At 31.0% G+C, this 144179-nt stretch overlaps 9 protein-coding genes and 1 non-coding gene across 15 annotated transcripts in view; 4 read left to right on the top strand and 6 right to left on the bottom strand.

The window, feature by feature from the left end:
- Positions 1 to 39911: 39911 nt before the first annotated feature.
- Positions 39912 to 46809, bottom strand: LOC116766891 (uncharacterized). The gene is made up of 17 exons (XM_032657028.2): positions 46672 to 46809; positions 46290 to 46423; positions 46037 to 46152; positions 45689 to 45846; positions 45328 to 45511; positions 45140 to 45246; positions 44831 to 45052; positions 44484 to 44684; positions 43594 to 43777; positions 43225 to 43367; positions 42677 to 42796; positions 42094 to 42298; positions 41951 to 42022; positions 41599 to 41804; positions 41236 to 41331; positions 40902 to 41045; positions 39912 to 40625 (listed from the first exon to the last, which is right to left on the bottom strand). Exons 1-17 carry the CDS (start codon positions 46744 to 46746, stop codon positions 40428 to 40430), a joined length of 2565 nt encoding a protein of 854 aa, XP_032512919.2. The 5' UTR covers positions 46747 to 46809; the 3' UTR covers positions 39912 to 40427.
- LOC116766892 (frataxin homolog, mitochondrial) lies at positions 46770 to 47673 on the bottom strand. The gene is made up of 2 exons (XM_032657030.2): positions 47306 to 47673; positions 46770 to 47057 (listed from the first exon to the last, which is right to left on the bottom strand). The coding sequence occupies exons 1-2, from the start codon at positions 47594 to 47596 to the stop codon at positions 46809 to 46811; spliced, it is 540 nt and encodes a 179-aa protein (XP_032512921.2). The 5' UTR covers positions 47597 to 47673; the 3' UTR covers positions 46770 to 46808.
- A 363-nt stretch (positions 47674 to 48036) lies between these two features.
- LOC116767153 (carbonic anhydrase 2-like) lies at positions 48037 to 51389 on the bottom strand. Of its 2 annotated transcripts, XM_032657346.2 has the most exons (6): positions 51298 to 51389; positions 50686 to 50901; positions 49971 to 50131; positions 49628 to 49714; positions 48746 to 48973; positions 48037 to 48622 (listed from the first exon to the last, which is right to left on the bottom strand). In XM_032657346.2, exons 1-6 carry the CDS (start codon positions 51326 to 51328, stop codon positions 48368 to 48370), a joined length of 978 nt encoding a protein of 325 aa, XP_032513237.1. In that variant the 5' UTR covers positions 51329 to 51389; the 3' UTR covers positions 48037 to 48367. The 2 variants fall into 2 exon arrangements, with proteins under 2 accessions (XP_032513237.1, XP_061377601.1); XM_061521617.1 differs by lacking the exon at positions 49628 to 49714.
- A 418-nt stretch (positions 51390 to 51807) lies between these two features.
- Positions 51808 to 53694, top strand: LOC116767151 (MYCBP-associated protein-like). The gene is made up of 2 exons (XM_032657344.2): positions 51808 to 52389; positions 52473 to 53694. Exons 1-2 carry the CDS (start codon positions 51887 to 51889, stop codon positions 53692 to 53694), a joined length of 1725 nt encoding a protein of 574 aa, XP_032513235.2. The 5' UTR covers positions 51808 to 51886.
- Positions 53695 to 54189: 495 nt separating this feature from the next.
- LOC116767150 (carbonic anhydrase 1-like) lies at positions 54190 to 58724 on the top strand. Its single transcript, XM_032657341.2, has 9 exons — positions 54190 to 54279; positions 54609 to 54724; positions 55163 to 55243; positions 55312 to 55357; positions 55456 to 55494; positions 55570 to 55737; positions 56273 to 56520; positions 58259 to 58462; positions 58600 to 58724. The coding sequence occupies exons 1-9, from the start codon at positions 54210 to 54212 to the stop codon at positions 58702 to 58704; spliced, it is 1077 nt and encodes a 358-aa protein (XP_032513232.2). The 5' UTR covers positions 54190 to 54209; the 3' UTR covers positions 58705 to 58724.
- A 10277-nt stretch (positions 58725 to 69001) lies between these two features.
- On the top strand, positions 69002 to 78706 carry LOC116766778 (carbonic anhydrase 1). Of its 2 annotated transcripts, none has more exons than XM_061521588.1 (6): positions 69002 to 69181; positions 73036 to 73185; positions 74183 to 74321; positions 75968 to 76164; positions 77606 to 77745; positions 78544 to 78706. In XM_061521588.1, the coding sequence occupies exons 1-6, from the start codon at positions 69169 to 69171 to the stop codon at positions 78667 to 78669; spliced, it is 765 nt and encodes a 254-aa protein (XP_061377572.1). In that variant the 5' UTR covers positions 69002 to 69168; the 3' UTR covers positions 78670 to 78706. The 2 variants fall into 2 exon arrangements, with proteins under 2 accessions (XP_061377572.1, XP_032512764.2); XM_032656873.2 differs by lacking the exon at positions 69002 to 69181 and adding an exon at positions 70484 to 70620.
- A 1417-nt stretch (positions 78707 to 80123) lies between these two features.
- Positions 80124 to 82070, top strand: LOC116766944 (uncharacterized; the record flags this gene model as incomplete). Its single annotated transcript, XM_032657092.2, has 1 exon — positions 80124 to 82070. A coding segment is annotated over exon 1 (1947 nt), but the record flags the coding sequence as incomplete, so codon positions are not given.
- Positions 82071 to 85788: 3718 nt separating this feature from the next.
- Positions 85789 to 116187, bottom strand: LOC116766840 (tyrosine kinase receptor Cad96Ca). 4 transcript variants are annotated; one of them, XM_032656963.2, is made up of 11 exons: positions 115940 to 116187; positions 98812 to 99051; positions 92795 to 93024; positions 92136 to 92624; positions 91879 to 91986; positions 90976 to 91114; positions 89126 to 89277; positions 88725 to 88907; positions 87920 to 88059; positions 87619 to 87760; positions 85789 to 86956 (listed from the first exon to the last, which is right to left on the bottom strand). In XM_032656963.2, exons 2-11 carry the CDS (start codon positions 98864 to 98866, stop codon positions 86732 to 86734), a joined length of 1863 nt encoding a protein of 620 aa, XP_032512854.2. In that variant the 5' UTR covers positions 98867 to 99051; positions 115940 to 116187; the 3' UTR covers positions 85789 to 86731. The 4 variants fall into 4 exon arrangements, with proteins under 4 accessions (XP_032512854.2, XP_032512856.2, XP_032512855.2 ...); XM_032656965.2 differs by having other exon boundaries at positions 116045 to 116182; XM_032656964.2 differs by lacking the exon at positions 115940 to 116187 and adding an exon at positions 106408 to 106609.
- Positions 116188 to 130946: 14759 nt separating this feature from the next.
- Trnar-ucu (transfer RNA arginine (anticodon UCU)) lies at positions 130947 to 131019 on the bottom strand. The gene has a single exon. It is a non-coding gene; the product is annotated as a tRNA-Arg (tRNA).
- Positions 131020 to 133082: 2063 nt separating this feature from the next.
- Positions 133083 to 144179, bottom strand: part of LOC116767040 (tachykinin-like peptides receptor 86C) — a 19312-nt gene continuing 8215 nt past the window's right edge. The window contains exons 5-10 of the mRNA XM_032657193.2: positions 143215 to 143292; positions 142469 to 142619; positions 138318 to 138514; positions 135674 to 135814; positions 134082 to 134216; positions 133083 to 133229 (exon numbers count right to left, since the gene is read on the bottom strand). Of these exons, the coding sequence (XP_032513084.2) occupies positions 134114 to 134216; positions 135674 to 135814; positions 138318 to 138514; positions 142469 to 142619; positions 143215 to 143292 (670 nt within the window). The 3' untranslated portion in view covers positions 133083 to 133229; positions 134082 to 134113. The remainder of the gene's footprint in view (positions 133230 to 134081; positions 134217 to 135673; positions 135815 to 138317; positions 138515 to 142468; positions 142620 to 143214; positions 143293 to 144179) is intronic.

Here is a 144179-nt window from a genome sequence, read left to right as displayed (position 1 = left end):
ACATCTGCAACATAAGGTATGTTGCGGATGCGTTGCCGACCTTGGTTGTGGAAAAGGAACAGGAAAGGGGGTAAAAGGGGAAGAGCAAGTGGCTCCTTCACTTATTGGACGAAACACAGCCAGTAAAGACACGTTAATGCCGATCTTCTGTAAGAAGGTGGTACTTTCCTGGTCGAACCAGTCCATGTTCGAGCTATGGAAACTTGACCACAGCTTGGCTCTACCACAACCTTTATATGTTAGTTAAATAAAATATCAGCATTCTGTTTGTAAAACATTAAATTATTTTAATTATTATTATTAACATCATTGAAGTTAATACATTTCATGATATTAAAATTTCAAGCTTATTTAGTAAGGTTTCTTATGTTGTAGCAAGATACAGTTTTATATCTACATATAAGTATAAACCAACAGATAAAATTCTAAAGAGAAAAAGAAGCGAATTATTCAATAAATTTATTATTTCACCAGAACATCATCATTTGTTAATTATTGAAATATTTTTTTTTTTTTTTTGTAAATTATCATAAACTTGATGTTACAGGTAAACTATCTACCGCTCATATGAACTAAAGTTATGTAACCAAACATAATAAACAAACAATATTTAAGAACTTAAATGCACTATCGTATAATGTTGTAACTACATTTTTGTGTCCAAACCGTTCATTATTTCGTAATTTTTTTTACATTTTCTCTTCATATTAGTTATAGACAGTTTAAGAACATTCAAAATTTTCATATGTTCTTAACTGGATTTTCAAATACATGATATATAAATTCGAGAAGGCAATGGATAAAAATACGTATTTTATGGCTAAAAATACGTAACAACTTAGCTCAGAAGTCTGGGCGTTGCGTAATTTATTGACGCGTTAACATGTTTGCAAATTTCTCACTGTAGTTTGCACCGCCGACAGGAAAATTGAATAAACATTGTGTAAACTGTTTGAAGACAGCTCTTTACCTCTATAAAACACAATGGAAATCTTTTTGGATATTCTGCACTTGCTTCATTGATAGAAGTTTTTATTCACTAATAAAATTTATTAAAAAAAAAACTTAATTTTTTCGGAGGTTTGTAAAATAAATCACATAGGAATCCCGATCAAATTTTCTAATTATTTATCATTATTTACATCCGCATCTAACCAAAATATAGAACAAGAATTTTTGCAGAAGTTAATCCTTAGTGTAATATTGTTTAATAAATTACACTAAAATGCTGGTATTGTATATTTTTGCTAATAAAAAGTTTATCGCTTCAATAGGTCATAAAATCTTTACGACGCCGACCCTCTATAACTTATAGTTAAAGAGATAATAGATATTACCTTCAAAAATACTGAAGCACTTTGAAAACGTGCATACCGTGAGCATCGTTAATACTTCCGTTCCGATGTGGGTTTCACTTATTTCGTATAATTTATCAGAAATAATGGTTTCAATCTTGAAATCTTGTATAAAAAGTAAAAACCTAAAACTAAGAAATATCTGTATAATGGTATTGAGGTAAATGTAAAAATATCAATTTGTTTATTTAATTTTAAAATATTTAATTTAATAACAATTATATTATTTCGTAAGTTTGAATACATGCGTTATAAATTGAGGACTTATGAAATGATATCATTAAAGCACATACTGTAAATAAAGCTAGGCTTATCGCGTCACAGTGTCAAATAAGCCTAGACAAATCTAATAAATTTAATACAATAGCTTTGATTGGAGACAGTCATATAATACATACGAATTTCCTGAATAGTGAACCAAAATAGGAATCCATATATAGACATATTCATTTAGGATTTCACATTTCAGCTACATGAATATTTAAAATTAAACTGTCCTGTTCCTTTCACAAAAAGTGCCTTCACGATGTTCTTTATATAACAGCCATAGTTAGTAATCTAAGTATTTTTTTAGCAACTGTTTTATAACATTATAAATTTTATAAAAGTTTTAATTCGAGTATTGGTCAGTAAAATAATATACGGTTGGTACAATATTAAGACGTTACCATAATACTAATAAAGAAATTATACTAAATATTTGGAAAATATAGAAGTTCTAATAACAGTTAAATAAAAATAGTCGAACATAATTCTTGGTCATAAAATTAATATTTGTCCAGTGCAGTTGGTTCCGCATCGAAGGTATTAAATTTCAACGTAAAGATTTTCTTCATATGAAATGTATTACTTTTTATTTTGTTCACAAATTGCGTTCCAATACTTAATGAAAAATATGATTACGAAGTAAATAAACCGCTTTTGCTATAAAGTTAGCCTATCACCATTCGCTTCTGAAAGTAGACTTCCTCTAAAGTGAGCTGTTCTAGTTGTAGGTAACCTTCATCAAGTCTCAGCCACCATTCTCAAATCGACTGCCATTCGGGCTGCTCGGCTTCCTACCCACGTTTACCTACACGAGGTGTCAATTTTAACAAGTTTCAGCTCTATCGATCGTCCGAATTTCTAAAAACATAACTGGTCTATTTCTACTTCAGTGTTATTTGTTAAGTTATTTATAACTTTTTAAATTGGACACTTTTAACTGAAATTATTTTTATTTTATGGATTGAAATTGAATGAATTCATGACGAATGTGTATCTTAACTTCTGAAACATTTCCTCTTTTGTTACATATTATTAAGACAAATTTATCATTAATGATTCCATTTAGGTAAGTTTCATACAAAAAGGTATATTATACGATTATAATGGAATGGAATCGTCACCAGACTGTTTTATAAACTATATTTGGTAATTCCAAATTAAGCAAAATTTTTTAAATTATTTATTTTAAAATAATATAAAAACAATGATCGCTCCTAATCATCGTATTAGTATTCATATATCTTCAAAATGTATCCTTGCTAAATGACACATTTTAATGTGTACTTTTGAGCGAGTTTTGGGTTGGTGTTAGGGGTGAATGCCCTGAAATAAGAATCCCATCCGAAACATGCTTTCAGTCTACGTTTACACAAAAAACAAATACAGGTTAAGACTGGATGCTATCCCAGATATATGAATACGTAATACCAGCTTAAAATCATTTATTAGTAAAAAAGTTTCATACTCCAGATTAAAACTTTGTTAAAAATATTTTTTTTAAGCATTTAACACATTTCTGAAAGAAATAAATCAATATTGTTTTATATTTACTTAACTTATGGTTAAAAAAATACCCATTTGGTTTATATATAATCTTGGATGAGAACTTCTGGTCATGAGGTTAACTTGTCTCTATCTTCTTTGTGTTTTTCGGTACCCCATGATACAAGAATGAATGTGTCTTATATAATTTCAATACAATTAAATAAGCAAAAACAAATGATAACTAAAATAACTAATAAACAAAACGTAAAAATTTTATAACTATAAGTTTATTGTGTTATTAATATATTACAGCTCGTCATGAAATATAAGTAATCGTATTTGATTAAATGATTGATTTGATTTGATTAAATGATAAAAAAATTAAGGCATTAAAATTGTTTAATTTAATTCATTTTTATACAAATAAATGGATAGGTAAGCTTTTTGATAAAATAAATCATTTATTCACATTGAAAGTAAAAAACTGAAGAAAAAATATTTTTTCGCTTCAATATCTATAAATGTTATTTTTAATCTTCAATTATTATTATCTATTTATTTATTTATAATTGAACAAGTGTTTGGAGTTTACCTTAGCAAGCCATTCATTTCTTATATTGAAAAAATACTTAAAAATAACTTGTTAATTGTTTTAGATCTGTCTCATTTTATACTAAAGACGACGAACATTGTCATTCAAAATTAAAATGTAAACCCAAGCCATTAAAGATATCTATCTGCTTCAAAAGTAAGTGGCAATATTTCTTCTAAATAAATTACATGATATCATGTTTTGAAATTAATGGAAAACTTTTTAATTTACAAAAAAATTATAAAAACAACATCAAAGATAGAAAAAACAATTAAAACGAAGGTCTTATTGTTATAATTTATCGTCATGGACATTATACACATCTGCTTATAACATGTTCCTCTACCAAAACCTTACAACAACAAAAACGTTTTCGACTCAAGTGATGAAAATTTATCCTTATGTGTGAAATTAAATTACTCATTTAATTAACGCATGTCATCATTAAATTAGCGACTGTATTTCACAAAGCTCTTAGGTCTTTTTATTTTTGTAATTCATAATTATATTATAATTATTAGTTTCTAGTAGTTTTTAATTAAGTTAATAAATATATCTGTTAGGGATACAAAATATCTAAAGGTCCCCAAACCGCCTAATATTATAAAATATTTTAAAGGAATCAGTAATATAATAATAAAATATAAATTATGTCAAAGATATAGCAAATCAGATTATACACAATCGTGGTTTAAGTAATGAATACCATTTTCCTTTCGTACCTTTTTGATATAGAAATAAAGAATCAATATTCAAATAAACATTGAATAGTCAGAAATTTATTAGTCGTCCTTAACAAATAATTACATTTTCTTGTGTTTGGATACAATATTCAAATAGACTTTTTCATTAAATATTACTTCCGTATGAATGCTACTCTAATGAACAAAAATAGAAGAAACGTTATGCACACATGACTGACTTTTCACAACACGGATTTTATACTCTCTTGATAAAAGGGGATGACATATTCAATTTAAATTTTAAGTTGAATCTTGTCTCTGTGTCTTTGGATGTATTATTTAACAAAAAACTTCGTATTATTTCCCTTAAATAAAAATCTAAACTTATGATTTTTTTTAATGTGGTGAATATGTTAGTAATTTCATATCATATTAGTATTATAGTTCTAAAATTTTGCTACTAACACAATTGATGTTGTCAGACCTTCAAATGAGGTGCCTATATTAATCAAAGATTAATGGCAGGATATTACTTCAATAGAGGGGATGGCTAGAATTTATCTAACTCCTTTTTTATCATGTCCTCTTGTCCTGGATGGGGCAAAGGGAGTGTCAGACTCCTCCTGACTATAAACCCCACGTACCTTTACCTGCTCCCAGCCAGGCCGCTGTACATCATTCCGCTTGCACTCGCAACCCGGCTTGGCATCGGCTCTAGGGCCCATCTGTGGCAGTCTCATGGCTCTTTGTGGTGCTCACGGAAAACTACGCGCCGTGCGCTTGGGTCTGGTCCTGATCGGTGCGACGAGCTACCCTTACTCGCCGTCTGCATACCCGCGCTTACGGTGGCTGGAGATCGTTTCGCGATACCCAACGCCTGGAGCGTCTCCTGCGGCTGCTGGGGAGTGAGAAGGATTGCTCCCTCACACGCTACGCATCCTCCTTAGCTAGCCTGACTGCTTCGCAGTAGGAGGAAACGGAATCCCAGTGCGTCACGCTCCACGCCATAGCTTGAACTAAGGCCGGCGCAAGAGGTCGCCGTCGCCGACCTCTACCCTTAGAACACGGCTGTGCACAGCTCAAGCAGAGCACACCGCCGGCCTATTGCTGGGCACATCAGTTATATGCGGTATGCTCCACCGTGGCCTCTAGTTGATCGTTGCAATGTCGATATCTGGGCGTTTCTTTACTCTGAATCCGAAAGAGGTATGTCCCGAAACTTCCGTGTCCGGTAAGCGCCTGCATCAGGTAGAAAGTGAGGACACCGTAGTATCTCTCCAGCCACTTCTCAAAGAAAGGTTTTACCGGTGCGATAGTAGCGAGCCTATCCCTCGGTTGAGACAATCGTTCCTTCCATTGCGCCATGAGGTCGCGGTGGAGTTCATTTCGCCATGCTCTAATCTGGCGTGGTAGCAAAGTTTGGCTTTAGCGCGCAACAGGCTTTGGCACAACAGGCTTTGGCGCGCAAAATGAAGACGTGCGCGAGTGCCTTTGCCTTTAAATACCATGGAATTGATCCAGCAAGGAGATTCGCGGCCAGAGTTCAGCAAACTAGTAGTTAGAGAGGTCGTGCAATGCCAAAGAATTATCCGAATGGCCATAAACCTCTGGGACGCGATCAGCGCACGAGCTGGTCGGCGACTCAAAGGTTTCGCCCACATAGGAGCCCCGTAGAGGTCCATTGATCTCCGAATACATACTCCATCAGGAGGCGTTCGGCCCCCCTTAGTTAGGCAGGAACCGCTTGAGTGCAGCCCCTGTCCGTTCCAACTTAGGAGCCAAAGGTCAAAAGTGTTCTGCGCTTCCACTCGCCTCGTTGACTGGGGCAGATGACAGACTGCTCCATCAGGTAAGCTTCGACTAAACGACGGAGGTAGGCAGGCACCCGGTGATACCGGAGTGCCTCCAGAATACAGCTCCAGGGCAGCGAGTTGAAGGCGTTGACGATATCTACAGCCTTTGCCACGACAAACCTCCGTCTGGCCACTGCAGACAACGTCGTGAGTTCCACCACATACATGATGTCATCTACCTTAGAACGCCCTCTGCGAAAGCCGAACAGGCTGTCCACTTGATCCGGCCCTCTGCTTTTCAGGTGCGAAACGAGACGGTTCGAAAGTATTCTTTTGAAGAGCTTTCCCACCTCGGCCAGCAGCACGATAAGCCCGTACGCGGACCCCTTTGCAGTCGGGGAAATACTGCGCTGACCAAGGCCTCCACCACCTCCGACCGGAGATTCTCCGCTCACATGATCATAAACGAGGCATCGGAAGCGCCTCAGAGGTCGGAGTTCCAGCAGCCTCACCTGCACCGAAACCCAACCCACCAGAAGCCTTTCGCCCTCTTTTATTTTCCTGGCGGCTGTGACGAGACAGCTAATCACAACTGTTCACAGCCTCAAATTGTCTGGTCGAAAGGTGCCTGCCTTAACCTAATCAGCAGGACATCCTCCTGTCCAGGTGCGTTTTCTTTGAAATACATATTATCCTCACAACTTTTGTAATTAAAGTTGTCACATAGTATAAAGATTTTAATAGCACTGCAGAATCAAACTTTACAAATTTCGTGTTCCAGTTTAGTGGCAAAATAAACTCTTGTGCTTTTCATATTCCAATTTAATATTTCAAATATTTTAATTATAACATCTTATATTACTTCATAATTTTAGAAAATAAATGTAGAAGTATCACTGCCAACGCAAAATTTATAAATACTCTCAGACTGTCTTGGCTAAGATATTGTAAGATATTGCTCGATTTCGTTCCATTTTGATCTACGTCAAATTCCTTAAATATATTAATTTGTTATGTAATTTCCAACGTCTCAGAACAAAAGTATTAATCCGTTAATTTAAATAATTCTTTTTAATTCTCGTTGAATTTAGTTTACTAAAATTAGACTAGAATACTAAAGTAGATGGTGACAGGTTTATATTTTAAGCTTATATTATCTAAAACGTAAGTTTATAATAATACTTCTTAAAACCGTTTTTGGGAAACATAAACTTCATTAAAAATAGATATATGATTTGTTGAAAATATTAAAACAATTCAAATTACTTTGAGATATATAATTTAATAGTCAAGAGAAATAGTTAATAAAACAAATTTCATCCACTAACAAGTAATTATTATTTAAAAGTGATTTAAGTAAATATAATAATACTACCCAGGGGACATGTCTTCAATGGCTAAAATGTAAAATTTGAGGATAAATGGATTTTAACAAAATTTTGACATGTATTTCTTTAACGTATTCAGAAAAATGATGAAAAAATTTATCCTATTGTATTACCATGTCACTGCAAATAATCTAAAGTCTGACGAAGCAGAATAATAGCTCCACAACCTTTTCTCCAATAAAATAACAGGAAGTGCAAAGAACGGTACCGATGGCTCACTTGTAACGGCATTTGGTCTTAAAGTCTCTGAACCGCAGGACAACTAGTGATCCTTTTTTAGAAACAAAATAATTCCATGCCAAACGAGGGCAGTAAAAATGAGCATTTAATATATTTTACTCCAGTAAGTCGAAGATTTACACATAAAATTAAAAGATGTCTCAAACAAATATTTTGGATAGGAAGCATTAAACTTTCGTGATCTTTCAATGAATAGTTCTTTTCAGGTTCTGCGTTGAATTCATTTAAAATCACAATAGTTGAAACAGTTTCTAGTACAAATTGGTATCGTCCTGGCTGTATTCAAATATAGGATTAATTTCAATGTGACCAATAACAGACCTAGAGGGGATAGGACAATTAATGTTTCACATCTATAAGATACTTTAATTCAATCTGGGAAAAAAATATAGCTGTAATAATCATTCATTCGTTTTAGATAGTTCCAAAAATAAGATTCCTGGTTGACAGCGTACGTTTTCAAGAAAGCGATATATGTACATACAAAGATACTAAGATTAGTAATAATGTGTTTATAATTGCTCATGATATCTAATTTGGGTTTCAGTTTCTTATACATTATGGCTACATGGGGTGTCGTAAACATATCTTTCACATTTGCAAATCTAAGAAACAAAGCTATCAATAAAATACTTTACGCAAATACGTAGCTCTACAAAGATTTGACTGATTGCCAATTCAAAGAAGTTATAGTCTCATAGGTCATTATAGTCTCCAAAGGACGGTTAGAAACAAAAGCTGGTTTTATATTAACTTTTATTAATATTAAATGAGCCAAATATTAATGACACAAATTATTACTCCAGTAACAATCCATTGTATGAAAAAATATTTACCATAATTGTTTTGAAATATCAGAATATTTTGAAATAGATCACTTCTGGCTTTGACATTAGTATATCTAATAAATCATCAAATACCTCACACACTTCGTGAAAGGGAACGTTCTTAGTTCACTATTATATTCTAGCCACGGAACATAAATATTTTAGATGATTTAGGTAATACTGCTTTTAGTTACTGCTAATTTACAACACTCCTATATTTCATATGAATATATGAAGATATTATTCACAGATAACATTATTATCTAAAGTAAATTTATTAAATGTGAATTAAAAATTTTATTCGTTTTTATGACCAAATTTCTTTTAATCAAATAATATCACAGGATAATTCAATGTTACGCTCTGTCAAAAATTTTGTTCAAGAGTAATGCAAGAAAGTTTAGTAGTAGTAGTTTCAATCAATATGAAGAGTCAGTGCAATCTACAAAATCAATGTTCATAATGTACCAGCACAACAAGAGAGCAAACATTTTGGGCCAAGCTAAGGAAAATCGATGTGCACTAACTTCCTGTTATCGGCGGATGATAGGATTTATTGCAGTCACAAGTTGGACGTCGGGTTAGTTATTTGGTGCCGATTCCAGCTGCGTTTTACTTAAAAGTTTTAAGACGAAACATTACTGGTTTTAGGTACTTAAATTTCCCTACGGAATCAAATATAAACACGCCTTGATTGCAATTATTAATGAATCAAAATGATCACGAAACTTAAAGATAACGATACTAAACAAAACCTATAGTGTTTGTTTTTTATAAAAAAAAAAAAACGGTAATGAACCAAACTTTTTTCAAACAAAACAAGTAAGACAGTATCGACGTATTCGAAAAATCCTTAGTAAGAATTTACATATCATATCAGCTTCTTTAAATAAGTTAACGGAGATTATCTGAGTCTGAGTATGAGAAAATTAAGATGAACAAAGTATTTTATTTACCCGTAACGATTTCAAACTTATTATTACCCACTTTTATCATTAAATATCTAAATGGAGTTCTCAAATATTAAAATATTTTATCAACCTTTTTCAATTATTTAACTTTGATAATATTACTTTTTAACATTTATCTCACGTAAGGGAATTAAAAGATAAAATATTCCTGATCAGAAAAAAAAATGTTTAGAAAAAATTTTACTTAGCTGTATGAGTATATGGAATATTTTGACATAAATTAATAACGGTGATCGAGTTAGGTTAATCAAACAGATTGCAAACTTGGGTTGTTTAGCTTGCATGTGTTATACTTTTTCTTTTGTACTTTTTCTTTCCTTAACAAATTGATTACATATCAATGAATTAATGAATATAAGTAAAATATTTTTTAACCTGTAACAATTAGTAAAAATTTATTTTCACTTACCTTGAATAGTTATCAAACATATGGCTGCAACATTTAATTCCTATATATAGTTTTCGGTATAATGGGTGGATATCGTTCGGATCTTTCAACCATTAAATACAATCTCAAAGCTTCAAAAATTGGAAAACATCCAAATCGAACCATACTCTTAAACATTCTTAAAAAGTACTAAAAGTGAATTGTGTCCTAACATTCTGTATATCAGCTAGCAACTTTACCATTACAGATACATTAATACAGTTCAAATATACAATGTTATTCATTTTATTACTTTATTTTCTCCACAAGTTAAAGTTCAGTCTTCGTTTATAAATTCTGTCTCTTCTTTTAATATATATTTAATTTAAGATTAGGCTGTGTATTTAATGTATTAATTTTTTTTCATCGACCAACAGCATTACAATCGGTAACAAAGTACGGTTCGGGTGAAAGGCACTTCACTCAAAGAACAATATGGCGGCGCCAATGACTCACATCAGCTGACAATGAAGAATTCATATCCTCGTAAGTGCTAAATGATATTGTTAATATTTATTCCGTACACTAATAAAAATAGCGACGGAAAATTAAAATTATAATCTGTTCTCGTGTATACTACGGATTTTCAATTATCATAATCAGTATCAAGAATTATTTAAAGATTTAAATATGTTTAAAATATTTATTTTTATAAAATTGAAATAGATTCATTAAAATTCAAAATTAGAATTAAAATAACAATTAAAACAATATTTACATGTTTATATTAAGAATATATCGTTGACCGTAAAAAATGCTTTCTGTGAAATCGCGAGGCCCACAGAGATACTTAAAGAAAATAGAAAGAGATAACAAAGTTAAAGAAAGGAATGCTCAGTTGGCGCTTAACACTTTCTTATTATTTGAAGATTACTGTCAGTTCACTCTATTGTATACTGTCGTAACCAAGTTCCTTCGTAGAAACGTCTTTAATAACAAATAACACTTAATGAAGTTTTTTAAATAGTTGTAAATAGATTAGATCCGACATATCACTAAATTCATGACAATATTTGATTGTGAGTGTTATGAAAAGAAAAAGACACTAAACAGCTCTAACGCGGTATTTAAAAGTACAAAATGCTTTTCTTATTAGCGAGTAACAAATTTCCAATAAACTAAATTTACGGTCTGATACTTTGAAATTAAATTTCAAAAATCACCTCGTCATTTAGTATTTTATAATGCCTTATTTTGTTCTCGGTTTAAAAATATTCGTAAAAATTACCTTTGGAAATACATTCAATAGGAAAAAAATATCTTTTGTTAAAAGTTGGTTGGTCATCTGAATAGCAATCAAGTGTGAGCATTTGGATGTTCAGTCTGTCTGCAGTGCACTGGAATTGCATCGGATATTAAAATGGGGATCGCAATATTTGATTCACGCTACCAGAAGCACATAATTACATTGTTTTACGTCCGTTATTTTGATACTGCTACAAACTTTATTATTTAGTTTATAATTGTTTCTGTAGAAATTTACGAATTTTTTTTAACATTAAATTTTACGGATTGCATTCAATAAGCAATTTATATAGGAGACCCTCAAAACATGACAAAATAATAAAAATTATAATTTATTTACAAGCATACTTATAATCTGAGCGCGACTTAATCTTTATATTCACTATATAAAGTAAAGCGTTGTAGTATTTTTTTTTTGAGTGGAAGCATTTTTACAGCCAGGGCTACAAAAAAGCGGGTATAAGTTAAATTTGTTGAATTTTTACTGCGTGAGCTAATCATTTTTATTTAATAATATTATTTTTATTATTTGTTTTCTTACTAATAATTTTTTTTTAATTTATATTTACTTAAAGTTAACTTTTCAATCCGTCCAAAGTTAAACTAAATTGAGACTTATATTATAATCAAAATCAGTCTAGGGTTAATAGTGACAAAGAAACTAGTGCAATAATTGAGTTATTTGTACATATGAAAATTATAAATTATAAAAATAATTAATAAAAAGGTGTAGAGAAAGAATAAAATCTTCTATTAGTGTTTTATTATCTGCGTATAAAAGATATTATTTTCAAAAAGGTTTATAAAACAACAAATTATTAAAAAGTTGTAAAAATCTTTTAAAAAGATTTTTTTTTGTGTGTCTTTTTTGTTTACTTATTTTGTGTCTTTTCCCAAGTGTATCAAAAATTGTCGAGCTTTTTATTAAATAACAGACGCAGTGATAACTTGAATTTGTATATAATAAATAACAATTGTTATATTTTTCTATTATACACAAATACATATAAAATGTGTTACTGGTTTTCTACAATATCCAAAACTAGACTACACAAGTCACATAGCATTACCCGCTTTAGAGCCATACAACTGCTTGGCCCTAAATTTGTCAGTGAATAGATGCCCCAGAATTTGTAATAAGTCAAGCCGAGACGAGTCTTTGAACTTTTTTGCTGCTAAAAGGTAAGATGAATAATAAAGAAGAATCAGCTTTTTTCTGTACTTACAAACCCTGGAATATTTTCATTAAAATTAGTTTTACGTACTATATACATATTACTTATAACAGTCCTTTTGAAGGGATTAAATTGTTTTATGATGTTTTTATACTTTCATACTAAGAGTTGTTATAACATGTAAGAATCTTTTATTTATTTTGGTCTTTCATATAACCTTAATACATAATGAGATCTAAGACTTTCGCGAGTGTTCATTTAAATAAAACTAATACTTTTTCGGATTATACTAGGCGTATTTTATAACTTTATTAAACTATATACTCCCGATGTTTCGGTTACTTTTCAGCAACCGTGATCACGGTTACGGGAGTGTGTTGTTTTTTAAAATAATAAAATACGTGTAGTGCAATCAGAAAAAAAATATTAGTTTTATCTTAATACAGAATTCCTAATAATTTATATTTATTAGAACTTCCAATTAATTTCGATTATGTATTCGTAATTTGTTATTTAAAGTATTGGCGAACGAAACATTTCTTAATTAAAAGGGTGCCCCAAATAAATATCGGTGATTTGCGGTCCTAAAAGTTTAAATTCTATAAAATAATTTAATACATAACAAATATGTATGAACTTTACCTTTTTAGGTATAAAATTATAATATTTCTGGGTTTATTGAAGCCGTGATTGTACGAACCACTTCGTTTTTAGTGTATAATTGGGTTTTAGGTTTTCAATAAAGCAATAACTTTTAGCTGGATTAAAAATTTATTTAGTAGTTGCTAAGGTAAGCATGGATAGCGGTTTAAGTAGATATACGATGAGAGAAATAAACATATAAAAGAAACAGCATGTACTTTTATAGTTTCTTTTTTTCGGAAATCAATTATACAGTTATTTTGAAAATTGTTCAATGCATGTTACAATCTTTATTATTATTTGGAACACGTAAGAAATAAAAAGATTTACTGCAGAACAATACGACCTTTAACGTTGTTTTTTAAATATCTTTATATTGTTATTCTAAGCACTAACTTTTATAGTTTTAAGATATATAAAGGTCCAGTTCCAATTTGTATTTTAAATTAAACATCGTAAACTTTTGATTAATAAAGGAGTTGTTATTTACCAAGCGGTAAAAGTTTATTAATTTTCCAATTGCATCAATACACACTAATGATTTTCACAAACCTCTCGTAAAAATGCTTGTTTCTGAATCCTAAAATTATTATCTTTTAGGTAAAATTTAAGATATATTTAACTTAAAATTAAATTATTTCTAGAAGTAAATGTCTTATCCTTCTTAACTTTTTTTTTTACATTTTATTAAATTTATACCAATACCATACCATATTTTATTTTATGTTCTGTAAACAGGATGTTATAAGATGCTGTACCTATATTGTCTCACCACAATAAATAAACAAATAGCCTGCTATTTTGGCTTGAAAAAAGTTTTGTATAAAAAAGTGCAAGTGCTTTGAATTAATACTAGCAATCCAAGCTACATTTGGCGCAGCTCCAAGTAAAAATAGTAGCTACCTATAGTCGATGTGTTGGTTCACTCATAGTCGATATGGTAGATTTATAATAATTTACAACAATATTGATTAACGAAAACGATACCAATATTATGATAGTAAGGATTATCCCTTAATAAGTTACAACATGTTAAAGTAAAAAGACAACACACACGCACTCGAATACGAATACATTGTATACGAATACAGAGGATCATATTAATATTTAAATCATTTTTTTTTTCTATCAAATGACGTAATTTCTTTAAATATCAATCGATTGTAATTAAAAGTTTTGATTGACTTTTCTATATATTTTCAAAAGACTTCTTGTCATCACAATTTAAATCTGAAATTTTACTATTTTTTTTAAATAAACCTCACTTTCTTTAAAAAAGGTTAACGATTAATAAAGTTTACCAACCCAAAGGGAAGTCAGATAAAGAAATACTTTTTGCTAGCGTAAAATACAATTCGTCTAATATTAAAAAACTAAAATAATAAAGCGGTAATAATTGTGCTGATTACAATCACAGTTAGAAAACTAATTGCTAGTTTACTATGAAGTTTTGCAGGAAACATTTTTTTTAACTTCTATCATTTCGATTTCAAAAACTGGGTCTGTAAACAAAACTCTTAAAAGTAAAGTAAAAGTCTTCATATTAGCGTGTTTCACTAAACATTTAAGAGAATTTAATTATTTCAACTACACGAACCATTTACGTTAATGTTTTGTAAAAGTTTGTTCAACTTCGTTTTTGTTATTATCATAATCAATAAAGCATATATTTCGATACTGAAAGTACGGCTTAAAAAGAAAACCGAACTTCTGAAACCAGTCGACCTATGTAATAGAATAGTAAACTTTAGTCATTAAAACTACTTTTCCAGTTCTCACCTGAAACTCGATAACGAAAAAAAATATGTTTTTTGTTTTTATTTTGTTAACCAACTTTAAAAATATGTTACCTTTCGAACCATTTGTCTTGCTGGATTTATGTTAGTAGGTGCAAATGTGTGCTTTTTTCGTACTTTAAAAAAAAAAAGAGTGAGACCCGATATTGAAGATTTTGATCTCAGCTCTTATGTTTATATACTCCTACGTTTATATTGTATATAATTGACTGGTATATTGGTCATAATCTAAAAAATATTAGGAAATTTTCGTTAAATACAGACCTATTGCAGTTCTAAGATAACAATTTATTAAGTATCACGTGTTTGAAGATGGGTCCTACACACTTTAAGTAATCTTGAAAAATAACAGCACCACAAATGTGTGCCACGCTTACTGTGTCCCAAGGAAATAACAGAGTGAAAATGCGGTTAAAAACTTGAATATTGGTTTTAAAATCGTTTCCATAAATTATAATATTCGTACTTTTTTTTTGTCTAGTCAATTGTTTATCTTGAGTTGTCTAAATCATACTAATTTAAACACAATTTTGGGTATAGGACCGGATCAATCTAGCGCATGGATCATCGTGTTACATTCAATTGTAATATAACGTTCCTTTTGAAACAATAAATAATAAAAATAGGAGTTAATTGATATAATTAAATTATAATTAAATATGTTGTAGTCAATATTTGGAGTAACACAAATTAAATGCAATTAGTTTGAGTAAAACTAATTACAATATTCTATAAATGGACGTCATACATTATACATTAATAAACTTTAAAATATAGTAAGTATACTATTGAAAATTTTCACCTCGCAATAAATAAAATATGTCTTTGGGAACATTCTTTCGGAGATTTGGCTTATCGCCAATACGAAAAGTAATTTTAGCTCAGCGAGGTCCTTTGTGACCACTAAGGAAACAGAATAGATGACCATTGCAGCGACACAAATTAAACCACAAATAGAGATGGAACTGCATTGAACCAGCCACTAAATCTAAATTGCAGTGATAACTATTGAAATAAAAATAAAAACAATAAAAAAATTAGAAGAGCTCTGTTGATTTTATAATTTTTAAGTCGACATTTCAAGTCAAGAAGTCTTTAAAAACTTTCATGTAACTTGGTTTTATTAGAAGTTTTGTGCGACTTGTATGCATGCTAGGATGTATAGGAATAAGAGAGGCAAGTAAACTATCAGCAAGTAAAAACAAAATTAATGATATAGTGGGTCTTAATATATAGATTTACTATATAAAATTATATATGCAAAATCATGTGTTACTGATTACTAAATTAACATAGCCTGTCATCTGCAAATTATGTTTGAAAGTTATTTATATTGTGCTGGATTTACACTCTAACAACTCTACACTGGACAAAATTCTATTAAGATTTCGCTAAACAATACCTTGCAGTATATTAAAAATAAAAGCCAAGACTTCTTTACCTTGGCATATAGAATTTTTTCTTATACATGCAAGACTCGTATTTACACAATATTATGTTAAACATATACAATAAATAAAAAAATTACACATAATAACCAATATAATATAGTTTTAGCTGTTTGTTGTACAAATTTTATTGTTTCAAACTTTATGGCTTCAAATCATATAATGCTAATAGAGGTAAAGTTTATTTGCCAGGAACATAAGGTTTACCTATCTCATTCACGCTGTTGAGCTCGTCACTATGGAAACATATATCAAAACTTCGTGAATGTTACAAGTTAAGGAAGAGCAAGCATCTCATTACGTGTAGTATGTTACATATGCATGCCGTTAATTAGCTCTTTACGAATTTAATATGATATGAAATATTTGCATATGTGTTTAAATCCTACTGATTAAAGAACGCTTCGCAGATCTCAAGATCCATATTGTAACAATACAAGTGAACGTGAACAAGAATATGCGGCTGGCAAAGGAGAATTGATGAGCGCCAACTTCCTGCTATCGGCGGAAGATAGGATTTATTGCAGTCGCAAGTTAGACAACCGAATAGTTCTTGGTGCAGATAATGGCTGCATTTCGGTAAAAACTAATTCCATGAAATGCAGCTAAGCTTTTCATGAAATATTACAAGTCATAAAGAAATGAAATTCATTTGTAGCCATTTGAAACAAAAATGTTCATATTTATATTGGCAAGAGCATTTTTAATTTAAAATTTGATCACACTAGAATGTTCAGTACAACAAATAAACATTCCGATTCGATTGCTAGAAACAAAGCAATGATTAATTCATTAAAAACTATAGAGTATTTAACTTAACAAATATAACCGACTTTCGTTTAGAGGCTCTTAGATATTAAATTACTTTTTATGTCGGCCTCAAGTCACGATGATTTTATATTGTAAATTTGATATAGCCAGTGAGAAAATGCGGATGAAGTCTATTATATTGTACTAGGTACTCGAATAGTAACAATTGCAAAAAAAATATATACATTTATTTTTTTTATAAATACATATAAGTTTATACTATACTGTCTAATTGCTTATTTGTTTTAGATTATGCCGTATGTAACGCTTCCCAAAAAGTTTTTATCGAAAATATATTCCGAAATGAAATTCATACTAATATCTAAGATATTCGCGTCTATTCATTTAAATAAAACTAAGATTCTCGGATATAATACGCATTTTTTATTATTTTAAAACTACATATTACAGACTAATATTTTCATCTCGTCTGGCCGTGATCAAAGTTTGCTGCAAAGGAACCGAAAGGTCGGGAGTATGTAGTTTTAAAATAATAAAAAAAGCTTAGTATATTCGAAGATAATAGTTTTATTTGTATTTATACTTCAACAAAACATTATATTTGGTCTGAATCTAGCACTTCCCAAATTATTAATATTATATTAAGATTTTTATTTTTTATAACCTAGAATCAAAGACCACCTTTATTCAGCCACACCATATCAATAATATATAAACAAAAAAAGGTGATCTAGTATATTACGAATTAAAAATAATATTGTAGTTAAAATATAATATATTTTCTTCCCATTATTTTCTGACACATGTTAAGACATTTAAGAATGTAGATGAAATTAATTGCGACTTTACAATTCTTACCATTACATTAAACTGAAAATTTTTTGTACTTATTTGAGCAGCTTCCTTGGAACAGCGAGAAGAATAGTCCATTGTATCACTAAATATATACACTGTACTCAATTACCAAAAAAATATTCTAAAAGATTGATCTCTGTGTGAATATGATTGTTTATTAAATGCATTTGATAAATTTTTTTGGTAATTAAGACAGTTAAATTATGTGACTTAGTGTTAGAAAAACAATTGTTTAAAATTGTTCTATATAATATTAAAACATTTCATTATATAACAAAATGTAATTAATATATTATCTAGTTAATAATATGTTATGTTGAATGTCATACGCAACGATTGTCGCGGCTATTAAATTTACAATGTCATTTCCAAATAATAAATTAGGTAATAACATCATATATTTAACAGCAACACTATTAACGATTACAACAATAACAATTCAAACGGTGCATTTGTTTTAAAATAATAAATTAAAAACTCAACATTACACCCTTTCACATAGCACATACTCGTACATGAAAGGTGCGTATAAAATTTATCACACTGGGATATTTTGATGCCAGTTATTTAGCATTATTTAAAATGTTGTACCTCGGACAGTAACAATTTTCTTATTTTGAGAGGCACCTAGTACTGATAGTTGAAAGAAGAAAATAGAAAACAAAATTTCATAGATTCTTTACAATTTAATACGAAAAGTTTCAGCGATTTCTTGAATAAAAGATATTTCTACCCGCAATTGATGTAGCTAAGAGTAAAAATAAAAAAATACAATGTAGTTAAACAAGAACAGTTCGTTATACTTTAGAATAAAGCAATACAAATATAATCACTTTTATAGAAATTTTCTGTTAGGTATAATGTATAGTAACGGGTGAATTTTTATTTAAAGAACCAATAAAATATACAGAAATAGCGATATGAATTAAGAATGTAGGAAAATATGCTTACGCAGTAGCTATGTAACAGAGCATGCAAAAGTTAAACAAAGAAACCTTAGGTCAAGAGCTATCAAGAAAGCTCGGATAAAAGCAAACACGACCGGTTCTCATAACCGTTTTCATAGCTCTAAGATATTAGAACAAACACCGACTTAGAAATATACTTTATTGTAGAATGCTTGTACATTAAAATTGCCTTACTTATATTGTACGAAAACCTTATCAAAAAATATATATTTAACCAACAACTGTTTTGGTTTAGATCGAAAAAGAATAGCCAATTTAATCTCGTATGTATAAGTTATAGCTAATACACAAAAAATAAATATAATAACGCCAATTATTTCAGAACCGTGAGACATAATGCAGACCTTGATTTTATCATAAAAATATTCAATAATTTATGTCGAAGTTAAAATAGTATATATATAATTATATTCTATACTTTATGTCGAGGTTATATATACATATACAATATACAATAGTATAGAATATAAATATATATAGATATATATTGGTAGCAAAATCTATAAAGTCAATTTTTATTAATGGTCGTTGAATCGGATTGTCTAGTTCTTAATTGATATCAATAATTAATCTTTCAGTATGTAATAACCCATTACAATCACAAAGCAAAAGTATCCTGCAAGCGACAGCTTTTCTTTTCGTGTATATTATTGATTGTTCATTTTGTATTTCCCTTTTTCTTTGTTATTAGATATTTTTCTTATACACGTTTATACTTAATATCGTTTCTAGTGTGTACATAAATAAAAATCTATAGCAAATGTATAAAAATAGGCGAATATCGTTTTAATAATTCATATTTTTAAATGAGGAAATCAAATTATTTAGTTTCTGTAAAAAATACTGCCTTTGTTTTTTGTTTACCATTTAAAGTTTTTTTTTTGTATTTAGCCTTTTAATATGTTATAAATTGTCTTAGTGCTCCATTAACGGAGGCCTTCACGATATAATTTTATTTTTTTAATTTCAATTACATAAATAATTTTATGCAAATTCAATCATCAACTTTAAAACCTAATTAAAGGGAATAATATTAAAATTCTGATGTTGTACCTGTGAAATAATGATTAATCTATAATCATTATATGTAAACGAAATTTTTGTTCAATATTTAAACAAATTAAAATATTTGAGGACAAAAGCCATGCCAATTATTATTATTACGAGTATGAAATCAATATTCATTCTGTATTAAACTCTCTACTGGAGTTCTGCCAGCTGGGGGTGCTGTTAATTACTTTGTTGCTGACGGTACATTCCCGGACCACTCCGGATACGGACGGCAAATTAAATGTTTAACGAATAATTGTTTTTATTCCTACGTTTGTTTGCAGTGTGAACTGTGTCTGAGCTCCTTAGTATAGTTAAATATTAAGTGTTATAATCGACTTCTCAGTAAATCATACTTTTGTGTGTTAAGTAAACTGAATGTTACAATATTAATAACAATTTCTTTACAAGATTTAACCATTATTATTGGGATGTTTATCAAGCATTACTTATTAGTTAGTATAGCTAATAAATTCTAGCGAAGGTTTTATTTCTACCCGTTTTACTTAAATCTAAATGTTTTAGACCCAGTTTCACCAAGCTCTGTTTGTTAAATCTAAACGAGGCATTTACTAACGAACCTTCAAAAATATAATTGTCTGTGAAAATATTTACGTCCCACGGTGAAAAATTAATAAGGCATTATTAAATGACACGTTAAATGACCGGCTACCAAATTATTCGTTCTTGTTAAAGGACGACCCAATTGAAGTTATAGCTTTTAATACGACATGTTTGCTACGATGCACCCGTTTATCCCTTTATCGTATATATCCCTCGATACGTCACTTGTTAGCTAATGCGACCAAATTTAATATATCGTTTATTGCATAGATTTAGTACACAAAAAGCTTTCCTTTTAGTTTACTAGGTGTAGTCAGTCAAAATCGTATTGTCAATTTATTGGCATAAATTGTCTTCGTTATAAGTAATGAAAAATGTACCTAGTTAGCAATGTCATAGAAAAGCCCGTGGGCAAAATTTTTCATCATATGAAAAAGAATTTTTTATTCACCGTTTTAATAAATACAATTAAGTATACGAAAATGACAAAACAGAGGCTGTTACTATGGCTACAAAAACACAAGGATGGGTTTGGACATTTGAGTTTTGACAATATAATAGATTAACAGTCCGTAAGCCATTTGACAGACCTCTAGAGCAGGGATTAATATTAATTAATATTAATGCATTTTGCTTAGAGGACACTACTGTTCTAATACTGGCCTTCAAATTGTGTAGTTAATTAAAGTTTTCATCTTTACCGTTTTGGTTTTGCTTATATTTTTTTTTAACTTATTCGTCGATATCAGTTTGAGATTTGTGAGACCAGATCAAATGGAGTTATATTTTTAAAACAACATTGATTGAAAAATGAAATAAAAATTCACGCAACTAATACCCTCGTTAAATCTATAGTTTCAATTAAAACGGATCACAAAAGGGATTTCGTTACATATGTACAAGTTGCTGTTTAGAACAACTCTGTGGAGAGTGCAAATAGTGAGCACCGTTTCATTACGCCTTGAAATTGAAAATCTTTGTGTTGATATTCGAAACAAAAGTCGATTCTGTTCTGTCTATTCGAGACTATTTTAAATGAAAACCTTTCTTTCGCTGAAAAAAAAAATATTTTTCCGTTTAATGTAATATTTCTGAACAACAAGAGTTTCATTTTAAATATAGGGATTCTGGGATAAAAATGTCATGAAATAAATTAAAGTTTCTAATTACTATACATTATATTTAAAATATGTAAGTTTGTACAATATGTAGCTACAACTAATGTGTAAAAATTTGGGTAAAGATATATAAGTCATAAGTTGAAAAAGTATTCATAATATTAAGTTCTTCGCTGGTTTAGTAATATAAAAATATATGTATCAAAAGATTTTTGAAAACTCGTTTTTGGAGTATTTTTTTTTTTTTGTTGAAGATTGATGTAATTAATATATTTAAAGTAATTTAACCAAAATTTTTTTTGATTATATATAAAGCTAGCCTAATATAGTATCATGGAGAATAATTGACATAAATAATCCTATTAAAATTTTTGACCAATGTTTTATACAACCAAATATAAAATTAAATATTACAGTAAAATTATTTCTATTCCTAATATAATTACTTCGTCTGGGAACTACATACCTAATAACTAATTAGAATATTAATTAATTAGTCGCGGATGAGTCAAAACTTCCTAAATGAGTTACTTTGTTCCCAGGCTATATTATTTTAATAAACTACAAGAGTTAGAACCAAATTTAACTCCAATTTTGTTATATGAATATTACTGTTATAATTATTACGGTAAAATAATTTTGTTTTGTAAATAACACACCGTTTTTGACCACCTCGATAGGTAGGTCCCAACATCGACCACTGGTATTAACACATCTCATTAAACAATTTCTTACACGTCACTCCGGCGTTCTGCCGTTGGGGGGCGTCATACAATCCCATCGTCCGATGCCATCCTCCCCTTCAACGACGTCCTAAGCCGAGGTCCGGCCTCTTACAGGCACCCTTGGGACGGACGTATTCTTCCGTCAGGCCCTTCGGGCCCAAATTAAACGGGTTGGTCCCATCGGGCCACCCACCCCTCCTGGTGACGCTGTGAAAGCCAATAGGGCTAACAGCTACAGTCAACTCGAAAAAAAAGCCTATGGCAATTATCCTTGAGTGTGATTTGAGATACCCAATGTTTGTTGTATCAGGTGCTCATTCTTGGAGGATAGTGCTACACCAAGATGGGTGCTATGCTGACGTCCCACAGCCACCTGCCCGCGGAGTGGAACATGGAGCCTGCCTCGCCCTTTGAAACCGGAATACGACCATTATTTTTGTTTCACGTTAACAATTGGCTTTTACTGGGTATTTTTGGTTAGACAGATGATATCAAAGTTGTACAGTGGTTTAAATCCACCTTAGCGGCTAGCCAGGATTCTTTGAATTTGTAAAGAGAAGACATAGAAAAACAAAGTGCTGCTTTATTTCACACCGGGAAACCTTCTTTGTCTATACAAATCACAAGTCTCGTCGTGTGTGGAAATCTGCATCCGGGGAGGTATTGACTAATGTCACTTCATTGCTTTAGATTTCGCGGAGAAGGAATTATTGGTGACCACAATTTTTTTAAAACTTATCTAGTCAGCCTTAAGAATAGACGCAACGTCTAGCCAGTCTCTCGGTATTCTGTAGGATATATGTATGTATGTACTTTAGAGAGTGTGCATATGTATTGCACGTTTTAATTCTGCATCTCCTTTTTATCATCGGACAACTAGATGCACAGCAGGCCCTCATCCTTTCATTCTGATCTTCCTCGCATCCAGACGAAGCGTTCCTTATCCACACAGCAAAAAAAGGAATGTTTGTTTGCGTTTGTGTTTCCTTCCCATATAAATGATTGTCTTCTAATCTAGAGTGAATAAGTTGTTTTAGGATAGTGCGTTCACCAACGAGTATATTGACAGTCGAGCAATATCCAGACGAATTAAAGGAAGCAAATTTATTCTTTAGTCATGTCCAACTAAATACTATAATTAAAATTCAAATATATCATACAAATTAAAATAAATAAATAATCACACAAATTTAAAAATAAAATAAAATAAATGATGTCATGAATGCCCAGTAATCTTTAGTTGAAATCTTTTTCTTAGTCAAAATGGCAACTAGCTTTTAAATTTTAGAAAGCTTACCGTCTCTATTTAGATCACCATAGATTTCAGGGTCCGACAAGTTAGCAATTCTAATCTGCTAATTTGAATTTTTATCCAAACAAATCCTACACAGTACCACATTTATAACAGCGATTTATATTAACATAAAAATCTAATTATCTTTAACAGTTTTTATCATGGAATTTGAGGTATTTCATCTCGCTGTGCGACCTCGTGGGAAGCTGTCCGGGGGATAGCATTTCAAAATTACGAACCGACTTTTGAATCTTGAAGTAGTTACCGTAAATATAATTAGATACTGCTATAATTAATATTGAAATGGTTAAATTATATATTCAATTAAATAAATTCTTTACCGAAAATAAAATGTACACAAACAGTCAAATACAAATCATTGTAAACTCCTTGTATTATTCTAATGATAAAAATGCATGTAAATGTGAGCTATAAAAAGATATAAATAGTTTAATCAGGTAATATTATAAAATGAGAATTGAGCGAAGATAAAATATTTTAAACTAGATACCAGCCCCGGCTTCGCACGAGCTCTTTACAAAAAATATAAAATAGTCTATGTCATTTTGAGAATTATAATTCTTTATCAATTATTATTAAACTTATATTATGATAGCTTTCAAATAGTACGCGCGATTGAAATGATTTAAAAGGTAATTTACAGATACTGCTGTAGGCTTCAAAACGAAATAATTTCTTTTGATAAGACTTAATACCTTATTTATGTAAATAGCTTTCCAATAAACGCTTTAGGAATGCCAATTTTTTAAAGTTGTAAAATGGATATAGTATGTTATACTTAAGGTATAGACATATGCACCCACATACTTTTCTGTATACCTATATAAGATATACAATTTCACCATATATTATTTTGTTATTTCTTAATGGCTTTTGGCAGCGTTTTCGTTAAAAGCTTTCAGACGACTCATATTTTCCCGACATATTCAAAAAACGTCGTTAATATACACATACACAAAAACTTAACAAATTACATACTAAAACCTTCCTAGATCATCACGCTATCGAGTGGTAATAACTGTTTAATAATCGGTGCAGTAGTTTTTCCGTTTATCGCGAACAGACAGACAGAAAGACGTGGCGAGGGACTTTGTTTTTTAATATATATTGATGATGATTGATTGATATTAATTGATTTAATTCTACAAAGCGGGACTTTTATAATATGATTTAGATAATTTTAATGTTTAGACCAGAAGTAATGTTATACTTTTGGTGATGATGTTTTTATGTTGATTTTGTGATTATAACAAAATGTGGTGTAAAATTTTTAAACAAGAATTAAACAAGTATCTTTGTACACGTCTTAAGCATAAATGATATGCTAGCATTTCAGTGTGTTACTGCATTTGGTTTAAAACGGAGTTTACATATTAAAGGACAAAAGAGCAGTGTCGGTGATTATTTAAAGTGTAATCAATATTCATTGTGTATTAAATTGCGCTCTGGAGTACTGCCAGTTGTGGGTGCGAGGAATACTTTGTTACTGTCGCTACATTGGCCATTGGATGGCTAATTGGCATCAATTGGGCAACGACATTTTTACAGAACCGTTAATATTGTTATTAATCACATATCTTATTTAAAATATTAAAATTTAATTCAACCCTAACATATATGTTTTTAATTGAATATTACATGCCAAGTAAATTTCAATTTGACCTTAATTTGTTAAATGCCAAACAGAAACGGTAACAGAGGAAATAGACACGAATTGTTTTAATTCTAGTTCGAACGTGAAAGGTTAAATTGTAATGGGTTAGCGAAGTTAAACAAGAAGTTGTTGAGTTAAGAGCTGGCAAATATCTCTCGAGAGAAGTAAACACGTCTGGCTCTCATGGTCCATTACATCGTTTTCTAAGACGCTATGGCGACGGTCATCCCGCCGGCTATTTTAAGTGCAATAATAAATAACTTGTTATAAAATTCTTTATTCACTTTACTATTTTCAAAGACAATGACATCAGTATTATGAGTTATAATTAATAGTACTCGATTAACTTTTATGTTTATAATTTAAAAAAAAACATTATAATGACCAGATCTAAAAGCATGAAATATGTCGTGTAAGTAATATCTTACTTCTATAGAAACAGTACTATCATAATATTTTACATTTTGAAACAAATATATATGGATTTTGTTAACTTTTTTGTCTTTTTTCCAGATATTTATAACTATATTTTTTTGTATTAAGGACACGGTTAATTTAATTTGAAATGTATTAAATGCGAGCTTGTGAAGAGCTATCAACTATCTCGAGGGAAAGTTAACAATTCCAACTGCACATGCCTCATTTCGTCTCAAATAAAATACGCTCGCATCGTCGGAACTGTAATTTACGTATTATAAAAGATTGGAATAACAATATCTCCAATTTCATATAGTAAAAGTCTTAAAGAATTTAATGAATAAAAAAAATATTTATACAGACTGAACAATATATTAGCATTACCGACTTTAAAACGTACAAACCTAGAAATTGTAAAACTAGCCCCAGGCACTTTGCCAATTAATGTAAATCGCTCTGCGAAGGATCAGAGATTAAAGCGTTCTAATCTTTCAAATATCATAACTGGACTCATGTAACATGTTTATTTTCTTACGAACATCTTATTAAAGCTTTTGATGGAACAGCTTGAAGTAGTTCAATGAAGACATTGACATACCGACTGATGAACCTTTGTTTAAAAGATATTGGTGGTAGGTGTAGGTTTAAGGGTCCCCTCTCCAACGCGCGTTAAACGGTCACCTTCATTGTCCAAGCTCCTCTCTCTACCTAACCAAATTTGAAAGGAACCTACTAGAGCTGCCTTTGACCCTCGTTCCAAGAATGAACTGATGTTAATTCTTGACAGGCCTAAGTCTTTTAGCAGGTTGTAGAGAGATTTTGCTGTTATACGCCTCGTTCCTACTTCTACCGCGTACAAATTTATCACGAGGCGCTTTAAAATTCGCGAATATAAAAATATGTCCAGTCTGGATGCCGTCACGAACATCCTCTGAGATTTTATTTTATATAAATATTAACATTATTCTGAACATCGGAGGAAAATTAAACCATCATATATAAATATGGTTATATTTAAATCTTTCTTAAAGGAAATAATATGTAATCAAATTATTTCATTTGTACACTTAATTTTAATTAAATCGTTTCTAGCTTTCATCAATTACTAATAACAATTATAACAGTTTCAAAGATACAATAATATTGCATTAGTCATTGGGTCTTTATTGTAGTATTTAAATTATTACTTCTGTACAAATATATGTTTCCCGTAAAAGTGATATTGTGCTGTGATAGAAACAAAGACAAGTTACAATAAAAGAGTTTTTTTATAACTATTCATATAACATTTAATTTGTCCGCTGAATACTGAGAGGTTTGGTAATGTAGCGTCAAATTATCTGTCAGCGTCTGCAGCTGGCAATACTCCAGAGTTCAATTTGATACAAAATGAATATTGATTTAATTATATTAATATAATCACTGCCAGTTTACTTTTTGCTGGCCAAAATAGGTTTCTAATAGTTTTGACTATAGCATCAATAATTTATAATGTTAACTCAAAACATTTCCATTTATTCCATTGACACTTTGTATTGAGTGAATGACGTATTAAAGTTAGGTTCTAAATTTAAAAATTCCACAGATCATAAAGATTAGTAAACCCTTCTTTTTTTTTGTAAAATGAAATGATTATGATGAAATAAAAGTTAAAATAAATTCTAAAATTTATGAATGGAAGAAAAGCTTTTAATTGTAATTCCAGAATTTTATAAACAGTCTATTTCAATCAATTTCATTAATACTAGCACTATCAATTATTAAAATTATTCTCGCTCTGAACATGGTCATGTTAAATATGCGACTTATAATTTTTTTTTTTATTACTTATTCCGTAAGTTATACTTTTGGCAACTACTTGTTATTTCAGGTTAACGAATTAACATGAGTACTCAGAAAAAGATATTAAAAATAAAAATTTTAAGATTTCAAGGATCGCCAGACTTCCAAAAGTTACTTCAAAAATCAACAAGAATTTTTATTTTATTTTTATAATTAATCTGATACAATAATTCTTCGAGGATCATACTTGCTTTTGGGGCCAATAAGTAGACAGAATTGCCAAGTTGGCCTATGGAGATTTTGGTAGGAAAATCAGAAGGTCTGTGTTTCTTTAACAAATAGTTTTCTTTGACTTTGGATAACCATGGTTAAATAAATGTAAAATTATAATTATTTTTTTGTTAACTATCCTGATTAGTTAAAAATTTCAGCTTGTGCAAACTGGTTAACGTATCTCAAATGTAACAAGGAGGCAACAGTTGATAGGGCAATAATAGTTATTAGAAAAAGCTTTTCCCCACGAATGATTTTTGAATATCCTAGAGAATGGGTAAATAGAGTGATCCTACACATTGCAGTCACGACTAGTAAATAAGACTGCACATATCAGAATTGTTCCAAAACACCAGATTTCCAAATGGAGAATTGTAGAATTTTATGTAATAATTACGTCCATAACATTTTGCTCCCAACAAAACTCTTCCTTATTAAAAACTGTATTGTCAATTTAAATAACATTGACAATACATAACTTGTCAACAGCAAAAAAATGTACCTTTTATGAAAAATGTATAATTCCAAATTTTTGCTAAGATAGCCTTGTTTCTATGACGAAATATTTTTTTTATCATAATAGATATATTACTTTTTTATGTAGAATTAATTAAGTAACGACATTATAAACAATATTAAATTGTCAAACTAACTTACAAATACAAAATATTCATATTTATAATTCATAATAACGTATAAAAAATATTAAGTAGGTAATCACTCGTTATTTTTTTCTTAAACTTTTATAGTTGGATCCTTTCTTAAAATAAAGAACGATCTACGAGTATTAACTGACACTAGAAAACATCAAAGAACAATGTCATAATCCCATAAAAAAGCACGTTATAAACTGAAATTAGTTTGGGTCCTCTGAACATTAAAAAAACCAGTGATAGGCAGCACTATAGCAGGCATATGTTTTATTTTATTTGAAACGAAAGTTACATATTCTTTCTATTCATGATGTTAAAGGGAAATGATGCAGCCTAAGAAATGTTAATTCGCAAAAACGCAAGATTGTTTTTCCGGCACGGCTTGTATGAGGTTAAATTTTTCACCTGTTATTTAATTATTATTTTGAAGTCTTTGTCCAAAGCAGACAAATTAACTTGAATAAATATGTAAAGAAAGTATTTAAGTTCTTTTGTAATTCACAAACTAAAATTTAGTTCATGAGTCATTTGTTATATACGAGTTTTGGACACTATTTGTTTAACATTTCGATATTAATACGATTTATTGTTCTTATTTGGTGTATTTTTAATGAAAGCTTAACAAGAGGAGAAACCTTTGTGAAAGTATTATTTACACGGAAGTTTAAGACTTCCTCTAATGGATTTTTGTTTAAAATTCTTAAATAAATTTTGCTTACATTCCTTTTTGCTTAAATTCAAGGAATTTAAACAAAAATATGGCTAATTTAAGAACTATCCTGCATATTTCCATTAATATTTTGCCAAAGATTAAAAGTATAAATAAAGACTATAACACATTTTTTCGTTAACACAAAATAATTTAAATAATTATTTACCGTTGGAAAATGTTTTCAGTAATACTTAAATCTTCAACGAATAGTTGAAAATATTTTTTTCAAGAAATGATAATACCGCAGTATGAATTTATATACGTACTCGTATAGATATATATTTTTTTGTTGCTTCGGGATCACTATACAAATAGTAACATTCGTCATTTCATTGCGCCTCAAAATTAAAAAAGGAATTGAATTTATATTTTATTCCGTCAAATTGGTTTAATTCATATATTTTTCTATAGAATTTATAGAAAAGAAATGAAAGAAGCCATTGCTCACTATAAAAAAAAAAATGTTCGTTTAATATTGTTGGCCGTTGTTATATAATTAAAACAAAAGATGATTGAGCTCTGCTACTTAAACAAAAATTAAATTCTATATTTAAATAGATATTAAAACTGTAAGAAAAACAACGAATACTTCTACGTAAAACCAAATTTATCAGATAAGAAAGACTAAATAAGAGATTAAAATTAAACAAAGACAGTAATAAAAATGTTAAGATATTTATTTATAAAATACACGTTTTGAATATTTTTAATTTTAAAGCTGAAGTCGTCCCAATTAAATGGTTTGTTTGGATAAAATAAGCTCAATGGGAAAAGTACAAGGATGCCAATTAATGGACGCTTGCCGGAAGTTGACCCAAACATCCAAATTTCTCCGTAACAATGTCTCGTTATTTTATTTCTTTCCAATATCTTGTATTATGCTTACAAAATGTATTATTATATATTAACTCCTTATTATTTTCTTGAGTAAAAATGTATGACTTATGACGTTATATACAGCAAAATGTTTGTGTTGTAATAAGTTTTTTATATACATCGGTTTTTTTCTCTCATAATTTAATTATAAAAAAAAAATATCGTGATGATAAGATTCGGGAAGTATATAGGTATTTTTTTTTAAGATGTTTTTAATTCTGTTTTTAAGATGTTTAATTTCAAGTCAATTTTGAGAATTCGTCTCTGACAATTTTTAAAGGTCCATCGAAATAATCTCGATCGTTATATATATATCACACTCTATTCTGTTCCGGTTGTATTCACCTATTTAAAGTAGTGTTTTTCAGTTACTATACAAAATACAATTAACCCCGTAAATATATTTAAAGCAATATGTAATCAATAGTATTACATAGAAACGTTAATAAGTAGATACAATGGGGGAGGCAATAGGGCTATGTGCTTATGGGTTCTGGAAACAAGTGACTTGCGACCAGAAAAGAAATTTTACCGCCTAGACTCTTTAAAATATTAAGATAATATATATTTTCGTGACAAAGTTCTGCAAGTGTTTTAAAAGCCTTGTAAATTATTTATCATCAAAGATTAATTATTTAACACCACAGAAAATTAAATGAGAAACGATCGTTGTAGTGGTTCACTGCATCTGGATTTAAACTGAAATTAACATATTGAAGGACAAAAGAGCGCTGCCGGTGATTATTTAAAGTGCACGAAATCAATATTCATTATGTATTAAATTGCGCTCTGGAGTACTGCCAGTTGTGGGTGCGAGAAATACTTTGTTACTGTCGTTGTTGATCCGCTATCGCTGTATCATACTGTCTGTCTGTTACCGATAACATTATTATCTATTTCTATAAAATAATCAACTTTAAGAATTTCATGCAATTTTTATAATTTCTATAAAATCATGTTTATTTTCAACCAGATATTTTATTCTACATTTATTTCCTTCCAAAAAACCTCTTCATGATGACTTACAGACTATCACCACATTTACGAGTATAGAATAATTAAATTTTTTAGTTCTTATTACAAGTATTAGAAGGATTTCTAGAAGCTTAAAAATATTAGTTCTAGTCCAAAATAGTAAATATTTATCGAAATTCTTGGCTATTATTGGATATAATTGGATGATTGACAAAAAGTCAATGTTATAAATGAACCGACTACTTCGTTAACATTATGGGTTCGGGGAGTGAAATAAGTAGCCATTGAAAGCCAGTATGGGTATTTGTAAAAAACTAGATGTTTTAAAACGGTCAGTTCTCAATCATAATTTATTATCTATAATTTATAATTTGACATAAAATATAAATGACACTTAGTTGACATTTATAGTGACAATACTTACGTGGAAGAATTTTCATGGATCGACGTATTATATGTATTTGTTAGTCATGTAAATGTGTGGAATGATTTAATATAAATTTCATACATTTTATACAAAAAAAAAATACCCTTGTGCACATCTTCTGTGCATAATATTTGACTTTATTAAATTTCAAGTTCTTTTCGCTTCACGTATGTTTAATTATATACATAAGTTAGCAAATAGTTTAATTTTTTGTTTTTAAAAATTAAATTCTAATTATTATTTGTAATATATAAAAACTACACTTGGAAGTTTGACTAGGGAACTTTTATTTTGATGTATAAAAGAATTCCATTATCTTTATATCTAGTTTATAAATAACATTAAGTCCACCCTAAACGAGTATTGTTTACTTCTTACAGAAATATTTCTCTAAGACTAGTGCCTATCGCCTGGGGCACTTGAATGCACATTAAGCGATATTGATAATACTGTGTGCCGGGGATTATGAAACTATGTGTAGGATAATTTTATCGATACTCATCTTCATAGATAACAACTTAACGATTTGAAAATTACAATATGATATCGTTAGATAAAACTATATTTCCGAATATGGCTACTATTTTATAATTTAACTCTTATCGAATTCATGTTTCGATTAATTTATAAGAATGGCCATCATGGAAAGACAAAAAAATAAAAAGGTATCTGCTTTTAAACAGTCAGCAAATTATACAAAAAAAAAGATAATCTTAAAATTATTAAACATTTTTATTTGATTTGATTTCATTAAAATATTATAAAAAATTAAAACACACGATTTATCACGGCATAGTCTCCATATATCTGCAAGACGAACATATTATAATTTTTGTTTGTATATTTTTTTATGAAAAAATTTAAATACAATTACTATTTTTTTTATGAGTCACTTAAAAAGAAAGGAACAGAGACTTCTATGAAAATCTTAAATCGCGTCAGCGAATATCAGAGTTAAAAATCTGTATTAAATTAACAATATAGTCTTGGTAAGCTCCAATACAAAACCTTTAACGTTAAAACTGACTTATAGCAGATAGAAATATCAATGGATTTAGATAAGTACTAGATAACTACATGTCTTCACCTCCGATAAAGGCCAGAATGTATGTTTCGTACCTAAATTAGGTGGCTCCAACTTTATTTACGGCGCCTCGTGTTGCCAAAAGGACTATAGAATATCATAATGAGATCTAAGACTTTCGCGAGTTTTATTCATTTAAATGAAACTAATATTTTTCGGATATGCTACGCGTGTCTGACAGACACTCACACCTCGTCTGTCCGTGATCACGGTTGCTGAAAAGTAACCGAAACATCGGGATTATGTAGTTTTAACAAAAAACTAAATCACGCGTAGTATATGCGAAAAATATTAGTTTCATTTATAGAATATCATACTGTTATCTGGCTTAATTATAGATAAACATGTTTCGATATTTTGATATCTTTTCCACAAAAATATTCTAATTCCCTCAGAAGCTGAAATTTTATACCGTTTTAAATAATATTCTAGAGAAAATAGGGTATTTAATTGTTTTGTATCAAATATTGTGCGTTTTCAATTATTTTAATTATTGTAGCGCAACAATGAAAAAATATTTATTGTAGTAAAATTAATAGAAAATAAATCAGAGTATAACAAAATTATACGGACAAAACTGTTACTAAAGGTATTTAAGGCGGATAGTAAAAGGAATTCGTTAGGATCAACCACTAAACTGAGAACTACTACTACTACTACTACAGTTTCAGTCATGCAAGCTCCACTGCTGGACATAGGCCTCCCTCATCGACTTCCAAGCGGTTCGGTCGGAGGCGGCTAGCATCCACCGTGAACCCGCGGCTTTGACAAAAAAATAATATTCTTATTGTTAATACTAACTATTCAATATAAATTTAACAGGAGACCACTTTTCAGATTGTAATAAATGATTTTTCAAAGTTCTCACATTCAATTCCTTCAGGCGTTAGCACTGGCGTATATGTTGCGGGATATTTAATATATAGGTTCTCTATGTTTACTTTGTAAAATGAAAACAAAATGTAGTACGTTTGATAAGGATATAATCGAGGAAAAAACACCTAGACTAACTTAATTTCAGTTAATGGTACCTAAACGTAAATCTCAATTCAGAAATCGTATGCTTTCACATTACTATTGTGGTAATCATCCGTATACGGAAAATGAGTAATAAAGATGACCTCGCACAATATATGTAGAGGTACGGTAATATTGCATAAAACAAAACAAATCTTTGGATACATACTATGCACCAAATAAAGTCGTTACAATATTTCGAGAAATTTGAAAATTGATGAAAATTGATGAAAACCCCTTACGTTATTGAGCATCACAATGCCACTGAGCCAGTCAGGAATGCGTTACAGCGTGTGCGTCATCAGAAATAAAGCAGTTGACAAAACCAAGTTGTTGATACGTGAAACTTTCTACAAGCAAATCGCTGTAACGATAAAAATAAAGCGCATGTTTAATGGACATTAGAATTTTATTAATTTACGCCCGTATAATATAATATAATCATTCTAATTCCAAAACGCTTTGGATTCACTTTAAGTTGCTTCAAGGCGTCATATAATTAAAGGTTCTTCTTCACAGGTGTCGACGAACTTACTATACGTAAAACGTGAAAATAAAACACAGAAATTCTATCTATTTCAAACGCGACATATCTCTAGCATAAAATCTACTTAAGTAATAAATGTAAGCTTATAATGATCGAGAAGAAAATTTTATAAAACCTAAATCATAAGTTGCCCTAGTAAAAGTGTCCATTAATTAAACCCATTGAATTTATAAAGAAAACTATTTTGAAAACATAATTACAGTTATTAAAATAATAATGAGCGAACAATAATTATAAAAATATATACCTTCTTTTTAGTGTTAAGTCCATTTAGTCACAATACAAAGAGAGATGTGTTAACAGAAGATATGGTCAAAGCTATTTCTGAAATCGCCACTTAGCCCAATCTAGCATTGATGATACCACATTTATCGGGTAAAGACTGTCCATTGAGCGATCACCTTTGTGTTTTTGATTACAGTACGTGTAAGGCTTCAATTTCGGAATATAGATCTGTCATTCGCTTTTAGATTTTGAAAGCAATATATTTCGTCGATAAATCGGACTTAAAGAGGGCGTTCTAGGATTTAAAAAAATCTGTCATTTTCATATTGATTAAATAAAATGTATATATTAAATTTATAATCGCTTAGCATGTTTTCTATCACGATGTAAGTTTTTCAATAAGTAGGCATGAACAAGAAAGTCAGATGAGGAAAAGTTCAATCATGAAGAGAGAGTATAGTAAATCGTATGCTACAAATCAATGTCAGACCGAGAACGGAATCCTTTACATGAATTATCTTTTCTATTTGGTCCAATTCCATTCTTTAACAATAAACTTTCCTTCACTTCTGCACAATCAACTCTCTAGATAGAAGAAATAAGGCTTCTAAGAGATCCTATCTCTTTTACAACCAAATATAGTGAATTTTTATTACCTTATACTTTATTATGAAACATATTTTTATAGTTGAGTATGTAAGCAACACAATAATATCGAGTTGAGGGATACAATTTTGTTGTTATTATTAATAAGCATTATTAAATCTTACAGGAATACGCATAATGTTTAATTATATGCATGTATGTAATGTATCTACTTTACTGTAAAACTTTTTGAAACGCCACATTTTTCAACACGTCAAATCTTAACAGACAAACCGTGTCTCATAGCAAGGTGTCCATTATAATAACAAAAGAAATATCTACTGATATACTTACTTACTTCTGGCAATATCTAAACTAATGAAAAATTTTACTACTTCCGATCTGCTCAAAAGGATGTTTGATGTATGTATGTATTTGTTTGATGATGTTTGGATGTAAGTTAATCTTAATTTTCAGGTTGGTTTAGATTAAAAATTAAGACTTACTTATATCCAAACATTGTTAAGATTATTGGATAAACAAAATAAAAAAAAAGTCTTATTATTTACTGTCGAGGAAAATTACGATGACAAAAATTTTGTCAAGGCTTCGTACAAAAAAAAAATCAAAATAATTTTAACCACTTATAAAATTTCCCCTTTAATCACTATATCTCTCTCTTATACAATTAGTATAGAGGGAACTTGGACATTTCTAATGTTAAGAATCTTTCAATCTAGCCGAGTTGTGGGAAGTTTTAAATGGAAACTCCGTTTAAAATATAAAACGTCTCGGTTTTGAGTCTCATTCATTAATATTAACCCTATTGCAAAATTATTAACGAGCTACGAAATAAACAATACCTATATTAAAATATAAAGGTGATTTTTTTTCATTGGCACTACGTTATTTATAATGCACCTTTGTTTTAGTTAGTATGTATATTGTTATATAAATAAAAGAAATAAAATAAACCTCTGTAAACTCTTTCACAATCGGATTATAACTCCATTTTAAAATTAAATTCTTTAATGGAATTTAAAATAAAACACTAGGGAAGATAAAAATAATAAGAAAATATAGTTCAATTGCTGTATTCACTCTTATTAATTATTTCTATCCTTAAAAGCAACGGGAGGCTTGAAAACAATGAGTTCTCAATGAAAACTTGAATGTTTCCTCATGTAAGCCTCAAATAGGACATAAATTGCAAAAAAATATTAGGGTTCAAAAATATATTTTTGAAGGTTATTTGGATAAGGCATCAATTACACAAAACATTTAATTTGTTAGTATGTTTTCTCAATATTTTATCAATATTTAAAAGTATGTCAAGAATCATAGCCATCATATTTAGAAACTTATTTTCCTTTGATATTTCTAAGTAAATAAAAATAACAAAAGAATATTCTATTCCATAAAACATCTCTTTTTTTTCCTTTAATATAATTTTCTTGCTTGCAAGGTTTTACTTAACTAATACGGAACCTTAATCATTTAAAAAGAAACATCGCTCGGGAGCAGCCAACCTTCCATGGTTTTACTCCAAGTCCACTCAAAGAGTGGCTTTCTAAGAATAGAAAATAATACTTTTAAATAGTGAACACCGTTTCATTACGCCTTGAAATTAAAAATGTTTTTGTTGTTATTAAAAACAAAAGTCATTCTGTCTCGGCATCGCAGGAATGTTTTAATATGAAAACATATTTCTTTATCTAGAAATGAATTTATTGTTTCGTTTTCAAGGAATATTCATATTTTACTCACCTTACAACTGTTTAAAGTCCTCGTAATTATTAAAAGTAACATTTCTTTGAAAACATTTACGTATATTACACATGGTATCAAAAAAATTATTAGGTTTGAATCTTGTTAATCATCTAATAACAAACTTAACGTATTAATAAAGGCAGTTTATCGAATTATATATTCAATATATAGTCGCTGGGGTAGGTATTTAAAATCATCGTGACAGGTTTTTGGGAGAATTAAACAATATTTCTTTTTTGTTCTGTTTATAAATATTGGAATTCCTTTAAAACAGATGTTGTCTTGTTACCACCAGTCCAAATTCATTTTCAATATTCTTAGGTATAAAATTGTAATCGCTATGGCTTTAATAGTACACAACATTCATGGTATTATTTGCTTATTCCTTCCATATTATGTTAACTGAATATATATACCTAATAGCTATTTATATCCGTTGAACGATTTAATTGTAACATAAATTATGAAATACCTTCCTGCCTAAAATTCGTTTCCCTGAAATAATTTGTCCATAATTTTAATTACGCAAGAATTAATAGCTTCACCAGTTTAGGAAAGCGAATTTTTATTTAGAGTGTTTCTTTTTCTTTTCATAAAGCATAAAGTTATCGTTACGATTAATTTTGTTTGATAGAAATGTTTTTATACTAAATCATTTTTACTCCACAAATTATAAACATATCATTATTTTCTAAAAGATTATAAATAATTATCTCATAACTATGATCACCTAACAAAAGTGGTGAAGAACTTTATAATTGAAAGTAAGTCCGGCCGCTACCGTTGTAAACAATAAATTAAAACAGTAAGAACTATTATTATGAACATAAAATAGTAATCAAAATAAGCCCAAATCCTACATTTTAATGGTTATATTTATATGGGATCTTGTAATTAATAAAATTCTTGCGAGCAATTTGGGATGATTAAACATTTAAACAAAAGGAAAAATCAGAATCGATCAATCCATTTTTGAGATAAATTCAAACATTCGTTTGCACAAATAAACATTCTCTCACTCTAAACGCAAATAACGTTGCCGCTTCAAAACGCTTAAAAATATAGTATATTTGTTTAAAAATACAAGCATATTTGTTTGTTTTTTTTTTATTGGAACGTTTTATCAATATAATACACCAGTTCGCTGAGTTCAAGCAACCGAAATTACCATTTTGTTCGCGCTTTGCAAAAATGGCTATTTTCCAGTCGAGCGCCCAAAGTATGGATCAATGCGATAAAATTCCAAATAAGAAAATATTGAGAAAGTCAATAAATCTGTGTATTTTGCCTTCACATGTGATTAACCAATAAAATAAACTTTCAGAACGAATACATTGATCACATTACTGCATATAAATTGTTATATTTTCACTGTGAAAGTTGTGTCACTAGTTCATTTGCTTTAAGAAATGGTCTCTTCAAAATTATTAATAAAGATGATAAAGTCTAATAAAATATCTTTCTTATAACAAATTAACGTAATTGTTTTCAAGAAATTTAACTGTAATCATTTTTATTTGATATCAATTAAGATTCTAAAACTCTCAACTGGAAAATCTATATGGACACTAGGAATTAATTTGAAAAAAAAAACAATTACCACTACATTCATAATAAGCCGTCAATCATAAGAAATGATTACATTTGATTTGGATTTTTTATTCCGATTTATTACATATACATAAATGTAATAAACATTACGTCACCACTCTAAAAAATGAAAGGTTAGAAAAACAATTCATAGCTAGAAGATACTTAATATAAACATATACTAGACAGCATTTAAAAATAATTTCTTGATGTAGATATGGTGTGAGTACAGAACGTTTGCAGTGTGTATTTTATTTTCATTAAATTAATTAATCATAGTACATAGTCATGTCAATTTAGGAGTTTTAATTGAACCCTTTCCCGGAACACGGAATGATTAACGAATAACACAATTAGAAGTTTGTGCCGCGGGTATATTCTGGTCACAGATTTAGATACGATTTATCCTTCAACGGAATTCTGTTACGTCACTTGGTTAATACAAAACTATTCAGTATCGTCACTGTTTATGAGAGACGGTATATGAACTTTTTTACCTCTTCGTAATGTATGACTTAGTTCATGACTACTTATTTTCGTTCCCACTGAGTGAAAAAGTTCTATCAAAATTTTTATTTACTAATGGCTTCCGTAATGAAGCCATTTGTATACAAAAAGATAATAAAAAAATCATGCTTTTTATAAACTGTGATGCTATTATTGAAATTTTATATTTTGGGTTTCTTTTTTCAATCATAAAATTTTCTTTACATTAAAAACTTATTATTAGAAATAAGTTTAGTAAACCTGAAGGACGATATCATATTATACCGGTTAACTTCGCATTAAACTAGCTTTTACTCAAGGCTTTGCTCTCGATACCCCAAGATTATTGGGAAAAGAAACTATCCACCACTATGACTTCTGCACACACAATGCAAGCGAACGGTCATAAAATAACAAGCTGGAGCTAAAACTAAATAAAAATGTATTAAATTAATATCTCATTAAAGAAAACAATGCATTTTTTTAATCTGTTTATTGGTTAATAACACTGACTTACAATATAACTAATGCTCACACGTAATATAATAATTTATTTACCGTTAAATTATTGTTGAATTATGTAAGGCGAAATATTTTCTATAGTGACTATTAGCTACGATTTTATAAAAGTGACCATATAATGAATTTGAGAGGACCAGAATAAACGACATTCATGAGAGCTGTGGCTTTAATAAGCCGCAAGTTGAAAAATTCATTAACGACTTAAGAGGCCTTTGTTATATCATTTAAGCCTAATGGATTAATAGGACTTCTTCAACTGACATAGATGTCAGGAAAGTCGAGCAAGCGAATGGCATGCACTAAAAAGTAATAGACAGGTTGGCGTTACTTACACATACGTTTAAAAATACTTTTATTGTGTAGCGATGTAACAGATATTTTCACAAACAGGGATATAACGAGAACTTGTTTACGGGTGCCTCAGCAAAATCTTGTAGTGACATTTTATTTACAAAAACTTCATCTAGGTTGAGTGAAACTAATATTTTTCGGATTACAATGCGTATTTTATTATTTAAAAAACTACATGCTCCCGACGTTTCAGTCACATTGCAGCAACCGTGATCACGGGCAGACCCTGTGATCACGATTGCTGCAAAGTAACCGAAACGTCGGGAGTATGTAGTTTTTTAAATAATAAAATACACGCAGTAATCCGAAAAATATTAGTTTTATTTAAATGAATACTCGCGAAAGTCTTAGATTTCGTTCATCTAGGTTGCTTTAAGTGCTTATGATTTTTAGAAGAATTTCAAAAGGACTAAATAACATTGTAAAACCTTGTTTTTCACTATTATACGTTTATTACTTTAAAATGTTGGATGAGTATTTTTTTTCTGTAATATAAGAATAATAAAAACTTCAATATATGGGACCTATTCCGTTTTCCTGTTTATTACTTCCATTAAATTCAGAAGATTTTTCAAGGGAATTTTCATCTGTGAGGACAACATGTCTACTAGAGCTTAAGTTATACTTTGATTGAGCGCCCAGGATCCCCGAGTCTCGTCCATTTATTTGTCAGCTTACAATTCAGTTGCCAACCAAAAGTCGTTCAATAATAACACTATTTTGCATAAATAGATTTAGGACCATAGGAATGCACTAGATACATCTCACTTAGACAAACAGTTCACAATATCCCACCCTCTGGGGGCTTTTTAAATACATTATATAATTCCATCAGCTGTTTATTATTTTTTCCTATTGTTTTCACGTTACGCACATCTAGCCGTCTATTGACGTGTACTTTAGCGCCCTCTATACCCGACCAGGCCTTCGCGTGACCTACCAATTTGCTCCATGGCATAGTCCATTCTTTCCGAAGATACTGAAAGTAGACATAATGTCAAACAAATATTTGTCACTGGCATTATTTGAGTGAATAAAATCTTTGTTTTTAATTAGGAGTGTAATTGATTCGTTTTCGCTTACAACTTAGTCCACCTGGTCTTCGAGAATTTGGGTTAGAGATATACTTGTTAAAATTATAGTTATTCCTCGAGAACTACACGGAATTTGTGGATTAATTATAACCTACATATGTTTTGTTTGGATTCCCTAAGGATGATACTAATTCCAAACCAACCTTGCTTCATTCACTCACCTGATCGAATGGCTTCTTCCCAATATGAAACATTATATACAGAAGAGGCGCTTTGCTCAATACGATTTTTTCGTCACACTCTTCTTGTACACCAATTTCTTTGAAGATCCGCTCCGTGTGCAATTGTAAGTGATCGTAAATTACCTTAACAAAGTAAAATAAAAATAAATCAATGTACATATTTGAATTCAGAATAGTTATAGTGAAGACAAATATAATAGAGGGCATTATTTTAATTTTCTTTTGAAAGAAAACCCAATGGAGAATTTTCTTTAAAAGTCTTAAGATTATGGAAGACGTTACTCTATTAAATTAGTGCTGTAACGACACTCACTCTTAAACTGTCCCTTCCAGATGACGTCATCATTATCTGGCTTGTTAGAGCCATCGCATCACTCTCCCTCTCAGCATTTGAAGCAGGAACACTACCCTAAATTTCATATTGATGATTTAGTCAGTTCACACAATAGTACGATTACAAACATACAAGATTATAGAAAAGGCCTAATGCTAGGACTTATTGTGAAGTACCTAAGCGTTTGAAAAACTTAATACTGTTTAAACTTCTTAGAAAAATTTTCCTTATCGTATTAATTGTTTTAGTACAAGATATCAGCTGTAGAGACGTAAAGAAATGTAACTGAAATATTACATAGACATTTATTTTCTATTTGAATTTATATCAAATAATACTGACTTCTTCCAAGAATTCCGCAAAATCTGGAAAATCACTGAGACCGAAATTATCAGATACGGTGCAAGTTATCTTGCTCTGTGACACAAGATTTTCTATTTCCGTGGTGTGTTTATGGTCCTCGTCTATAGAGCACAGAGCTTCGGCGATGGCCAGCGCTATAGACGATAAAGAGCTATGACTTCCATCGAACGATAACGATGAAGTCGCTAAAACAATATTAAAAACATCGTTACAAATACTGTGATTAATATTGACGGTATAATTCAACTGTCAGAAGGCTAAAGGAAATATTTACAGATGTAAACAAAAGTTTTAGTTCTTTAATTTAAATATAAAGAATTTTGTTATTTACTTGAGTTGTTTACTCTCACGTGTCTTGACTTCGGTTTTGGTTTATTCATATTATGCGCTTCCCCGTTTGAAACTGGAATTAAAAAAAATGTTTAAAAACGAAAAATACGCCTTAAATTATTATCTAAAAAATATATATCATACCGTGTGTTTCTCTAGCAGATTCCTTTTTGGCCCATTTTAATAATTCCTCATAAGTAATTATAATTAACATTTGTAACAAAAGTGATCCTCCCACAGGGTTGACGTTTGATGGTAATGTCCCTTCCAGAACGTTCGCTGCGTTCTTCAAGCAAATAGGTATGCAGTCCAACGTCCTGGATATACATGTTAAGCACAGCGATATTGTCTAGAAATAATACAAATGAAACATACATAAATATTCACAAAGTTTTAATATATTTATGGCTAAAAACTAAAGTTGCACCGAGTTATTTCAAAAGACGTCGCAAAAGTACAAGTTAATATTCCATGCGCAGCCAAAATTGTCTGCAACGTATAAAGCTCCTGTATACTGGTAGCAATGTACTAAAATTATTTAGTACATAAATATTTTAGGATGTCCAATAAAGTTTACATCATTATTGTTTTTTGTTGGTCCATTCTCTTTAAAATTTCCACATCGAAATTACAATTCTGGCAGAATAAAAAAGATGCCATATAAAATACTTTACGACACTAAGTTTAGCTTTGGAAAGTATATTTAAAGTATTATATTCTACAACACCTGATACATGGAAGCTCCAGACTTGAGTGCGTTAACGAGGATGGGAGGAATGAACTGAAGAATCGAGCCAGCCGCCGCCAGTGCACCCGAAAGCCAAGGCGGTCTACGATCACACCAAACCTGTATCGACATTGGACATTACATCTTAACGCATATAAAATAGAGTTGTATTTAGTAAAATTAGACTCCTAGTCTACATTTAATGTTATACGTTATATGAATGCTATATTTATGATCGTTTGATTCAAACCAAGTACAAATAGTTGTAGTAACTATGAAAAATGATTTTTAATTCCTACAACAATGAAAATAAAGAAACTATTTGAAGTTAAACAGATATAGATTCTACATTTTTTAAATACTATCAGAAATAGTTACTACACTTAAAATTTTAGATCCTGCAATTATTATAAATATATGGAAAAAAAACTGTTTTTATGACAATAAAATGGCCATAGCAAACGACTAATCTTATAGTAAAAGGTCATCGTTGCGTATAGACATCACTAGTGCGAGTTGAGATGTTGCTTGTATCAAAGAAACATCACCTGTCGTTTGTCCAAACACAGTGCCCAATCTCTCCCAGAAATTTCTAATGCGTAGCACAGAGTAGACCTAAGTTCGGCTTTGCTTCCAATCGTAACTAAAATATATGTGAGAGCACCGACAGCCCTAGCGTATTCTTCACCAGCTAATAAGAGAAAAAATGATATATATAATATATACTAATAACTGCTACAGGCATTGTCATGCTTATATTCACTTTAACCGCAATATAGAACCAGAAACGGGATTATGAAATTGTAAGTATCCATTCACTGTATAGCAATTGTATTAGACATTTCTTTGCAATTCTGTTTTTTTACAATACATTTGTTATCAGAACTGAACATTCATCAATATAATTAAAAACGAACCGTTTTCATCGCCTTCGAACCTACAAAATCCATCCGCAGTACACAAAAACCCATCACATTTCCCGAAACCGTCACAATAGTACCACAACCCGTCCGCCGGCCACCGAGCATTGTCCATAGACATGTGACGAATTCCGTGTATTATTAACGTTCGGCAAAGATGACAATCACGCATCATTAGTACCTATAATCAAATAATGGCTGTACAAAAATATTAGTCCGAACACTTCTGTAATATGTATTTAATAAACATGTACATGAATAAGAAAATAGTTTATTATGCAAGAAGTAAACAATAATTTCACGTGTTTAATTCTGGGATAAGATATACAAAGTGTAGAATTTCAGTTATTCCGTAAATTGCTGGAAATAGGGATACCTAGTTTCGTTATATTTCAAAATGTCTTTAATGAGATAAAAATACATCATGGATATTAAAATAAGGCCATACTAATTATGTCGTTGGAAAGACATACAAAACAATTCCAAAACTAATGACAAGTCAGGATGACGAGAAAAATAAAGCTGAACATTTCAATTCTATTACAAGACCCGAATGCATTATGTTGTGATATCTAAGATCGTTTCAAGTACATATCAACAATGGAACTTTATAGCATACACTACGCGGTATATTTTTTTTTCTTGACCATTATACAACTTTAGCGCATGCGTGATCACTGCCCGAGATCACGGTTGCTGTAAAGTAATCAAAACGTGAGCAAAATAAATTAACAAAACTGCGTAATATACTAGAAAAACATATAAATTAATTATCTTAGGGGTTTGGACAGCATCAAAACCATTTAAAATCATTAATGTCCTTGAATTGACACGATTTTGAAGACTAATCAAGAGCATTATTGTCTCCTACATTATATTTAACTAACCTTAACGAGCAACGACCATGACGGCTGCGGTTGCGCCAACAAAACCTTCAAATCTAAACTTAAAGCCGTTTTAATGGAAAAATCTTGTGAATTTTTGACATTCACATCATTAGAACCGTCAAAAAACTCTGGACTGACGAATGTGAACCACGGAAATGCGGTGTCTTTTGGGCAATGCACTTCACCCTCTTCTGTGAATGCCTGAAAATTTGTATAGCTAATATTAATTTCCATGCATAGATTATCGTTCTTATTTTTGCTATCGTCATGGATGTCTCAACTTTGAACACATAGTCCACTTAATGTATCTTTTAGTTCCCGTATTTTGAAGAACCTAATATTTTTACCTGATGTAGGAAATGCAAGTCAGCTCCCCGATAGACCATGCATTTGAATAGTTCGTTACATTTAGCATGTACGTCCCTTACATCTCTGGACTGTTTGGTCTCTGACAAACCGGCCAAGTCTGACCCATTGTTGCATATTGATGGCAATAACTGAGCTACACACAGGAGTATATTCAATATGTCGTTTATCAATAAGGGAGTCGTAAATTCTGTTGTGTTCGTCTGAAATATATACAAGCGACAAGACTCCATAAATTAAAGATAATAAATGATCTAGTTTAAACGAATACAAAGTACGAGTCGCCTTACCTGGCAATATCTCACCGTCAATATTGTGAGAGTTTCGTTCAACATCCCAGCGAAAATTCTCTGAGCCATCCTCGGCGGGACTGTATCCCATAAATCTTTTTTGCTTCCTAACATAAAACAATAAAATTTTAATTTTCATAAAAGGGAGAAGTTTTTTTTTTGGTAATCTAAACTGTATGGAGATTTACCATTCATGTATAACCACCATCCTTGTATGGAAGGCGTGCCGCAGTCGTGGAGCTTGTTAGTGATGTCGTCAATGGGCCTTCCTCCTGAATCTTGCAATATATATAGCGAGAGAACTCTATTGTGTAGATCCAGAACTCTCTCGCCTACAGCCTCAGACATTGTCACATAACGCTTATAACAGGCCTAGATTAAATTATCATATTATTCACATATTTCTGCACCGTCCCACAGTTGATGATTTTATATTTGGTACCTACTTCAACAGTCATTTAATAGAATATAATTTTTTAGTAACCCGAACACAATTAAATCATTATCATGAACATGTTAATCAAGTCAACATTAATTATTCTTACGCACGAGTAGTACAGAATGTCGTTCGGTGTTCCCGCTATCTTCGACGTGTTGTACGTAGCAATACAGGGTGTTCTTTAAAAGTGCCGCGGCTCCGAGCGCGGCCGTTAGGACGGGCAGGTCGGCATGATCGAGCGCCTCTTGGGCCAACATGTGGAGGTGTTCTTTAATGGCAAATAAATGTATAGTTTTATATATATATACTATTAAGAAATCTGATTTATTGTACTTATTCCAGTAAATAAAAGAAAAAATTTCCGTTATCTGGATATATGTATGAATGTAAATGATTTTCATGACTACATAAAAATCTATCTTATTCAGTTTCAGTAAGATAATATTTAAAGTAATCACCTAAAAGAGAATCACTTGATTTTGTAGCCAGCTGTGCAAATTTATCTGGATCCGAAGTCTTTGCAACGCCATCAGCCTTTTCCTCTTCAACTGACACAAACAAGCCGGAACCCTCGCTGAAATTATATAAAATATTTTTTCAGAAATATATAGAATTTAAAATACTGAATATTCTGCAATTTAAAAAATATACCTAACTAAAGAAATGCCTTCTTAATAATATTAACAATATAAATTATTTAGGCTCACTTACTTAAAAGCAATAGCAAATTCTTCTTCCAACCACAGAACTATTTTAACAGCTGCAAACGAAGCACTTCTTGGAAAGTCTAATTTCCCCCCGACTACTCCCCGGCAAACTTTTTCTGATAGGATTGTTTGATTTTTCTGGAAATTCGTTCAAATTCCATTGAAAGAACAGAAAAGTGATAAATTATGATTTAATACTAGTATTTTTGCTAATAACAATTTCTAAAGTTGAATGAATTGAAATGTAACCATCTAAGTGTAGTGAGAATTAAAAAAATTCTATATTCTGTAAGGAACAAAGCAATAATTTATTTATAAAGCTTTAGGAATTGCTAACTTTGATAAGATTAAAACTATTTACTTAAAAATCTATCCATACAATTTACCTGATAGTATTCTAAGTCCCGCTGCAACAGAATGGGAATTCTGTCCATAATATTTCCATCCTCAATCACTTCCATGTTGGTTTAAAAATAAAACAAAATTGTAATTTGACACCTACTTATATTACAGATCAGATATATTACACTACACTATGTGCGCAATCTTTAAAATCAACATTATCTACTATTTTTGATATTTCATTTTGTAATAGATTGTGAAGTGAGACTCCGTCGTGCTTGTAGACCCAGTAGCCACCGTTTTTTAGTTCGAGGTCATACCGCTTGGGACCTGACACCGGGGAGCTCAACCATATTTGCTTGTTTGGTGTTTGTCTGTTTATCACATACGTTCCATAGTTGGATCCCAATGCAACGGTTAAAACCCCATCCTGAAATATAATAAATAAATAGTTAATAAAAAAAATGTTTATGGAAATTGCAATATCAAACAACAATTATGATGTATGTTTTCCTTTGTTAAATATATATCAGTTTTCAATTCAGTTTTTGGTAAATTTTGTTACATAATTCAATTTTTCACTGCATTCACATAATAGTTTTGCTATATTAAATATGGATTTCAAATGATATCTGAGAAAAAGCTTAGAAAACTCATACAAGATAGGTTGAAACTCACACTAAAGGTTATGTCAGCGCCTCTTAGTTGTGGAGATTGATCTATTAACACTTCAAAATATTCAAACAGAGACTCTAAAGTTTCACTACAAATCTTCTCAAAGACTGCAGGTTCAATGCCGTCCGAAGAGATAGTATTATGTGAAGCTCTAATACAGAGTTGAATAATTGTGTTATTGCAGGCAAGGACTCCTTTGTGACGAAGTGCAATAGAATATGGTGTATGTTTTAAAGAATTATTGATTTGTCTTCGCACTAGGTACCGGCTGGTACGTATAATGGACCTGTACATATCGATAACTTTGTACTCGAGGAAGCAACGAACAGCTGATCGCAGAGCAATTCTAAACGATACTTCATTTTGAAGCTTCAGCTGTTAGTTTAAAGTTTGACAGTGACATAAAACTGGCATGTTCGTTTAAAAACGAGTTCTATGAAAATTATAAAAGTCATATGAATAACGCAGTTTAGTTTTATATATTATGATTATTTGTGACATTCCTAACAATGAAGCCAATTATTAAGACCTTAATGTCACTGTCCAATTCAGATCTTTTAAAATAAAAAAATATTTTTAAGAAAGTATACATTTATAGACATACTGTATGATTTGAAATTTCAGAAAAAATATACATAAACATCTTTATAAGATTAGCTTACAAACAAAAATATATTTTTGTTCTTATCTACTAATCTTCTTATTCGTATTAAATCTAAGATATAAAGACAAACTGATTTGTAATATGTTTATTTTTATTTGCTTTCTGACTCTATTAACCCTTGAAAATTTGTCCCAATATTTAAATAGTTCACAAATTTAAATTTAAAAAACACACCACAACTTCTCGAACTTCGAATTTTGACAGTTGTAATATTGTCAAAGTAATAGAATCCAAGCTTTTCCTGCTAATTTTAAATTAGCTTATATGTCGTTATACAAAATATTATTCGTAGTGTCGGTATAATATTGCTATAGAATTATCGACCCAATAGCTCATAATTACAACGTCTGAATATAACGTTAGCAGCTACAATACTAATCGGCATTTCCAAAACAGCACATTCAATTTTCATTTTTCTCGGGTTGAGTTTGTAAATCGACATTTTGCTTAGGTAGCATCCATGGATTTGCTTGGTACGCTGGAGATAAAATTGAAATTGATGGCTCTGGAATTCTTGGTATTGGTAATAATGAGTTGTATTGATTCCAGTGCGGACGGATGAAGAGTACATGACGATCGTTTCGTTCTTGAAGAGGTCTGAAATTTCTCACGATGGGTTCGTCCCAAGGATCCCACAACTTACGAAATTCCTTCATCTGTGGAAAAGTTTTGGTTTCTTAAAACAGTATTTAATAAAAAATCCTGACATATTTAATCAACGGTTAGACAATATATAAATTTAGCTTGTTTTTAAGAGCAGGTTTAAATCATTATTTTACCTGATCGAAAGAAGCGTATAAGGTAGGTCTGGGTATAAGCCATCTTACTACGTGTCTTTCTCCTTTCACGGTTGTTAAACTTCCCCAATATAAAAAGTAATCTTCGAAAAACATTGGCAAGAGCCGCGACATAGGGTATGGTCCAACTCGAGTATTTGTTTGAGCTTCCTGTATACGAGGAAATCCTTCTAAGACCCACTGGAGACGCGGGTCAGGATTTACACCATACTATAAGAAACATGGTATATATACCATTTACTATAGCTTCTAAAGATAGTTACAGAAATGGGACTACTGTATAATATTATGTTACCAAAAGAAACAAACAAATCTTACAACAAATATCTATGTTAATAAACGAAAGAAATGTAGCAATTGGATACTTATTTATAATTTAAAAGTATCAAAATTATATCTACCGAAATTATTTCATAAGCTAGATCCAATTTTTGTTTGAACCATCCAAGAAGTTTACTACCTATAGAAAAGTGTGGGTCTTTGTGACTACAATTTATAGCCTCTAAAGCAGACCCCGTATCTATTTCAAATACGGAATTAATTTTTTTTTTATATAGAAGTATAAAAAAAATGTCTTTCACAAACATCCTTCTATTTTATTCTTAAATAAAAACTATAGCAAATTTATCTCAATTATTTAATATATTAATAATAAGCAAGAACAGAAGACCTTATAATTTTCTTCTAACAATGTCAGAACAAAAATACCGCTGGGAGATATAATACGGCTTAGTCATGAGGGTTGAAATTTATATTACTGTGACCTATATTTTAGGGTTTATTCATTAGGAAATAAGAGTGAGTATAAGGCCAAAATAGAAAATTGGTTTCCACATCACTTAGGGTTAATTTGCAAGAAATTACCTTAATAATGTAACATATCATTACAACTCCATCATTATGTTTGAACGCTTCTTCCTGCGTCATATATTCTGATCTAAAGAAAGTTACCTGCAATTTTTTTTACCAGAATGATTATACCTTGACAATAGTATTTAAATATAAAAGCAAACACTTATAATTAAGTGTGGAGATATATATCAAAACAAATTGCCTTCTCTCTATCTATAACGTCAACTTTTTGCTATATAAAAATAATAACAATGGTTTAACAGATCAAGTCAACGTATATATATGTAACAAATAAGCGTTAACGGGTATTTTAATAATGAAATATTTATATTTTTAATTAGATAAGATTTAAAACCTGCATTTCAGCTGGGTATTGCCTCTTATCTATGGTATGCTCACTACCCTCCATCATATCCGCACCCCAATGAAAATGTACTTGAGAAAATATGTGTTTTTCTAAAAGGGGTCCACCTTTTAGATAAGGTCTTTCGGTTCTCCATTTCGCTCCAAGCAGGACTAAAAGTTGAATAATTAGTTAGCATTTAAAATAATTAATATCTAAAATTATTATTATATATGGTGTTCCGTAACTAATTCATTTTAAAAGAACGACTTTTTAGTACCTACGTACATTTTTATTTATCGTTTAGCAGTAACGCCTGAATGCCATTAGTAATGATTATATTTTTAAAAAGTTCGAAACATATGCTTGGGTTTGTGATAATACATCGTGGTGTGTCGAATTGTGTATTCAGGTGTACAAATTGTCATATGGTTTTTTTTATTGTGCCTCTTAGTAAACTATATGTATACGTTGGTTATACACGAAACTAATAATGTACAAGTAATTTATACCACAGCTATTTAGTTGGATATTTAATTTACCCCGGAGTAATAAACTTGGGGTTTTTCCGGGGAGACAGATTCTAATTTTGGGACAACCGAGCCATTAATTTACATAATTACTGACTTTGCTTCCGAGATGATAATGAAAAGATTCTTATATGCTATGATTTGTAAACTATTGCAAACCATCTAATAAGACTAATAGATTTTAAAAAAGGATAAACCTGTGTGACCGGTGTTTGTTATTTTGACTTTGTGAGGGTATATTTCGAAGTTGTACCAGACGAGATCTGGGCACGGGTACTTTAGAGAACCCGTGATTGACACATCTATGGGAGTTGGAAGGTCACCTTCTAATTCACTCAAGTAATATATCCATTCCAAAGTCCCTATATCCGGAATAACAATTTCCTCCTCTTTAGGATGTTGTTCTTCCTCCTCTGAAATTTTATACAAATTAAAACCTACAGCATGTTTCAAAAATATATTTAAAAAAAAATATTTGTTAAAATACCAAGTATTATTATAGATTATATTTAAATAAAGTAGCTATGTTTTAAAATAAATTGCAATGTGATAAAAAAATGTCTGCTGTTTAATTATACAAAACTTTCCCGGCCACATTCGGGTTATAGACATTATTAAGCTTAAGAATTATATTTTTTTACTTTATTAAATATAATAAAATAGATAAATAGATTTAAGCCTATTTTAAGATTGAATAATCCATTTATATGATATTTAAAACATATTATCTTTAATCCCGAAATCTCTTTAATAACGAAACTCATTTTATGAAACATTGGGCAAATATTATTTCAGTTTAAACAATTTACCTGTTTGTGCTGGCGCTGCTTTTTTGTACATAACACTAAAATTTTGTTAAAAAAATAATAATAACTAGATTACAATGACAGACAACAATATGTCGTTTATGAAAATTGAAATCTAGAGGGATTGAACTTAATGTTATAGAAGAGGTCCAATTAAACGTTTTTATCGATACAAAATCATTTGTTAAATGATTAATTTGTATTTATTTTAGTTGTTTTTATTTTAATAACGTATTAATTTTCGAATTTAATTGTACAAAGGCGTGCGAATTTGGTAATTATATGACCAATAATATAATCAAATTCAGGAATTTTAGCGATATTTATCGTATTACTAATTGTTAAGATACAATTTTAATTTCATCGACATTCACTAGAACACAGTTGAAATAGAAATAAGATTCTTTGATAAGAAGGACTACAGTATTAACACTGAAAGACATAAAGAATAATACCTTGTTATTAATGATAAGTTTTGAAATCTCACGTCAAATATTTGACAAAATAATTTTATGCAATATTTATGGATTTGAAAAGGTTTTTAGAATAACAAAAATCTTATTCTTTCATAATTCAAATACGCATATATAGTATGAGTAACAAAGATTTTAAAAATATAGATTGTTTTGATTACATTGAGCCTGATCGGGAATTATTGGCATGGGAGAAATGGATAAAAATAAGAAAGGAAGAAACAACGCATCTAGCTCAAAGGTTAGGCAGAGATCCAGCAGAACTAGAAATGAATATCTTTGAAAACAGGCGACAAGACAAAGAAAGAAAGATAACTTTAGAACATGCCCAAATTGAGAAGAAAGTTGGAATAAGAGGTTCCCTTTGGGAGCAACCTCAACGACTTAAACAAGGCTGCTATTGTGAACCTGCTTATGAATTGCAACGAACTAGAGCTGAAATGGGACGCCCACGTATAATTCAACATATTGGAGTACCGATGTATATTCAGGAAACTGAAAAGGGGATTAGTGGTGTGTCCAAAAGAAACCCTTGCACTAAATTAAATGCAGAATACGTGAAATATAGAGCTAAGAGGGAGAAGGAATTGGAAGAAAATATAAAAACTATAGATCCGTTCAGGTCAGATAGTAGAACAGATAATTAGAATGTTTCTCTAAGGATGTTACTTTTTTTTGTTAAAAATAAATTTAATTTTTTTTCAGACCCGAAATAAAAGATCTCGTGGTTGTAGGGACCAAACCCAAAACACCTCCTAAAAAAATGCCTTCGGTTCCAGTCATATCAATTATTTTACAGAACGAACCTCTTGGAGATTTTTATCCTTCAATTTACGCCGTAAGAATAAATGATACGGTATTTTTTAAAAACACGCCGCCTCACGATCTTCACAGTTTGCATGAAATGCAAAAACAATCGTGGCACGTGAATTGCAATTCTTGGTCTTATTACTTTAATTGTCCGGTCAAAAGGGTTGGGAGAAGCAAGTTATTTTTACAAAATCTTGGTACAGTGACGTTGAAATATTGTTGGAAAAAATTAAAACCAGTTAGCGTAGAAGACTATCAAGAGCCGGTTTTCTTTTTTAATAGAAATGAGAATGTAATATGTCCGGGACAGACTCAATATATATATTTTACTTTTATATCAGGTGAACCTGGGTCATACAGAGAGACTTGGGAATTGATCTTTTATAATGTTTCATTTTACGAATCCGTTGATAAGGCGTTCAAAGTAAATCTTTACGCGGATTCGACAGAAAACTTCTACAAAATTAAGAAGAAGATTGAAAAACTTGAAAACTTTATCTATAACATTCTGCTTCGGAATATTGCCAGGGATTTGTTACATGAAATAATTACAAAATCAACAAGTGTTCAACCACAAGTTTATCCTTACAAAGAAATGTTTTTAGAGGCTGAAATGTTTGTTATGAAAAATCCTGTATGTTATTATCATCAAACTGAAGTTATGAAAATGAAAAATTTCTATGAAGAGATGGTTGTTCATCGTCAATGGGATTTATCTATCAGCAGTTGGCGGTTAGAAATGATGAAAAAGGATTATGAAGAAAGAATGAAATACTTTGATTTATTAAAGTCATCACATAAGGAATTACAAAAACCGTGGTACGAAAAGAATGATTTATTTGAACAAAAATATAAAGCTGTATACGAACTGCTTGGTCAATTTGCTAGTAAATTGGATTATGAATATACTCGTATACCAAGTATGTTTTTTATGAGTTTTCCTGAAGAATCACAGATACAATCTTCGACCACCATTCAAGAATCTCCTGCTGTTGTGACTCATATATTCTTTTTACGCGCTTATGAACACTTTTCTGTGACAATAGAATTATGTGCAGGCATCCTTAGTAGTTTAGATCTAAACAGATGGATACACTTTGATTTTTGTCGAACGTAAATGCTAAAAATGGTAATTAAAATTATATAGAGTATAAATGTTGCTTAGTTAATTGTAACTGTAAAAAAAATTAGAAGTTTTTTGACGTTTTAATTATACATCAACGTAGAATGTTTTTATTTTGAATTAAATATGTCGAAAATAAACGGTTAAACTCACAGTTAGCTTAAACTTGTTTAGTATTTTTATCGATATTTCTTGTTACCTATGTATTATGTAATTCAGATTCAGTATATAATATATTTTACTAAAATATTATATAAATAAAACTCTTTTAGTTATTTTCTTAAAAAAAAACAAGTCCGCTGTCAACTCCTTTAGAATGTCTTCATATATCAATGTCAGGGTTTTGTAACGACAACGTTTTTATTTGCTTGCTTACGTCATTAAACCATATATTTTTCAAACCTTATATTTATGGTCTAGTTTCTGTCATGAGTTGTAAAATGTTATTGTAATATAATAGTTAACAATAAGAATTTCTTTCTTTACTTTAATTTATTTAACGGAGTTATATGCCGCTGAAAAAACTAATCGTAATTTACGGATGTTTTATCTTCACAATTTATATAAACGCTCATGGAGGTTTGTGAAGCCACAACATTAGTGTGCATTTAATATTGTTAGTTAACTTAATTTTGTTTTTTAACCAAACTTGTAGTATTATGTTAATAGTTCTGTATAATATATAGATGCGAATTCAGTTAGCTGTCAAACTCTTAAAATACACTGATTACTCTTTATTTTAATTTTTTATATATTAATTGAAGCAAATCTGTAAATTTAGAAACGCAAAGTGAAAATGCAAAAAGTAAATAGACTTGAACCGATTAAAATATGTATATTTATTATATATTAGAAAAAGGCATTAATAAAATACTTAAATATCAATAAAATAATGCATATGTCATCAGACCAAGTGAGAGACCAAGAAAAAACAACGAAACGTCTAAACACGTTATTTGATGACGCTGACGATATCCAACCTCAACTAGACAATGAGGCCCGAGACAAATATATGTTTGCAAAGGTAAATCAAAACTTGACTTGAAGCTAAAAGCGCTTCAGCAAAACCAACTTTATGTAAGGTTAAGAATTTTGTTGTAAAAGAGTTTTAAGAATTTAACTAAGTTATATCTATAATGACATACATATTTAAATTGTTTTAATTTTGTCGCCTTTTTTTTAATGTATTTTTCAAGTGTATATCCATTCTTGGGAACATACATTTCGTTTTTTACATAACATCATCTAAGAGCTATTATATTTAGAATATATAATAAGTTGGTTGTTGCTTTGTAATAAACATCCCGCAAGAAATATAATAAAGAAGTTATAGAAAATATCCACACATGAAGCCACAATATAAATTAGTACATTTTATTATTTAATAAAATAATCATCAAAACTTTCATTACCGATACTCATAAAGTGATTAAGTAGATCGTTTTAAATCTTTTTATTTTAGCCAAAAACTGTTTTTGTATTCCGGTTGCCAACGCAATATCCAATAGTCACTATACCAATTTTGCGGAAGTCCCGCCAATCTGTAAGTGCCAAATAATAATGATTTATTTTGTATCTTTCGTTTATTACTATGAAGATAATATGTTCCAGACATATTTTGCAAAACGGAAGAAATTGAAGAAGACGAAGAAACTAAGTAACTATTATATAGTTTAAATAATATAAATATGTATATAATTTAAATATTTCCATCACCTATATTAGTATAAAAAACAAACCATTTCATTTTCACAGATACTAAAGCTCCAGAATTAAAAGAATGGACGTATAAAGGTAATATTTATCATGAAAATTTTTGTAATAAGATCCCTGGCTCTTTTGTTTAGTTCGAATGGAATATGATAACAGATCAGCACGATTGGCCGAGACGCTATCCTGATTGCGGCGGTCGATCGCAATCTCCAGTCAACTTGCCTTATACACCACTCGTAAAGGCTAAAGAAAGCCGACAGCTTATGTTTCTTAACTATGACGTATTACCAAAGAAACTCATGCTGTGCAATGACGGAAAACGAAGTGAGGATTTTTTTTTCATATTACTTCATGGACGTTAGAAAAAATAATAATACAGCAATTACCTTTATCTCTGCTTACACTTCTTTTAATATTTATTTCATACAAATATGTAGTTTAAAATGAAAAATAGCATCTGTAGCGTTTTGTTTTATAAATAGTCGCTGAAAAAATTACCAATCTTATCTGTACAAATAAAGTTAGATTTGGTGTTCCCTATCCAATTAGATCGGACACCGTAATAAAAGTTGATAGAAATGTTCCCATTGGGGTTCGATAAAAAGAAAATTTTAATATCCTGTCAAGATGCTTCCGTCTACGTTTATGTAATTAACGTCTTATTTTTTTTTTTTGCTTGCTTGATTGCAAAATAATATAACTGAAATGTTTTCCGATTATACAGGAAATAATGAATTTAAATATAATTTTCCAATTTATTTTATTCATCGATCAATATATTTTATACAATGACAATTTGTAGACTTAGTCGTCAACAACTTTTTAAGTATGATTTAAGTAAATTACTTTTATTTTGAAGTTGCTTTATATGGAGAATGGAAGCCCATAAATCAGCCTCTTATTTACGGAGGTGCAGCTCATAGCCGTCGATACTTATTTCATTCCCTAACACTTCATCGGCCTTCGGAACATAGAATAGGTGGTCTCCAATTTCCAATGGAAACTCAAGTGCTTTTCATTTCTGCGGAATACAAATCTTTTGCAGAAGCCATCAAAGCTTCCCTTAAAGATGCTCAGGCCTTCCTCGGTATTGTTAATATATACAAGGTAAGACTAATATATCAATAAGCTTAAAATAAAATTATATAAATCATTGTTACATAAAAAAAAAATTAAAGATACTTTTGAAGTACATTTACAACTTAGTCATCGCTATTAAATCTCTAGGGACTTTTCGTATATTCGTCTCCACAAAATTATTCAGCCAGCGTTACGAGTCCCTTCAAAACGTGATGTGTCATTAAATATTACAAGAGAAAAATACAGTTTACGTGATTTATTAATGCATGTAAACTACTTTTACCAGTGAAACAAATATGTCTACTATCTCCATACGGACAAATAAAACTTGGCCTTTCCCTTCCAATAAAAGTATGATAAAACTGAAACATTTTCCTCTTTGAATACCTACATTTGCACCCACAGCTTAAACTACCAAATTAAAACACATTAATGGAGTAAAAATAATCCTATTATAAATTTTATATTCAGTAGAAACATTGAGAAACGATCCGATTAAATTTAATGTGTTTCTGTAAGAAATAAGATTACGCTATATTAACCTACAATATTTTACTTGAATTATTTAAATTCCACTAAAATTACAAATTAATATTTATAAATTAAATATTCAGACGTTTTCCTCATTAATAAGCAATTTATCTCTAAAAGTAAATATATGTATATTGTTTGTAAGGAACGGTTTTATTAAAATTTTCATTTTTCTAAAAAAAATGCTATTAGGTGATCCTATTTTAATAATATAGGATCAGCAGTTTCTCAAAATTTGTTTAAAACTTATTAAAATTATATAATGAGATCTAAGACTTTCGCGAGTTTTATTCATTTAAATTATTAAAATTATAGCCATACTAAATAATCTTACAAATGAATTCATAAGTGTGCGGGTCTCTGTATGTTTATTATTTTATAAAAATTCCATACTTAGTTCTTAAAATAAAAGCATATAACAAGCGGTGACATGATGAAAATGTAAAGCTTAACTATAATAATTTAATTAGAGTTTTTAGATATTTTATAAAAAGTTAATAATAAGAAAACATTTTGTTAAATACTTTATCAGCCTTACTTAAACTGTTTCAAACTTTTACTGAGGTAAAATAAACTCTTGTTGCTAAGCCTAAATCAAAAAAACATTATCAACTTTTTGATATGAATCAGAAAAATTAATCTAGTTTTGGGAATTGTCTGTCAGGTGCTCGTTAAAGTTTGATTTTATCAAATCGTTATCTGAAATTGCTATTAATTACTTTATAACTGTTAACTTAAATTGCGTTCTAATAGTAACCAAATTTCTTGCTAGAATTAATTTCAGAGTTATCTTAATATGTTGGCATTTCGTTGATTTGAGTTTACTTTAATCTGACATGGAAATTTAAACTATTTGGAATTTTATTTGATGTAGAAGTTTATATATGTATAAATAAATAGATGTACATTTTTTTATGTATATATAATCTTAATAGTCCCATGCATATATATATTATATGCATGAGACTATTAGTTTTAACTAAATCTAATGAAAAAATACAAAACAGATAAACAAAACCTTTTTTAACTGTTTTTTTTTAATATTCATGTTGTAACGATGTGTTGTGATTCCAATTTAATTTGTATTAAATTAAATTAAAATTTTCAGACACAGCATATGAGTTAACAATTTATAATATTGAAATATTTTATGGGATTCCTTAGAAAATGAATAATTGTAATCATTTAATAGATAGACCGTTGAGTTGTAAATAGTATGCTTGTATCTTTTCAGTACGACAACCACACACAGCAAGGCTTGGAAGAATTACTAAAAGCGGGAACCAAACGCTTTAACACCTCCATGTCACTTCTACCATTAGGCTTCTTCACCCCTCCGTTGCAGCAATATGCTTGTTATCAGGGATCATTAACTTTTCCCCCTTGCACTGAATCGGTTTTGTGGTTAATAAGAGCGAAGGCTTTACCTATTACAAGGGTAAGAATTTATATAAGTTAATGAACTTAAATATTAATAATTCTTGTTACATTATTACAGATTAACTTATATTTTCATAGGTTAGGCGTTTAATATGGTTATTTGAAAAAGTAATTAATTTTTTTTTCATTTTCCAGAAGGCTATGGATGCGGCTAGCAGTATTTTTGAAGAAGATCATGTGGGATCTTGTCTAAGAGAACCGCAGCCTCTTAACGATAGAAGAGTCTATTATTTTCATTAAAATTCGTTAGTTTTTTAAAAGCTTTATTTTATTTTCTTGTTTTTAATTTCTTCGAGAATTTTTATATATTTATATTTAGTGTTTTAAAGAAATTGCCCAACATTTACCAAATATAAATCCCTAAAGCCAAGAAGTTTTTAAGGAGATTTAAAAAAAAAAATTCAAACAAAAAAGTTTTATGGGATCAAAATTAATTTTGTGTCAAGAAGATGAAATTTAATTTGTAAGTATAGAAATTGTATTTTAAAATATACTTTTTCTTTTTGAACAGCTTTAGTTTAAAGGAACTTTCTTTAAGTCAGGAAATATTTTACGCACTACTTGCTAGCGAGAGCGGAAAATTGTCTGTCGCTTGTAGCCGCCAGTGAGGCAAATATAACTCTCTTATTGCAACAGTAGCTTTTCTTTGCTGTGCACCAGACTCAAAACAAACTTTTTGAGGAAGGTTTTTACTCTACCTTCCTTGTAAGCCGGCTGTGTCGAGGTTAACGTAGCTATAATGAAGAAAATGTAATTCATTAATTTATGTCATATTCTCTAAAGTTTACATTTTTTTATTGGAGTCTAAATTAGTTGAATGATTTTATCGCTATACAAGTGATATCAATGCACCGATTTTATGAAATAAAATAATTTCTTTAGCCTGTCACAGTTTTCCTTGCATAAAAGGTAGGTATATCACGAAATTTAATGCAGTTGCAGCAATAGGCAAGTCCTGTTTTTTGCTTTATTTATTATAGAAAAGTGGTCTAACTTATCTATTTAATATATATACATATATACACATAATATACGCATATTGTTATTTTGCATAAGTATAATATGTTGTATCAGATATTTTTAGTAGCTCAGAGGAAGAATATTCTCTGACACATATTTTTAGGGAACTTACTGAAATCTGTATAAATCACATCTACGTGATACTCAACATTTACAACACAAGAGTCGACCATTACCAAACAGCAATGTAGAACTGATCTTAATTTACTCAAAGAAATTTGTACCTCCAAATGCTTTTATACTAGTCCTTTTTTTTTTTTTTTTTTTTTTTTTTTTTGATGACGCAGGGAAACTCTTTTTACGAGCCGTCTCACCGGCCTTGGTGGGGCCGGAGAGGATGTGTGAGACTCGACCTGGGCAGGTCCCTACTCACTAAAACCACTGCGAAAGCCATCGGCCGCTATGTTGGTGCACCCCGGATCTGTCAGCTACAGGGCACACCAGCGACTGGCCGGTCCTGGCAAAGACCGGACTTACTCCCTCGGAGAAAGGGGGCGATCCCGGCAATTAGGACCGCCCCGACGACGCCGGGCTTTCACAGGAGCCGGGTTACCAGCCCGACCCCAGCCCGGGGCGCAGGGGCGCTATTGGAGGAGGCGTTGATATCGCCCCCGGCGCGCCCCCGTCCGTCGTCTGCGGAGGGAGGGTGCATCAGCCGCAACCTCCCGTTCCCGCTCAGATGCCTCCTTCGTGGACATGACCGTCTCACAGAAGGAGGACACCGCCATCCAGGACCTGTCACTCTCGAGCATCTTCTCCGCGACACTCGAAAGCGACAAGCCCACTCCGCCGAGTGCCGCCACAAGGTCTTGGCGCTGCGCAGCCCATCTCGGGCACACCTCGAGGGTGTGCTGGGCCGAGTCCACCGCAGCGCCGCACTCATGGCAGCCTACTCCCGGCTCTCTCCTGGCCGTCCGACACAAGTAGTCCCCGAAGCAGCCGTGCCCGGTGAAAACCTGCGTCAGACGGAAAGTGAGGGGTTTGCGTTTCCGCCTCATCCAACGCTCTAGGACCGGACGGAGCGCAGCCGTTGTACGTTTACCGTACGGCTGGCCCGCCAGGTCCTCCCCCCACTCCCGCATAAGGCGCGACTCCCCCTGCCGGCGGACCGCCCGAATCTCCTCAGACGAAGGGTTCTCTCCGAGAGCCCTCCTACCCGAGACGTAAGAGAACACCTCGGCGAGAACCGACGCCACAAGATCCCAAGGCGGATCGCCGGCAAGAGCCGTCGCAGCGGCCCAGGAGACCGTACGGTACCCCCTAACCACCCTCACCGCGGGCGCCCTTTGCGCCGAGCGCAGAAGGGCCTTGACCCCGCGGCTCATCGGGCGATCAGCCCAAACGGGAGCACCGTACGTGGCTATACTCCGACAGACCCCAGAGTATAGCCGCCTGCAAGCTGCGCTGGGACCTCCGAGGTTCGGGAGGAATTTCCCCAGCGCACCTGCCGTCCTCATGACCTTCGGCCCCAACTCTCTGAAATGGGGCACGAAGGTCCACCCTCCGTCAAGGGTGAGCCCCAGATATTTCATGGTAGGGCTCACCCTGACCCTCCCTCCTCCTATGAGGAGGGTGGCACCCGGCGGGGGTCCTTTCCGCCCAGTCCCGCGGAAGAGGAGGGCTTCGGTCTTGTCGATTCTGACCCGAAGCCCCAACCTCTCTATGCGGCTGACCACGAGCTCAGTTCCGACCTCGGCCAGCCGCGCCGCCTCCTTGTAGCTCCGTCCCCGGGATAAGACGAGGGTGTCATCAGCGTAGCATATAACACCCATCCCGGGGAGGAGGCGGCTCCGCAGGACCCAGTCATACCCGACGTTCCACAGGACAGGTCCCAATACCGAACCCTGTGGAACGCCGTTGTCGACTGTCCACCACTCTATGGACCCCCTCCGGTTCTCGACTGCCACCCTCCTCTGGGAGAGGTAGCTGCCTAACAGCCTCCTCAGATACAGGGGCACTCCGAAGTATACGAGTGCCGCCTGTATCGCGCTGTGTGGGAGGCTGTTGAAGGCGTTGGCGATGTCCAGCGACACCGCCAACACTACCTCTCCTCTGCGTTCCGCCTCTTCCGTCACTGCCCTCAGGCGTTTGAGGGCATCAACGGTCGACCGGTGGGCTCGGAACCCGAACTGGGACTCTGAAAGTCCCGGTCCCGAGCCTTCCTCCAGGTGCCGAACGAGACGGGTGGCTATAATCTTCTCAAAAGCCTTCCCCGCCTCGTTCAGCACAACCACCGGTCGCACCGCAGAAGCCGAGTCCGGAGGCCGGCTGCCTTTCGGAAGTAGGCATAGCCGGCCTTCCTTCCAGGCCCTCGGGAACTGCTCGGACCTCAGACAGAGGTCGAACAGCTCCCTGAGGGCTCCTCCGAGGTGCACCAGGGAGAGGGCCAGAACCCTCCCGTGCACCCCGTCCGGACCCGGTGCGCTCTTCTTACTCTGGAGGCGAGCCAAAATCGCCTCCATTTCAGACTCCGTGACGGTGGGCGGAACGCGGTCGCCCTCTTCCAGCGTCTGCCGAGCCATTCTGGGGGAGTGAATCCCGTCGGGGCGTCGGGGAAGAGTTCCCCGATGATCCCCCTCAGAACAGCCGGCTGGAGCACCTCCGTGATGGGAGCCGACTGGGCGCAGATTTTATTCCGCGCCCGCTTGTACGGTCGGCCCCAGGGGTCTCGATCGAGCCCCTCCACCAGCTCCAGCCAGGCTGCCTCCTTGGCCCGGCAGATGGCCTGCTGCAGGATCAACTTTTTCGCCACGTAGACCCTGTACAGCCGGCCATCACGCTCCTCGTCCTGGGGGCGGCGTCGCCTGCTCCGGGTGTATGCCCTCCTGGCCCCGTTGCAGGCGACCCGGAGGTCGGAAATGTGGTCCGACCACCAGTACACCGCACCCCGCGGGGGTGGACGTCCAACAGGGGGCATCGCCGCTCTGCAGACGTTATGGAGAACGTCCCCAAAGCGACTAGCCCCTTCGTCCACCCCCAACTCCTCACTCCCCGGGAGACTCCAGCGGCCGACAACGGCCGCTTCCTCAGCCAGTTCCCTATTGAGCCTTGACAGGGCCCAACGCGGGAACCGACTTCTCTCCCGGGACGACGAGGAACTCGACGCTGGACTCCGGCGACCGGCAGGAGCGGCAGACACTTCGAACCGTATGTAGCGGTGGTCCGAAAGCGTCTCCACTCCTGCCTCAACCCTCCATCCCTCCACTCTGCGTGCAATGGTCGGAGTGGCAAATGAGACGTCCACCACTGAACCTCCCAACCGTCGCACGCACGTCTGGACTGTCCCCGTGTTGAGTAGGGACAGTCCGGCAGTTAGCGCCCATTCCTCTAGCTCCCTCCCTCTGGGTGTTGTGAGGGGATTTCCCCACGCCGTGGACTTGGCGTTGAGGTCCCCCATCACAACCACCTGTAGAGGCGCTAACTGCCCTACCACCGGCCCGAGAGAGTCGAGAAATCTCTCGAAGGCCGGCAGGTCGCGGTTCGGAGAGAAATATACCCCGACTATGGCAATCTCCCCCCGAACCGCCGCAACATACCCGTGGCCCCTCGCCTTGACTGCGAGGGGGGCACGGCGCCCGGCCGCGTGACGATCGCCACGGAGCCGCCCGTGTCTCCCGCCCAATGAGGTAGGGCAGGGACATAGTACGGCTCCGCTATGACCGCCACGTCAACGGCCCACTCCACCATGGACTGCAGGAAGAGGTCCTGAGCCCCGGCGGAGTGGTTTCCGTTGGCCTGCAGGAAACTGAGATGTCCGGCCATTATTCGGACATCTCAGCTCGCGACGCCCGCCTCGAAACCCCCGCCCTTTGTGGCTGGGCCGGGAGTTTCCCACGGGTGGATGGGGGGCGGCACGAATGACCCCCCATCACATGGTCCGCCGGCTTGCTCGCGTCCACGCACACAGCGCAGCGCGGTGACGCGGAGCACTGGGTGGACTTGTGGCCCTCCTTGCCGCAGCGGTAGCACAAACCACTGCGGTCTTTCGGACTGGGGCACGCGGCCGCGACGTGCCCCATTCCCAAGCACTTGAAGCAGTGCTTGGGTCGTGCCTCCATGTGCGAGAGCCGCACCTGGCTCCACCCGACTGATAGGCTGCCCAGCTGCAGCAGCTTTTTAGCCGCCACAGCCGGCACCTCCACCAGGGCGGAGCCTGTGCCGCGAGGCCCAGGTCGCACGCTACGAACCCTGACCTGGGCCTCGGTGCAGCCCCCCTCCTGCGCGACCGCGGATATCAACCGGTCCGCGGTCGTCGCGTCGTTGAGGCCCGTTACTCTTACGTCCGTGAATTTCACGGGCCTCGACACCTCCGCCTCCTCCGCCAGCACAGATTTCAGCTTAGCAGCCAAAGCGTCGGCTTTGTCCGCGCTGGCTGAGCCGGGCACCTCGATGATGCGGGCCCCTGTTGCCGATGAACGGATTTTCAGGGGCCCGATGCCCAGCTCCTTCGTATTTACCTCCCTCTCGGCCCTTAAGAGGACCGACAAGTAGGTCGCCCCCTTAGCCGCTGCTTCAGGCCGTAACTTCAACATTACGGCCTGTGAGCGTGGGAGCGCCACTTTCTTGGGGCCCTCCCTAGGGCCCGCCTTCTTTTTTGGTTGTGGCGCCGGTGTTTTGGGTACCGGCACCACTTCCTTCTTTTTGAGGGCCTTGCGGCGGACCACCTCCGTCCACCCTGCCGCAACGGCCCCGGCCCCGGCAGTTATCGCCTCAGTCCTTCCACCGGAGGTGGATGGACCGAAGGCGGTCCAGGCAACCTCCTTCCCCCTCTTTGATTTCTTGGCCTTCCCCTTGGAGGGCGCAGGGAGGGAAGGGAAATCATCCTCCGACACTAATATTACCGGTGCCGGTGACGCCGGTAAAGGGGCTGAGGATTTGGCCCCTCTTTGTATGGCCGCCTGGCGGATCGCCGCTCTGGCAGCCACGGCGACGGCCGAGTTATCTCCCGCCAGGGGAGGGCGGGCGACCTCTTCCCGCCTAAGCCGGGACTCCAACGCGGTCAGCCGTCCATCTACCAGGTTGCCCACCAACCTGGCGATGTTTGCTTCAAGCGCCTGGAGCTGGTCCTGGCCGACCGGCCCGCCCGCCTTAACCGCCGCCGCCCTCTCCCTCATCATCTCCTCGTATTGAAGACGGTGAGCGCGTACCTCTTCTTTGAGACCCGCGTTCTCCCTCTGGAGCCGACCAATGTCGGCTCTGAGGCGGTGGGTCTCTTCAGCCTCGGTGCGCGATACCAGCGCATCCAGGGACTCCCTCAGGAAGGCAGAGGCCTTCATAATTCGGGACGAGTAGCCCCCTTTGAGGTTGCTACTCTTTCCCACCAACTCTTTGATAAGGTCGAGGCTTTTCTCGGCCTCGACCTTTATCGCCTCCGCCCCCATTGCTTCCAGGTCCAAAGGGACCTCCCTCCCCTTCCCCTTCGCCTTCCCACCCCCGTTACTCTCCTTTCGGAGACTCTTTTCGAGGCAGGAGTCGAAGGCAGCCTCCGACTCCTCCTCCTTCCTTTCCCTTAAAAATTTGCGGGCTCTCGCCAGCGTACGGCCGCGGCCCCGCCTTCCCGACACTACCGGACCCCGAAAAATCCCACCCCCGGTCTCGGTGTCGGAACCAGATACGTCCGAGAACAGCCGTTTGGCTCCTAACACCGATTCCGGGCGCGATGACATTGAGTCATCCGCACACACACTCTCATTCATCTCCTTACCCGGTATTTCCCCCCGGGATCCCCCCCCACCATCATACTCTCTCTCACTCATCATCTAATACTCAACCACACTCAAAACAACTCCTAACAACCACGAAAGCAAACGAAAAGCAGCGAAAAAATCACGACGTCCGTACCCTGCAACGGCTCCTTTTATACTAGTCCTAAAAAACAAATTCTGCCATGCGATTTGTTACATATAGAGAAATTTTCCATAACATAAGGCATATTTTTTTACACCAGGGATGAGTGGCATTCCATTAATTCTTTATACTCGATAACCGAATTTCTAGTGAGTGATATTATAGGAAATGTTTCTTCCCGAAGTATTTTTTATTACTTTAGCCTTTGATATTGATGTGTTCGGGAGTGGCTATATACAAATGTTTTTTTTTTAAGATCTTCAGCAGTTTAGAGCTAAATTTCATCTCTACAATAAGGAAAGTGTCTTTTTGTCTTTTTAAAGGTTTCTATGAATCGATGAATGGATTAAGTCTACCCAAAATCATACACATATTGTGATAACATTTTTTGTAATGAAATAATGTGTTAGCAGTTTTGCTTATAGCCGTGGGTTTTAATGAAAATTGCTGATTATTTGTGAAATTAATACTGTGTTGTGAGGGATCGTTTTGCACTGTAATTTTCTTTAAATTAATGTATGTCTTTAGATAGAAGGAATCTAATTCCTGGAGGGAATTACGGCCAGGAACACTTCACACTGAAGTTAAACATAGTTACACATTTGATATAATAATAAGAGTTGCGACACCGTTATAAATCATCAACAAGATGCTTATTTTTACGGAAAGAAATCAATTGTACGCCTCTGTATTCTCTGTATTCTGGTTAAAAACAAATTCACAATACCAATGATCACCAAAATCCCAACAAAACAGTAGAAAAATATTTTGTTGGTATTGTCCACGAACCCCTAGTATTTTGAAATAGGTAACAAATTAATTATGATTTTTAAGTAAACATAATATGTATGTACTTTTCAGCAACAAAAAAGAGATAAAACAAAGTTAACTCTGACACTAAACAAGAAAAAATAAAAAATAAATAATATTCATCACAGATAGTTTCTTCTTTTACACGAATGAATATAAAAAAGTCTTGTTTATTACATGAGACATGTTTCGACGTTCCAAAAATTTATTTTGACTTATTGAATTCGTAATAAGAATGAAATTCGTCTTTTGCGTACTCAAATATATTCTGATTTTCTAGGATTGAAGTTAAGAAGGTCGGCTTATTTATTATTGGGACTACTATACATTTTTACTTGCTATAATCATGTAATGTTTTAAGGCCAATAGAATATCATTCGGTTTTTGAAAGTTCTCTTATATATTTTGTATATAATTTTTGCTGAAAATATGGAATCCAACATTAGTATATTTAATCATTAAAACTGCAGTAACTTTAGCGTCTAATAAAGTAACACACGAAATAAATAATTAGGTGTTACACAGGGTCATTTTATTTTGATAATAATTGTTATTATAGTGTACCCAATTATCCTTTCTTTTTCATTGTTACCACCGATTTCCGTTTGATATCATGACTTTTATATCACGTAGTGCTATATTATCCTACATTTTTTTCTAGCTTTAACTCCCATTCTAATTTACGGGGGTTACGTTGAGTGATATATCGGCAGTACTTGTCGGTTCCTTACGACGGTCCTTACCTTCCAAAAAATACCTTCAATGTATATTTAAATGGGTTTTGAGTCAAAATTTATATTAGCGCAGTAACTACACCATAAACAAATGCATGTATAGAAAAAATATTACGATTTGACAAATCTCTTTACCGATTGATAAAATGATAAAAGTAATTATGTCGAGTAAATAAAAAAGCAAGATAAAGCTTGAAGTTTCCTATTTCAATTATTTCAAAATAAATAACATGTATCGATCTCCTTTAACCTCATAAGTATTATGAAAGGAAAGAAATATCATTCTCTATACACCTCTTTCTGTGAGACTTAAAAATATTATACTTGTATACTTCGCAGTTTCCTTCAACTCATTTGTTGCTAAGCTATTGGACACTTGACGAAAATAGAACATTTTCAATTTATTCGTTGACATTCAATTGGGTATTAATCAATTAGTAGAATAATAGACTCTTGAATAATTTGGTTTAGATGAAATAATTCACTTAAAATATTCCCATCAATTACTACTGGTTTATACTGTCTTAATGACAGCCTATGATATTTTTAGCCTGTAATAGTTATTTGTGTTACAATAATTGGTAGCTTTCTCGAAGTGGAAAAAGTGAATCAGTGAAAAGATAATTCCAAAAAGAATAATGTTATTGAATAGTTAAAAGCAGAATAATATAAATATCTGTGGGCAGTAATGATACGTTTTGTTACTGGTTAATATGTATTTAAAATTATCGGGCAGAACTTTAACGTCCTATTTGAAAAAAAATTGCTTCCGTTCAAAAACATTTTAAAGTAATTTAGAAAATACTTAATATGAAAAGACCTTCGAATTTGACGAAGTCCGAAATAAAAATTATGTCCCTTTTAGCACCTCGTTAAAATAAAGATTTTATTTTGTACTCTTATGTAATTTTATAGCGAATGTGAATTATTATAATAATTGAGTAAGGAAAAAAACTTAATTACTTTCCCTCTCCCTTGGGAAATCAGAGGTTAAGATAAATATGATCATTTATTCGCATTATAGCCAACGATTGTATAACAATCTTATTATAAAATGCAATTGTTATAAATTTTTGAAAATCTTCCGTTACGTAAATTCTTTTACAGATTTCATTCTCCTCATTGTATCCGTGTTGCCGCATTAGAATTGGTTATGTAAATGACTGTAAAATAATAAGTGTTTATGAAATTTTTATTAAATTATACATTCCTAAAATTATAACTAAAAATTAAAAAAACAGAAAGTTATATTTTCAGCAATAACGATATTTACTCCCACACAGGTTACAAACACATAAACACCTATACAGCTCTAATATATTTAACAATTACTAAGAAATTCGATATATTAGTATGCAGAGAATGCTAACATATACTTACAATTATTACACAGATAGCATGTTTTCCTTATGCCTATCCAAGAAAGCGAAAGGAAAGTTTTTTAATATCTCACATCTGTATCGTAGTTTCTAGGCAACTGTTATTAAAAAAATATTTTGATATATGTAGGTATTGCAAGGTTTACTCATATTTCTTTTTTTTTTGTTTCAATGTATGGAAGCTCAAAGAACTAAACATTAATAAATAAGTCAATATGAGGCTTTATCGATCCGGCGACCACGAGAAGGTGATATCGACCGTTTGTTTGAATAATTAAGTGAGTGCACTTTCACGGCTACGGTTAAGCTTATAATCTGTCTTTGTCTATCCTTTATAATACGATTAAAATAAAATATTAAAAAAGCCTAAACCTAATAGCGCCTGTTTTTAAATCCCATACAATGGATTCTTATGTATTATGGAGCGGTTTTAAAAAAATCTATCAATTAATCTTACGCAAATTTACAATTACTATAACACGAACGACTGAAACCACGTTTAAAATAACAGAATTAAAAAGAAATTCACAACGAAACGAATCGCTTTTCAAGAATGGTCTCAGTGCAATCGATTTAATTTCGGAGGCGCCAGTAATCTAATCGAAATCTTCGGGTGAACATTGAAATTTTTTTACACTTATTTTTTTAGTTTAGATTTTTTTATGTGAATTGTTTTAAAACTTATCTTGCACAATGCGTACGGTTCAAATTGGTAGAATTCTAACAGTTTTTGCGATGTTTATTAAAATTTAATATTATTATTACTCGTTAGATTTGTTTGTATTATACAATTGACAATGAGATAAGATAACAAACTAATCTCATTTCGTCACAGTTACTTAACCACTTGATATGGATTCCAAAGAGCAACTTAGATATTAAAAGATTATTGTGTGTTTTTGGCTACAATTACAATGGGTATTAATGGTACATATCCATTTACATTTTCAACTGTTTTTATATCGTTATATATTTATGTAAGCGGTGTTTATCATTTTCTCTTCACTGATCCTTCAGAATTGTATCAAATCTAATTTTAGATGTTTTTATACATGAAAAGTTTACTTTTAATTTATATACCAAAAAGTGTAAGTGCTAATTCTGTAAAGAAATCTTAAATTATGTTTTATAACATATCATCTCATTATATATTTTTTTTTTTAATATTTCGACAATCTTGTCAATGCTTCAATCTCTATAGTTAACTTAATTTTTTCATAAAAACTTCTACACTAGATTTTTATACATTTTTAATTAACCACTTTTCTAAAAACATTACCGCAAAAGTTATATCTCATTGATGAATTTATCTAAATAATATTCGTAAAGGAAATATTTTTGGGCATGATAAAAATGTCCCGTATTTTGGACATGCGTGTTTGTTTTTGCTGAAGATTTTTGACAAAAATTTTAATAAGATTATGGTAATGTATTTTGTGTGTTGTGTGAATGTAAACAGTATCCTATTCTGAACCGTTAAAATAATACTCGATTTATACCGAATCTCTTCCCTTCTTTAATGTCAAGTTTTCACATTTTTTACATTTCTAAACAGCTTACTGTAAGATAAAAATGATAAATCGAGGTGTTAACTTAATCCGAATAGTTTGATAAGAAAGATACAAATTCTGTAAATTTTCAAAGGTTAAATTGTTTAGTACTCAAAAAAAAAAAAATTACAATACTCCATACTTTTTGCACAATAATTTATTCTTTTTTTTTTTTAGTATTGGTTTCATACATCTAAATCTTAAGGTTACAGAATTAATACTTCTAATTTCATGAAATAACCAATAGTACTGTAATAACTGAATTTTGTTGTAATTGATTTTATATTTTTTTAGACACCACGTAAGTTGAAACAGAACTAAATTAAACTAAATATTTATACCGATTTTATTTAAGTAAGGAAATTATGTTATTCATTAATGTTCAGGTGTTTGTGGTAAACAGTTTCCGGTCCAGATTAAACCGTCCCTTTGCATAGTAGCATCAAAGACTAATAATAATTTTACGCGTGATGTGATATAATCATAGATTTGTTTGTTTATAAACGTCGTTATGTGTCAATGTAAATGTTTCGGGAACGTAAACATATTAATTTCTTTTCCTTTATCAAACAAAATTAAATGAAGCATTTCGTTATCACAAAATGAGACCGTTTTAAATAAAAAATTTGTCACCAAATAATTTTGAATGATAATAGGATAAGTATATCTAATCTTCGTTGTTTCGATTTCGGATATATTAAATTTTTCATCAGTTTTTATATTTTACTAGAGTGTAGTACAAGTGGTGGTTATTTAAGATGAGATCCAAATATATTTCGTTAAAAGTAAGCGCATCAAATACCGTCGCTTCAGATGGTAAGCTAAGAATTTCCTAAATATTGTTTACATCATAATATTAAATGGACTTGTAATTACCATTAAATTAAAAACAAATATTTAAAAAATACATTGAGATAAATTTAGTCGTGTTGTCTAAAGACTAGGGCTAAGTAATTGAATTTTATCATTTCGAAGTATTGTTCATCGTCGAATATTAATGTGTGTTTTTACATTTCAAAGATAAAAGAAATAAGATGTGAAATAAAAATTGCTACAAATATCAGATGTCACGTAATCGTAGTTTCTTAAATAACACGTTGTTACTGTAAATATAAGAACCATTTCGGTTATGTTGTCCTTTTCCTCTAACCTTATTTCTTATTATGGTGCTTACTTTTACTTGAAACTTTCGTCACGTAAAAATCGTATATTATAAACTAATCAATAGAAGTATGCCCGTAGAAAAAAAAACAATGAATTTTTAAGTAGTCTATATCATTCTCTGTATCTTTGTCAAATATTAAAAAAAAAATTAAATACGAAGGTCGGTCTTGTTCTCTTGACGTATATGAATAATATAAACAAGTTAGTTTTTGGGTCCATAGTATATCATTCATAAGGGACATTGTTAAATATTTGGTGTATAACAGTGTTTAGTAAATACTAAATCGTGAATAGCTATGTTCTTTTTTAAACTAATCTGTGGCACTGGTTATTTTAGCCAGTGAGCCTTGCCAGCCATGAAAAAACATTTCCTAATCTGACATCGTTCAATAGAACAACGTTTTATAATATTCTAAAACGTTAGAGACTATATTATAAATATGTGATTTAACAAAAACAATTAAATATATCAAAACAGCTAAACGAAATCGCTTACAATGTCGTCATCTGTTTAACCAAATGTAGTCATCTGTGAAGATATGAACATATTGCCTATTATCATCATGTTTCGTCTAATTTACTGTTGTCTTCTTCATCGTATAAATTCTACGACAAAATTTTATCTATCATTTAGGTGTAATATCTAAGAATTTCTGTGTTTAATAAAAATTTTATAGTTTATCATTACAAAGATAAATATGTGACGCAATTATAAACAAATGATACAAATCTAAATATTTTTTTTAAATGACAGTTAAATAGTAACATATCGTAAGGGAATGTGCAAAATTCGCGTATCAGTATCAGTGAGTAATAATTTATGAATTTTATTTATTACTTCGTGTGAAAAAATGGTCTTAAAAGTCACTGATTAAGAAAATTGTTAAGTTTAAACCGTCCTCTGTCAATCTGCTTCTTTTGCAAGTATTATGAATTCGGAATTATCCCCCGCGATATGATATATTTTTTATTCCTTCTAATTATTTCTTTTTGATTTGTAAATATCATAGAAAATGTAATTAACGGTTTTTAAATTTCCCGTTTTTTATTTTCCCATAATCGATGACGAAAATAAAACTTGCATTAGTCTTATTTCCTGTTTAGGACTGAAAATTTTATTGGTAAATTATTTTGAAAATACCTTTATATTAATGGATGATTTTTTAATCGTCTCATCAATTATTTTAATAGAATTATTGATCTTATTCAATAAGAACTTAAAAAATATATAATTTTATTCAAAAAGAAATTTAAAATTCAATATACGTATAATTCTTTATGATACGATTGCTATTTTCCAATGTAATTTACACATTTGTATTCGTACTCTCTCTAGTGCGTATTCCCAACATTTATCTTAAATAATTGTATGTTCAATTTTAAATACTATTTCTTCGAATTTGATCTAACAAATCAATCAACATTGTTTTCGTTTAGGATAGTTACATGAAAATATTTATTGTATAATATAATTTTAAACATGAAGTACCTGTTATAAACATGTTTTTGTCTGGAAAAATTCTATTACAAAAGGAAGAGAGAGGAAATTAATGTAGAGTTTTCTCTCTCTCTCTCGCTCTGTCTCACTCTCTCTCTTTGTCTTTGTCGTGTTTCTCAATATAGTTTACGTTTATTTACCTTGGTTTTAATTTAACGGGATATTCAACATTCTATAAAACCGAGGTTTCCAATATTAATTATAATATTAGCTCAGTAAAACCCATTAATTTGTTATGTAATATTGTAATTATGACTTTTAAGGTCAATTGTGTATTAGGGCTTAGTTTAGAAATCAGTCTATAGGAAAATAAAGAATGGAAGTCTTTCAGAAAACATTGTAGGCTTAAGAAAATCTTCATAACAATAATGACCAAATCAAAATTGTCTGAGTTCGAATTGAAAGCGCTCATTTTATTCGTTTAATTTCAATAATTTATGCACTTAAAGTTCACTGGAATTTTCTTCTAATATTCAAATTGTTAAATCGTTTAATTTCTAAACTGATTAAAATTATATTTGTCCTTATATTAAGTATGGATTGAACAAATATAATTATTTTATTAACAGCTGAACAAATATCAAAGCTCAGAGCATCACAGTCGCCGATTGCAATTTCACTCCAACGATGCCCCACTTGGTCCTCTTTAGATCCTCTAGTATTTAAAGGATATTGGGACAATAATTCCAATGGCATTCTTGTCAATACTGGACAAACAGGTCAGTTTTGTTTAAATTAATTTTACTTTATCAAATAAACTTATTTGTTCTATTGTACTCTGAAATATATTCTGAAGCACTATTGTAGTCTTTCAAAATCCTCTTTTTTTACACATTATTATAAGAGACGTGGAGGTTTGGTGTATTTATTAATTTATATCTAAATGGAAGAATAAATTTATGTTGTCTTTTGTAAATGCTTACTTTACATAAACGCTTCGTCAAATGATACTGAACGATATTCTATCTTATCAATTTATAAAACATACAAATATAATTTATAAAATTTATCACAATCTTCATTGAGAGTTAAGAAAAACATCACATTGGCATTCCCACATAATACCATATACTTAATTTTGTATATCACATTTCGAGATATGCTTATTAATCTTTATATCAAGTAGGTTTAGCTAACTGACTTTGATAAACACGAATATAATAGTTTCTACGATAGTATGTAGCTACTATGACAGTCTTCAAGATAAAATGTGGCTATTTTTCTAGATTACACTTCTTACTACTTCCGACGACGTATTTATGTGTTGTATGTATCATATAACTTCATTATAAAGTATCAAAGACGATGAGTTTACTTTAGTAAATAAATTATAAACTATAAAAATAAACGTACAAAAAGATTTTTCTACTGAAATTCATATAATTACGAATTCTCACTAATAGCCTTACTCTCCAGAGAAATTAAAAGTAATCGAAAGAAAAACAAATGATTTCATCAAATATTCATGCCACAACCAACGCTAACGTTATTCAATAATCCCGGATATATCTATCATTTAGTGATGGCCTGCACGTCTCTTTCTATATATTGCAATAGTAATGGCAACAACTTTCCTATTCGGAATTCAATATGTAATTGATCAAAGGAGCCACATATATCAATAACCAATCATTTATATTAGTCGTAAGATTGGGAAATAAGTTTCAATTAATTTCAAATGTATTTCTTTTAATTCGTGCTGTTTGAACTCTCCAGCTTATTTTACATTCGACACACCGTCTCGACCGCGACTGAGCGGAGGTCCACTTATTGGTGAATATATTTTTGAACAAATGCACTTCCACTGGTCGGTTGATGATTTCACAGGATGCGAACATGTCCTTGACGGTCACGGGTGAGTGATAAATCATTATTTACATTGTCTACTAACCCGTCAATATTTTAACAGTTTGTACAAAAAGTTAGTACAACATACTCTAGAATAAAGAAACAATTATCCTGTCAAGCGACAGATCATAGAAATCTTTTGTCTTGATCATATTTAAATTATTAATTAAGCGGTATCCTTTACTTCGAGCACATAAAATTCAAACCTTTTATTCATTGGAGTTTTAACCCTTAAACGAGACTTAAATTATGTTAAAGGTGTTACAATGCCTCAGGTCAATTCATTAGTCTTATAATCACCGATGTCGGGAATCGCTAATGTTCCCTTTGTTGGCTTTTCCCTTAAAATAAAACGGTTTTATATGTTGGATGTTTATTTTGAAATGTTTTCACTTCACATGATATTTTCTTTAGTTCGACATTTTTTTAATTTGTTAATTGGATAAACGTTTTAAAGGATTATAAATTTAATCATTAAAGGAATAAAAAAGCCTTATTATAAAAGTATGAGATATGTTTTAAAAGAGCTAAATGTGGATATTCGAAGTGAAAAAGAAACCTATTAAATTATGCGGCAATAGTTATAATAATGAAATGAAATACCTGTAGTCAATCCTGACAAAGTTGACTCTTATGCGTTCTAAACAAGTTGGTATATAAAATCAATTATTATTATTAACAGTATATTTCTTAACACAAAATCTGGTCACAAGTATGTTACACACGCCCACAGTTCACAATAATCCCTGAGCTTAAGAAAAGCCAATTTAATATAAGCAGATATAAATTTAACAAGTTAATAACATATCAAAATTATTTAGATTCGTATATTATACGAGAATATGATTAAGCCACATGACGGTTATGATATAATATATCTTTACAACTATATTTCAAACCGCATTCGTGTTAAAATAAATTACACGCAAATACATTTGACTTTAAAATATTATATGTAGTGGAAATAAAATACTTTTATTACGGATCTAACCTAAATTATTAATTGTTTACGTGATATTATTTGAAATTATGTTTATAATGGAACATACCGTTTCGTTATATTAAAAAAGAACAAGAAGTAACACTAAAGGATTTATTAGTGAAATAATAAATGTAATTAAATTCAATTAATTACTTCCTCCTAAAGGATTTTCCATCACAGTGAGCTTTTTTACATTTTTAAGGTTCCGTATGAAAATTAATTAAAAAGAATTTATTTTTGCATAGAATTCTAAATAAAAGCAAAGTACTTAACAAAGAAATATTCATATCGATGTATAGAGACGACTTTTGTCAAACGGCATTGTTAAACGCGTCTGTTAGTCTTGGTGGGGCCATTAGTTCCCTAATAATTTATTAAAACAACTGCTACAAACACGAAGTTGTTTGTTAGTTTTTCATTAAATTAGAACAGAAACCTATTACGAAACAAATTAAATCCCATAAAGAGAATGTGTGTAAATGTATGTATATGTATTTTAATCATTTCAATAAAAATACGCCAACAACGTTCACATTCTTTATTAAAAAAATTAGAAATGCTAAATGTATTATTACCCAATGGAACTGAGTAGCCACTAACAAACGCCTTCTATAAGATAAGAAATCCTGATGGCATTGTGGTAGCATTTCATATTTCGTATAAATTTCTAGTTACGCTGCGGAGTGCCACCTTGTACATTACAATAGCAAATACCAGTCACTCGAGGCAGCTGTGCCTCACGCAGATGGTTTGGCTGTAGTTGGATATTTATTGGAAGCAGTCGATGCACCGAACCCGAACTTTGATATGTTCATTGAGGGCTTGGAACAGATTAAGAAACCGGACCACAGTGTTGCTCTATCAGCAGGTTTGTTATAATTTTCTGGTTATCTTTTATATAGTCCCAATTTTTACTTTCTACTTCTCTAACAATTACGGTAAAAAATAATTAAAAAGTCTTTATTATTTACAGAGTGCATCAATACATTTTCTTTGAAAGTTATAATAATTCTTCATCAAACAGAAAGCTTTAATTTTCGCTATATCGTTGTTTTATTACATATTACTTTGTTCTGATAATATTTGTGTTAGATTGATTGAATACTGGTTTAAATTTGTCAATATTCGTATTGGTCCAGTGCATACATTTTGTTTTTTATAATGATAAGATACGCTTCTGTTGTGATTTATCTGTTTATCATAGGTATGTATTCGTTTAATTTACTTAAAAATATTCGGTAACTATTGAAATTATTTTAATATATTATAATATTTTTTAAACATATTTCAAATAAAGTTATAATGTATACATATAAATAAAATATGATTTTCTTTTTTTAATAATGAAAAAGCCGTTTTTAACAACATGCATTTGAATATATGTACGTAAATACACCAAAATAATGTTTGTACAATTTTTATCTGTCTGTCTGTTTGTTCCAACAAACCTCTGAAATGACTGGACCGCTTTTGATGAGTTTTATTGGGAATTAGATGATATAATAAGGAGTAATTTAGTGTACTTTTTGTCCCGAACCCGAAATTATGCGTTAAAATAAATAAAAGATATTTAAAATGTGCAATTTCAAAGTTATACACCCATTTGATCATGACCTGACAAAAATCTCCGAGTTACCATACTGTCTATATGAATTAAAGTAATTTTAGGGATAACAATAAATAATGAACATCATAGTACAATTTCTAAAACATTATTAATTGTTAAGGTATATAATTTGTATTGGATGGTTGGCTGGTTCAACTTAGTACTAGCTGTAACTTCAATTTCTTTCAATCGGAATAGTTTTTTTTATATTATTTATACTGATAAAAAATATAAAACATAGATAATTTAACTTACTCCTCCAACATCAGGTATCTGCTAGTTAAATTCCTGTCGAGATTGTTCCAGCTGTTTTAGAGATTAGCCGGAATAAAAAGTCAGACTGACAATAATTGTAACACATCCATTCTGTAAAAGCCGTTTTAATTTAGTAGGACAAACAGGCCTTACAATTTTATTTATGCCTTTATAGATAATAATGTAAATAAATAAATATTAATTTTTTGAAAAAAAATCATTATATGTAGATAATAAAATAATGGTTTTATTGAACTTACAATCAATTATCGTAATAATAAATATTAACTGCCTTATATTTGAAAAGTTGACATTGCATATATGAATTATAACTACTACCCAATCTACTACATGCGTCAGTTGCCTTACTCAATACTATTCCGGAGACTATACAAGTGAACTGGAAAAATATGGTTAAAATTATGTAAAAAAATATTTTTTACTATAGAGTCTTTGGCTTGGATGAACAGAGAGGATGTGACCAACGGTAGCTACGTCACTTACAAAGGATCTTTGACAACGCCACCTTATGGAGAATGTGTCACGTGGATCATTTACGAGAAAGCAGTACAAATTGGTAGCGAACAGGTAAAAAAAACGATTATATAATTATTATCTTTCTATTATTATCATATAGATTATTGAATAAAGTATCTGATATCCGTGTCAGTTACATTTAATTCATTAACACATTTTTCTATTCGGCCCTAATTTAATGCTCATGACTATATTAAAAAGGACAAATAACCTTATTTTCTGATACTTAAATGCCACTTTCATTGATAGAGCTTGACTGCTATTGTGAATAAATCTATAATACAATATCTTACGTAATTGCTTTGTTATAATATTATAGCAGTGTGAAACAAGGAATGTAGGTTATTAATAATGAGATCTAAGACTTTCCCGAGTTTTATTTATTTAAATGAAACTAATGTTTTTCAGATATACGACGCGTACTTTTTTTTTTTAAACTACTACTCCCGACGTTTCGGTTACTTTTTAGCAACCGTGATCACGGGCAGACGAAAGACATCTCGTCTCTCGTCTATAATAAAGCACAGCAAAATCTACTTGTTGTCAAAGAATAGTGTAGGGTTTTAGTTAATTTAATGTTATTATTCTCGGAAGATTATACCATGTTTTATTATACAGATCAGTACGCTATAGAAATTAAAATAATGCATTTAATATGTAATGATGTAGGTTTAGTAATATTTTTTGTTGTGAAATGAATTGTAAACAGTGTCCTTTCTCAGCTGACACCTTTGAACTATAGTTTATATTTATTTTCTAGGTAATGCTCTTTTTTATCACTTCACAGGCTTTTCTGGGGCAATGGTTACAATTTATTAAATGTTTTCCTTACATTCATGTTTTTTGCAGCTGGGGCTTTTAAGACAATTGGAAGGAGCAGACAGTGTACCAATTGAGAGAAATGTGAGGCCTACACAGCGGCATCCACCAGGACATTCTGTTATATATGTTAAACAAGTAAAGTCGAAGCTGTGACAAATTTGTCCAAACCAAAATAAATACTATCAGTACACGCAGATGTTTGTTTCGGACCAACCTGACCTGTGTTTGTACACACTTCAGTTGTATTTATTTAAAACATATCTTTAATATTACGGCTAGGTGAGTTTTATGAAACCCGCCTTTATTTAGAAGCGGTAACAGCGGTAAGTTGGCTATTTCCAGAAATTGGAGCAAATGAACTTCGAATCAACATTTAAGTATAATCTGTTAATATAAACATTGAGACTTAAAATATGCCAAAAAAAAAAGTTTAAGATTATGTATTGCGAACAAACTCTAAAGCAGGGTTGTGGATGAAACTGCTTTTTGTTAATTTTTTTTTTGGGTCTTTGCTGAAATGAAATCGCTTTGGGTTTGTTTGGTGCATTAATATAGTTTTTTTATTCTAAAACCTACGAAAGGAAAATATTTTAAACATGGTTTTTGCATTTAGACATAACCATCAACGTTGTCAATACTCAGCTGCAATGTTTCTCTTGTTGTTCGAAAGTCAGTTTCAAACATACCGATTATAAAATAACTTATAATTATAATTTTATCTATTTAATATTATATCAAAGTGTCAGCAATTCTGTTGGTTTTCCTTTAAAGGTTATGCTTTGAAGGAGGTTAATGATTTTTTATTTTAAAGGGTAAAATTTTTTCCGATTAAGCTTCCTTAAGTCTGTGCCAAAAAATGTTTGTGAAAAGAACTAAAACTAAAATTTTTGGATTTTGTTAATTTTCTCAAAAACCGTGTAAGCCATTTCGATACTATTTATAATAGAACAGCTCGGAAGTAATTTCACTTACTAAAGAAATTAAAAAAAAAACTATATATTTATTCACTTTTTGCGGAATTATTTCGTAACAAACTTATAGAAAATATTTAAAAAATTCAAACCTCCTGTTTTGAAAGTTAGTAAAAAATATATATGTATATCATAATTTCTGTAATATAATTATATAATTTAAATAAGAATTAAATCAGTTTTATTGTTTTCCATGTATATGTTGTAAAGATTTTTTTTGCATAAATGCAAATGTTTTTATTTTCTAACAGAATTTTTAAATAAATTACAATAAAAATTAAATTATTATTATTATAATAATTTAATTTTAATTTGATTGTAATTTATTTACGTATTCTAATTGGAATGAAATATACATATATAATAACGATACTTCTTCATTTCTTCTACTTACGGTCTTCAATACTTTGAAGGTATTGAAAAAAATCGATTAATGTGTTAACATTTTACTAACAACAACTTTGGAACTGTTTTCTTTATTTTTTTTAATAACAAGCAAAAGATATTTTTACCTACTAATAATGATACATGGAATCGCTTTTATTATAATTACATTAAAAATAGGACGTGCATGTAATACAACTCTAGCTGTGTATGTCACTACTCATTTTAGTTTACCTTTATGCATAAAACAACATGCATTTGTTTATAGTTTTCATAATTCTAATCTCGAAAGTAAGTGACGGTAGAATAAATACAAGAGGACCAACAATTGTGAAGGAATTTGTAAATTGTGTGAGCTCTTTGATAAAAAAAGATTTTCAAGAGCCCGGTTTATTAATTTTCGGAATTTCTTACGACAGCAGTTCCATTGTAGAAAAGTTAAGGGAACAGGTCTTGAAATATATCCACGAATCTAATAATTTTGTTATACAAACAGTGGATCCATCTAAAATAGCTGTCTGTAAAAAGTCGGACATAAATGTACCAGGTGGTTTTCATTTAGATCTAAAAGAAAATAAACATGTAAGAACAGCAAACTATTTTGTAGTAATAGCCAATAATGCTGAAGACTTCTTTCAATTCGCAAGCAAAATAATTAAAGCAAAATACTGGAACCCCGACGCAAAATTCATTGTATTTTTGTGTCACCTAATAAATGAAGACAATGTTAAAAGAATGGTTGTTCAAGAAATTTTAAGCTATTTATTTAAACATAATGTGATGAAAGTAGTAGTAGGCACTGTTAAGGACCATAAGATGCGAAAGGTGTTAATTTATAGCTGGAGACCCTATGACCCTCCGAAGTATTGTGGATACGATAATGAAACAAATGAAAATCGTTTGGAGTTGGAAAATATCTGTGAAAATGGCATTCTAAAATTTGAAAAAAGCGTCTTTTACAATAGAGTGCCTAATAATATGTATGGTTGCAATATGTACATGCTTGCTCTGGAAAGACAGCCATTTATCAGTAGAAATATGAATGATCCCAATATGGAGAAGGTAATGGTAAATGAATTGTTAAAAAAAACTAACTTTTCTATAAATTATCAAATAATTAATGCGTTTAGAGGGGAAAGAAATGAAAGTGGAAAATGGAGTGGAGCATTGAAAGAACTTGTTTCTAAAAAAGGCCATGTTCTTTTAGGGGGTATATTTCCTGATTTTGATGTACATGAAGATTTTGAGTGTAGTTTAACATATTTGTCGGATTCATACGCATGGGTTGTTCCACGTGCATATTCGAAACCACCTTGGATTGCTCTGACAATTACTTTTCAAGAACACGTGTGGTATTTAACTGTTGTAGGATTTTTTATTTGTGTAATAACTTGGAATTTTTTTGGCCGTATCAGTTGTGATACGAAGTACAATAAGTCTTTAATGCATTGTTTTATGAATACGTGGATATCTTCATTGGGCTTTTCATCTTACGTCCGACCAGTTCAACAAAGCTTAAGGGTATTTAATGTGTTTTTAAATATCTATAATATTTTGCTTCTAACCGCATACCAGACCAAATTAATTGATGTGTTATTAAATCCGACGTTTGAATATCAAATTCATACATTAGAAGAACTCATTGACAGCCGACTTAACTTTGGTGGTTCTGAAGAACTACATGATTTATTTTATAATTCAAGTGATACTTTTGATCATAAGATTGGTGAAAATTGGATTCATATTAATAACATTTCAAAGGCATTAATAGATGTAGTGGTCAATAGAAATTTCTCTGTTCTTTGCAGTCGTTTGGAATTAGCACATTTATCTGCAGTCATACCAGAGTTGACAGATGATCTTGGCCAAGATAACTATTATGTATTCAAAACTAATGCATTTACAGTTCCAATAGAAATGATTGCATTAAAAGGTTTTCCTTTTATGAAAAATATTTCGCGTACATTGAGTATATACAAGCAATTGGGGCTCAATTCAATGTTGAGAAGATATTTTACATCTTTGAATATGAAAAAACGTGCCAAACTGTTTAAAAAGTCTGGTAACAATAAAAATCTAAAAGCATTATCAATGAAACATTTACAAGGGGGATTTTTTATTTTAGCTATAGGCAATGTAGCAGGAATAGTCATTTTAATTTTGGAAATTATATTAAATAGTAATTATATTAAGTACAAAATAAGGAATATTAAAAATTTGTGTAATAAAATTGATCTCGCGAAATAAAATTAGCCCAAAATGCTACTCCGGCAATACATAGGTATTTTAAAATATTTTTCAGTAAGTTAATTTAGTGTAACTATCCATTAAAATATATTTTGCATGTTGATGTATATTTTCCTGAAAATTATAATTGATATGATTAAAAATATAATTATCTGATAATTTTTTTTTACATTTAAAATAAACGTTTAACCTTTTAAAACTATTTAATAATGAAGCGATTCAGACAGAGAGAGTCAGAGTTCTATCGACATATAAATATGTTCCATTTCCTGTTTTTTTATTATTATTTTTTTATAATTAGTTAATTTATATTTAAAAAGTTTCGTCACTAATCTTTAAAATCTACTTTTTAGTAAATTTAGAATTACACTGAAATATTCTAATAAATATAATTCTTTAATTTAGTTTTTGTAGTGACGAAATTTTAGTTAACAGTTGAAATTATTACATCAATTAATAGGTGGATCGGAATTCGGATAGACGGCATAAAGTATGGCATTACTAACAACTTGGCCTTTCGCAGTGTAATCCTAGTAATAAATATCTATCGTTCTATCTACTACGAATGTATGCGTGTTATTTTTTCACCCAAAAACAACTTCACGTATTTCAATGAAAAATTTCGATAATATTTCTTAGATATCAGAATATAATGTAAACTTTAGAATGTTCTGCAATTCCTTGTAATACCCGAGATAAAAGGATTTTAAATTTGTTTTTTGTATTAAATCATATGGTGTAGACTACGGTTGACGCTGCAAATTGGTTATCCTGTCTACTTTATTTATAATTTTTTCTGTGAACCCAATTCTGAGCGTCAGGTCAGTAGCTATAGACGGCAGGAGCAGTAGCTAGTATTTGCTCTAAAATTTATTAAAATAAAAAAAATCTATATCGTGCACTGCACTTATATTGATGTATTTATGTTTGAAACTTTTGTACTACATCCATTTATTAAGGTGGTTTTGGGTAATGATATTATATAATCGTAGCTCGAATTGTATTACTGCTGTCAGTATTTTGAATGGCTTACCATGGTGAGGTTTTTGACTACTAGGTAGTATGTTTTAGCCTCAACGGTTGTTGGAGTCACTGGTTGGCAAGTTTGCGATGCTACTGTTTTAGTGACAAGAGATTTGGTAAAAGGCTAACGGTTTTCGATTTGAAAGTAGCCTACCAGAGTGAGAAGTGTCTTTTGCCAAAATAGTCACATTAGTTGCAGTTATGTGAGCGTCGAGAAACTATTATTTATTGATCCCAGCCTATTAATCAAAGAAAGTTACTTCTTTCTTCCTTTTAGGCATAAATACCTTTTACTCAAAAAAGAGGAAACCTTAGTTAGCAAGGTTTTAAATAACAACATGTAAAAAACTATGAAATGAAAGAGGCTTATTTTAATTTCATAAGATATGTATAGGGTTTTCCATTAAGGGCGCTTGATCTTTGAAATGCAAAAAAAAATACATGTAGGAAAGATATTTGCGAAATTTTTTTTTTATTTGGAAGGTCTATTGACCCCATTATGTATGGAATATGACATCATTCAAATGACCGCCACGGCTTCGGTTGGTGGCGCGCACACGAAAGGTCCAATTTTCGATGACTCAGGCGCACATATCGGGCTGTATTTGATCGATGGCGTGGCGTATGTTGACTTTGAGGGCATCGGTGATTTGCGGCTTGTTGGCATAGACCTGTGACTTAAAAAAACCCCACAAGAAAAAGTCCAGCGGGGTCAAATCGCACGATCTCGGTGGCCAGTTCACGTCGCCTCCGCGCGAGATGACCATGTCCAGAAATTGCTCGTGCAGAACTTCCATCGTAGCGTGTGCTGTGTGGCACGTAGCGCCGTCCTGTTGAAACCACATGTTGTCCAGATCCATATTCTCGATTTCAGGCCAAAAGAAGTTGGTTATCATCGACCGGTATCGCTCACCATTGACGGTGACGGCCACACCATTATCGTTTTCGAAAAAATACGGACCAATCACGCCTCCGGCCCAAAATCCGCACCAAACAGTCACTTTCTGCGGGTGCATTGCCACTTGGTGAACCTCGTGTGGATTGGTCTCGTCCCAAATACGGCAATTTTGCTTGTTGACATAGCCATTCATCCAAAAATGCGCCTCGTCGCTGAAGATGATTTTTTTGCCAAAATCGGCGTCAACTTCCAACTGCTCTAATGCCCAGTCAGCGAACACACGGCGCTGTCTATGGTCATTAACCTTGAGCTCTTGGGTCAGCTGGATCTTGTACGGGTGCAGGCTCAAGTCACAACGCAAAATTCGCCAAGTTGTCGTCTGCGAAAGGCCGAGTTCCTGTGCGCGACGCGGAATTGACTGCCGCGGGTTTTCGAGGACACTGTCGCGCACAGCGGCGATATTCTCGGCAGATCTCGCGTTACGTTGACGCACGGGAACCAGCTGATTGTTAACTGACCCGGTTGACTCGAATTTGTCCACCAATCGACGGATAGTCGACTCGGCAGGACGATCATCGCGACCGTAAAACGGGCGAAGTGCGCGGAACGTTGCTCGAACTGAAGACCCATTTTCATAAAACAATTTTATGATTTGCACGTGCTGCTCGACACTGTAACCTGCCATGGTGGTTTGGGAGGACGGAATGAATATAACACACTACATTTGACAGCTGTCACTCAAACAACATGGCCGCAATCAGCTGTCAAAGTTCAAGCGTCCCTATTGGAAAACCCTATATAAGTAAATTTAAATAGGTATAGTATATTTAAAAACAGAAATATCTAAAAGGTGTATTTCCTATATCCATATTTCAGCATTAAATAAAAGGTATTTTTTTTAAGTTCCTTTACAATAGAATTCCTTTACTAACCGAGGGAGAAGTCATGTAGTAAGTGAAAATTTGATATAATTAAGATGAACACATTTGTAACTGCCTCTGCTGAAACAAGTTATCTACTTTGATCTAATTTATTATACCATTTTAATGATATACATATTAATTCCTATCATTAATTTTGCATGCTCATTTTTCAGTTTAATAAGTTTACTTGTTATTGTTAGAAGATTATTTTAAAAGTAATGTATTTATAGTCTTTCAGTTTTGTTCATAAATTAGAGTTCATTCCAGTTTCGCTAAAAGTAGAGTCCTTTGGATAAAGTTAATATCCTTCAAATTCTTCCCTGAATGAATTGTACAAATGAGTACAATTTAAAATGTATATGACCTTATTGTGGAACGCAAACTGTTTAAAAATTGTTATAGTATTCAGCTGATGTGGGTTATTGCCGATATTTGTCAACGAGATTGACTCTAGCAATCATCCCAAGTTTTTTGTAGCCATCTTCTCAATAACTTACCTTCGAAAAATATTGTGGGGTAACTGAAACTCAAATACTACTTTTCTTACCAATAATATTACTTTATTAATTTGCATTTTTCAACCACCTTGATAACTACAAAATAAATCAACAACAACAGTTAAAGCGACCAAGAGAATAAAATTTGCTATATTTATTAAATAGAAACAAATCTATGATTTAAACAAATAAAAATCACATCTCGTCTGCCCGTGATCACGGTTGCTGAAAAGTAATCGAAACGTCGGGAGTATGTAGTTTTTACAAAAATAAAGCACGCGTAATATATCCGAATAATATTAGTTTCATTCAAATAAATAAAAATCAAGTCAGTGAAATTATATTTATTAATATAAGTACATAATCATATTATGATAATCAATGGTTTATTTACAATGTTTAACATAGGTAGTAAAAGTATAAAAAATTTGGCAGGACTAGTTTCTAAATTTGATACAATAAAGTAAAAATTACAAGCTATATAATCTCTTTTCATTATTTATCAATATATTTCACTATTCTGTAACAGAATGTTGTGTAAACAAAATAGCATTTAAATCTCAAAAGTATTTCAAAATTATATGTGCATTATTAAACATGAATTGGAAAAAGTGTCTAAGCCATAGAGAATCCAAAGCTAGGCTTTTAAAAACCTAATCAGAGCCATTATTACTAAATTAATTTTTTAATATTATAGTCTTGTTACGTTTATTTTTCTTTTTCCCGGAATTTTAAATGATTGTCTTACTTGATTAATTACAGATAATTACAAAATTCTTGTTTAATAACATAAATATTATAAATTTTCTTAGGGAAAAGACTAAATATTCGAGTAGAGCTTTTAAAATAAGCGATTCATATGAAATTGTTATTGTGTAATTACGTAGAATATTTCCTTCGTTGGCGCTTCGGAAATAAATTAGAGCCGATACAACAATTTTGATACTTGATAACCTTTATTTTGGAAAAACAAATATGTTTCATGACTTGTAAATAATTTTATAAAACTCAGAAATAGAGTAGAATTCCTCATATACTAGAAATTATGATGACAAATTGCTTTTCTTTTATCGAGGATAGTTTAATGAAAGTATATATATAGTTTAATTTAAGTATAGTAATGAAATATGAATGGAATGAATGGGAATAGATTTTTAATATTACACCTTAAATTTTCAAATCACAAAAATGCATACTATAATGAGTCATTTGATATCCATCAATTATTTTTAATAATCACCATCTGTTGAACTCTATTGACCTTAAATATAATTACAACTTTTCTCCATCCAAATGTTGAACATTATAATAGGAGTGGTCAGGAAATCTTTCAAGTTCTATATAGTCCATTTCAGTACATAATAACTTTTCTAACATTTCAACAACCTCTTTGAAGTCAGGCCGTGATGTTGGGTCTTCTTCCCAACAGTAATACATTATATTGTATAATTCTCTTCTACAATGTTCTGGCTTTTCTAAGCGATGACCTTCTCGTACCTATTAAAGTATACAAATTTTAACTTAAAATTATACTTTTAACTTTATAGTTATTAAGTATGATCATGTTAAACAGTCAAGTCGAAGTTCATAATTTTCGTATCATATGATTATAATATATAGTACATAATTTTATCAAAAAGTTTGCTAAAGCTTCTTTGTCAAATTGAGCTGGAAAAAGCTATCCCATCAAGCAACGGTGGGTTGAATCCAGACAAGGTCCATAAATTTATCGTGACATGTTCATTTATTTAGATAGATTCAAGGCAGCACAAAGTTAATTCAATGTTCAAAAAATAAAATACCGTTTTTTATAATTAAAATTTTGTAACAATATAACCTAAATATTTAAAGTTTTTCCTTTTTTTTATTATAATACATTTTAAAAATACTGACACAATCGAAAAATATAAACATCAAAACGTATCAATAATCTGTACCTCAGAAAATATGACTTGCATAAACCATAACTTAAAACGATCATGTCATTCATCAGTTTATTAAACGAATGGCTGTGTACAAATGCAAAATTTTGTTTCTACGAAAACAACGTTTTCTTAAGTAGAAATTGGGTAAAATATATTAAGTATCTCACCAAATTTAAATCGATACAGACTTTTACTGTATATTTATTATTGATAAGGAAATAATAAATAACTTACTTTTTTCATAACATCCCCTGCGGACAAACCAGGATAAGGAGTCGAGCCTAGCGTCACAATCTCCCAAAGAAGGACACCAAAGCTCCATATATCTGACTTAACACTAAATATATCATCGTACAGTGACTCTGGTGCCATCCATCTGTTGATATTTAAAAGTGGAACTCATATTTATTGCTTATTTAAATTTTATACATAAGAAACGATAACAAAGACAAAGATTTTTATTATATAAGGTATTTATTATATAAGGTATATAAATCAGACGCTCTATAGTTACTTAATAAAAACAAAACCGTACCTAATAGGTAAGCGTCCATCACTTTTCCTTTCATACACGTGGGTGCCACCGATGTCTCTAGCGAAACCAAAGTCTGCAACCTTGCACGTTCTTTCGTCGTTAATCAGTACGTTACGCGCCGCTAAATCTCTGTGTATGATCTGGAAAATTAATTCATAACATTTATATTACTGTGCTTTTAAAGAAACCAACGAAAAATATTTTTTTCCTATAAATTTTGGAGGACAAAGATATAAAAAATATCATATCTCATCATCTTAGTATAAAACACAACTTGTATAAACACAAAACATTTTTTATATTCATTATACTCGTAGTTAAGTAAATATATATATTGTAAAACTTAAAACTCCTGTTCAACGAATAAAATTGAGCAGATAATAATTTTATTTTATTTTAAGTTATGGATAAATTACTTTTTGATAATATTTACACAACATGGCCACCTTTAATAGATAATATAATAATTAAGGTTGTATCTAATATGAAATTTTAGAATTCATGTATAGGATCATTTTAATCTCAAAGTTTGTATATTTTTACGTAACTCACCTTCCTGCCCCAGGACGATCTTAAAACATGTTACAAGTTCAAAAGTTTTTAATAAGTAAAAAATACATCACACTCGGGGGTTAATGAGTATTCCATAACATGAATAATAACGATGACAACATATTTTATCAGCAAAATTTTATATACTTTGTATATTTTTAAATAATTATCTTGATGTTTTCTTTTTCACACTAACGCAACATAAAGACGTACATATATAGCTATTATTCAAACGAATTCAATTATTTCTTACCCCTTTGGAACTCAAAAAGTCCATGCCCCTCGCTACTTGGAAGGCGAAATGCGTTAAATCCCGTGACGTCAGAAATTGGCTACCCCCGTGAGTATTTCCGTAGTGACGCTCAGCGCGAGAATCTCGAAGGAATTGTTGAAGCTTACCCAAACTCACAAATTCCATTATCACAAGGGTTGGTTCCTTTAAAGAAAATCGTATTCTATGTATTTTGAACGATTTGATTATATAAAGAAAGTCAAACATACGGAATAATATTACAAGTATCAGCAATTATACTGGACTGTGTATTCAATTAAATAAGTACATTGAAGCTTTATTAAGTTTGCTTTTTTTTCTCTTACAATATTTTACTGTTTTAAATAAAATCGAATATCATAACTAAGCTGATCCACCCTTACCATATCTGTACAACAAGCTATGAGACGAACGACATTGGGATGTGTTCCCAAATTCTTCATCACATTCAATTCTTGTAATAAATCTGCCTTTTCTTTTTCTGATGCATTTTCTTTGAGTGTTTTCACAGCCACCGTTTGCTCTCCTTTCTTACCTGAAATTGTTACAATTATTTGAAAATCCTTTGTTAAGTATACGTCATATTCAAACAAACAATTGCAACGCTACGACCCTGTAATTTATATCCTCTATTTCAAATATTAACTTTATTCTTCTTCCTATTTGATATCAAACATTTGGATGTTCGATATCTTTTATATGTCAAACAAATGTTGTTGTTAGTGCTCATATACAAAGGCATAAACATTGTAAGCAATTTCTATTCGCTGTCACAGGAACTTATGTTTTAGAAAGCAAATTTATTTTAGTGAGGAGCTCTTTAAAAGAATATTTATTTTAGTGAGAAACTCTACTATTTTTTGAAGTTAATACTTTAATAAACTAAATACCATAAATAATTGACTATTAGCTTAAAATACAATAAAAAATATCTTAAGCGAAGCCAACACTAAACTTATACTCAAGTTAGATTCTTTTCAATCAAAGTCATCTAAAAATTCATGATTTATATTTTTAAAATTTATTCTTAATTTATATATTTATTTCAATTAACTAACGTATATTTAATATTCGAAATGAGTAAGTAATATTTCATAAAACAATGTTATGTTTTAACTTTTAACATTACCATGAAAAAGAAATAGTTCAAATAATATTTGTGTATATTACATTTATAGAAATTTCTTTCAATGTAAGGGGTTTTCCAATAGGGACGCTTGAACTTTGACAGCTGATTGCGGCCATGTTGTTTGAGTGACAGCTGTCAAATGTAGTGTGTTATATTCATTCCGTCCTCCCAAACCACCATGGCAGGTTACAGTGTCGAGCAGCACGTGCAAATCATAAAATTGTTTTATGAAAATGGGTCTTCAGTTCGAGCAACGTTCCGCGCACTTCGCCCGTTTTACGGTCGCGATGATCGTCCTGCCGAGTCGACTATCCGTCGATTGGTGGACAAATTCGAGTCAACCGGGTCAGTTAACAATCAGCTGGTTCCCGTGCGTCAACGTAACGCGAGATCTGCCGAGAATATCGCCGCTGTGCGCGACAGTGTCCTCGAAAACCCGCGGCAGTCAATTCCGCGTCGCGCACAGGAACTCGGCCTTTCGCAGACGACAACTTGGCGAATTTTGCGTTGTGACTTGAGCCTGCACCCGTACAAGATCCAGCTGACCCAAGAGCTCAAGGTTAATGACCATAGACAGCGCCGTGTGTTCGCTGACTGGGCATTAGAGCAGTTGGAAGTTGACGCCGATTTTGGCAAAAAAATCATCTTCAGCGACGAGGCGCATTTTTGGATGAATGGCTATGTCAACAAGCAAAATTGCCGTATTTGGGACGAGACCAATCCACACGAGGTTCACCAAGTGGCAATGCACCCGCAGAAAGTGACTGTTTGGTGCGGATTTTGGGCCGGAGGCGTGATTGGTCCGTATTTTTTCGAAAACGATAATGGTGTGGCCGTCACCGTCAATGGTGAGCGATACCGGTCGATGATAACCAACTTCTTTTGGCCTGAAATCGAGAATATGGATCTGGACAACATGTGGTTTCAACAGGACGGCGCTACGTGCCACACAGCACACGCTACGATGGAAGTTCTGCACGATCAAGCGCCCTTAATGGAAAACCCTATATTTAATTGTAGCTTTTAATTATCTTTTTTATCGATTAGAGAATTGAAATAACTATGGAACTTATAGTGTAATTCTAAATTATTTTTATATCCCACCATCAATATCAATGGCCTGGGCTCTCCATACTTGACCAAAGGCACCTTCGCCGACAATATTAAATATCCTAAGGCGATGTCGCGGAAATTCCCAAGCATCCCGAGGCTCTTCTTTGCTGATTGTTGTCTCTTCAGATGCCTAAAATAAATTTATCTAATCAACTGAACTTTTTATGAAAAAGATATAAAAAATGAAAGGTAAAGATGTATAATTGTTTTAACAATAGACAAATCTTCCTAATTTTTTAATTATTATAAAATATTCGCAAGATTAAAAACAGCAACCTACGGAACTTCTCGTGTCAGTTTCTTTACCAATTAAGATGTCGTGTCGTATATCCTATACATCGGAATGGAGGTGCCATCTAGAAGGTTTATTACAAAAATCCTAATTAAAGTTCTCCAATACTGTGGCGGCGACACTTTTACAATGTTTCTTCTATATTATGTGATGACAAAGTAAGTCACCTTCGTGGGCACGATTAAATATATAGAATGCTCAAGCCACCGAGTCGAGTCGTGGCAGGGTAGCTTTATTGATAAAGAAATTGGAATACGATATTCTGATTGTTGCTAGTCCAAATTTTGAATGAATTATTAATTTAATTAGAAAGTACATCTCTAGGAAAAGTACTCATTTGTTATTAGGACCATACATTATAATACCTATTTTTTATTATTTAAAATAATAAAATACTATATGCATATATATGTGTTTTAAACACTAAACCTGCGGGAATATAAATACGCCCTTCAATTCACTTATGTTATTCATAGTTACAAGAAACAGTAATGGATGTTTCAAAATGGTTTTGGTTTTTTATGGCGAGAAGATTATGTAAATATTAAGCAATTTTTTGATAGATATAGTACTGATGATAAGTGAAAGAGGTCAAAACTGACCTGTAAGTGGTTGCTATCCCAGGATTCGTAACGATTAGAATATGCACGGGGACGGTCCCATAAGTTCATAGTTGCGTCTTGTAACACGATGCCACTTGAGTCTTTGCTCTGTGGACAACCGAAATAAGAAAAATATGCTCTTAATTTTGACATGGGATGAAATGAATTTTGGTCATATTTATTTGTACCCCTATTCCGTATCAATTCAAACCTACGTTGTATATTTTTGTTACGAAAATGTATAGGGTTTCACTCACCATGTCATCCTTTTTTATCTTCGCATTAACACTGTTCTTTTTCCAAACAAATATTATTACTCCAGCGACAATTATAACTAATCCACCAATAGCTATAAGAGGTATAACCGTTAAAGGCATATCAGTTCCCATCGAAGTCTCTTCGACTGCCAGTTTAGTAATATTTTTTTTGTTTTCTTCATTTTGTATTCTATCTCTCTTTTCATTATCTTGTTCTTTTTCTAATGGTATTGTTGTTGAGATCATTGCCGTAGTTGTGTCAAGTACTGTTTTTTCAGTTTGTGTCTCTGTTAGTTGAGTACTTTGTGAAGGTCTAGGAAATTTTGGTGGCATTGGAACGGTAGGATAATTGGGAATAGCAAAGGGTGGCGGTCGGGGTACATTGGGTCGAAAACCAGATTTATCTGTAATAGAGGCTATAACTTCTGTCCGCTGAGGTATTGATGAACCATCGAATGCCGTTACCCATAGTGAATAAGTTCGGTTTTCCTGCAAAAAGTCTTTCATTATTTTTTTTATTTTACCTCAAAGAAAATAGAGATTATAATAACGAAAAAACTACGACAAAAAGAAACAAAAAAATGCAATAACCAAATTATTATTTTAACTGTATTATTTAAAGCGTTACATGAATTTCTTTAAACATAATTTATGTTTACCTTGTCTTTTAAAGTATCATTGACAGTAACTATACCGGAAACGGGATCAATTTTAAAAGGAGTTGGAGGCCCAAAAGTCTCCAAACCGTATTTTACATTTTGTGTTCCAGTACGATCACTATAAACTTTTGTAACCACAGAACCGATGGGGTCATTGGACATGACAAACCAATTACGGTCTACATGAGTGATGGCCGGTAAACTGAATCCAGGTGGTAATTGTGGAGACACTGGAAAAAAATAACATTTCTAATTAAGGTAACAATGTTAGAACCAACTTATTCCGAAGAATTTTTAAAATGCTATCAAGTTCTGCAACATGTACTCAAACTGTCGATAGATTAAGTTTAGATTCGTTAAAAATGTTTAAGCTCAGTTCTAAGCTTAACTTTTGTAATTGAAAGTTAATGCGCCGTTAGTGAAGTTTTGTTCATGAAAAAAAAAATCCACTAAAAGATATTTTTTTACGTGTTGGAATACCAGTAAATTTATTGAACTCTTACAGACCAAGAGATGTCACATGATTTGATTTATTTGTCAATAAGTGACCACATTTCCTACTTACTTTGAAGATGATGTGTGACGACATAAAATCCTTTATGTTTGCCGTTCTATGTTATATTTCATCAATCTCAACTACGTCACATATGTACAGTTACTGGCTTATATAAAATACGATACAAAGAGTGTAAATTTACTTTTAAATTAATAATTAAATCTCATAAAGATTTCATTTCTTGTTTATTTCATAATGGATATTCCTGAGATATAACATTTTTGCATATTATTTCGTTTAATTAAGTTCACTTACACTTGAAATTCTTATTTTTATAAGCCGACTGCATTGTGGCGAAGTGATAAATAATTATAAATAAAAGGCTACTCTACAATCAAAATATAATATTTAAGTGTTTTATTGAAATACAAAAGTCACCAACGTCTTCTAAAATAGTATGAAACAAGTGTTTTACTTTGGTATAAAATATTATTTTTAGTGAAAAAAAATCTTTTATTTTTAGTGAAAAAAAAAATCTTTTTAATCCTTACAAGTTCATGCTAGCGCATAAGTCAAATTACATGAAAAAAATATTTACACGATGTTTTTTACGTTTTTAATGCAAGAAAAATGTGGGTTTTATAGCTCACGAAAGCAATTTTCAACCAATTTACTTTATATGACGAGAGCCGAAGCTAGTTAAAATGAAAACACGAATATCATATTAAAACTTATTAAAAAAATATGAGATTTTCAGGTTAATAAAAATTAAAAAATATGAATATAAAAGTTGAAAATAACTTTTTAAACCCTAATTATTAAACATTGATCTTTGATCATATCTGTATTAAAATATAAATGTCAATTTATAAGCAATAACTATAAATAAAACAAATATTGCGGACAGTGTTCCATACCAACTTGTAAGTATATTTTTTCTAAGAATACAATTGAATTGCTTTATTTCAAAGCGGCCCTAGCTTTTATAAGCAATGTATTCAAATGAGGGCATTGAACTTATGTCCTTCCTTTGCATTGAGTTTTTGAAACAATACAGGTATAAATAGAAGATTTATAGATTAAACAAGAGAGAGGTTTATAAACATTTCTATATTATACATTTCAAAGGAAATTTAGGATAAATTATCCTTACATAATTATGCTAATCATGGTATTAGTATTCCAAAGATATCCAGGAGTAATTACCGTTACCCTTAGGTCTGGTGGTGAAAAATATCACTTATTCGTTTTGCTGCCTATAGCGCTTTGCTATAACGATACGTGGAAGAAATTTATTAAGTACCTGTATTTTATACTTTTTTAGATACCAGTTTTATTTTAGGGATGTTAAACCTATTATTTTATTACGCATAATCTATAGACTTTTTTGTAGGGATTAGTCGCCTCATGAAAATGTTGTAATTGTTGTCTTCTCTGGAACTGAATTATAAAAACATCACGCAATAGTAAGACATTTTGTTTCATTACATAATATAATCCAATATTAAGAGGTAAAATGATAAAAGCTAAAACTCGAGGATAACTAACTGGTTTAATAAACAGCGAGAGAAAGTTCACTTTCACCGACCGATTACAAACGACACGTAATACTTCCATTTATGTATTCTGAACGCATATTTCGTAATTTTGACACTATGAACAGTATGAATGATAAGATTTTGTTTTGTTGGAGGACGCCTAGCAATCAATTCTTGAATTCAACCTTTGCAGACATGTCTAATAAATCTATTTTAATTAAAATTGTGTTCTGGTAATTATTTAGGATATCATGATATGTCTCGATGGAAAAAATTACTAATAATTTAACGAAACAAAGAATTGTCATAAAGCACTAGATTTCGATCGCTGTTAAAATTAAATTGACATTTATATTAATGTATTGAAATACAGGTAACTAAAAAGTTAATATACGTTAAATGTATTCTGGTTTTGATACTTATTTTCTCAATTTTTTTTATGCTAAAGGGGGCGACCGAGCCGACGGCCTACCTGATGGAGGTAGTACCGTCGCCCATGGACATCCGCAACATAGATTTGCGGATGTGTTGCCACCATCGATTAGGGAAGAGGGGGAGAAAAAGTGGGAAAGGGACGGAAAAGGGAAGGGGTAGGAAAGGATGGGAACCGGCTCTCTTGCTCATCGGACGAAACGTAACCATTAAAGACTACTTCACGCCGATCTTCTGTCGAGCCAGCCCATGTTCGATCTGCAGTAACTTGACCACAGCTAGGCTCTACCACCTACAGTTACCACCTACTTAAATAATTATTTGAGTGATAAAGTTTAGCAGTATCTTTTTGAACCAAATATTCTATATAAAATAATCAGGCAACCAATCTAGTCTTTTTGTTATATTTAACGTTTTACGTATAACACAATTAAGCTTTAACTGCCTTCAGGTATTTCATAGCTATAATTTTAGAGCAAAATCTAATATTTACTTTACGATCGACGTTACATTTAATGATTTGGGCGTCCATTTTATTTAATAACTCTGATATAGAAATTTGAAGGTTATTATTATATTTTATAACGAATTTTAAGCAGTCCTCGGTTTTATGAACATTTTATTTGAGGAAGTGCGATTTATATGTCACATAAAAAGTCACAACAACCCTTGATGGGGTTAATAACGTAAGAAAATATTAAAGACTGTATATGATTTTTAGCTCGAGAATAACATTATTAGAACCACATATATCATATACAAGGGTTTTTTAAATCATAACCTCATTAAAAATGAGACATATATCTATGTACAGCACCTGTTATATCCATTTAAAAATATCACAAAAAAGGTATGTATATAATGCATTAAAAAGGGTCGTAAATAAGTAGGAAGTCAATATTCTCCAAACAAAAGATAAATGTACTGAGGAAAAAACTTTTCAGTTTTAATCATTTTCTTCGTATACTTCGTAATAAATCATGCTGAGTTTACCAGCTCCAATAGGCATATAATGTAACATTTTACATAAGCAAAAAGTATTCTTTTCTTCTAAATTAGACTAATTTGCCTGTTCATGATTCCGAAAAGAGATACAGACTGTCATCAAGTGGTTCTTCACGGTTTCTATTTGTCCAAGTAAAATAATGAACCCTTAAAGTAATTTATAATAATCAGAAATTCTTTGCACAAACGACCTTGTATATCATTTTCATTTATACTCAACATAAATCTAATATCAGAATTTCTCTTCTAAACTGTTGTTAATTTCAAAATTTTGTGTTGGATTTTATGAGAACAAGCCCTGAAACTAAACATAATAAACATAATACATTAAGGTCAATCTGAACACATATTTTATGAAACTATTATATGAAAATCATTACAAAGATTTTATATTAATAGTCAGATATTAAATGGAATTGTTTCATAATAACTATTGTTTTCATATTAGTTTATATAGTCAAAATATATAAAAAATGCTAATAAAAACAATGTTGTTTTTATTTGTGGAAATCTTTCTTCATTTTATTATAACATTTTGCTCATAGAGACCTGAATCGTCAAATCGAATAAACGTCAGCGACTCTAATACTTTTCAAATATTTTCTTTATTTGTGGAAAAAACTACTAACGGAATATTAAATATTTGTTTCAATATTAATAAAAATTTATTTTATTAATTGTATGTATTCATGCTTTTCAATTCTAGATGTATTTAACACGCGTTAAAGTTATAGTAAATTATACTTAAAGGTCTTTCAAAATTGTTTCGATAGTTTTTCTGCCATTTAAACCGCCTTTTAATTAATTTAGTCATTCTAAACACGTTCGCACAGATAAAACTATGAATTTCTTAATTTATATTCTTATCTACTCAAGTTCCGAACATAAATTATTTTTCCAACCGTTTCAAGTATTCCTTCATAAAAAAATCTTTATTTATATGCGTCATAAGAGTGTATAGATAATTGTAACATCAAATTATTAATTGTTCTCAATGCATCTGGTTGGCATGTACCTAATTAAGCTATGAAGTTTTCTTGTTTATGTTACTAGTGCCGTGTTCTGATGTGTTCGCTATTTTGCAGCCTTGTCATTCTTACAATTCAAATTGGCGTGCGAATGAGACGAAACACATGTGACCTTGATATATGAAAGAAACCGGGGCACTGCAATGTGTGTGCGTCGGTTTGTACCAGGGCTGCATAAACCCACAGAGCTGTTCCGAATCTCGTGGTAAGGTCAAAACAGCCTAATGTGTATTCCGTAAGAGCGAAAATCCTTTAGTATGTTGTGAGAAATGTGGTACTCGGTACGTCCTAGACTAATAAAGTGGCTGCGTTCAATTTTCTAACTTAAACGCGTAATGATAAAGTTGAACGTATCTTTTAATTAGTTTGAGAATCTTAGAATTCAATTTTCACCTGTGGAAGGTGTATGACATACGTAAACATATTTCCCACTTGACGAGTTACAAGTAGTCATAAAAATTACTGTGATGTACTACAAACGGAATGTCTAGTATTTCAATAGCTTCTATGTGACAAGCCCACACGATCCTATTAATTAACACAGATTGATATCTGTATTTTTTGATTTATATCTTAATCGAGAAGACTTTCTCGGAACTTAATTTTTTTTACTAAAGACGACAGAGTAAATGGAATTTCATATGTATATAAAAAAATATTCAAAAAGTGCTGCTACCAACTTTTTATCTATTGTCTATCATGTAATCGAACGTTTTTAAAATAATAAAAGTAATTTATGTTTACATTTTAAATATTGAAAGCATAAAATAATACATAATCTTTATTTAAGGTACTGCTTAATAAATTTGTATATCGTTACAAAAACGACATTTATAGATATAAATCAGCAATAGTAAAACCGTTATATTAGTTTCTTTTTTGTTCACATATCTCAAGACAGAATTCAATATATCAGAACAGTTTCTATTTAAAACAGCCAGCTTTAAGCTTCTTGTGTTCCTGTTACCTTAGTACTATATAGAAGCAAATATCGTATTTCAGAATTGTTTCCCAGCTCACATCCCTTTCGCGCGAATAGTCAAACCAGCGGAAGGAAAGAGAAGTGACATAAACGTTATTCTATGTGATAGTCCCTACTCTACGGATACGTCAATGACTCTTAGAAACAAACCCGTTGGCTATCTCTTGCCACAAACGTATAAATGTTGATGTGCGAGGGGAATAGATATAGGGGATCATAGAAAAACTTTCTATGAGTGTGTGTATGTGAACTGAACTCTGGATGCGTGTGCCACATACGGATCAAAACTAGACTTGCTGCTCATTTCTTATATCCTGGTACTTTCTAAGAACATCTAATACTTGGCGGAATTCTAATACTCGTATGGATGGTTCAAAGACGTTCCTAACGTATATATTAATGATTTTTTTTGCGATCTTTGTAAAAAAAATTAAGTTATTTTCGTGACTTTCTAATGAATTCTCAAATTTATCACTTTTCGGAAAACTATAAATCTGAAATATTAAAAAAAACTAATAAATATTATAACAACATACCTGTTGAAAAACATCCATATATAATTCCAATGATAAGAAGCATTTTAATTTTCATTGGACAGCTGTCGTTATTATATTTGAATACCCTCGTCGATTCATCTGTTCTGTAGCCAATGACCACATAACAAACACATTGACACTTTTGTCACACGCACTATGAAACACGTAACACATATGTTATATGAGGAAAGTTTTCGGTCCTCGTATTTCCGACTCCATACACATCTTGCGACTAGGCCCCTGAAACAGAAAATATATATTTTATACATAGAAGTAATTTTATTGGATGGCCGTTAAATTTTACAAACCTTGATTAACTCTGCTAATATTACATTATGAAATCTAGGAAACGAGCGCTTTTTAGATATATTGTGTTTTTGAAATTGATCTCAATAAAAAATGTATAGCTTTATGATCTTCAAATAACAAAGTGATTGATCAGTATTATATTTCAAATTTATATAAGACATACATTGCTCCAAAAACCTTGCAAATCCCTCACTACGATAATAAATCGTACCCACAACTTATATTATGTCGATTACAAATAATTTTCTATAACTTTTTCATACAAATAAAATAGTTATCTCTTATTAGCTATGCCTTAAGATCTATTTTGATATATTGGTGATTGAATGTAGCTAATCTTATAAAGAACCCTATTATTATTTGTGAAAGTCTTTCTAAAAGAAGTTAAGCAAACACGGTATAATTAAAATTGAGGCTAGTACCTACCAACCACGACCACTTTCATGGACGAACAAAATTATCAAAATTGTTTCCTAGTTTTGAACAATGTTTGTAACTATCAAGTAATCTACACCTACGATGGAAGATGAACCCGTTTAAACAATAAGAAACTTCCTCCAGTGGACATATATATAGATAATTATTCAATATTAGTTGATCAAGTTAGAGGTTTCACATTTACTATCAATTATTTGAAAATATATTTTTATAAATTTATCCCACTCACTTTGTTCTCCAATATGAGTTGGTTTTAGAGATTTATCTGGCTAAATTACTCTCTATGTCATACTCTATATTATTCAACATCTCATCAATAATATTAGCGCTATTAAAGAGATATCACGGAGGTTAAATTATTGTTGTACATTTATTTGCCTTAAAGTATAAAGAGTGAATCTTAACTTTTAATGACGTTGTAAAACTGTGAACAGAATAAAAAACGTTAAGTGTTTCTTATACAATAAATAACGTAATCATTAAAAATATTCTATACCCGTTATAAGTTTTGCTAACAATACTTGTTCTAATATCATGGACAGATTTGTACGTATACTCTTGGCTTTGGTTTGGATCAGTACCGATAGTGACATTGATTTGTGGTAATTGTGTTATTAGGTTTAGTGCAGAAATTAAAGTCATAAATATATTGAAATCAATGTATAAATTTGGTGGGCCACTACTTGCATTTTTATACAACAGACAGACGTGGCACAATACAAAGGACAAATGAGCATCTGCTCGTTACGAAAAATGGATAGCAGTGTGCTAATAGTTATGTTTATAAATAGTCAAATATCGTAAGGTTTGATGTCAATACATAACATATGGAGGCATCTATTGAAAACAAATATCCTATCCATAGATGAGTATAAGATATTTATTTTCGATAACATGATTCCACGTGTTATGAATAAAAGGAATCCTTACTTAAGCAGACCAAAATTATGCTGGAAACGTGTTTTTGCTGAATGAATTACAGTCTTCTTTGTAGTATAGAAAACAAGGAAGCCAGAAGGACAATAGCTCCACCCACCCACCTCTATCCTTAAAATGTCCAAGACGTTATTTAAGTATCGGGTTGATGATTTTCCTTTCATGAGAATATCTAAGGAGATTGCAGGCACATGTTTTAGATGAAAGAGAAATGTGTGTAGAAAAGTTTTAATATAGTTTGTACGTAAAATTAACTTACAATTTTAGGATTTGTAAATAAATTACAGCTATAACTTTTTCTTTCCTACATTCATTCACTTACTATGCTGAATGAATGAAATATTTTAAAATAATTTAATTATTGGTGGTTTGAAACTTAAATTAACTTCAAAACCATCGGCCTTGTTGGTGTTAATACTGTGGTTTATAATACAAGCACTATTGATCCGACCCACTTAATATTACATATAAAACCAAGGCTTTTGCCCACTCATTATATTGATAGTTCTTTTAATACGTAATGATGGATTTGATACGTTAATAAGCCTGTAATTCATAAAGTAATTCTCTTTATGGATATGCTATTATCATAAATTGTTAATACCAATCTCTGTCAGAATATTTGACATGAATCAGGTTAAGTTCGATAACCATCAATCAATTAAATATTGTAGAAAGCTATAAAAATCTTTATTATGAGCATAATACTTTTAATATAATAAAAAGAAGTTTAATGCGATAGTAAAACGTTTAAAATATCAATAAATAAGTAGTTTCATTTAACGAAATAACAGCTAACAGAAGATCCACTTGACCACGATCAGTAGAGCGTACCCGCTTTCTCTAAAGCATGGATGGATACATTTTTGGTTAGAAATCTCTTATATGGTTCTAAATTTCAATATAGAAATGTTTGTTTTATTAACATGTTTCATATTTATTACACTATATGAACTCGTTCGCTAATGATTGTGGTTAATATTTTATAAAATACTAACCGATATTGTCTCCCGAGATTTTAAAACGCCATGTCATTATCTATAACGAATCGATTTCACATAACATGTGGGACGTCGATAGTTATTGGGTTAAAATTGATTTAGATTGGCGTACGGATAACAATAAACAAATCATATCTATTAATGTTAAGATGTATATACTTAATTAAAATGAAAGTATACTCATGGATACACATCCGTCAACTCCGTTCCGCTGAGAACCTGTTGACAGCCAGGGACTTGTTAATCTTGTTCACGGTCTGTCCAAAATTGTACACAACGCTTTCACGGAATTTATTCAAAGTTACAATACATAAAATTTGAACAAAATTACTAATACGTAAAAATTCCGCGACGCGAGTGACGGGTTATTCTTTCTAATCACATATTTTCACTGCAGTCAGTGAATGAACGTAGAATATGGCAGAATTATTATAACGGTCTAATAAATATTGTCTCAACATTAATTTCATAAAATGCTCGTGAACAGCAGTTATTCTAAGATCATAGAAATATTAATATGCTGGTGAATAATACTGCGACCTTTTTTTTTATATAAATTACGGAATTGTGGGTTGTTTAAAGCATACCATGAATGATGAAGATACCGTGACTTATTTTTACTAAAAAGCGCCGTGAGAAAGGCTAGTATACTATTTCATCCATGTCAGTATTCAGAACGTTTGCAACATAAAACCATTACTTACATTCCTCTTTTGCGAGAAAAATTTATAGTATTATGGAGCTGTGAATTTTATTGTATTTTTTATTTTTTAGAATATACAATAGCTATGACGTAAGTATGTGACTGATAAAAAAATATTGCACTAAAATGGGTCCACAAAAAATGCAGATTTATTAGAAAAAAGAAGGCTCAAACTAGAAGTCATAATTTTTCTAATACATATGATGTGATGGGTTATTTTTGTATACTATTAGTACATAATAAAAAAATCATGAGCCAATATAATCGAGAGGTCAGAAATATGAATTTGTATTGATTCTATGACTCAGCTGTTGATATATTTTCATAACAGTATTACCAGCATTTCATGTATTAGTCATTAATATTTACAAATAAATAATTAAATTTTTATTCTTGCTCACAATATATGTATATATATTAATATTTATACAAGGTAAAATGTAAAAATAAATGCGGAGTACGATCATTGTTTCAAATTTATATACAAGGAAACGAATAGCAGGATACAGAGGTAACATTCCTCAAACAAAAGAAGACTTATTACATTTTTGATAAGGAAATGGAATATATTCAAAGAAATATATATGGAAGTGATTATTAAAAATAAAATCTCTATTATTTTATATTTTTTATTTAAAATGTATAAATTTGTGTGGTGTCCTGACATAAAACTGGGATGTCAATTTTTTACGACTTATCGATTTTCTATAATTTCATATTATTTTATAAGAAAATAAGATAGTATATTTGCTTTCGATATCATTATTTGTAAAATCATTTTATTACTAATACAGTGAAAAGATTGTACTCACGTCCAGATATACAAAACTTTGTTAAATAGTAAAAGAGTCGTCTCAATTCTTTATAAAATTATATATATATATATACGCTACGCACTCTATATAAATAAATATATTTAGAGCGAGAGTGCGTTACGTTACGATGTTACTTTATGAGTTATATTTGTATATAAATAATAAGTAAAATGGCAGTCACTAGTATAAGCTAAAGGGTTGACAAACTGTGTGCTTAAATATTAGTTAAAACTACATAATATTATTAATTTTTTTAATAAATAACAATTGAAGGTAAGGTTTTGATATGACTTAACTTATTGAATATTGTGACCATTTTTTTATATATAACCTTATTAAGTTATTATGTACTAAAAAAGTGAAGTAAGGTCATCAGCGATGCTTATCATTCTTTTTAAGGAAATGGCTGTTAAATATTTTAGTTTAGCCGTTTTTTTATACAATTTAGAGGAGGTTTTTATTATTCTATAGCGTTTTCGTTATTTTATAGGTCATCTTGGACTTGCCTTATCGCAAGGATCGATGAAATTATTTAGGAACAAATATTGTTTAATAAACAACTATTCTTACATTTCAAACCATTCAACGATATTTCCGTTTAATCGTGAAATAGAATATAAGAATAACTAAAATCATCAAACGACTAGAAATTGAAAGATATGTAAATGTCTTTAATGTAAAACGAAATATTTTCATAAATATTTATTTTTATAAATACTCACATTCCACATACTTAACTTTTTAAACTTTCGATTAATTCATAGCATTCATTACACATACAAGTAGCTTTTTAAAAAAAATATATATCGGAATCCTCTCTATAATTAGTCATGCATATTTAAATGAAAACAAAAAATCGGAAAACCCATACCGATTAAAAAAAATATACGACTCAATCAGCAATCAAATTGCTCGATTAAAAATCTACATATGTCGAAATTAGCTACGCACGAATTATTTTGGAATCAATTTTATTTCGTCACTTTAGGAATATTTATTTAAATGTATTAATAAAGAAATATACTTCCGTCTACCGTAAAACGCATAGACGTATCCTAAGGCAAGTTTACTTAGTCGTTAAAAAGCTGATTTTTAACAAAAATCTTAAGTTTTTCGTTAAACTATTTAGATTAATTTTAGCTTAGAAAAAATAAATGAGATATAATACATATGAAGAAAAGGTAAAATAAAGTTATGTCGCAAAGTATAAAGCTGAAACACGCACTATTTTATGTATTAAACTAAAAAAATTACCTAAAAAATTAAAGTGTTCATAGTATAATTTATGAAAATGTATACTGGCGAAATATTGTTTATTTATTACGTACTAGACTTAAGTACGTACGTATTTTACGTACGTGTAATAGTAATGTTTATTACGTACCAAAGCAAAATAAATATAAATTTCAAACCACTAAGAAAATACCATTAGTTGTTAGATAAGGTTACAAATTAAATGTTCTATAATGTGCTTAGTGAAATGACTTACTCCGTTTCTAAATTTCATTCTAAATTTGCAAAGCTAGGGAAAAAAAATTTCATTAAAAACCTATAACATTTCTAAAACCTATATAAACAAATGAAGATCTCAAGTATTTAGATTAATTTAACTGTAGTTAAGCGTATACTATAATGGATACAATAACGAGCTATTGGAAACATATCATGCATATAGTCAATTAAAACGTTTACCGTTAAGTAATACAGTTTTTTTAATAGACTTTTAACAATACCGTTCTGTTATGGACCTAGCAAAACATTTTTATGTAGAAAAAATACAAGATGTAGCGATAAATTTGATGAAACATCAATTTTTATATAAAAAATTTTAAACAAAACAATAAAATATATATATTTTTTATATCTTTACAAACAAATAAATCGAATACAAAAAATATTAATATCTTTAAGGTAAAAGACAAAGAACTCGTTCAATATGAAATGTATGAAATTAAGGTGAATTTCTATAGTAAGCTTTTATTCATTGTAAACTATTTGATGAAAACGACTCTGTTTTTAAGATTCGAAGTAAATAAAACCGGTTTAAAACTTTAATATCCGATTCACTCTTAAAATGGCCTTCACACGACACACTTCATTTGGTCCGTAACCGTGTAATGGCTGCGTTATATATTACATATTCCATCACTGATTTTTCTATCTTCTGTAATGATAAACTATTAAAAAAATATCAGACTGACGTATGTAAAAAGATGTATTTATTGTGTGTTGTTGAAATTATAGCGTAATTATGTCTGATGATGCAAAAGACGTACAAAGATAATAACTAATTCCAATAACATTGACGCAAATTAATTGATTTTTTTATGATAGAAATACAGAAACCGCGAATCATTTTAAAATCTTCGCAATTAGAAGAACATAAATTTCGGTAAGCATCCTGTTTTACATATCTTGACAGACGCAGTAGAGAAGGAAAGATTGGAAATTTTATGATAAAGTTAAGTAATGAGTGTTTACTGAAATAAAGACATTTTATTTAAAACAATAATTAATTCAGTAATTTAAACGTTGAACGAGTAATTCGTTTGTAAATAAAATTCATACTTTTAAATTTAATATTAACAAATAATATCCAGGACAACTTAAATAAAACTTCGCATAGCTTTAATTTTCTTAAATATAATGAAATATAAAATAGATTATTAAATAATAACTCTAACAAACTTCATTATTTAATTTCTATACTTCGACATAACTACTAAATAGATAAATAATACGACTGTTACAAAGGGTTTTAGGGACTAAATTAAGGACTGTTAAGAATATTTTAATACAGATTTCAATTAGACCTAATCTGCAGTAAAAAAACATTTGTAAAACAAACGAATTATTTTTTAAAATTTTAATGCTTTTCTTTTAAAGAAACATTGGACGGAGTATTTACTGGTAGATTTTTATAGACACTGAGTTAAAAAAAAACTTATGCGGTACACAGTTTTGAACATCACCGGGACTCATATGGTATATAAATAATATAACCGTTATTATTCTAACACCATAATTATTTGTGTAATTCAGAGAAGTCATGCATAATGACGCAACACGTCTAGAGAAAGTATAGTGGCGAAGTGGAAAGCTGACGTCGGAGTCGCGTTCAACATCCATTCATTAATCAATAGAAAGTTTATGGTATCGACGTATCCAATTTAATTGATTGCAATGTGATTAATTTGTATTAACAAGTAGGTATCACATGCATCGATGTATTTAACAAAATCATTTTTATTGAAATAAATGTTAATAAACACACATGCTACAATTTACATAAAATTTTATGCCAATTCACATCAGCTAAGTATATACAACTACTTAAATTGAACGTTTCCGCGATTTAATTGATAGTAATATTTTTTCAAAAAATTCTACATACCGTTTGTCGAATAATAATGATCCAATAGTCACTTAATTGACAAGTTGTTTATAAAAATACCATACGATAAAACACTGACAACCATTCCAAACTTTCAAGTTAAAACACGATTATGTAAGTTAGTCACAATAAGTCTTCGGTAATAGAAAAAGAATTCGTAATAAAAGCGCACGCGCACCGAACCCGGCGTCTGACTGCTCACTTACGACATGACAATGCCGTCAAACAGTGAAACCCCCCACTATTGTATGCGGGTCAATCGCAAAAATGGATCTTACGGCACACAACTTGAAGCTTAAATTAAGTTATATCAAATGACCTCAAGAATAAACAGGTGGATGGCGTATTGGGGAAAACATGACTTACGTTTGTTGTAGACCAACTATTAATTTCCTTTAGCTATACTAAAATTTGCTATACGCAATAATTTATGTATCGGGGATAACTTGGTATTGATGTAAGATAACTTATACTCTTCTATAAATTGATTTCGAGAGTTCAATTGCGTTGAGAATTATGATAAAGAAGATGTTTTGACATCACAGATATTTTATAATCTCGACATTATAGAGCTTATAAGTTACGCAGGTACGTTACGTTTTTTACGAATACGTAAAATTATTTTTTTTATTTACGTAATAAATTAAAATATATTCTAATTTGCGTTTCCTAATATTATTGCGTCATAATTATGAAATTTAGTATTTCAAAGTAACATGCTTTGATTTTACAAAATATTAGCATATGCTAGGCGGACATACTCATGATTATCTAAATTGCATACGCAAACTTTACACATATACAGGATATTTTTCACTTTACCTGTATGCAAACTCGTATCAAAGGGAGAATTTCTTTCATTAAAATTAATATCAATAGTTGAAGGGAATCCAATGCATTCAAATTAATTCATATTTTGATGCATGCTACACGACTATGACCATGCATGCGACAGTATGACCAAGTTATTTGAGTAATTACAAATATTATAAGTCTTGTCATATATATTTTTTAATTCAATACATATTTGATTCTGGAATTAAGTAAGTGAATAGCATGACGGTGACGCTACCGTTAAAGTCACTGACCACTGCACGTGTTTGCGCAAACCAAGCATCAAGCTCTAAAACATCTGATTGACATTGAATAGCGGAGGCTGTAGCAGGTCGTAATGATGTCGATCTAAGCTAGATTCTATATTATTTAGTATCTGTTTATGATACAAAACGGAAACTACTGATAACAACCGATACTGTTGATTATATTACACCAAATATATATACATAATTTTGTTGTTTCTAAACTTTCTAAAAATGACATATTCGACTTAACTGAATAATTGGTTGTGTGTGTAGATGAGAAGACATTTTTAAAGGGATGAGAAATAATGTGTAAATAACAAGAATGGTTTTGAAAATAAAGTATTATTATATATTTTCACTAAAATATTATCGTTCTGCCTCATGTGTTTGGTCTCTCACGTAAAATAAAGGATTAAAGTTAGAATACAAGGGACGAAACCAGGAAATTCTTATTGGTCAGTAAGAGTAGGTAGTAAATAAAGAAGCCTCTTTTATTTATTATTCCACTGGTTTTTTTATCCTAATACATCTTATACGGTCCAAAACATTTTACGGGAATAACCACTATTTCACTAGAGTAAGTATCGAAGACGTATTATGAATACGGATTTGCAAGTTTAAACGCTGTCCGACTTATTGCCGGATCTCGATATTTGAGACAAAAATTCCTAATGTCAGAAAAGTATTTTTTTTTTAATTCATATAATATTAACATTTTCGTCTCTTAATTTTTTTAATGTATATTAAACATGATTTAATTTAATACGTATCATGCTGTAAGTAATAAAAAAAAAACAGGAAAGATTTCAAATTTATTACCCTAATTGGACCTCAAACCATCTCTGACAGAATTATTACAATAATTTTATTTTACTAATGATATTTTTTTTTATTAAACATTATTAAAATTTAATAAGAAACGAAATATATGTACAAAAATTATGCTATAAAAATAAAAAAAAATAGTTTTTGATAGAAAAAGTATATGCAATGTGTATAAATTGTACAAGCAAATACAACAACTGTTTTCATAAAGCAAACATGCAATGAAAGTGTAAATCTGTTCATCTTAAGTCACGGAATCGTGAGTACCTATCTTTATTAAATAAAGAGAAACTTCACTGCTTAGAAGGTTTTTATTTGGCTGTCTATAAAATATACATATGGAAAGTTGTGACTTTTTATTAATCACCAAAAATGTCTTGTTTGTATTATGATACACATAATTATAATATAATAATAGATTAAGTGAAGAATGACACTCGTAATCTGAGCAATAGACAAAAGGTTCATTAAAACATTTTCTCGTATGGAGTAGATAATTTTGTCGTTCCATTTAAATCCCTTACATTTGTAGCTAAACAAATAATACGTACATATCAGTGAATCCGAAATTCACTCTATATTATAATCCTGAACCCTCTACACCGGAACATGTAAGGCTTTCGTGTTTTACCAATCAGAAATAAACAATGGTTTCCAAACACAATGTTTACATATTTCATGAATTAAAATGGAAGTGAATTTAATTACCATTATGTTTCTAATTATTTAATATTTAAAAAAAATATAAAAAATAACTACTATGAAGGAATATTTTCATAACATTTTATTACTTCTTAATAATAATAATTAATTGAGATAAATAAAAAATTTCTTCAAAATTAATTATTGATATATGACAACTTTAAGGAAATGTAAAGAAACAGTAATATACATCAAATAACCAAATAATTTTTAAATGGCATGAGATTTTTCTACTCAAATATAAGAATATTGTATAATGAAAGTAAAATCGGAATTTTCTATCTCAATTGACTTTATTAAAATGAGATTTTGTCTTCTATTACTACAAATTTCCTTGCATATAACATTTTATTGACAGTTCAAGTTTATGTAAAAGTGAGGCTAAAATCATCCGACATAGACAACAATATAATCACTTTCAGTGTTTAAGTTTCTTTACATAATGATTGATATCGAAGGCAGTCCAGTGATTTTACATAACATTTGCTTACAAATATTATATTGAGTGTTGGTTCATTTAATAAGGCTTTTCTAACTGAGATTTGGTATACATATTCAGTAGCCATATTGTTTAAACCTTTTCTAAAAATGAGCCACGTGTATGATATTTACCTTGGTAATTTTCCCAGAATATTGTATTAAAATTTTATTGAATATAAAAGTGCTGGATCAAAGCTGTCGTGTGTTTTGCTACTTTGCTTCAGCTTATAAGAATTCCTCAATTAAAATTCCACAAACAGAAACCAATCTAATCAATTTACTTTGTTTAGTTAACGATATTATTGCCTTTCTAAAACAGTTAGGAAAAAAAAATATTATTTTCAACTGCACCGTCATACGACCTTGCTAAAAGCGTTCATAAAAACATTGTGGTATGATTTAAGAAAATATACTTTAAAATTTAGACTATAAGAAAAAAACTTGCCTGTAGCAAAATTGTTGCGAATCACCCTTTTAGCTAAGGGTCCTGATATGTTAATAAATCTCGTATAGGATATCAAATCATAGCTAGACCCAGACCGTAATTTTATTACAAAATAAGTTAACATAGATTGGAGATGCTTGACATAGACTCGTATAATAGGATGATATCGGAAAAATAATTTTACATACTAAATTGGCTGACTACACAAATTAATTGGAGAACTGACAATGGCTCGGTACGTAATTGAAATTGGAACTTTGATGGTCGAGAAACTGCTAAGTTTTACTCTGTCATCGTTAATTTAAAGCTTTGGATAATTTGTAGGTACATTTAGAATAGCTTCAATATTACGGAAAAGGCTACAAAGATAAACAAATATGACATTATTTTGAACAAAAAAGATGAAGTCTGTAAATTTTTACAAGCTTTTAATTTAAATTACAATGTATGTATGTAAGGATGTAGTTGTGTGTGTTTGTAAGGATGCGTGTATGAATTTAAGTAATTTCCTCGAGTCAAATCCTACAACCTTATTGTGAAATAGATATCTTTCATCGATTGAGCTGATTTTTTTCATATAAGTTTCTTTGTATAACAATTTATTTTTAAATGTTTTGGACTTCGATCTTAATCTTAGACCGCGGCGGTGTATCTCCAGCGTGAGTATTCTACCGAAAAAAAAAATTGGATCAACGTTAGTCTAGATCGAATTTAGCGACTTTCATTACTTAGAACCTAATTTTGAAAGAGATATTCGACCAATTATGCAAAAATGATTTAGGAACATTCAGTTTATATGATCTAACATGTTTAACTTTGTGACGTCACCTATTCGTAATCTAACATGGCGGCGTAGCTTACATGGTGAACCATTTAATTCTAACACAATAAATTTCTCCCAATTTAAGTGCCAGTATGTACTTAGTTGAAAAATGTTATACTTAAAATCATTTATATAATGTTATCTAATTTACTTGTTTTTTAATTTATTTAATTTATTATTATTATTGTTGTTGTTTTATCGATAAATACTTTTTCCACCAAAAATATTATGAAAATCGTTGCTATGTAAGGGCCCTTGAGACTTTGATATGCGATGTTTTTGAGCGGAAACCTCAGTAATTAGATATTACGTACCTCTTAATAGGAAAACGAGTGACATGTTTGTTGTATTTACAACCGATCCAATATCAGATCAATAAATTATATATCAACATGTTATAACATTATTTGCTAATATAATTAAAAATTAAATTAAATTATTACAAATCAAAACAAACAGTGTCCTACCTCAACACTACAGTTTTCATATTTGTAACTCAACAAATTTATAAAGTATATTGAAGTACATAATTATTAGCAACAAAGTTACAATATTCTGTATAATTTATTCTTGTTATTTAAATTAACAATCTTACTTAAATAATAACATATTATTATTACAATCTCTAATATTTCGGATCATACATATTTATAATGAGCTCCAAAAGGAACATTCTTATAGAAAAAAATAGCGTAACCATTGCTCATATCAAATTACTTATTACTTTCCACACGAGAAACGTATATAAAGAAATATAAAATAACAAATAAATAATAAAATTTTCGTTTTAATTGGAACTGTTATTATTAAAAAGTTTAAAGTCCGTAACGTTTCGATAAAATATGAAATCGTTAAACGGTTTCAACAGATCCGCCTGTTTGTCCTTTAAAAAAAGGCATTACATCAACACCATTTATAAACGGATCTAAAGTCAACTAGGTTATTAAGTGAAGCAAAATTGTCTTTTATCGGCATACAAATAAAGAATATATTTCTATATCCATTACGTCGCGACCGATTACACAATTTGCCATTCATTGCCAATAAACATTCATGGATGTTAAGACTGAGATTTGTTTGAAAAGGCAACTTAATAAAGTAATGAATCGCGGTTAGCTTCCAGGAGAGCTCTAAAGAGTTGATGATGCTAATACTAGGTTTAAAGTTTCAATAAATAAAAATTTATTGAGGCTGCATGTTTAATTGCATCTATTAAGGAAAAATAATGGTCTTGTTCCGTTAAAGGCCTATAAGTGAATTGTGATTTTCCATACCCTACTTTTAAGATTTAAATTAAGGTAAATACCAAATGATTAAAGACGTGTATATCTTTCCTTAGTTTTCAAATAATGTTGTGCATATATTTCACAGTACATATAATGTTATACTATAATTTTTATTATGGCTACATACATGGATTAAAAAGAAAGTAACTTTCTATTAACAGTAATTATAAAATTTTTGTTTAATACTACATTTAGAGTATCAAAACATTAATTTTTTTATTAAATTCAACTATAATCTTGTTCCCATACTTGAAAACCCCGTACTTAACTCTTTTTACGAGATTCACACTATCATATAAAGATGTCATTTTAAGAGGACATAATATCTAAGTATGAAGACAAACTACCAAAAACTACCAGCTCATACAAGTACTACTATTTCCTTATTGCTATGATTAAAATATATTAATTTATAAGTGTACTTATGACTTTTAATATTTATATAAGGTATGTTATTTCAACATACAAAATTAGGTATCATATTCACATCTTACACAGGATGATACGTAATGTTATCTGTTAAATATTTTTTACATGAAGGGCATGTCATTTTTCTTGCGCTACTTACTTAATCTCAGATAAATTTATAATTTAACCCTAAGAAAGGATTTAAGTGAATGTACAATGCTTTTTATTTTATATATTTTGTAACTTACTTTAAAAACTTATCTCTCTATCAAAAATTATGTGAAGATTAAAATAATTATAACCAAAAAATAATACTTAATTTATAGCATTGTTCCAATATCACCAAGGCCCCATTGATTTTAACAAAGACAACTATCTCTTACCTTTAATTTTCCTGTCACTTAATTTAACTGGTTAACATTGATGTAAAAGTCGATAAAATTGTAGTAAAAAATAAGTAGATCTGTTTTCTAGGTCAGCCAACTCTTTTGTGACTTTTGTTTCTATTTTAAGTTTACTTTCATTCAATAAAATATACACATGATTATGTCGTTTTATTTATGACGAAGGTGATAGTGATGTTTGATATATAGCCGTTGTCGATAGTACGGTGAACTTTTATTACAAGATATAATTAAGTATGTTATTTGTTGAAATGTCATTTTGAACATAGTTTTATGAATATTACCACATATAAATAAGTACAAATGAATCTCACAAGATCAAAAACTCGTGCCATATCACAATTTGGAAATCTAATATGTCACTTGAATGTTTCTATCAGCGGAGAGTATGTTTGCCTCATTTCATAATTAGATTCTTTATTCGATTATAAATTTATGACTGCAAACAATGCTTCAAAGTAATTTTAATTCCCGAGCATGTTTTACTTAATAATTGAAATTAATAATTTAAGGTAATTTAATTTGCAAAATTCATAAAACAGGATGAAACAAAATAATTTTATTATAATATAGGTAAAAGATTGAGCTATCCGGTACATTGAACAATTATCGACATTTTTTAAAAACTCTTCATCTTTAAAACAACAATAAAGTTATGAAATTCTCAGCGAATAAAAAAAATATATATTTATAAAATATTCAATAAAGTCTTTTCGACGAAACCTTTTGTAAATTTTTGGAAAAAGTATCTGAAAACTAATGGATTGAAGAGATAATTTTAAAATACAGTAATAGAAAATATAACATTTATAAAATTAATTGTGATATGATGATCTTTGCCCTTCCGTTTATTGTTAATATTTTTTATTAATATCTTATAGAATGAGTTTAATTAATTTAATTACGAACAAAATAAATGAAACCGTAAACTATGAATATATTTTATTTAAGTTTTAAAACTTACACGACAATAATAATTTAAGAATCCGAAGAGCGGAAATTACGGAATGCCAGCTGTATATTGGAATCTCGCTTGCCTCTTTCTATTAACCAGGTTTCCTTAGTATGTGACTTTTTATGACCTTTCATACTTTCCTATCTGGGACATACTTAATATCTGTAGAGCTTGAGTTGATTTATTAAGTTTTGTTATCTTGGTACATAAAATTGCTTTCATTATAAAAATAAGTGTTACTCATAGTGTTATCGAATACCCTAGCTGATGTTATTAAATTAAGATAAACGAAACCAAATATGTACTTCATTTATCAATTAAACCAGTTTTTACTAAGCCATAACAGGGTCAGATTTGTAACTCCGTCCTTTCCATTTAGTAACATTGTTAGGAGTCGTCGCTACTAGTTAGTACATCTATTTGAACTGTCAACATAAATACTGAGCACTAAGTTGTAAATTGTTACCATGCGCTTCAAAATATGAAAGTAAAATCTAGGAAGGTTAACTCACTGTATACAAACGAGCTAAGCACACTGTTTTGTGCAGTAGAGGTGAACAAAATTATAGAAAAAACGCTTAACACGTTATATTACAAAGTTTCAAAACATAACTGTTGTATTGTAAATTACAAAAGTTCGCTATTAATTATTTTTAGGAAAGCCTTCATCCCATCCATAACTGCTTTGTAATTTAAAAATAACATAAAATGCTGTGATGCAATTTTATACATTTTAAACAATTCATTTAATCAAAATAACAACAACAGCTTTTAAAGTGACTTGAAGACTATAAGATCGATTTGATACATCAAGACCGAGGATTTAGAAAATGTCCATTAGTTGAATCTTTCTCAATCCCTAGATTTCCCGGGAATTGCTTTGAATGGCTTATACTAAGAGAGTCCATAGATTACTATAATCGTTTAACAGTATAAAAGTTAAATTTAATCAAAACAAATTTACCGCTACAAGTAAATAATATTGTATAGGCGAATGAAGTACCCCACCAAAGGAAGACTAGCTAAATAATACTATTTTCTTGTTAATCCAGCATCTTGCTTAGTCGGTGCTTGTTAATAGGTTGTGATTAAAAGATATTAACATCCATTTTCTTTCTTGAATTTTTATTTATTTCTAATACTAAATGAATAATGACATAAATGGTATGGCAAATCTTTAATAATAATCAATAGAATTTTTGACGTCATATCTCTTATGCATTGTTTTTATCGGTTTTTCTTAAATTAGAGACGATAAGGTGATTGAAGGTCGTTTAAAAACAATTAAGAAATAACTCAGACAGGAAACTTGGAGACCGTCAGACATTATTTATCCTATCAATAATGTATGCACTTACTTTTTTTTAAGAAACAGTAACAAATGATAATGAATTTGCTATTCAATTAGTTCAAGATAGATTCTGGAACATGCTAAGATCGTTAATAGTTCTTCCTTCTAATACATTATGCATCAGTATTCTTGTTTCAAAGCAGTATAATGTACATACATTACAAGAACTTCCATTTGTCATGCCATGTTCAGAATGTATGTATATGCACCCAAGTTTATCTAAATAATATAGCTCTGAGTCAAGCTTACTCCAATAGCAATCGGTGGAAACAGATTTAATTATTGCACAATATACATGTACGCATAGAAGGAATATATCGGATAATTTCTTTGTAAACCTTTGGTCGAAGATATTTTGTCATAAGTAACAACATATGATTTTAGAAATTTCCGAGAAGTATTTCAATACATTAAACTTTACTTTTACTTATTTTATTACTGAATATAAGAAAAGCTTAATCATTGCCTCATTAACTGGCATTTTAAAGATGTTTATTAGAATTAATGCTTTATTGCCGTGATATTAAAACTGACATTTAAACTACTTATCAAATTAAAATTTACCTAAGACCTTGAACATCACAATCGAGTTCAATCCCTTCCACGCGGAATTAACCTTAATAATAAGGAAGTGCTTTTTCATTAATTATTTTACAAGTGAAACAGTTTTTACAAAAAAAAAATCATATTAATGAACATTTATAACGAATAAAAACCTTATTAAGTAAAGGTGACTAAAGCCTAATAATATCAATACATGTTGTTACTCACTGAATGCCTGAGATTGATCAATAGCACAAACACACAACTATATATCAGAACTCATCTCCATAGAGTCCATTATCACTTGATAAATTCAAAATAAATATTATTTACCTTACAACATTACATCGTAATAGTGATTTAAACTCTATTAAGTAAAACTGTCCATATTACGTTGATATCACTTTCACTTGTATTTAATATCGCTTTAAAAACTCCCTATCTCTAAAACCGCGTGTAGTATATGATGACTCGCATCAAACTGCGCAAGAGCCTTCCCCCTCCAAAACTTACTCGTTCAAGCAAGATTTCCTTATCACAAAGCAATAAGGTTGAATAATTATATTATTATTGAACCTGGATTCGACCTATTGACTTTGTACTCGAATATTATGTATTTGATTAAAAAAATTTATGCAAAGTATAATAATGGTAATTCTTGCAGATTAGCTAAAAATTTTAAACTTCAAAATGTATTTATAGTATGAAATTTATTATAATCTTTAGAGAATTAACAACGGATGTGAAAAACACTTTTCTTTCCTAGTTTAGAGTATGAAGTCTCGTTTGGGCAGCTTAAAAATGTTTAAGCTTAGTTTTATAAGACTTCATAAATCCTCCATGACTTGTGATATTACTCAGAACTTGCGTTTAAGTAATTTACGAATTAGAAGACAACTTTCATTATGAACGTTGAGATTGAAAATTTAGAAAGCATTAAATTAGTTTTCCACAAGAAAAAGAAAAAAATATATACGTCCATTGGGTAAAAATAACTAAAATTGTGAATGTATTTATATAAATGTTAACTGTTAAGGGAAATTAATAATTACTATGATAAAATTAAAACGTAAAAATAAGTACAATACCTTTAAAATTAAATAATGCATGGTTAATGAAATATTATTCTAGACTATACAACCTAAACATCTGCTATTATTGAAATAAAACTAATATTTTTCGGATTTGCTATTCGTTTATAATTACATATATATGTAATATGTGTATTTAAAAACATACTCCCGACGTTTTGGTTGCTACAAAGTAACTATGTTGTTAAAAATAATTATAAAGGCGTAACAAATCCGAAAAATATTAGTTTTATTTCAATGAATAGGTGCACGCGAAAATTTTAGATTGCATTATTTGCTATAATGTTTTCGCAGGCACATAATTTCTATAATATGAGTGTTATCCAAAATAATAAAAAACAATTGAAACTAAAAATTAAAATATATAATATTTTAAAAAATTAATTGATTTAAGAATAATAATCATTATTATTTTAAGGAATGTACTTGATATTTTGAAAGATTATTTTTAGTCTTACCATCATTATTGTTACAGAGCAAATCAACTTTTTCATTGTATTTTTTATTAATTACTATTACTGCAATACAGCCAGTCCTTTAAACGGTGAGGGTAGTTGTTAATAGCAGCTAGCACTGTTTCTAAAGGAAAATTCTTACTATCTATCTATACTAACCTATAGATTGTCTTAGAAAATCCAAAGTTTTTAAGACTGACCAGAAATCATAGTTTAATAAATTAAGATCTGAACTAAACGACGGCCAGTCTTCAGCTCTGATGAAACCCGAAACGTTGCTACACATATAATTAGTCTAGGAACCACCTGTACAGAATAGGGAATAATGTTTTGTGTAATTTCTATATCTCCATCTAAGAATCTTGGATTACTTATAGTTTTCTTCAAATTATCAAAACAAAGATTTATAAAAGATAGACATCTAGAAATTGAATAATATAATATAACAATAGACAATCAAAAAGAAAATTGTTACTAAAAAGTGGATCTATTTTTATAAATGAAAAGGAGTTTTTTAGATGACCTGAATCTTAAATCTGAATCTGACCTTTTTAAAGCTTATAACATCAAATTAAAGTTAAAAATAAAATAAATAGTGGCTTTGCATTTTCGTAGTAAGGTTATTAAAAAGTTCTAATGAAATTGAATTACATGTTTGAGTTTTTCAAACAATTTCTACGAAGCATGTGAACTGTCACATTGCTTTCAATAAAAATGAAATGCGACTTACAATTTTAATATTTTTCTCCTTAACAGAAATCGAGTACTCCGTAAAATAATTTAATAGATAATGATATTATTCACTACATTTAACTTGTGAATTTTATTTTATTTTTGCAGCTCTCTTTCTTTTCTTCATTTTATTTATTTATGTGATCAAAACATTTAATTTGTTCCATCAATAAATATAAAATAACACCCAGCTCGATTTACTATTAACAAAAATATTACGTAGAGTCGTCTCTTTTAGAAAAGCATTTATATTTTTCATAATATTCATATAAGAAAAGGCAAGTTATTTATAACAAATAAATTAAAATAAAATACAATTAACCAAAATAAAAGGAGAAATAATGAGTAATGTGCAAATAGCTAACTTTTTTGTGTATTTTAGGTCATATTTTACCACCACTAATGATCGACCTTCTTTAGTTCTTTGATTTCCTGTTCATTGTGAGACGATTTTAATATATAAACCAAGTTTAAGGACGATAAATTTTTAGACCTCTTTTGTAAAGTAACGACATTGAATTAGATACAAAATTTATAAGTCTATTTAACCATACAAATTAATTTTTTTACTAGTTTTTTGTGTATAGAATAACTTTTCTCATAATTGCTTTTTTATAAAATATATTAAGGCATACGAATTACAATACAAAAGCTTGTTATAAAATGTATTTGCTTCTAATGTCCGGAATCTTTCTCGTCAGTATCCTGCCTGCCTTGAAATACCTTTAATATTAGCATCTTTAACAGATTTCCTGTAAGTTATAAACAAGTTGTTTTCACTTACCGACTCAAGTAAAAACTTTGACTAATAAAATTTTCTCCTCACTTAAAATAATATGTATAAATTTTTGTTTTACCTTTTAAATCTTGACCTTTGTTTTAATACAATGTCATCGAAAATCAATGTTATAATAATATAAAATAAGGTAAATAAATATATATAGTAGGTTTGTAAATATTTATTGTAGTAGGTTTAGAAACAAAATTAATGAAACGTTATTTTTGTCAATTTGTTGTTTGTATAAGGAGACAAATTATGAAATAACATTCTTGTAAATTTGTACTTAAATATAACACGTTTAATTGGATTGAAAATATTACGCAGTTGCTTTTAAATTATATTCACCCTCCTTTACAGCATACAGTAATATTTTTTTAATATATATTTTTTACTATTTGATTTTGTTAATTTAAATTTATTTATGGATATGGAAAATGTGATCTTATTTTTCTACTGTAAAAATATACTCATATCATATTTTATATTTCCATTGAGCAGTTTATATTAATATCATTCTCGTCTTAGATATTTGCATAAAGAGTAGACGTGATGTTTATTTGTGTCAGAATTTACATTACAATTTCAAAACCCACCTCAAATAATTACTTTGATCTGAATGGTATTGTTACGAACTTGGAATAATAATGTAAAAAAATTAATTACTTTACATATTTTAAATAAAAATTATAGTACTAACACAATTATTAAGAATTTTTGCCATTAGAACATAATGCTCGTCGTTGATAACAAGACTATAAAGTTTGTCCGATAATAGCTGAAAAAATATGTAATTAACATAATAACGTATATCTCGACCTCCGTCATCAATCTGTTCTGTTCTGCTTCAATCTCCAGTCTAGTTTTAGTAAAAACATTTGCAGCTTTTAGAACTTTTTACTAACAAGACATGAGTCAAACTTATCTCAGGGATCTTGTTTTTAGAAACAAGGTAAATATAAAGGAAAATTATGAATTGCTAATATTTAAAAAAATAAATTATTGAATGTGTAATTAAGTATATGGTCTACAGATTTATCTGAAAATTTAATATGCTTTAGGGTTTACTAGGTATTTCAAAAGATTTGAGATAATTATATTTATAAATGTTTCCGTTGCTATAATATTTGTATACTTATTTACTTTTCCTTCAGAAAGTATCTTATCTACGTGAATAACTTTTGGGAGCACTTTTAAGCGATTTCAAACAGTATTAATATTTAACGAATATCTTTAATTGATTAATTAAATGAGCATTAGTAGAGTTTTATACCAACGACTCAAGTGAATTAGTACAAAATTACCGTCCTTCTTTTTTGTATAAATATAACTTAAATTTTTAGTCTTATATACTATCTTATTTTTTTGTCATTATGTAAAAGGTAAGAGGGTTTCGAATATCTTTTGATTAATTTTGGACAACTCTCTTACTCCCATATCGTTATGACGTTTGAATACTAAAATTGGATTGATTTAGCACCAAGAACTTCTTGTAACATTGAGATGACATGCGATTCTATGTCCTTAGACTAGTGACTTGACGTGTCATCGTTTTTAGTAATTCTATGAGGGAAAGCTCATCAGCAAATGCTTTCGTTCCCCATTTTTGTATAATATAAAAATTACATTCTAATAGGCGTAAGTGCGCTTAATTTTACCACAAACAGGTAAGAAATGAATTTACATTATATTTATTTCCATACTTATTTGTTCTTTTGAAAATACTCAACCAAATACTACTTCTGAGACGTCCGTTCTAAGTATGATTAGTTGCGGCATGTCAGGATATTGCAAGGTATAAGCATTAACTAACAACTCCTAAATTTATGTACATTAATTAGTAACTCCCAAATGTGTCTATATATTTGTCTTCTATTTGAGACAGGCTATCTCGGGTTGAAAAGTCGGGTTAGAATTTTTTTTATATTGTTATTTTTATTTCAATGGCGGCAAACAAGCAGATGAATTACTTGATGGAAGGTAGTCACCGTCGCCATAAAAAATGTTGTACATGCGTTGCCGACCTTGATTATGGGGGAGGGAGGGGAAAGGTTAAGAAAAGGGAAAAGGCAGAAAAAGGTGGGAAAAGGAAAAGGGCAGGAAAGGGTTGTAATTCCCTGGTCGAGCCAGCCCATGTTCGAGCTATAGTTACTTGACCAGAGCTAGACCCTATCAAATCCTAGAAACCATTTTATGTCCGTTTTCATTGTCAGTATCGAATTTTTGTTGTGGTTAAGTCGTAGTCCTTTCTGAATCAATCTGTGTCCAAAATATGCTCTTCTTAGTCAAAAAATCAGATCTATCTAAGTTGGTTGGAGTCTATCAAACTTTAATCGTAGTATTTGGATAATTTTCTGTATTTGATTTGTAAAGACCAAGATGCCATCGAAATAAGATAATGGATACCTTCTAAACGTGTAATTTATAGTTCTTTGTAACGGGTACCTGGAACTTTCTCTAAAAAAAAAAGACGTAGGAATATGTAGTGACAATTTTTTGTCGAAAAGAAGGTTTTCTCTCTATAAAAGTCTCTTCTATTTCAATTTGGTGGCAAGCCGATGACAAATAGAATTCGAAGAACTAATTATTCTTTCCCAATTAGTAGAAAAACTAGAGTATATTTGTAATGGGAAACCTGTCATCAATCGTGATTTTATTGAGTTTATGATAATCTGCGACTTATTACAATATATGTAAAAGAATATATGCTTGTCCTTCCCTGTAGATTTTAATGTAGATTAAGTCTTCCTTAACTTTTATAATACGAAGCTTTACTTGTGTTGCAAAGTGTGCGTCTGATTTTTTCAGACTTAGAAATGATCAGTGCTTCCAGATTCGAGAACGGATATTCCGCCTTTATCCATTTTCCTTAATGTGTGTTATATTTAATATCACATCATAATTAATCCTTATCATTTCGTGGATGATGGATATAAACTGAGGGAAACATGTTTCGGGATTGTTTTCCCCTTCTTTTTTATGTGGCCTAAAGGATGGGGAATTGACTCATTGACCTCATCTACTCAGAAGAGTGAAACTAGGCTAATGAGTCGTACATACATTAAAAATTTGGTATGCCGAATAAAATTTTATTTTAAAGACCTTGTTAAATTATTCAGGATTTTTTTTGAAACATTTTAGCGTGCACGTTAAATTTATCTCGGAATTAAATAACTCCAACACATATTTTAATGCATCTCCTAATTGACACGAATTCTTCATCTCACAGTATGTTCTGATAAATTTTATAAAAATATATTAAACAAGGCTTATTACTCGCTTTGATTCCTAAAATGTGGGTGACATGTTTTAATTTCATTTTTACAAAAAAAATCGTGTGACCTCTTCTACAAAACTCGAAATAAAACTCATTAGGCTTTAAATTAAGCATTCAAGCTCTATCGAAACTCTATCGATATGATAAACCAATAGAATTTCAAGCATTTGAATGTTTCAAATTCTCTCATTTCACTGCATTAATACCCTACTTTAATCAATAACTTACTAGTAGACACAGCAGTAAAAAAAATATTTTCCAGTAGCGTCGTAATTGATGTTTTTATATTCTCGAGAATGAAATTAAAGTATTCCTTTACCACTAAATAATTCCGGAATCAAATTTTAAACTACCCTCAGGTTTGCTTTTGAGTTGTGATTGTTTTAATTTTAAGAAGAATTCTGAGGTAGCTTTCCTTCTTATTGAGCTAAAGTATTTTTAATATAATATTATCACTTTGTTATTTTAAAAGCAACGTCCCTAGAATTAAATAAATGCTAACTGTCTAAGTTATCTACTAAATTACGTTAAAAAAATAACATATAATTATTGAAACGATCTGGGAAGTATAGTCGAATATTTGTAATCATTAATTATTATCAATTATTTTAGTTATTCTCACAGTTTAAACGCCACAGTATTCACCTCTTAGCTCTTCTAGTTAGTCTCTTGTTAAATCACTTTATTAGAAAGTTCGACACCGATTTTAGTTATAAGAAAATTACGATATATAAAAAAATTGAACCGTTAATCGTATAACGCCGAACGGGTTTCTAGCAATAGGGCAAGATATCTTTAAGGCGATTCAAAAAATAACATTCCCATTTTTTCGAATGCATGAGCTTTTGTGGAGTTCCAACAATTTTGTGGAATTATTATGCTAAATAAAATTTCTAAGACTCACAGGCGGTTACCGCTTTGACGCCGGAGATATGTAAGTGGAAACTCCTACATCTGGAACGATGAGGTGACTTAGACAGTACTTTCACTATCCTTTGCATGTGGTTAAAACCATCGCGTAAATATTTTGTATTAATAAAATAATTTTTCATACTTAAAATTTTAATCTGTATTTTACTCTTTAAACGTTTATTTTCTCGATATTAACTAGATAAATTAAAAATATATCTCCACGTTGTAATTTGTTAATCTAATTTTAAACTTTTCAAACTCCATTCCTTGATAAACAAAGTAGTAAATCATAAACAAAATATCTGAGTGTCGAAATTGAATTTTAACACACGTTATTATTAGAATATTAAACTTAGAAACTCTTTGTTGGTACGATAAAAAACTAAACAATTTCTGTGCAACAGTTTATTTTTCGTGCCCTTTAAATAAATTCTATACTTATATTCGCTTATTGTTGCAACACACAGAGCTTTCTAATGTTATTTATACTTAAAAATATGAGTGTGTTTTAGGAAACGAGTAAAGAATTTTATTATTACTTTCCAGAAATAGAATTAAAGTTAAAGCAGTAAATGTGTACTTTTAATTTCAGGAAATAAATAATATAGCATAAGAGTATTTATATCAAAGCACGTATGTTTGTTACGTATGTATGTATGTTTATACGTTGGTTGCAAGGTAACGTGAAATTAATTTTTCATATATAAATATTATGTTACACGCAAATTTCGTTTTAAGCTGGAGGTGAAGATTGGAATAGTTCGTTATGATTATTATAAGACATGTTGGTTTCTCTAAATTCATGATTGATGGTCGCTGTAGTAATACAAAAACCAGAACGTAGTCCAATCTTTCAAAAGGAACAATTTCAGCATAAATTCCAAATACAAACTTACAACTTTGACACACACGTGTTAACTTCGTAAAGTTCCGTTATTGAAGCACATTTGTTCGTTTTATATTTCATGTTGTTTCTTAAATTAGAATTATGAATAAACTTCTACCATGATTTTGAAACTCAAAAGACGTCAATCTGTAAATATTCCTCAGCATACGTAAGGTTTGTATTCATATTTCATCAATGTTGAAATTAGCTGTAACGGGCCGAAAATTCGAGCACAATTATTATATTTACTTTAAGTGATACTATTTATGCCTAATTTTTTTATGAAAATGATAGAATAATAAAATTTATATTACGTAGTTGATCTGCTTAAGTTGACTTCAGAAGCTTGGCGGTGATATTGACAGATCTTTACGTTTGTAGACTATACAATATATCTAGCCGCAAAGTTTTAAAGTTATTAAGTACATAAAGGTATTTCAAATATTTTTAGTTATATTCAAAGGATTATTTGTTTAATTGATAACTTTAGCATTAGGATTATTACTTATCCGGCTAAAACTTTACTCATTAATACTTGTTAAAATCAGTTAGCCATTTGACTTTAAGGAGTTTTCACTTAACTTTATTTACTGGGTATAAGTATCGGTTGACGAAGTTTATTGAAAAATATTTCATAATAATTAGATTGGTTTTATAATAGTCCTACCTATTGATATGTGAAATAAATACTTATTATAAAAAAATATATTTTTTAAACTGAATTCAAGATAAAAGTCATTTTTATGTTATTCACAAAGGTTACGAAATTTTGTAAAAGTTAAAAAGGATGACCTCTTTGGATATGATTTCATTACGTTTACTTTTATGGTTCTAGCAATGAAGTATAAAAAACAAGCAATTTGCTTTACTGTTTCAAGAATATCAATTAAAAGGGGTTTTGTTACACGATCAGTGGCCAACAATCTGATATGTAAATTGTTATGTGCTTGTGTGACATAAAGGTAAATTTGTATTTTATTCTTTTAAGAATATATTTATACATATAGAATAGAAGAATAAAATATTACATTGTAGGAAAAAGAATTGCAACTACCTTAATTTAATTACGTAGTTAATTGTTACTTTATAATTGTATTTAACTACTTAATATCTCGTGGAATTTTTATATAATTTTCTAAAAGTATGTACCATTTTTCATAAAAGATTTTTTAATAAATAAGTATCCAAATAAAATGTAAGATTTCGAGAACCTCAAAATACTGTACCATACCTATGTCATAATACCGTATAAAATATTGTTGTACCCAGGGATATTAATATCGTTTAAGCTTTTCAGGACAAATCAGTCAGATTTTTTTATTACCATTCAGATACGACTATTTTATATGTATATATTATCTTTGAATTACATAAGGTATATTAAAGTGGTTTTATGTTTATTTTCATTATCATGCACCTATATCTGGACATTTTATTTTAATATTTTACTTCTAATTTATGTGTATTAAACCGTATTTTGATACTACTATTTTATTGATTAGATCTTATAATTGGGTTTAGTTTAAATAAAAATATTTTTTGTCTAGAAACAAGTGCTGGACAAATAATACGCTAGTGCAATGTAAATAAAAGAAAATAGGTGTGATTGGAAGGAGTTTTATTTATTTAAACTATTACGTGTTTATTAATAAATGAAATGAATTTAAAATATGTTGTGAAAAGCCCAATGTTTTGTAAATGTTATGTCGTGAAAAGCTTGTGAAATTTTAAAATTTTCGCTTTCAGTTATCATTTACATGTATACATATAATTAATCCTACGTAGTCTTTTATACATGATATTTTAATATAATTTTACATGAAAGCAATGCGTATACTAAAATTTAAATGCAAAAACAAAATAAAAAAAACAACACATACATTTTATTATTAGTTTCTAAAAGACGAGACTCAAAAGGCTAGAAGCTAATACTTAAACTACTTTAAGAAGGGTTAGATCCAAAAGGAATCAAAGTTGTCAATTCCCTTAGACTACATCTTGTTTCTGACTCGCGACATTGTTCCTACTTATTCTTGAGACTACTCCACAATTTCCTATTCAAATGATGCAAAATTTATACCTAATGAAGGGCATTATTAAATAAAAGTAAAATTTTGTGAACTCTGTAAAGATTTAACTCATTAGTAATATTTCATTCGGCGTAAAATTTTATTATTTTCCTTTCTCGGTCTGAAAATGTAAAAGTTTTGCAAAAACAAGAAAATAAACAATGCTAAAACACGTTTCATATAAATGAAACCAAGATTTTCAGATATACTAAGCGTTTTTTATTATTTTAAAAAATACATAGTCCCGAAGTTTGGGTTACTTTGCAGCAATCGTGATTACGGGCAGACGAGATGAAAATGTATTCATGACATGACATTTTATATATATTCGATTAAAGTTCACTGTATTTATAGTAAAAGTTTAGATAAATATATTCTGAACACAGCAGTTTAGTTGAGATTTTATGTAAAAGAATAGGTTTTCATCGGTTAAAGACAAATAATGAGTTCAAGTGAGGTTTAAACCATTGAAGACGTAAGGCTTAAAAAGAATAAGAGAGACAGAAAAGCTTTAAGAACATTGAAATTTCAAAAGGATTCTTAGAGAGCTCTTGTAATATTTTTAACGATCTTATGCGTTTTGTGGTTTGCTCCTCAAAATTGTTTATGTTATTTTCTAGGAACATTCAAAATAAAAGTCAATATAAATTTCACATACACAATGCCACTTTGGCTTACACTAAACCACATCTAAGCAATCCCACTTACAGGTACATAAGCATCATCAGAAACTTTATTGTTTAAATCTCTCTCTATAGTATACAATAATGTTGATTAGCAAACCAGATGCTTCAGTGATAAGAATAAGTTTTTACTTATTAAAGGTTTTAACATCAGGAATTAAATATTTAAAATAAAACTCACGTTTACTCGGAAGCGCCCACAATAAAATTATTTATATGTAATCAAAGCTGCAAAAGTAAAGTAAGTAAGAACAACTAACGTCGCTAAACAACACCTGGAGACTTTAGTTCTTTGTCTCATTAGAAAGACGGTTTTCAGTGTCTCTCTTAAGTAACTTACTGGCCCACTGTAGAATTGTCGTATGTAGGGTTCACACCTTTCACAGTTTGGTGCTGTGTTTTTATATGCATTACCTTTTATATTATTTCTTTTTATAACTTTAATGTTTTGAGTCAAACACAGATTAATTTATATTCAAGTCAGCAAACTTTTTCAAGCAACACTGAGTTCTTAATAATAAGCATAGCATTGATAATTCCGAGTGTGAAAGCATTACATTGAATGCTATAAAAAAAATTGAATCATTCCGGATACATAACAATAACCTTATAAATTCATCAGTTGTTACAAAAAAATCATGTTTTAAATCACAATTACCTAGATATTAAATTAATCTATAAATCTTTTAATAAAAATTAATATATTGTATATTAAACAATTAAAATATATACTTTTATCATAATTTAATACTGTCCATTATGTCTTATAAATTTAGTAATCGGAAACTTTTCTTTTATTTTTTTTATTCAAAAAGATTTTTTGTTCATTTATCAGTATTTAGAATAGACATATACAATGAATTATGTATTTTTTATATCATGTTACTCATATTAGCATAGATCATTATCTATTATAATATCCGTTTGATATTCATAAGCAAATTATGACGTAGTTATAACTTGATTTTGTCTGTCATATAATTATCAAGACTTCAATATACTAAAAAATATTTACAATTTAAAATTTTAGTATAGTAAAAAAAGAGATGAAAGTCATTTATTTTTTTTATCCATGTTGGTTGATTAATATTTTTTGTCTTCAATTTGTAACAATCAATCAGGCAGGAATGGAGCTTAATTGAAAACCTTTATTAAAGCAGCCTATCAACTCAATCATTGTTTATTCATAGGACTTTAATCCCATGATCTCCTGTAAACGGATTAGGCACACATTTTGAAGCCGGAAAAACGATAAAGCAGAAATGACTCCATGGACCTGATAGGCTGTAATTGAGTTTTTAAAATTGTGTTACTTTATTTAGTTTGGCTTACGAAGTGTGAATTTTTGTTTTATACGGAAAAAGAACGTATTTAAAAGCGGATCTAGGTTCCATGTTGGTTATGTTTGTTACCGATTATTTATAAAGGTAAACTGGAAAGTTTCAGATATTATTGAATGAGCAATAAAATTAGTAACGAGTTCACTCTGAGAGAAGTTGGAGCATACAGCATTGTTTACAAATTATGGAGTCGCATAATTTGAATGATAAATATGAAAGAAAATATTTTCCTTACATATTTCAATTTCTTTATTCTTTGCTGAAACTAATTTGAATCACCCTTATCAAAGAAACAAAACACCAACAATTATATTATTGTATACCGTCACAACCATATTAAAAATAAACACTTGACAAAAGAATGTAAAAGAATACACAAAGGTTCAGAAAAATAATACGATTCTAAAAATATCAATAACTGTATAAAAATAATATAATCTCGGGAAAGTTTTTGCATTCATGTAGGATTTACAGAAAATCTTGATAAATATGGAAAAAACTATACATAGCAATTTCTTCATGTATTGTTTTAATGAATGCATCTTAAAATATTGTATAGTAATGGTTTTCTGGTTAAAAGAACCCTTTACTTGGCAGACTTTCAAAGTTTTCTGAATATTAAACTCTTAAACCTAATAATTCGAGCTGTTTAGAAAAAAAAAGCATTTATATTAAACTAATAATGTATCTCTCCAGGTACGTTGCCAAATTATCTATGACTTGATTATAAAGTAATTTATATGATGATAAATTAAAAACCACAGAGAAATTACTGGATATATTTCACGTCTGTAGTTGTCTTACGCAACAGGTTGTTCTTATAATTTTTTTGATGCTGATGGTACGTAGTTTCCTATTGGCTTATATTATTCACACCATTATGTCTGCTATAAAAAATCCAGCTATCGTTCATCCACATATTTGAAATTTGAAAATGGGTATGTATGTAAATTTGATAATGACAAGTATGAGTAAGTACTAAGTACCAATCACTAGAATATCTGCAAGTCGATTTCGCCCATAAGCACGTTGTGGTGGTCGATATTGGATCAGGAGACAAAAGTCCCCTTTTATAATGAAAGTCAAATTATTAAAAAAAATGATAAGTAGCATTGATATTTATAATTTGATTTAGGAGAACAACAATCTATCTGTTGGCACAATTAATGTTATCACCTTTTTATTGTTCTCTACATTTTGAATCTTAAAGGGAACTTAATAACTGAATACATTTTTAACGTAATATCCGTAGTCTAAAAGTATCATTATTTTATACAAACATCTAAAATAAGTGTTTTTTTTTCATTTTGTACTTAAACTTAAAAGGAAGTTCTTTTTATTTTCAATTTACCGTCAACCTTATAAAGTTATTATTCTGTAGAGCACTTTGTGTGATTCCCATTCAATTCTATAGAAATCGATTACTACATTTTAAACATTCAGTTTGTTTTAGTGTTAGGTATTTTATTTACTACTAACTCTGCCCGTCATTTTATTTTCGTGGAATACTAAATTGAGGCAGCCATTTTTAGGAATATCTTTTGAATTAGTTTGTTCTTTAAACACCGTTATTTGGGAATGTTGAAAACTCTACTTTGAGGCATTGCTTTTCATCAAACAATAATAGACATAAAGCCATCGAATATCAAATCAATAAGTCTGCTAGGTTTTTAACACACTATTTTAAATCACACCCACAATTTTAGCGTCTGATGTTTGACTTTAATTATTGATATCGCAAAATATAGGCACAAATTTGTAAACTTCATCAAGACTAGTCTTTATTTTTAATTAATTTTATGATCTGATAGTTCAGAGAACTGAGAAATTCTAAAAATTCTACTTGGTAGACAAATTCTTCACCGTCCATAACTTCCAAATTCAAATGATCATGGATTTTCATACTGGTGCGATGATGAAGGTCTGAGATAAAATTTTTATATTTGGTATAAAGCAGACATAACTTTACATAATCATTATATGTATAGACAGAATTAATTATGATATTATTGATAACTTACCTCGTAGGAGACCTTGATTTAATTATTTTTATGGGCAAACAATGGAAACTGTAGATGCTTGTCTTTAAGCTACCAATGGCTAAAATAAACTTGATAAATATGCTTGACACGGCCTGTAAGTTGGTCCTATTCATTATTGGAATGGTTATAAATAATTTGATTATCTTAAATTAATAAATATTTGTGTGCAGTAATTCTTTGATTCCTAAATATTAATATTTTAATTGTTACATTTTGTTTGATGAAACATAGTCTTTGCAGAGTATAAAAAATATATTTTATAAATCGTTACTTATGTAGCGTACTGTATATTAAAATACTATTCTTGTACACTTGTTGTATTCTGTCGAAAGTGAAATTCATAATCAATACTTTACATAACAAATACTAATCACTCAACACTGACATCTACTATGTGCTTCACATGATTTTTTTACATAAGTCTGTTACAATGGATCAAAGGCAAACAATAGCGAACGAAGTTCTGATGTAGAACCTAAATTTTTGAAATTTTTTTTAACGTTTAATGTATTTTATGTGAGAGAACAATTAACATTTATACGTCCTCACAAACTTTATATTTTTTTTTGTTTTAGCATGTTGTTAACTGTATGAAATTGAAGTTAAAACGCTAAATTTTATCATATGAACCCTTACCCTTACTTATAAGTGTTGAGTGACAAGAATGATATCACAATTTCCCCAATATCCTAAGGCAACACTATCCAATTTATTGTTTTAGGATGTTATTTTTACCGTTCACAAAAAGTTTGCGTGTTGCAAATGTCACAAAATTATTAATTTAAGATATTCTTAATATATATGAAAAAAATATGTTTTACAGTTCCCTAAAATTTTTTTTCACATCGGAATTATGTTTTCAATTTTTTCTGTGTAGAGAAATAATTGTTACTTCATCTCTATTTAAATATCAAGCAGCGGCATTGCCAACATAATGTAGAATGATTAATTTTTTTTCAAAAACCTACATCATCCCTGGTGGGGATCGAACCCACGACCTTTGGATTAGAAGTCCAACGCGCTATCCTCTGCGCCACAGGGACTGTTATTGGGAGCATATTTAGGCAGACGTATTTATTCATACTCTCATTCTACTCTTAATGAATATTTTCCATATAACAATTATCGTTTTAATACTAAGAAAATTATTTAATAAGCAAATTACTAAACAGCAAATTGTAGAAATTTTAAAATAGTATTTAAGAGTATAAAACAGGTATTTTTTCAGAACCATATTTGGTCGTCCTTGGTAACGTTAGATCCTTTACAATATGGAGGTAGATATATAATAATATATTACGCTAAGGTTTTGGGAAAATAAAAGTTTTAAAAGGAATTCGGATTTTTAATGGTCGATTTTTTTTTAAAAACAATATCTTAAAAAATAATTAGCTAATTTTACAACAGTGTAAATTATAAACATTTTTTTTTAAGAAAAATACCTTAACAATATACGTTTAAAATTTAATTTGACATTTTTATACTTAATTTTCAAATATATAAACATTAACCACCATAAATAATTACATGAGAAGAAACTTCTCAGCATTCTATGGAACCACCGTGCGGGTGCCGGGTCCATCGCATTGCAGGGAGATGAGATTTAACAGTGCCTGGGGTTTGCAACCCAGGTGAAATTTTAAAGAGTTGCCCCTTTATCATGTGTTAGGTACATTGTTTTTCACACGTACCCATCATTATAGTCCTATTCATTATATTCTAATACATGAAAATCGTCAATATATTTTCTCTATATTCTAATATGGAATGTTTTATTTATAAAAATGAATATTTTATAAATTTGTACAAACATTTCATAGCAATGAGATCCAAAAAAATTTATTTACAATATTATTTAAAAATAAAAAACATGAGTTAACGTTTGTCAATTTTGTTACAAAATATTAGAATAAAGTTTATATATATATATGTATTAATAATTGTGTTGATCTTAAAAGTTACAATAATGCAATATTAAATTAATTCTTAATTCTGTGTCTGAAATATTATTACTAGAATGTTTTACGAGTATACGCAACATTTCAATTAAACAAGATTTCAAGACAAGAGAAAATTTCTAGAGTCAATATTTTTTCCACGACAAGATGTCTTATAACTAATTAAAAAATATATTGTGTCGTTACTAGTCCAGCATCTCATAACTGGGTACTACTAACACTCCAAAAACCATAGAAAACCACTAACAGGAACTTCAGAACAATTATTTACGTATAATATACAAGTTAAGGTGCTAGTTGGGCGCTAGTCAGATCTCCAAGTTTCTCTAAAGAAGGATTGCAAATCCTGACCACGTCACACAAAACTAGACATTTATACACGTATAAAGTAACATCTTGAAGATTTTGAAAATTTCAGTCCTTATTTTTGTTAAAAAAAATACTTAATATTATTAAACAAATAAATATTAAATACATTCGAACATTTCATACGCAAATGTATAGTGGTTATTAATGCACATGCATTTGGCAAAGTTATTATATGTTATATGGCACTGAAAGGTAAAAATAAAAATAGCAATTTATTAAATTTATAACCTGGCTGAAGTGTAAAAAGATCAGTACTGTTTAGTAAAATTTCTTTTTTATCATTGAAGCTCGATGGAATTAATTATTTATCTAAAATATTTAGCTATTTAAATCCTTACATCATCAAAAAAAAATAACATTGTACACTGTTATAACAAAAATGCATCGACTAATAATTACCTACATTTTTAACAATCTATCCATAAATTCTGTACAATATGAATTCTATGTATTATGTTTAAAATAATATATTAAACTATATAGTTTTATACTATATATTACTTTATTACCGATAATATTATCGGTCATTGGTTTTTCACATATATATGTAAACTGCTCTGATTACTGTAGTATCCGGAATATTTCTTCCTTTGCAGAAATAGTGTTTTGCGGAAACCCGAACTTTGAAGTAATTTTTATAAAAAAAAATAAATTAAAATAAATGCTTAAGTTACTGAAAACATGTAAACGTCAGGATATTTTACATTTTACTCATAATTTTTTTTTAATATATTACACTTAAATTTCTTCCATATTTAATCAACTTAATTTCGATTATAATAAATATATAAATTAAAATAAATTTAGTTTCATCAAATCACGGCGGTTTTTCTTTTAATAGTTGTAAAGAATATTAAAAGATGTAGAATCTGAGATCCGGGCCAAAACGTCATATTTTCTTTAAGCCTTGCGTCCATGGATGACAGCTGAAACATTCTTATTTATTTAATTCTAATAATAACTTTAGTGCAAAATCCTTCTAGCACATAGCTGATTTTACACTTATTTATAATAAGTATTAACGACTATTCATACGTTCATAAAAATATAAACAGTTTACCTTAAACAAAAAAGGCCTAAGTTTGGAGATTTCAGTAATATCATATAAAAATATTGGTTGACTATTTCCTACCAAAGGCAACGAATATATGAAACGAATATATGACATGAAGAGATGTACACCAAAATTTTAGTTGTACCAATTTATGTTCAAAAATTTGTTTATTGTATAAATTAAGGCAATAAATTTTCTTGACGGAAATCTATAAATATATCAATAAATTTTTTAAAACTGTTTAACACGCTACCCTACAAAAAAAATCTTTTCCTGTGTTGTCGGTATTTACTCAGAATAAAAAAAAATGTTAAATATTTAAATTTCAATAAAGATAAGAATTTTATTTCGTATTTATAAAACTAGTTAAAAATATTTTTTCTTAATCGAGCCGTTTCCTCTATTTAGCTACTAAAAATAATATTAGTTTTGGGATATCTCACTTTGTTTCTCGCTAATCATATTAATCAAGCGAGGCAATGTAATATCCTCTAGAGTAATGAGGTTATACTGCTATCGCATCAATTACTGCATATGCGTTATAAGCTGACTGTGAGTAATACATGATAGGGTCTCGATAGCATCAGTGATAGTCATGGAAGTACCTAAATGTAATTATCCGAGGACAAAATACTTTATATATCTCTTTAAATTATCGTAATGGTTTAAATACATGTCCCTAATAAAGTTAAAAAATTTATTTAGTTTTCGTCATTACTCTTACCATCATAGGTCTGATGAGGGCACCTGGGGCAGCTAGCAAGCGAAGGCTGTCTCATCGACCTCGGGCCGAGATCCCGAGACGATCGCGGCCATGCGACTGTTGCATTTCCTCTTGAATTTCTGTGCTCCTCTACACCTGATGACATGACAACTTCGAGATGATATTGAAAATCTCTATAATATATTTTTTATACAATGACATGAAGGATAATTCAAAAATATCTAATATAATAGCAAACTTATTTTGAAATAACATAATGACTTTTACTTTAGTAACAAATATTTTTCTATCTTCAACAGGCATCAGACCTTTTTTTCCAAATAAGTAAGTTATTCTATTTACTTTTATATATAATTAGTGATCCCTTGTAACTATAACGATACTGTTATAATATAAAAATGGACATTGTTGACAATAATTCTTATTTTAGGTTAGGTTCGGTATAAACGATAAACGAGAACGACGTTAGAAGTACTAAGGACTTGAAGTCTGCGTTGCTTAATTAACTATTAGCAAAATATTACAAGCAGTATTATACTAAGGTACATATTGATTTGCTCAAGGCATGTTTGTCTTGTAGCCTTTTATTCAGATGAATTAACATTTTAAAGTAATTTTCTGGCTTTCGTATCACAGATGTCACAGTGTCTAAAATACAATAGACATAGGAATACTTTGATATAATATTATAGACGATTTTAAACGAAATATCCATGATGTTATTTATTCGTAAACAATCACAGTATGACAATAAAGGTATAAAACAAATATAATATGACAATCGATTTTCTTAACTTTATTGGACATTATCAATTAATATTGATTGAAAAGTTGAATGATTTTTATAATATATGTAATAACAAGATTGACATTGAAATGTGTGTGACAATGATTATTTTCTCCACAAAACAATTTTAAATAAATTATAACAAAGATTTATTTTATATCTTTTACTATACAGTAAAGAATCAGAAGAAAAGGCTGCAATTGTGATTTTTAAGTTTATTACTTTCTTCCGCAGCGAAGTCGTTTAATTGAAGTTTTTGTTATATCAATTTTGTCATCGCATGCAATGTATGTGTATTCTACTACTATTTCAGATATATAATGAGATCTAAGATTTTCGAGAGTATTCATTTAAATGAAACTAGTATTATTCGGATTTACTACGCGGATTTTATTATTTAAAAACTACATAATCCTGATGTTTCGGTTACTTTGCAGCAACCGTGATCACGGGCAGACGAGGTCCGTAACCACACCGCAGGACCTCAAGACACCTTGAGCGCATTCTACTGGCATCCAGAGCGGTACGCCAGAAAATTAAGAAATCAATGGCGGTAGATGATAAATAACAAGGACCAACTGACAGACATTCACACCTCGTCTGCCCGTGATCACGGTTGCTGCAAAGTAACCGAAACGTCGGGATTATGTAGTTTTTAAATAATAAAATCCGCGTAGTAAATCCGAATAATACTAGTTTCATTTAAATATTTCAGATATAATTAAATTTGATGTACCATAAGCGCTGCAAAATATTTTTTTAAAGCATCAGAATAAAATACCAAATCACTTCAAACAATAATTACGTTAACGAGTAAAAACCTGATCGGGATCTGCTTCCCGACTGGGAGATAAAATCCGGGGGTGACTCAGGTAGTTGCCTCTTGCGACGGAAACAACTGTCTCGCCAACGGCACAGTATCGCTGTACGGAAGTATGATCTAAATCTGTGGACATATAAAATGTATAGAGCTTATATAAACTAATTAGTCATGTCTATAAAGTTAGTATTAAGCATACTGTAAAGTCAGAAAAGGTTATGGCAGAAATAAAATATTTTCGAATTCTAATAAAAATCTGCCGGTACCTCCAGAGTAATAGTGATAAAAAAAAACTCTGGATATAAAAATTAAGACTTTCATATTTAACACTATTTGGATCGACCGACAGTTACATCGATTTAAAAATGAACAAGTTTGAAGCTGGCGACTTGTTTTTTGCAATACTTGTTTTTCAGTGTAAACTCTCGGTTTTAATTCAAAACTGTATTTCATTTACGTTAACAGTACCAATATAATTTTTCTTAAAATTCGAGTAGTTTTTAGGTTTGGGTGGGTTTGTAAGCCACGCGAGAACGTTCAAGGACATACTTTTTGCATTCAAGTTGTCAATAATTCGGATTAATTCTAATAAAAAAAAATTTAAACAACTGGTATCTCTCTTATTATGCTAAAATCAAATGTAATATGAATGTAATATTTTCATAAATAAAAAAATTACTATCCTTTAGGAATTAAAATTAATACTTGTATTATTTTTAATTGAGTCCCAATTCCGTATAAGTTTCGTAAACAATATATCTTATATTGTTTACGAAACTTTTTGCTGAGTTGTCAAAGCATATTAAGCGATAAATTAGGATAATTTATACATAACAACTATGAACACGACAAAGTTTGACAATGTTATTGATAATTCAGTCTTACCCATAATCTTATTAATATCTTCAGGATATATTAATGCTACACGTATTATAACATATTTTATTGACATATTGCTACAAAGAAAACACAAAGTAGAGTTACATACAAATTTTAATATTGTCCCTTATATTTTATATAAGAAGTAAATTAATGAGCAATAATATTCAATTCACTCGTGTTAAAAGTAATTGAGACGCTACTCGTAAGAAAGAAGATTATAAATTAATATTAAGAATTTTTTAATGAACTGGAAAGTGCTTGATTAACATTTTACCCGTTGGAAGGTGGAAATGAAGTCGTAAGCGGTGAACGTACAATCTCAGTATACACCTATTCACTCTTTTATTGAAGAAGGAAACACAGACCCGAACAAACTGTTCCAATCGCATGCGGTGCGCATGAAGGAGAAGAAGGCGTACCGCTATTTCCGAATGCGAGTAATATCTATAACGAAAGGATAGAGGCCCACCGTGCGTCTGGTTGTCCGATGATAGAAAGGAGACGAAGGAATTAAATCGTGTTATTCCAGCGCACACACTCGAGAGTATATCCTGTAGATTGTAGAATATCGAGTGGCTGGCTATTTTTCGTCTGTGCACTAGGCTGATTAGATGAGATTTATCAAGGCTGTGATCACAAATAAGCCTTTTTGTACGTCACTCCACTGAGTCCAAACAAGTAACATGAGATTTGGCACCGCCTGCTCAGATGTGATAACAGTATTCCACACGGGACCATGCCTGGGCTTTGTATAAATAAAAAAGCTGTTTCGGCGAAAAGTACTGCCGCACTTTTGAAAGGACCGCGTGTTTCCTTCCAGTTTTTTTAGCTTTGGACTCAATAAACCGCCTAAAGTTAACGTTCGAGTATACCTCAGTACCTAATGTCTGAAGATGGTCAGAGTATTCTGAAAAGTCAAGATAAACGGAATTCTCTTGGCAGTGAAAAGACATACTTGGGTTTTGGTGGCGTTAAATTTCACAAGATTGACATCGCTCCATTCGAAGACCGCCTTTTTTTTATTTTATTTAAAAAAAATAAAAAAAATCGAAGACTGCCTGAAGTATGCAATAAACACGCTCTACTACAGCCTTTCATTCTAACTTTAATTAAACTAGGACTGGGTTCATACCATTCCATGACTGTGTTGTCATCTGTGTAACTAAAATTACAAAAATATAAACTTGTGGAAATGATACACCCCTGAGGAACCTCAGCGTTGACAGCCATTGGCTCAGACAAGCAGCCATTAACATTTACTCTTAGTTTACGGTCCCTCAGAAAGTCAGAAATCTAGGTTACTAGACCAGGGACTATGCCGTAGCTAAAACTTAGGATTTATTCTTTTTTTCAACTTTTCAATTGGCTTTAATCCAAGAAAATAGCAAGGTCTAGCTGAATAAATCTAACTTTTCCGGACACTATGAGTTTTATTATTATTTTACATTTAGACACATGTTTCCGAGGCTTCGGCGAGAAGACGAGATGAACGTGTCTGTCAATAAGACCTCCTTAGCCCTAGCTGAATGAAAAAGATATCTCAGAAACACTAGTCAAACAAGCGTTATATAATTAAGACAAATACGTACATTTTTACATATACAAGAATTAAAATAAAATTAAACTTTAAATAAATCGATTTTTAGCTAGAAAACTATTTGAGATGATAAATATAAGTAAAAATAATAAAAGCTAATTTAAAAATAAACTAAGTATAACACTCAAGTTCCTATAAAAGAATCCTTACTTGGCGTTCATCCAGTAATAAATGATTGGGTTCACCATAGCGTTGGCCATTGCGAGCCAATAAAATCCAAGATACACGTGTTGAATGTACTTCATATATAATATAGATGGATTAAAGTGCGTGTAAATAAAGTACGAATGATACGGAAGCCAGCATAGTCCAAATATGACAATCACGAGGATGAACATCTTAACCACCTGTAACAAAAGCAGATGAATAGATTTCGTTACTATCTGTCAAAGTTTAAAAACTGTGAAGTGATTAAATTATTTATTAACCATTTAAATTTAAAAAGTTCGAGCAAAATAAGCCTCTACAACCTTCGTATTTAGTTTTATGTAGTTTGACCAAAAGCTCTTCTCCAATATACGAAGTAGATAAAATTAAATTGAACAGCCTTATACCAAGGTTACACAAATAGAAAAGAAAATGTAATATGTATGTCAATTAATATAAAAATACGTTTATTATCAGTAGATAAAAACCTGGTACGATCGAAGTCTGCTTTCAAAACAGAGAATATGAGAGAGGATATATACTCGTATGTTTTATTAATGGGTTTGAGCCCGGTTGCATAAGTTCAAATTTCAAATTCCACACACGGTTTTCATTAATATGCGAATCACTGTCGTTGTGGAAAAATTGCATGGAATCTTATATTGGATTATTTGCAACTTTGTATGTTTGGTTGGTATATAATTTTTAAGTGCCATTAAATAAAAAAAGTCCCTTTTAAAATATACTTTTTTTGTAACTTTTCAGGACCATATGCTATTTGTAGAGAGTTAGTTACATGGGAAGTGACTTTTTCGGTTTTTAAAAAATTAAATGGGATCATATCCATTTTATCCATCAACCTGAAAATAAGTTTTTAATTTATTCTGCTAACATATAAAAATTTAATGATTTGTTTCATATATGTATGTTTAAATAAAAGAACCATTGCGCTAATTGAACTGATAACTCTCAATATTTGATATAATTTCCCTCAATGAAAAAGGTATATTATACAAAAATAAATAAGATGTGAAATAGTTATTCAAGCTATATTAAATTTTTCGTTTTCCTCTTTTCTGAACTTTGATCGATCAATCAGTTACATCCAACAGACACCGAAAATATGTCCGACATTTGTCACGAGCTAAAAATAAGCATTCATCTCCAAAAGTGAAGAGCAATACTTTTAAATAAATGAACCTTTGATTTACTTAATGATTCATACTTAGGTCTATGAATATATACATAAATATTTGATCTTATGGAACTTAAAACTACAAAGGATTTCAGCACATATTCATGAATTTGTATTTGATACTATTTTTAAACTAAATTATAGTACAAATAAGCTGTTTAATTCGTTCAGTGATCCTTATCGTTAAAACATAGTTACAATTGTTCTTGCGAAATTGTTTGTGTAAAGTCCTTAGATTCCTTATTTAATATTCTTGAAAACACGAACAACATTAATTACAATTTAAACTTGATAACATTCACAGGAAATTCTTTAGTTAAGCTATCTAGGAAGATATTTATTAGTAAATGTTGGTTTCACCTTATTAATATTAATATTATTATTATTAAACTGCCGTCTAGGTTCTAGTTAAAATTAATAAATTCCTATTACATATAAAATATATTTTTTATAAGTGGAACACCTGGAAGTGGACCTTTAGTCCCAATCTTCTAGTAAAAGTAAAAGTAATCAAAAAATGTAAACAAATAGAGTTTATCTTCAACTCAATAAAGAAAGATAACTTCGAATACGTTAGCATTTGTTCAAATAAAAATAATGCAAAAATATTTTAACTGTGTCATGAAACCAGGATTCAAGTTTATATATTTAAATCTAATTAAAATTTTTTAGAAAACTATTTAACTCGTTTTAATATTTCGAAATTTACAAAATACAGATTTAATATTTCGAAAACAGGAAAAAGAGTCAATCAGGAGTCAGTTGCCAATAAATATTACTCAAAGTATATATTTTAATTTAAATATGACAATTAGTAAGACATTACCTCGCTCTCTACTCCGAGTAAGGTGCTGTGCAAGATTATCCTAGACAGGCTATCGAGGGCCATTGAACCTCTTCTTCGCAGAGAACAGGCTGGATTCCGACCCAACAGATCGTGCACCGACCAGATTATTACCTTACGCATAATCCTCGAACAAGCATCAGAATGGCAGAGGGAAATGTATTTGACCTTTGTGGATTTCGAAAAAGCTTTTGACACGTCGAGATGGACAGATATCTGGGAGCGTTTACGTGAAGTTGCAGTCCTCGACAAAATAATCAACCTGATAAAAGCCCTCTACACGAAATATTCCTGCAGAGTAACTCACAACGGCCTTTTGTCAGAGGACATGCCAGTCAATGCAGGTGTTCGCCAGGGGCATCTCCTTTCTCCTATTCTCCTCCTTGTCGTTCTGGATGGTATGATGCAGAAAGTCACGAAAAACAAGCGCCGTGGCATGCAATGGGGACTGTTCAGGACTTTGTAAGATCTGGACTATGCCGATGACCTATGCCTGCTGAGTCATACACACGCCGACATGCAAGCCAAATTGGACGACCTACAACGAGAAGCAATGAGATGGGGCTAAAAATAAACACGTAAAAGACCTAGGAGATGAGGTGCGGTGCAACAACTTCTTTGCCGTTGCTCATTGGCACAGAGGCTGTAGAAAAAGTCCACAACTACACCTACCTCGGAAGCATAGTGTTGGAGAGTGGAGGGACCGAAGAGGACATCGCTTCGAGAATCGCCAAATCAAGAGCAGTCTTCGCGCAACTTCGTCCTATATGGCAGTCGCGGAAACTGACCAGGAGAGTTAAAATTAAAATATTCCGGTCCAACGTCAAAACCGTGCTGTTATACGGATGTGAGACGTGTAAAGTTACTAAAGACATCTCGCATCGACTTCAATTGGTGTCTTCGCCGTATTCTCGGTATTTACTGGCCCGAGAAAATCTCCAACGATAATCTGTAGGAACACTGCAGTGAGATACCGATTGACCTGCAAATCAAACGTTGCAAGTGGAAGTGGATCGGCGACACGCTACAAAGGGATCAGGTTCACATACCGAGACAAGCCCTAGACTGGACCCCTGAAGGAAAGCGAAAACGTAACCGCCCTAAGCAGACCTGGCGGCGGACAATCATTGCAAAGGTCAAAAACATCGGCAAGACTTGGAACGACATGAAAGGCGAAGCTCAAAACCGAACGAAATGGCGGCGTACTGTGGCGCCCTCTGCTCCATCTAGGGGACATAGGACCAAGTAGAGAAGAAGAGAATTAGTTTGTACTAATATAATATACAATTGTGTGTATATAACACATACGATTATTTAAAAGATAAACATAAATTAAAAAGTTACCAATAAACACAAATATCGCGAAGTTTATTATATTTATTAGTGCTTATTATATTTATTAGTGCTTTCATTAAAATATCTAAAAAATATTACATGAAAATTTTATTTAATAACTTACTCGGTATACTACATTTATAATAATTAAAAAAATACTTTTTATTTATTTGAACATTATCACAATTAACATAATTATAAAATACTATTATTTTAAGATAGGAAGAAATGGAAAACACACAAAAAATCTTTTAAAATTAACTATCTCACGTATATACAAACTTCATAATAGACTTTTGTTAATCATAAAGTCTTCAAATGTATATAAGTTAGTAACAAATTTTTAAAATCATTCATTTATTACTTTATTAAGAAATTAATTTACTCGAATGTTTGTTAAGAGCTAAGACTATTGATAGTATTCGTGACACATGTATTTGTCCAACCGGAGATCGAATTCGAGAACTGTCAGAATCGTAAGCAGAGGCCAAGGCCATAGACTTGTACATTTTATTTATGCAAATATTAGTTAAGCTTGGCTTTAATTTAAGTCAAATGTTATTTGTCCTAGTCCGCTTACACTAATGGAAAACGAAATCTGTAAAGCTTCAGATTATAGTTGCTAGCTAACTCTTATCCTGTTGAAGTTAAGAGATATGCAATTTTTATAATATCTTCTATATTTAGAATGAATACTAAAATTTCAATTACATATATATTCGTACAAAGGTAAATATAAACATACTTTTGGTTTATTTTTATGACTAATTTGTAACAAACCTTCCTTTTGGATCGAATTGAGTCAGCTTGTCGTTGTGTTAGCTCGCCAATGGAGCGTGATCCCCAGAGCACCCGACCCATGGCGGAGTAAAAGAACATCATCCCCAGCATCGGTACAGCATACGTCACAACAAAGAAAAGTACCTGGTACCTGGGACAGACAATAAATTCTTATAATGATATACAAGACTTTCACGAATATTCATGTAAATAAAACGTAGATTTTAAGATATACTACGCTTGTTTTATTATTTTTAAACTACATAAACCCGACGTTTCGTCTTCTTTGCAGCATCCGTGATCATGGACAGACGAGATAATAATGTCAGACATGTAACATCGGAAGTACGGAGTTTTAGATAATAAACAACGAGTAGTATATCTGATAATATTAGTTTTATTGAAATAAATTATTATCTTAAATAATTTACCATTTCTTGTTTATATATTGTCTAAAATGAGGCTTAACCTAAAATAAATGGATACTACGTAGACGACCTGACATTTTTGAAGTTTGATTTTAATAATTATTAATAATTTCTGGCCACAATTCAATAAAATATAAAGCAGTATTAAATATTTTAAATAGAAAGTATGACGAAGACATTGAAAAATATATAAAATCAACTTAAGCCGTTTGACAAACGGAGACGAAAATTAAACTTTTTTATTTTAAGATTTGATTTTTTTTCGGTAGATTTAATAAATTAATTCCCCTTACAATGCTTTAACCACAATATACTTACATGAAATCCATATACGACACATCAGGAAGACCATCCGGCCAAGACAATAAACACGCCGTCTTTAATGTCCCTTTTGACCTAATAAACAAATAAAAGCTATGACGATATTGGGTTAATAATATGACATTGCTGTTCCCACATGAGCTTTAAGATTTATATATTTGTAGTCTAGAATTAAAAGCGCAAGTAGCACTTGTAAAAACTTTCAGATATTTTCACTTTTTTCTCAGGTTCAGCAAATCATTGTTTGTACTATCAAAACTACAAGAGGACTTTGATAAATTGAAAAAGTTTTGTAATAGGAAATGTTTTTAACCTAACAACTGTAAGCCACAAAGTTGGAAATAGTCTGAAGTAATCAAGACAACATCGTCGATATAATTAAGGAATACAATTTCCTTCCGTAATTTAATGTCAAAATGTAGACTCGTTCTAAGACAATTTTGTAATTATTTCAAGCCCCAAATAGCAAGACTGGCATGAAAATAATGCCATTCCATTAATAAAAAAACAAATGATAATAATGACTAGAATCGAGTCGTAACGTACAGATGTTGACTGATTATGTATAAATTTGTAGCCAAAAGTATTAGTATGTATTCAGGTTTCGAAAAAACCTATTAAAATAATATTTTTATTATATTTTAATAAAGCATTCGCACGATTCTACCTGCTTTTGATTCCTTCTAATGTACACTTTTAAGCATTTTTTTTGTAACTGATATTCTTAACTTAAAACATTTTTATACTTAAAAAAAGGAACATTAATAACGATCCCTACACCAGATTAGTCTAGTCCTCCGGACATTTATTTTTGACAGTATACTTCCCTAATTACAGTTTTGAAAAATACGTCTCATATATTTCTCAATAGACCTGCTACGCAAATTAACTAAATATAATCTACATTGTATATATCTGTTATATTATATTTTGCCTTATTATCTTGTAATCGGTGTAATAAA

The sequence above is a fragment of the Danaus plexippus genome, chromosome 10 (assembly GCF_018135715.1).
Source record: "Danaus plexippus chromosome 10, MEX_DaPlex, whole genome shotgun sequence".
NCBI lineage: Eukaryota > Metazoa > Arthropoda > Insecta > Lepidoptera > Nymphalidae > Danaus > Danaus plexippus.
This window is presented reverse-complemented; position numbering and strand designations above follow the sequence as displayed.

Bases quoted from the DNA above. Each gene is read 5' to 3' on its own strand.
- LOC116767150 (XM_032657341.2), top strand. From the start codon at position 54,210: ATGCCGCTGAAAAAACTAATCGTAATTTACGGATGTTTTATCTTCACA. The intron at 54,725-55,162 runs GTAAATCAAAAC...TTTTTATTTTAG, and splicing joins ACAAATATATGTTTGCAAAG to CCAAAAACTGTTTTTGTATT. The intron at 55,244-55,311 runs GTAAGTGCCAAA...AATATGTTCCAG, and splicing joins TGCGGAAGTCCCGCCAATCT to ACATATTTTGCAAAACGGAA.
- LOC116766778 (XM_032656873.2), top strand. From the start codon at position 70,563: ATGAGATCCAAATATATTTCGTTAAAAGTAAGCGCATCAAATACCGTC. The intron at 70,621-73,035 runs GTAAGCTAAGAA...TTTTATTAACAG, and splicing joins AAATACCGTCGCTTCAGATG to CTGAACAAATATCAAAGCTC. The intron at 77,746-78,543 runs GTAAAAAAAACG...TGTTTTTTGCAG, and splicing joins TACAAATTGGTAGCGAACAG to CTGGGGCTTTTAAGACAATT.
- LOC116766892 (XM_032657030.2), bottom strand. From the start codon at position 47,596: ATGTACAGGTCCATTATACGTACCAGCCGGTACCTAGTGCGAAGACAA. The intron at 47,058-47,305 runs GTGAGTTTCAAC...ATTATATTTCAG, and splicing joins GCGCTGACATAACCTTTAGT to GATGGGGTTTTAACCGTTGC.
- LOC116766891 (XM_032657028.2), bottom strand. From the start codon at position 46,746: ATGGAAGTGATTGAGGATGGAAATATTATGGACAGAATTCCCATTCTG. The intron at 45,512-45,688 runs GTGCGTAAGAAT...AATTTAATCTAG, and splicing joins AACGACATTCTGTACTACTC to GCCTGTTATAAGCGTTATGT. The intron at 42,023-42,093 runs GTATGATATATA...TTTTAATTCCAG, and splicing joins ATCTGCTAGAGAAACACACG to TTTCAAACGGGGAAGCGCAT.
- LOC116767151 (XM_032657344.2), top strand. From the start codon at position 51,887: ATGAGTAACAAAGATTTTAAAAATATAGATTGTTTTGATTACATTGAG. The intron at 52,390-52,472 runs GTCAGATAGTAG...ATTTTTTTTCAG, and splicing joins AAAACTATAGATCCGTTCAG to ACCCGAAATAAAAGATCTCG.
- LOC116767153 (XM_032657346.2), bottom strand. From the start codon at position 51,328: ATGTACAAAAAAGCAGCGCCAGCACAAACAG. The intron at 49,715-49,970 runs GTTTTAAATCTT...AAAAAATTGCAG, and splicing joins AATACCCAGCTGAAATGCAG to GTAACTTTCTTTAGATCAGA. The intron at 48,623-48,745 runs GTAAAATAATGA...ACTTTTCCACAG, and splicing joins TATACGCTTCTTTCGATCAG to ATGAAGGAATTTCGTAAGTT.
- LOC116766840 (XM_032656963.2), bottom strand. From the start codon at position 98,866: ATGAAAATTAAAATGCTTCTTATCATTGGAATTATATATGGATGTTTT. The intron at 91,987-92,135 runs GTGAGTGAAACC...GGTTGTCCACAG, and splicing joins AGATAAAAAAGGATGACATG to AGCAAAGACTCAAGTGGCAT. The intron at 88,060-88,724 runs GTAAGAAATAAT...TTAATTTTCCAG, and splicing joins ACTTTTTGAGTTCCAAAGGG to ATCATACACAGAGATTTAGC.